The sequence below is a fragment of the Saccostrea cucullata genome, unplaced genomic scaffold (genome assembly GCF_032062105.1).
Source record: "Saccostrea cucullata isolate Sc308-1 unplaced genomic scaffold, CSIRO_AGI_Scuc_v1 ctg2106, whole genome shotgun sequence".
Lineage (NCBI taxonomy): Eukaryota > Metazoa > Mollusca > Bivalvia > Ostreida > Ostreidae > Saccostrea > Saccostrea cuccullata.
The window spans coordinates 264,687-408,865 of record NW_026930315.1 but is presented as its reverse complement, the minus strand read 5'-3'; the positions used below and the strand labels follow the sequence as shown (position 1 = coordinate 408,865).

Here is a 144,179-nt window from a genome sequence, read left to right as displayed (position 1 = left end):
ACCCCTCCAACACTTCTGTAGACATGTTTACGTTCTTGCTAATGTTATATGAACCATAATATTAAAACCGAAAACGGCTAATTCCGGCTTCCGGTTTACCACGAGTAGGCCCCTACTTTAATTCTAAGTCGTTTTGCAGAAAATAAATAACAATTTGTTTTTTTATATATAGTATATTGATTTGTCCATTAGATATGTACAATCAAAAAATGATAGAAAAGATTAATTTTTTCTGGAAATAGTTAAAACAAACTCGACTTAAGAGTTTCCAAATTTTCCCCCTTCGTTATTGACCGCGTTCCATTTAGCCTTTGAGCCCATGTCCACCTAAAATCACACCCGAATCCTGTCATTATCATCTCGCACTTCTACCTCAACATCCCTCGGCACACCATCCAATATAACTGAAAGAATTTTTTTCCGATTTCATCGAACACTTTGTTCTAGTTTTTTAGCACTTATAAGACCTTAGTATTATCCCCTAACATCTCTTTTTCCAACTTTTATCGCTATATATGTTTCAGTCTTTGGAATTTTGGAATTTTCAACATTCAAGTAAAATGGTGCCCCATGTCAAGATGACAACCCCCTTGGTACGTAAAAGATCGTTTCTCTGGAGTTCAAAAATGAGTTAGCTCACGGGGGGCCGCCAGAGAAACCAAAATCCTTCAAAAACCGATTATTTAAACTAATATTCCGCCGAAAAATGGCTGAAAAATTACCATATACAATCAATCAACCAACACTTAAGGAACAACACATTTATGTTCGAATGTTATAAGTCTAATATGTTTTCCAAAACCTTGTGCAAAATGAACTAGAGGTACTGTGAGCAATTAGCTCACTAAATGGTACCCTGTATCCCATATGAATAAAATGACAGAATCCATGTTTTGCTATGGAAAACCCAGAATATGTGTCAGATCAAAAAGTAATAGAGGAGGTTTTAATGGCAATATGTAATAAAGATTCTGTGAAAGTTTCATCAAATATCATTCAGTGGTATGAGAGGAGTTGCGGATAAGAGATGGGTATCCCAAAGAGTAACAGACGGACGGACATACCGATTACTCTATACTCTCCCGCTTTTCAAGTGGGGGTATAAAAATCTCTGATATTTAAGACATGTAGCTCTTTATTTTTTGATCTCGTAGATTTGCTGTCTTTTAGGGTAGAAAGGTCATTTTATTAGCAAGAAAATTCTCAAACTTTATCATCTGGAATCATATTGTGTGCATACTTTGGTGAGAAAACTTGTAAAATTATGCAATTTAAGGGCGCCTGCAGATTCCTCGTGATTCCAATCACTTACAAGCTTCTGTACCAATAGGCCTAAGCCATTCTTGATTTCGATCTAGTCAACACTTCTCTTGACAAGAAAATTTTCTTGAACACTTCAAATTTATCCACAATCCTTTTTTTTTTTTTAGAATAGTGTAAGGTTGTATCAGGAATTGAGAGGGGATTGAACACTAACTTTTTCTTTTTTCAGATTTTGTAAATTTCAAAATTTTTAAATTTATATACACCGTTCAAAACAAAATTATCCGTTCACAGCATTAAATATTTGAGAATGCATACATTTGAGTTTTTGACTGAAAATAACAAAATGCAAATGTAGGGACACAGAATCAGAGCTGGACAATCAAGAAAATTAATGGTTTACGTACATTATATTATACTGATAATTCTTAATGAATATGTTTATATCGATAAATAATGAGTAATATTCAAATTTATATGATGTAACAATTACTAGCCCTCAAATTGGTCGTGGTCCATTATTTTAAAAACCATAATAAGTTATGTTGCACTAGACCTTCAACATGAACATAAACATTAATTTTTTTCTACACTGGACTAAAAATAGATCAAGAATTTCCAACAACTTAATGTTCACTCGCCTTAATGCTCGGTGGATACTGCTCTTGGGGTAGCTTAATTTTCATTTTGTCCTCAAAACAGCAATTATTGTATGATATATTTTTTTTATATGAAGAAGCATTGGGAGACAGGTAATAGGTCAAATGTCTTCGAAATTATCGTCAAAAATTTCTCTTAATAATAAGCATGTTATAAAAATCTGAAGTCATTAACAAAAATATCCTCCAATTGCAACTTTCATAGCATAAATTTTTTCATGAATTAAAGAAAACAAACTGTAATTAATTTTCTGCAAAACTAACCAGAATTAAGCAGTTTGGGTATTTTATGAAAAAAAAGTGTATAAGACGTCATTTGAATTTTCATTTTTAGCTAATTTCAAAATACAAAATTTTCCGATTTAAAGTGATCACATTAGTGTTCTATTGTCATTTTACATAGTTGTACTACGCTCAGTAAGATATTCACAAATCCTTTCTCCTATGTAAACGACATTAAGAATTAAATAATTTGAAAAAAAGATGAATACCCGCCATTTTGAAGCGCCATTTTGACTTTAACTTACAGTTGCACCATCATTCAATTGTAGAATAGATGCAGAGGAAAAAAAATACAAATCTGCAGTGCATGGATATTTGCAAATGTAAAAAGAAAAAAAGAATATAGAAACAATAGACAAAAAAATCAGAGAAAATTCGAATTATGTGTAGAAACGACTAAATTTTCTGAGTAAAACTAATAATGTTAGCATTCTATTATATTTTCTTTAGTTTTTATTACACTGAGTTAGATATTCACTCATTACTTCTCCATTTTGAACGACATTAAGAGAAAATTAGAAAAATTGGATGTCCGCCATTTTGAATCGCCATTTTGACCTCTTTAAGGACGTTCGATCCTGATATTTTGAGCGTATTTCGCGCAGGTCCTTTATTTATAAAATTAAGCATCATTTTTAGGTTCTAACAATAAAACTTAATTCTACAATGCAAATTAAACTATACTCAATGATTGATTGATTGATTTTATATTGTTTAACGCCGAGTCAGCAATTTTTCAGCCATATTTCGGCGGATATACTCAATGAAAAAACGCGATTAAATTCCATTCAAGTAGAATTAAGTTAGGGACTATATTTTGTGGCGGAAGTTTTTTTAGACGAAAATGGTCAGTTTTTTCCATTTGAACTATAACAGTACTGTTAATTTTGGATGCCTATTTTTCCATGCAGCTGGTTGCATACGAAGCTGTTTTTTGCAGTGAAATATGTTATGCTGGTTCTGAAATATCGATGAAATTATTTCTTATGAATTCTATCAACAAATTGTGACAAATATAGTAAATATATTCTGAAAATCCGGGAAAAAATTGAGCCAATTTTAACGTAAAATTCACAGTTTTTTAGTAATATCTGAAAATGTACATCATATACCCCCCACTTTTGATGTTCTTTTCTAAATATTCAAGATAACTTTGACCTATTTGCTTAAAATCAGAAAAAGTTTAAGACTTTAAAATAATTTTCTTGCTTATTATATTTTCAATGCCGGGAAATTTACATTTTACTAGTGCAGAAAGGTCAAATAATTGATTACGCGAAGCAATTTGAAACTTTTTCTTAGTCACAATTTTTAAGTGTCTTTTTTTAAACAGACTTAGAGTTCATTTTGTTTCATGCTTTAATTGGATAAAAAAATTGGTGGGAAAACGTCAAAGATGTAATGTTTAATTAAGACACAAATTTCAGTGCAGAAAGGTCATATTAAATGTACTTTAGCGCTAAAAGAAGCATATTCACCCCCATTTTTTGATTTGAATTTTAATTAAGCTATGTATGTAGAAACTAAAAAAATACTTGGCAAAAAAAGTTTAAGACTTTAAATATCAGGATCGAACGTCGTTAATGCCATTTTCATGAAGGCCAGCATATTTTTTCGGATTCAGCATACTCAAAATAGGTTAAAAAAACTATGCAGGACCAAATAATAATTGTTTGCCGTTAGAAGTTATTTCTAGCCTTCTTTTTAAAAATCAGGACCAGATTAGTATGTATGGCACGCCAAATTCACAAAAATGAGCTAAACCTAGTTTCACAATTGATAAACTAGGTTTATCGACTGTAAACTATAGTTTACAAACCGTAAACTATAGTTAACGATTCGTTAAGTATAGTTTTCATCTGTAAAATTATATTTAACGGTTGTTAACTATAGTTTACGAATGCTAATCTAAGTTTATCTGTCTGAAATAACAATCGTAAACTATAGCATAGACCTAAAACGAAGGGACCGCCGACTCCTATGACGTCACAATAGATATCACTATACGATCTCCCTCCGATTGTAGCGCCCTCACCGGGATGTATAGAAAACAGCCGGCATTACAAAGATCATCGTCGCAAACCACGGCCAAAATGTACGATCCTCTCCCATTCTGGCCGTGGTTGAACGAGGCGAGAATTCTTCGTAGCTCATTAAAATATTGACCAATGCGAGTAAAGCATAGTCGGATGATGAACTTTATCGTGATCTTTCAATATCCAATCGCAGTATAGGAAATATTTCTTGTATATACAGTTGACGTCAGTTGTTGATTTCAATTGCGATGGAAACAAAACTTGCCACTGACTGAATATGACGTCACAATAGAGAGGCGTGAATATTCAAGATTACGACACTTTTTGTGATCAAGCAGCCACGGGTAGGAGAGAGCTATATATGCGGACTCCGGACCGTGGTTTGAGACGATGTACAAAGATAACGTTATTTACATCTACATTTTCGAGATATTATAGCATTAAATGAATTAAACTTTTGCCGAATGTAACAAATTCTTTTTACTAATACACTAAAGAGTTCCTTGAGCAGCTTTTGAGGTATTTATCTTGTTTTTAGTGTGTAAAAAAGCTATGCCATGTATACAATTTTAGTATTTAACATGACAGATGATGACGTACCATGATCACAGAGAAACTGTTAAAATGCATGCGAGGTTGCTCAAGATGCTGCTCGATGAAAAAAAGTTCATATATGAGAAACAGATAGGCCTATTAATACGTTTATTTTTTGAAAGAGCAGAGATCTTACGATTAAAAGCAATGTTTGACAACGCTGATAGTTCGTAACAGGCCCTCATGTGGCACCCTATCGTGACTATGGTATACGGTAACACCAGTAAGGAGTAGACATTTATAATCAACACGAGTATTCTTTGACAAGCCTATAGCCCCCCCCCCTTTCATTTTTTTCGCAAAGATATGATGAAGGCATTGATCATTGGGGCGTGGGTTAGCCCCCCCTTTCCCCCAATTTCGACAGGCACGTTATATATAGTTTAAGCCAACAAATGGATAAGCGCCAAAGTGGTAGTGTTTTTATAAAAATTTGGTAATGGAAGAAGTTCGATCCTAATAACAACCCCCTCTTTTTTTGCTTGACTAACTTTTTATGGGTTTGAAATTTAGCATAGGGCTAAAAGGTAGTTCGATATTTATGCGCACAAACTTGATATGCATCGCTAAAAAAAAGAAGAAAGAAAAGTTGATCCCATTTAAATATGATTCTTTTACAGTGTAATAAAAAAGAACATTTTCCGCGACTAAATAACAAGGTATAGGGAGTATAATTTCATAAAAAGACAACAAAACAAAAAAAATAAGATTTACAAGTGCCTGTGTGTTTTGAGCTACAGTAAGTTAATAAGTTATTAAAACTTCTATTTAGGCAGTGGGTTAAAGATCAAACAGTTTAATCATAGTGGCAGTAGAACTTGTATACATGTATATAAAATATTTACTTACTAGTGTTTGTTATTCAAGGCTGCTGATAAGATTGAACATGATGCTCAGCGATTATTATTTTGTACTTTGCAGTTTTGATCGATGACGTTGAAAATAATTATTTTAAAATTAAATATGCCATGCATGTACATCTAAAGCAGTGCTCACTTATACAAACTCACTATGGAAATGGCTGACTTTTTAAACTGTAAAATCACAAAATTTCAAGAAGTAACTCCCATATTCAATTTTAAACCATGCATAATTAATGTTAATTATCAGTGCTTTTCACTGCTTTAAGTTAATGAATAGCCTTTTTAATAAATAAAAAAGTGGAAAAGTCTAAAATGTAACAAAGATTTTAATAATACTGTAAAAGTACTTTATTCCACGGGGTCATAATTCCGCGGAATCAGAATTTCTATTCAATCCGCGGGTATGAAATTACGCGGATATCTTGGATTGTCGTTATAAGTCCTTAATGAATCTTTAATACACTGTGACAAATATTCGCGGAAAAAGTGTGTACGCGTACATAGCGGAAATTAATCCCACGCGGTAAAAAGTACGTCTACAGTATTTCATTACAGTCATATTAAATTACAGTGTATTTAATATTTATATTGATGCATGTTGTCTTTGAGTTATGATATACAAAAGTTAATAATAATCACAAGTATTATTTAGAGAACGACACGGGTTCTGTATCGTAGATACAAATTTGGGGGTGGACAAGTGCGCAAGCACGAGTCTCCACCCCCAAATTTGTATCTACGATACAGAACCTGTCGAGTTCTCTAAATGATTTGTGACACGATCAATCAAAAATAACTCCGCCCACTTTACATGCTTTATAACTTTGCAGCATCCAAACTTCCGCCAGAGTTCTGTAGATGAGGCCCCGACGGGGAGTTCGCATCCGCAGTATACATATTTTCACGGAAAACGTAAAATTCGGTCAGATTAATTTTGACAACTTAACGGGGTAGACGTAATCGAGTGATAGTCACTCTTAATGGATAAAGTGGAGGATTTAACCCTTATTGTTATGATCTATAAATGTAGATTTATTATAATATTTTTCAGGGGTCTAACCTTAAAATCCCGGTTTGACTAGATTTTCAAAATCAGGATTTACAGAAAATTCGACGATGGACTCTGATATCACAGATTTTTATTTTCTAATTGAATTGCGACATTAAAAACGAATTGAAAGAGATCGACGTGTGGCTGTCGTAAGCGAGAAGGATTTTTAAAAATAAAAACGCGAAGATGGACTTGAATGATTTTGCACGAGGATAGTGGATGTTTTCCGTTATTGCGAATTTTCTTTTCGTTTGGATCAAAATTACGTGTATATTATGTTTTCCGTTATTGTGAATTTTCGTTTTCCTTTGGATCTAAATTACGTGTAGATTCTGTGTGGAATAAGTGTTTATTGACATTTTACATTCTCAGGATTAAAACCGGGTATTGCTCTAAAATTTATTATTGGAAAACATCAGCATTTTACTATTTGTACGTGCTTTTGCTAAATTGAATCAGATATATTTTTAGACCGTGCTGTATTTTAGATACAAAATAGTTGGCTAATACAGAACGGAAAGTAGCTCCGCCCACAAAAGTGCCGTCCTGTATTGCTAATACAGAACAGTAAACTTCAAAGAAAAACACCGCCATCGAGTCACAATCTGGATATACACAGTATAGTTGAAAAAATTGGAGTTCTAAACATGATAATTAAATAATTGAAATCCAGTTATGTGCAACTCATTCGTGCATACATGGGACACACCACTTGGCACTTTTGTTGATTTAATCCTGTGCAGGTTTGTAACCAACCATTGTTCTTTCACATTTGACTTATTATACCAGAGTGAGATGGTACATGGCATGGTACATGTTCTCAAACATTTTCCATAGAGTTTGGTTGAAAAGTGGACAGGCTATGTACAAATCCTGTGGGGAAAAATAAAAAATACCCCTTAGAAAATCTTTTGATCACTGATAATGCTGTAATCCTAAATTAACACGATTAATAAATCTTTTAAGAGTTATAACTAACTTTTTAAAAATACATAAGTATGTAGATCATTAACGGGAACATCTCTAAATTGTTGAACGACACTTCACGATGTATTTATTATTTTATCGGTTTATATCAATTCAGCATAGATATGAAATTGGTCGTTGTTTTAAAAATACTGGTAGAAAATTGTTTCCTTATTTTGTAAATTAAATAAGAATATAAATTATGTACTACCGTAAAATATAATCGACAACATTCAAGAGATGTCACGTCGCAATCAGCTGATGTCTGCAGTTAAAACGTTTCCATCGACTCCACAGCGTAAAGTTATAAGTTCCGAAGTAGTCAGTCGATATCATTTCGTCATGGAAAGCTTAGATAAGTGATTGATTTTTCTAATTTGTTGTTATTTCCTTAAAGAATGCAAAAAATCATGATGCGACAACAGTGATTTCATTACAGGAAGTCTGTTTCTATACATCCCGGTGAGGGCGCTGCAAGCGCAAGAAGATAGTGATTATGACGTCATAAGTCGGCGGTCCCTTCGTTTTAGGTCTATGACTATAGTTAAGAGTTGTTAATCATAGTTTCACAAATCGTGAAACTATATTTATCAGATCGTTAACTATAGTTAACGGTTTGTAAACTATAGTTTATAAATTGTGAAACTGTATTTATCAGATTATATATGTTTTGCAATCGCAAATGATTGTTTTCGGTGTTAAGTATAGTTTACGCTTGTGAAACATAGATTATTGCGTTAACTATGTTTTACAGATGTAAAATATAGATTAACGTTGTTAACTATAGTTTACAGTCCGTAAACTATAGTTTACAACCGATAAACCTAGTTTTTTTTTGTGAATTTGGCGTGCCATACATATGATATCACTTGACTTAACCGTTCAATGGCCATGGCTAAGATTAAAATTATGAAAATTTCTTTAAAAATTAGTCAAACTTCAAGTTCAAAGTAAAGATGTCAAAGATATTAGTACGAAAGAAAAAGTTATCACATATGGAATACACCGGTAAAATATAACAGCCATAGCTCATATGACCTAGGCTCAAATCCCAAAATTAAGGTCAAAATATCAAAAGAAAATATTTAAACCCATGAAAAAAATCTTTTCATATTTTATACACCTTTAAAATATGAAATCCATACCTGAAACCATTCAAACGTTATAGTCAAGATCAATTTATTTATCCACTCAAAAAAAAAAAAAAAAAAAGACAGACAGACAGACGGACGGACCGACCGTCAGAAGAAGATATATCTGCTCCTGATTCTTGGATTCATAGAAATTAATAAAAAGCACTTTGTGCTAAAAAAAATTATATGTATTGTGAGAGGCGATCCGATCGCGATTGATAAGCTTCCTTGCGAAGACATTGAGAAGCTATCCATAGTTTATTTTAAATCATGAGGATGAATCTAGATCTCTTCCGAGGAAACGAATTTACTACATTAACTTGAAAAACACTTTTAGATTATTTAGAACTTTTTACACTGTGCTTAATGAAATTAAAATTGAAATAAAAAAAATTGTAGCAAATGTTTCTTTTAATGTAAAGAAAATGAAACATTATGTAACAAAACACTCTTCTGGCTCCAAATACACTTGAGAAAAGTCACAGAATCAACCATTGAGAAAGTTTTTTTTTCAAAATAAGGTCAAAGTCTAAGATCCAAGTAAAAGGAAAAAAATATATATTGGTATTCCAGAGAAGCTCTTACCACGAGAAATAAACCGGTAAAATAGTAATTCCCTAGCACTAGTCATTCAGGAGCTACGGCCAAGGTTAAAGTTATTGAAAAGTAGGTCAAAATCCAAGTTCAAGGTCAAAAAGGTCAAAGGTCATTACTGCTGGTACTCAAGAGAAGTTCTTGACAAATAAATGAGTGTGAGGAGTATGATATCACATGATTTAGCCATTTATTAGTTATGGTTAAGATTAAATTTTTGAAAATTTCTTCAAAAGTGAATCAAACCTAAAGATCATCGTCAAAATGTCAAAAATACTTGTACCCAAGAAAACGTTTCTACACATGGAATACACCAGTGAAATATGTAAACCATAGAGCTCTCATATGATCAAGATTTAAATTAAAGAAAATTTTCCATAAGTGGCGAATTCCAAAATGAAGGTCAAAATGCCAAATAGAATAGTTAAGCCCAAGAAAAGGTCCTTTCATATTTTAAATACCTTTGAAATATCAAGTTTAAAGCTCAAACCAATCAAAGGTTATAGTCAGGGTCAATTTATTTATCCACTTACAAATAAATCAGAAAAAATAACAAACAAACAGACAAACAGACCGACCGTCAGAACAAGATATATCTAACATGATTCTGAATTACAAGTACATAGAGAATAATAAAAAGCACTTTGTCAGTTTTTTTCTAAAAAAAAATTATACGCATAATGAGAAGAGATCCGAGTTGTAAGTTTCCTTGCAAAGGTAAGGAGACACCTCAATATAACGTACATTCTGTCTATTTATAGCTTATTCAAAATCATGAGGATGGATCTAGATCTCTTCCGAATAGATGTATATACTACATACACTTGAGAAGAACTTTTTACACTGTGTTTAATGAAATTAAATATATATATATATATATATATATATATATATATATATATATATATATATATATATATATATATATATATATATATATATTGCAAATGTTTATTTGAATTTAAAGAGAATGAAACATTATGTTACAGAACACTCTTCTGGCTCCAAATAAAACGGAGAATCCTCAAAAATAAAGGGGAGTTTTGGTCCGTCTTCTCCGGTATAGTACGTGTAGTTCCTCTCAGTCACCCAGCGCCACCTGCCGTCGTTATGAAAAGTCAAAAGGAGGTCAACTGCTGTCTCACCCTCATCGTTAAAATTCCAGTTCTGATACGTCACTGGTGTCCAATCATCAAAAAGGAGTCTTTCATTGTCGTCAAATGTCAAAACATTGGCACGAAATGCAAATGAACCATTGAGATCAACTTCTGCAGAAAAGGACAAGAAAAAAAATTATATCATACTTAAGTTTGAAACACAACCGATACAATATGATTTTTTTGCTTTACGTCCTGCATGCTCTAAAAATATTATAAAATTTTATCTGCTGTATCCAAATTCAATAGACCTTAAAAAGGAATGAACCTTTTTTTTGCGTCGTGGCATATGTAGCAATAGAATATTTTCTAACGAGCATAAACATACCTTTATTTCAATTTGAAGAACAAAGGAATATAAGTACCATTAGGTGGTGTTAGATTCGAAAATGTTTTTGGATGAAATTAGAAATTAACAATTTTGATACACTGCAGAAATATATATTTTCAGATTTAATGTGCAGTTTTTTATTTAAAGTTTAAAATGTTTAAAATCAGATTTGTAGAAAGCAAAAAAAAATTATTTTACTTTTTTATCAAAGGAGTAAAAATATAATCTACATATTTTTTGATGAAAGAGTATCTATTTTTTAATCAAATGCATATTAGAGAAATTTGACAAAAATATTTTTGTTATTGTATGCATGTGATAAAAATGAAAGCATGTTATGGATAAATTGTTTAATTAATAATTGTTTAATACACCAAGGTGTACCGGGTTTACGCCTTTAAACCTCCAAAGAAACAACAGCATGTAATAACAAGATGTGTTTGTGAAACACTAATGCCGCCGTATGGCAACATAGCGAAGGTTAAGCTTTCTCAAATCCAGATCAAATATGTTGGTACTTAAAGTAAGGCCTTTCCATTGAAAACCCTTGCATCACCTGTTCAAAGGTTTCAACCAAGGTGAGCGTTTTTAAAGGTAGGACAAACTCCGATTTGTTTGTGAAAAGTAGGTCAAAAACCAAGGTCAAAGTCAAGGTGTTAAAAGTTTTGATATCCATTGAAAGGTTTTCTCACAATGACTACATAAGTGAAGTTTGAAATACCTAAACCTAACAATTCAAAAGTTATGGCCAAAGTTAAAGTTTTCTTGATAATACGGAAATATCTAAATTCAAAAGGCCAAAACTAGTGGTTTCAATAGAAAGCTCTTATCACAAAGAATTGATATTTGAAATATGAAATATCAGTTAAATTTAAAAATTAGGGCAAAAGAAAACGTTTGGATTTTTTGTGTTAAAAAGTGTCAAACTCTAAGGTCAAGGTCAAAGGGTCAATGTTTTTAATATCAAATAAAAGAATCATAAAAGTTAAAGAAAAATTTCATATGAGTGAGCAGAGGGTTTATGAACCTTAATACTTACACTTTTTCTTCTTAGCCTCAATATCCCATTCCCTCTGAGCAATCTTATGGAGTTCCTGTTAATGTAATAAGGTTTCAATTAATGTAATAGAGTTCCTGCTAATGCTATAGAGTTTCCCGTTTATATGATAGAATTCCTGTTAATGAGATAGAGTTCATGTTAATTTAATAGAGTTACTGTTAATGTAATAGAGTTTCTGTTTATGTGAGAGCATGATGTAGGTTATGTCTGTCGGAAGGTTGTAGCAGAGATTCATGCAGCTATCCATTTGCGTCATTTTTTTTTTACTCAGAGAGCTACATTTCCGCAGCTAGCATATTCAGAACAAAAGTATTACCGAGGATTGGTTCCGGACGTCGGTTCTTTGTGGAAAGAGAAACACCAGCCACTCACATTGACAAATCCCGGGGAGCATTTCAAAACCCCTGATCCGGAAATCCCAGGGGAACATTTCAAACATTTCAAAGGTTCCGAGCCCCGTGGGGATCCGGTTTTTGAATAGGTCCTCAGTACCCCCTTGCTTGTCGTAAAAGGCGACTAAATGGGGCAGTCCTTCGGATGAGACCGTATAAACCGAGGCCCCGTGTCACAGCAGGTGTGGCACAATAAAGGTCCCTCCCTGCTCAAAGGCCGTAAGTGCCGAGCATAGGCCTAAATTTGCAGCCCTTCACCGGCAATGGTGAAATATTCTGGAGAGGGACGTTAAACAGTATACAATCAATCAAAGGTTCCCAATCAATGGCGATCAAAACTGTCAAATGATATAAATTATGTGAGGGGTATATATGTCTTCTAACAGATAATACATTATTCGTAAAGGTGTTTCCACCCTCACAATTTTTACGTTTTCAAATTATGAAAACTTTCATGAACTTCAATCAACATCAGCAGGCATCTGTTAATATGCTGAAATGTCAATGATAACATTTAAGGAATATGGCTTATTTTAATCTACGGTATACACTATACATAGGCGTCAAACCGATATAAAAATAGATATTACCAGGTATACAGGCATTGAAAATTGGGATTTACCTTTTTATGTTGGTTTACCCCCCCCCTCCCCCAATGTCCATTAGCCCCCCTTTCAATTTCCTTCCAACGCCAATGCTATAACATAACTTGGGGCAGTGTAAGCTCTTTCAATTCGTAGCGGTTAAGAAAAGCGTAGTCCCAATTTCTGTTATACGTATAACATAGATAAAAAAAAGCTTAAATCTTTTTTTTTCTTTTCATTGTAGACGATAAAACATTTTTTCTCTAAAAAATGGCTTCAAATTGAGCATGCTTTAAAAGTAACATCAAAGGGGGCATTATGTTTTCAACCTAACATATTGTGAGGTATGCAACCTATAGGGTTTGGAGATAACAAACAGTATTCAGCTCAAAGTCCATAAAACAATACAAAATAAGAGCAGTGCAAACACGGATCCCCGAAACATCAGAGGTGGGATCAGGTACCATGGAGGAGTAAGCATCCCCTGCCGACCTGTCACACCCGCCGTGTGCTTCTTGCCATGATCAGGAAATACCGGAAAAAATTCGTCGTAAATTCAGTGTACAAATAATGGACTTGCAATTGGTATGAAAAACGTCAGTCAGCATTTAACTTAATGATATTTGCTGACAAGGTCAATGTTTCGATCATAGAGCTTACGAGGGTGTAAAAAATCTTTTATCCAATCAAATGACATGTTACATCTAAAATTAAATAATTTATGCTTGGTATTCTAGAGATGCATATTCATCAACTGATGTTTCTTCCTTTATCCGGCAGGGACAATATGTTTTCATGTTTGTTTCAGAAAGAACAGAAAGTACCTTTAATTTTTAAAATCTCTTTAGACAACAAATTTCAGAGTAAATGACCGCTCCCCTTATCCGTATTATACATTTTAACCATTCGGAAGGTGAGCTTTTATGTCTTTTACCTGTAACAATCCAACTCAATAAGGATACAGCTGCAATCTGAAGGCCTCTTGACATTACGTTGAAATAAATGCATTGGGTATTTCTACAACATCAAATAAATAATTTAATACCAGGAAGATAGTTTCCACAACTCTCTTTGAAAGAAGAAAATAAAAACAGGGTACTTTTGTGTAAACTTGATTTAGGTCAAATAGAGAGGAAAGGTTATAATTAAGGTCTTCCGTCTTCAGCGGAAGACCTTTCTGTTATTGTTAGGTTTCTTTTTCACTTTTATTGTTGTTTTCCTACCGATTTTGTGCACGCGATTTATAGAAAACGGCGCGGTGAATTTTCATTAAACTTTCAGGACTTATGTATCATCACTTGAACCTTATGCGTTTATTTTTATGACGTCACTTCCGGTCTGAGATATTACCGATTTTATAAATTTAAAAGGGTCGGGTTTTCCAGAGTTTTTCTGAAAAATGGGTTGAGATAGAAATATAAAACATTCAGGTACGATAGATCTATATATGTTTGTAGATATGCTTTTCGCATTTTGCCTTTTCTGGAAACGCCGCACATCGGCACTCGGTATGGCCCGAAAATAGTCCTATCACAATTTTCAAATTTTCTTACACCTTTTCTACGATATCGTTTTATCTGAAAATATTTTGTCAGAATATATAGAACAAAACAAGTGTAGAATTTGAAGATCTTTCAAATGATATCTCGAAGAAAGGACTGGCCCCTAAAATTAAGGGCCTAGAGGGGCCGAAATATTTTCCTTTATATCTCAAAAAGTATTGGGAATTTGTAATACATCAAAAAAGCAAAGTTGTTTCAAATGTCAAGTTCAATCTATTGGTGTCGTCAGAATACCTCCGTTGACGTCACTTCCGGCCATACCGGAAGTATTCAGAAAACGCGTATTTTTGCTGTTCTTGACAAGTTTTTTGGGGTAACATCTGTCACTGGGAGCATAAAAATTAATTTTCTGTCCGTCGTCGTCACTTCCGGTCAAACCGGAAGTAGCAAAAACTGGCTTAATTTTGCATTAATTAACATAGATTTAAAAGATTTAACCATTTTTGGGCGTTATTACTCATTTTTGCAAAATGGCCGAAAGTTACTTCCGGTCAAACAGGACGGAAGACCTACTCGTTGCTTTGCAACGAGCTTTGCTCTAGTTGTATTCTTTTTTCTTATTATAATTTTTAACCAAATATGGTGTATTTTTCAGTTTTTAAAGAGTGTGTATGATTTTTTTGCACTGAAGTCTATTATAGATATCCAATTTGAATGACTGATATTTTTTACTGAAATCAAAACAACAAATTATATGAAAATAAAGTACAATTGTTTAAATTTCTTGAATTAAAACTTGACGATATAAATCATGTAGAGTTATTCTTTTTGTCAAATAAAAATGATATTGGTGAAAGGAGGATAATTTATTTATTCATTTATTTTACCAGATTTATATAGCGCTTTTTTCATGGACATGTTGAAAAGATACAACAAACAAGATATAGCAATACAATACAGTGATACAAATCGAAATCGAAATTAAAACAATAACTCTAACTAAGAATAACATATACAAATTTATATTAAAAATTTACCAGTCATAAAAAGCTAATAAGACTCTAGGAATTAATTAAGCACAGATATAACATAAAATAAGATTAAAGCTGCTTAATACAAGTTTCGATGAGTTTGTAATAAAACTTAGGTTAAAAAGTTTGCATGAAAAACATAGTAGAAAGTTAAAACTTTAAAAAAAATAAATAAATGCGCTGATGTGTAAATATCACATTATAGCATCACTTTCCACTCAATATCAATCCAATGTCTTATGATTGTTAATACCTCCAGTTACTCAACATAATAGGAACGAAAAAAGTATGTTTTAAGCTGTCTTTTGAAAGCGTTAAGTGTCTGGGCGTTTCTAACTGACTCTGGCAGTGCGTTCCATAACCTTGGTGCAGCATAGCTAAAGGTAAGGTTTCCAAATGTCACAGTTCTGGAACGTGGTACTACAAGTGTTAAAGAACTTGTTATCCTTCTCTCCCTCCAGGAATTCGAATACGTGTTCAGCATATTACAGCGATGGTATTATTTTAAAAATGTGAAGACAATAGCAAAATTAAAACAATATTTATTTTGCTAAATTCTGAAAACGGCAACAAACCATGCTCAAAGACATAATTTAGATCGAGGTCAGGTTGAAGAATAAAATGTAACTGTTTTCACGAGTACACTCGCAAGTGGACATCATGTGATGAATTGAAATATTAAACAGGTCAATTGAAGACATATCAATGGAAGCGAGAAGTTTTTTTTCGAACATGTTTTTGTTAAATTAAGTGTGAGCACACGTTTGCCGGCTTTTCTCCTTTTGATATAACTTTATTTTAAACTAAAAGATATAAAACAGATCACCATCACTTCGTAAGAATGCAGCAGTAAATTTATTTGGTTGACCGGTTTCGACCAGAGGCGGTTTTGTATAACTTTATTTTGTTCAATATCCAACTACAGTTTTCTTAAGAACAACCGACAAATATGTGCTGACTATGTATTCAGACGATGAAAAACGCGTGACCCTGATTATCTATTGATATTCAAAAATCTTTTGGCACCATGCCTTCAATATTTATTTAAATTTCCTCGAAAAAAGCGTTTTAAATTCACATCCGTACCATGAATACACGGTTAAGATATCGTGGGCTCATATGATGGAAAAAATAAACATTTTTTTAAACTTAAATTTACGGCATTTTTTCTAGCCATTTAAGTCACCCATTTTTTATCAAATTATGAAAACAAACTTTTTCTGAAGAAAATAAAATCTTGGCAAAATATTCTTGTATAAGAATAGCAATGAATCATTATTTTTGGGAAAGATATAGTATCATAAATGCTAAATCTCTATAATGAACGTCTCCAAAAAAATCAATGGTGTCCTTCACATGTATGAAATAATCATGAGTCCATTTGCTCGATATTTATTTGCAAATGTTTCAAAGAAAATATTAATCATTTTTTATTTACCTTTTTCAAGAGGACAAATTTCCAGAGAGCACCCAGACACTGTGCTGTTAAACTGAGACTAAAAAAAGAACGGAAAACGACTTGTAAAGTATTATCAACTAGTGCTAATTGTAACGGGAACCGTTACAGATGTTCCCCAAACGCTCCCCAACTCCCTTCTCGTGCCATATTCCCTGTAAGTTTCATAAAAGAAGGCAAAATCTATGCATTTAAGACGTAAACAAAGTTTTCCCAAAAGTATACCAAGTATTTCAAATTTAAGCAATGCAGGCGTGCGCATGTGTGTGAGCGTAATGACGATATCATCTTGTCTACACTTTTTACTCATTGCACGTGCACGCACGTGCATGATGAAACCTTCTTGTAGGTGTCCATTATGTCACTATGTTCCTAATCCCATCCTGTTTGGTTGAAAAACAAGGGAGTTATAGCCATTTAAAGTTTAAGCCAATCAGATTGCAACGCACAATTATTATGTATCATATTGTAGGACATCTTAAAGTATCCCTATGTTTTAAATTTTAAAGCATTTTGTAAAAAAACAGAAAAGATATTGAGATTTTTGTTTCAGCCAATCAGAGCAAAGCACACGTGCACGCAAATGCATGTGAATGTTGACCATACCATCTTGTAGGAGTTCCTTATGTCTATCTATGTTCTAAATCTCATGCTCTTTGGTTGAAAACCAAGGGAGATATAGTCAATCAAAGTTTCAGCCAATCAGATTGCAGCGCACGTGCATGCGCGTGATTTGATGAAAAATTTTGTATATCATATTGTAGTACATCCTAATGCATGTCTATGTTATAAATTTCAAAGCGTTTCATCATAAAACAAAAAAGATATTAAGATTTCTGTTTCAGCCAATCAGAGCAAAGCACACGTGCATGCGCGTGAGTTCATGCAAATTTTTTCTTATCTACACATCTTATATATCATTATATAATGAGTTTCAAAACATTTTATCAAAAAATATAAAAGTTACAACCATATTAAATATATCAGTCATTTTACTCATTGCACGCGCCCGCACGTGCATGCGAATGCGCGCAAAATAACCTTCGTTCGCACATCTACACAACATGCCTACTAACCCTAAAAAGGTTTTAACTTAGTTTGGTGAACAGTTTCTGAGAACACTTCCGGACAAAAAAGTACCGGAGAAGAAATAAGAAGAAAAAAGAATAATAATAATAACTAGGGCTAATTGTAACGGGAACCGTTACAGATGTTCCCCAAACGCTCCCCAAATCCCTTTTCGTGCCATACTCCCTTTAAGCTTCATTAAAAACGACAAACTCTATGCATTTTACACTTTAACAACGTTTCCCTGAAAAAACCGAGTATATTCAAATTTTAGCATTTGCACGCATGCACATGTAAATGCATGTGCGTAATGACCATATTCTCTTGTCTACACTATCTATATACATTAATATAATAAGATAATAAAGCATTTAATCCAAAAGTATTAAAAAATACGCTTCATCAAGTGTATTTGTGATTTTATCCATCTCATGTGCATGCACGTGCATGCATGTGCATGATGACCTTACCTTTATGTAGGAATCCACTATGTCTATCTATGTTCTAAATCCCATCCTGTTTGGTTGAAAATCAAAGGAGTTATACCCATTTAAAGTTTAAGCCAATCAGATTGCAGCGCACGTGCATGCGCGTTTTTCATGATACCTGCTATATATTATATTGTAGTATATCCTAATGCATGACTATGTTTAAAATTTCAAACTATTTCGTCAAAAAACAAAGATATTGAAATCTTTGTTTCAGCCAATCCTTCCCACGTGCATGCACGTGATAATTTGACCATGTCATATTATCTAGACTAATAATATATCCTTATAGAATGAGTTTCAAAGCATTTCAATAAAAAATGTAAAAGTTATGGCTATAATTATATCAGTCATTTCACTCATTTCACGTGCACGCACGTGCATGCGTATGCGCGCAAAATGACCTTCGTTGTGCACACCTACACTTGACACCTATTAACCCTAAAAAGGTTTTAACTTAGCTGGGTGAACAGTTTCTGAGAACACTCGCGGACAAAAAAAGTACCGGAGAACAAAGAAGAAAAAAAAGAATAATAATAATAATAATAATAATAAGAAACCGAGTAAAAACAATATGTTCCCAAACTCCGTTTGGGGAACATAATTACGTGACCCCCGTGATTGTTTTAAGAGTTTCCTCCTTTCTGGTCAAAATATATTTTAGCGTCATTGAAAAAAGTAGTTTTATATGAATGATAAATCTGTGATTTACAGGATACAAATACCTCATTACAACTCATTATAATTCATTACAACTCTCGACACATTGTACGTTAAAAGAGGAAGTTTCCGGGAGTTTTAAGTTTTAAGGAGTTTCATGCACAGATGAAAACTGTTATCTAATAATATTTAAAAACAATCTAAAACAAAGTCTACCTTCCTTTTATTCATCATAATCTTTATCATTTTTTAAACAGAATTTAACGTGATCTTACTTGCCATGATGGCTTTTGTTCATTTACCGGTTTACATGTAAGATAAACTTTCTCTGATGTCTGTGCCGAAAAGAATTTATTGGAGATCATTGTAATGATCACGATGCAGAATTAAAAAAAAAATATTCTATGCTGTATTATTTATTAAGTACAGCATTATGTTGCAAATAAGAAAATGATTACAAAAAGAACTATATGCGGTATATTGCATATATTTGCCCCCACAAAAGTCAAATTTTGAAAACGTCCTGAAATGTGCTGAATTCAATTAATTGTATGAGAAATATAAATTAACAGAAAATATTATAATCTCAAAGCAGTGTATTCACAATTCTTGTTTTTATGACGTCACAAACTAGTCCGATTTTATATCCTTTTTCAGAAAGAGGACAAAATGGACAAAATTTCAACAATTTTATCTTTAAAATTTATAGAGCGCAAGTTTGTTCAGGAACAATATTGACAAATTTCATTGATATTATCATTCTACACATTATATCAAAATATTGTTCCTGAACACACAAAATATCGACGAAATATGTACATTTTTCTGTAAAATTCATAAAAAACTGAAATTTACGTCATGTTTGTGACGTCATTACATACATATGGCGTCATTACTTATGAAAATATTCAGTGCTTTGAAGTCAGCATATGCTCACCTGTTTAAGAATTTAATCAAATATATCTCCATCAAAGTTTGATTTGGGGGGCAAATATTGGTTATTACCGAATAAAGTTCTTTATCTTTTCCGTGTTTGCTCTGCTCTTGTTTTGTATATTTGTTTAATGGACGTTGAGATTGAATACTGTTCGTTATTTCCATATCCTTCTTTTTCTTAAAATGGCATTTATTACATTTAAGGAACACAAGATGATGGATAGATCAAATCATAAACCATTACAAACAAGAAAGAAACTTTCTGTATTCCAGTGGCTGACTCTCAGCTTTTTTAAAAAAGCTAACCTTGTAAACCTTTATCATAATTGCACAAAAGTTTATAAAACCCTAAATTTGCAGTCCCTGTCCTATTCGTACGAAACGACTGTATAATTTATATGATCAGACAGACAAGCCAGTCTAATATAACTCCCCTGTCGGTTCAATTTATATATATTATTATTATGCTTCCTGTCAGTTTCTCTCTATATAACCCATACCCTACTATTCTCGCATAGTGTTCTAAGGATTTATATAGCGTAATCATACTATGCCGAAATAGTGCACGACTTCCATTTCTGAGGAATATCCGACAACGCCCACCTGGGGAGCGAACTCACGACCCCGAGCTTGTTAGCCCGACGCACTACCGATTACGCCACAGACGCCGTTATCTATAGTATAGTACTGTAATATATATAAAGTTTAACTTAGTTTCAAATATTTTGCACTTAAGATTAAAAATAAATTAAATAATTTTTCTAATATAGTTTCTTGCAACCCCCTTCCTTCACTCAAATACTATTCTCTAAAACTATCTGTAGATTATACATAAAGCATGGAACGTTCAAAATTAAAGAAAAAGATTATGACGTACATATTGCATAAGGTGACGTTATAATAGAGTAGACGAATGTAACAGGTGATGAAACATTTGGAATGGAGAAAATATTGCCGTTTTTATACAGTAACAACAGTCAGCATAATAATAACAATAGTGTTGTGTTTTGCGTGCACTATGCCTAAATAGTAGTCAGGGTTTGACACATAGTGCACTCGCCTCCGGCTCGTGCACCATGTGTAAAACCCTGACTATTATTTAGGCATAGTGCACGCAAAACACAACACTATTATATAAATAGACAATAGCTGATTAACTGGAAATTGAAATACTATTAAGAATACAGATGAAAAAAAACAAGTTTTTCAAGAATAATGCACAGAACTCTATTGTTATAATATAATCATAAAAAACCTTTTCACAAGAGGGTGTGTTACAGAGAAATTACACTTACCTGCCCTTGAGCAGGTCTGGATGATTTCCAAATATGGAAGTCAAGAACGATAACTGAAAGTTGCTATAAATATACATCATGTACAAGTAATTATTTTTCTGCCCAAACAGACAACAGTATTTTAACACACGTCAAAACATATTTTAAAGGAACAAAAAGAAAACACGTGCTTTTGTTTTTTTCCTCAAAAATATTTTTTATAAAAACCTTAAGAAGTAAGATGAAAACTTTTGAAGAATAAAGTATTCCCCACATATTTATTGTGAACAAACTTGACATTTTTATTTCGATAAAGAAAAAAAAGAGCATGATACCACACCAGCTATTAATCATACCAGCAAGTTCTTATCTAGTTCAATTATAACATGCACCAGAAGATATGATGGTAAATGAGATTTTGTCTAGCCATCCGATTTTCATCGATGATGTTTAAATATCTACCTAACACACGTGTTTTAAATAGGCAAAAGTAAAGTCGAAAAACCTGGAGAATAATATAGTGATTAAATACATGAATGCGTTTTATCCTAAAATATCTTACCTCGCATACCAGACATCGCATGGACGTTTTTTTTTATTATTAACACTCAATTAAAAATAATTAAGATTGTAATCCATTCGATAAGATTTTTATGTCAGGCTCAAAAACTGACATTTTTTCTGTATTTATATCAAATTTATAACGTTAGTTTAGCTCTTGGGATTGCTACCTCCTATTGATAGATTTTAATCCTACTTTAAACGTTTTCTAAGCTTTCAAGCTGCGTTTGTTCACGGTAGAATATTAAAATATTCCTAAATGTGCAAAAAATTTACCAAATAATGCTCCAAAAAATACCTTTTGAGCAAAAAACTATAACACCCCGTGTTTTATCTATTTTCTCATAGGTTGGTATAAATGCTGTAATCTGATTGGTCAGCTTGATTATTCTGTGTATGTATAGCAATTCACAGTTATTACTTTTTCGTCCTTATTTAGAAATCGTCCAGACCTGTTGATTTAATATATGTATGTATGAGAGGCGGAGCTAACATCGTAAGAATGGGACTGAAATTAGACTGGATAAATAACAATAATGTGTATTAAAAATATGGGATCTCTATTTTCCATCTTATTTATTCTCTATGGTGTAAGTACATTACTTACAAAGGTTTAAAACGAGACAATCCATGTAAGTAAAGAATTTTTAAATCGATGTCTATTTAACGTGTTTGAGCACAGTGTTCTATAGCTATAGTTAAAACATGGTACCAATAACCACAACTACCTGAGAAAAGATATTACGTGGTGAAGTATAATATTTAACATATTACGGCCCTTGGGTATAAGAGAGAGAGAGAGAGAGAGAGAGAGAGAGAGAGAGAGAGAGAGAGAGAGTTTATTATAATCTATTTTAGCCTTCTCCCTACGTGTGAATCGCACAGAAATTGAAGAACTTTTTATGAACCCCGCTTTAGAAAAAAGATTCGCACATCATATAAATGCATACTTTAATTTTTTGTAATTAAGTAAAGATGTACAATAGATGTTGATCATTCCTGTAATAAAAAGAATAATGTTTGATTTGAAAGTAATGTTTATTTTCACGCAGATCCATAAGTGCAGTCATCCTCTGACAAAAACACCAGCTATATTTTAAGGGCGTTTTTTGTCTGTTGATATTAAGGTGGATAAAATATTTAATTTTTCGGGAGGCTAGTCTGCAATATACGTTAACCTGGTAGTTCTAGTTTAATATAAATCATAATAAAAAATATTACAAATAAGGAAACTCCGCTCGACGAATGTTTCTTTTGATAAAAAAAACAAATTATATAACCAATTTGCCCCGAGTAGGTCTTGCAATAACTGAGTAATTGAGTGTACATATCACGAAACCTAATCATTTACAACGACGGTCAAATCCAACATTCACAGCAAGCCTGATAGTAAAGATCGTTTGAAGAAACACTGATTCAAAACAATTAGTAATGCATTTGATTGCATTTTCTATTTCTTCACTCTTAATTGATTACTTTTGAATTCAACCGTTAAATTGTCAAGCGCTCTGTTTTAAAACTCAATGTTACAAACTTACTCTCGCTCTATTGCTTGAACATTTGTTGGTGAGTGAGGTTGGATTCATAGCTATGGAGTCATCTAATATGTTGAGAGTACTCAGTCTTCTTACTGTTCTCCCATCTGTTCAGTCAAATACTTATGAAGTCTACAGGACTTTACAATCAGATCTGCTGAGGAATTACTCAAAAGACATCAGACCAGTTAACATACAGACAGACAAACTACAGGTCAATATCAGCCTTAAATCGAAAGCAATTAATAAATTTGATGAAATTGACGGAGTTCTACATATGATTATTGCATTAAGGTTGAAATGGAGAGATGAGCTAATAAAATGGAATCCTTCCAATTATGACCAAGTGAGAATGCTTCGACTTCCTATGTCAAAAGTATGGACACCTCCCTTTTTCCTGATAAATTCTGCGGCCGGATTTCAAATGGATTTTGGGGATCCTGAAAAGCAGACGGTGATATACTTTGCCGACGGAAGTGCGCAACTAACTCCTGGTATCCTGACGTCATCGAAGTGTTCCCCAAGTATAACGTATTACCCATTTGATACTCACAACTGCAGCTTGCACCTTGCGACTTTTTTCCTGGAACAGGAAATTTCCTTGCAAATTGACCAATTCCTTTCTAATTATGTGTTTGAACATCATCCTACTTGGGAACTGCGTTCCGTTTATGGCCACAATTTTTCGAAAGGATACATGTCATTTGTCATAATTTATATGAAAATAAAGAGAAGACCAACTTTTTTTCTGATTAACATTTTTGCTCCAATTTTATTTCTTGGAGTTGCTAATCTTTTTGTATTTTCCATTCCAATTGAGTCTGGGGAAAGAATGTCGTTTGCAGTGACAATTTTGTTGTCGTTAGTTGTGTTCCTAACATTAGTCACGGATAAAATGCCACAGACCAGTCTAACAGTGTCGTTCTTCTCGGTCTATTTACTTCTTATGATCACCTACAGTTTCTTAATAATCCTGGCATTAGTGTTTGTTCTTGGGATTTATCACAAAGAAGATGAGAACAAGATTGGAATACTGAACCGTCTTCTATGTATTTTGGAGAAAAAAAATTCCATAACAGCTCAGCCAACCACCGCCTCTGGATTGGGAAACGAGAATAGGGAACCAAAAAATGAACAACAAAGATGTTCAAATTCCAATGGAACCAATCGAATGAAAAGACTGGCTTCTGCATTAGACAGAATTTGCCTCATGTTCTTCTCCGTATTTCTTATTCTCATTTCGGTCATCAATATTAGCATTCTGGCATTTACTTAACGCGCATGTATCATCATATCATTTGACTTATAGTGTTTCTACATTTTTTTTAAAAAAAAAAATTAGTATATATCGATTATTTTAAAATATTAAAATATGCATTATATATGTCTAGTTGTGCGATTGGCTAAAATCCAACATTCTTCAAATAAGAAATATAGCCTTTTTAAATTTGGCACAATTTTATATCATATTTTAGGTGAACTTTTATCTTTTTTTTGTTGCAAAATGGTAGAATATAAAATTGCAAGAATGAATTTAATAGCTACTAAATTTATGTAGTATAATCAGGCTTCGAACAGTGTACCCTTTTTAACAGACTGCAAAGGTTCCTTGAGAAAAAGTAGAAAATGTTAAAAGTCTAAGACATACTGGCAACTAGCTTGACAAACAGGATTGATATTTGAACATTTGCGTTTTTACCTTGGTGCGCTAAAAGTCCTTCTGAAACAAACTGAAATGTATCAGCTTAAGTTTACTGCAAATTAAAGACCAGTAAATGATTTATCTTTAAACAACTCTATATCTCTTAGACAGAGGACGTGCTTGTCATACTAGTATTTTTCGCACATTCAAATTGTCTTTATTTTTTCTTTGAATCGTAATAAATAAACATAATGACTTTGTTCTGCATTTGTCAATTTCAATAACATCTTTATTTACAATTAGTTCTGTGTTTATCACTAGCATTATGCTAAACAAATACAAAAACCAAAACTTGCTTATCTGTAATGTGACATGCCTCTCACAAAAGAAGATCAGGCAATGTCACTATAGAATATGATCCACATGACCAACTAGACAATACATTGGCATGAACTGAAACATTGATTCAGATTTTTATCTGAAATTTATATTCATATGTAACTATTCATGCGTGACTATACATGGAATTTAATAATACTATACATAAATAATTGACATTGCATCTTATTTTTTCTCGAAGATGATTCTAAAAACGGTTATAAGGCATATTGATTGATTGTGTGTTGTTTAACGTCCCATTCCAGAGTTTAGCTCCTACACAGACGTCACGATATACATACAAAAGATTAAGGGATTCAATTTTTTACCTAAATACTCGACACTCTGTGCCATTGAGTAGTGTGGGATCTTTATGGAAGAATATGGAGATAACGAACAGTATTCATTATCAAAGTCCATAAAACAGTACAAAATAGGAGCAAAGCAAACACGGACTTTCGAAACACCAGAGGTGGGATCAGGTGCCATGGAAGAGTGAGCATACCCTGCTGACCGGTCTCACCCGCCGTGTGCTCCTTATCATGCTAACTTCTATCGTGACACTGGACCTAGGTTTTTAAGGTCTAATATGAAGGAGCAGTAACTTTGACTTCAAGGTGCAGTGCGCTTGTGGGAGAAACAGTTTCTACATATTATTTAAAGTTAGGTCAGTTGCAGTCGTGTTCGTTCACATGACCATCCGAGCGTGCAGGCTACTGACGTAACTACTGTGACGGTACATGGGAGACGGAAGCAAATTGATTGATTGATTGTATACTATTTAACGTCCCTCTCCAGAATATTTCACTGATATGGAGACGTCACCATTGCAGGTGAAGGGCTGCAAATTTAGGTTTATGCTCGGCACTTACGACCTTTGAGCAGGGAGGGATCTTTATCTGCCAGCACTTACTGCAACACGAAACCTCGGTTTATATGGTCTCATCCGGAGGACCGCCCCATTTAGTCGCCTTTTACGACAAGCAAGGGGGTACTGAGGACCTATTCTAACCCGGATCGGAAATTGAAAGGGGGAGACTAATCGAAAGTGGTGGGGGAGGGGGTTGGGGGTTGGCTTCACCAACAAAAAAGGTAAATCCAAATTTTCAATGCCTATATAATATCTATCTTTATAGATAAAGTGAGAGTGGGTTGCTAAGCCCCCCTACCCGGTTCCGACGCCTATGCGGTACACAGCAGATTGAAAGGTAGAGATTTGAAAAATAGTTAAGTAAATGTCAAGCTACAGAAGTGCACAACCAATCAATGTTAGCAATAAACTTTTGCTTAATGCTTCCATCTTTGTGTTTGCCGTAACATATTTAGGCACATGAAATTTCACTTTCATAAAATCATAAATAGTGTAAAAGATGGTGAAAAAAGTTTTTGAACTGAAGTATTTTAGACTGCGTGTCTATTCTTAGAATCCCCAGAGAAAAATACAAAATATTTCAGTGTTCTGTCTATGCTTTGACACTAAATATAAACGTATCTATTGAGTTTAAGAAATCAAAAAGAATTTAAAACTTATACTAATTCCTACTTTAACTGAACAGTCGTTTTTTGAAATTAAATGGGATATTGTCACACAATTGAAGTCTATTTAAGAATACAATGTGCTTTTTGACAATTCAAAAGTGAGAAGAATAAAGATCAAAACACTGCCAATCTAATTAAAATTAGATCTTTGATCCGCTCCAGTTAAGATCTAATTTTAATTAAATTGAAAACAATTCAGTCCACTCTGCACATCTCCTTTTCACGATCATCAAACACACAAGAGAGGAATATTTTCTCCACAGTCTATCTTTATCAATAATCATGATGATATAAAGGCAATCTTGAAGAAATCCATTTACGATAACTAGTATGACTTTCGACTTTCAGTCGGTAACAAAAATTATTTTAACCCATATTTAAAAAAAATGGCGGACAGGCACTCGCCTATATCAACCTCTCTTCAGTTTGCAAACCTTTGATTCGGAAAACATGGAAAAAGTAAAACCAGTAACGGCCTACCCTTCGACTAAAATCTAGTCTAAAATATATTGAAAAGAAAATGAAACGTAGGGTAATATAATATGCAAAATGCCTAATAAAAATTTCTTTTTGCACACATGGACACATCAATGTCATTTTTACATTGTATTAGAGCAATATTATTTTTAAACTTGTCAGTTGAATTTCCTTTTATGAAAAAAATATAATAGAGTGGATTTTTTTAATACAAATAAGATTGGGTTTAAAACAAGTTTTTAAAATAATTTTAAAATAAATAAACTTGATATAAAGAATCATTTTACCAAACTAATAAACAAAAATCTTGTTTTTTTTCCCTTCCCCATGAACATTTTCTCAAACAATCACACATAGATTTGCCTCTCTTGCGACCAATTATTATCCTCAGCATTCTATTAGATAATTACTGGTACATCCCAGAAGTAAAAACCGGTAGAGCATTAAAATTCTTTTTATCGTGTATATTACGTATCTCCCAAAGGGAATAAATTATTCCCTTAAAAATAATTCCTCTTTAGAGAGAGAGAGAGAGAGACAGAGAGACAGAGAGAGACAGAGACAGAGAGAGAGTAGCATCCACATACAACATATACATTACTTTCATCAAAATTTTATTTCTCTTTTAATTTACAACATCAAGTAAATCAACTACAATAAATCGCGAGCTGTAGTTGCACGATATCCTTAAATACTCAAATTGCCTCTTTTAAAAATACTTCAAAATCATTTAACAAGTCTTTGCATATTCATCTTTTATTCATTTTATGTATCTTCACAGACCTCTCAAACCTCTGTCTATGTAAAACAATACAGCAGAAGGCTTTCTACCAAACTATTGAAATCTGTATTTAATAGTGTATAAGTTGTAATTAGCTTTCTGTTTAAAGAGGTTGGGGGTGTCAGCCATTTTTAGACTATTTCTATGTCCTTTAAAAGAAGAGCTCCATATACATGTAAAGATATACAAAAATGATCAAATTTTAAAACTAGATTGTTTGAATGTTTTCTTTGCCAAATGATAGTTGACAGCTTAAGATACCGTATCAAAAAAAGTTAAATCTGGTGGTTAATTTGTGGTTAATTTGTTGACCCCCCAGCCTCCCTAAGAAGATGCTACCAACACATTACGTTTTAAAGGCTTTCAAATATTTCGGAAGCAGTTTTTCTTCCTACACAATTGTTTATGTTACTCTTGTACTTTTTCTACATGGTTAAATGCTTTTTCATACACATCGCATTTGTAAAATTTATCACCAGAATTTATCATGGCGTGTCTCTTTATTTCTTTAACAAACAGAGTTGTTTAAATGCATGCCTTTTCAAACAGATTGTTTCTCATAAGGTTCACGAAAAGGGACATTGTTTTTCGAATGCCTCCCCACAAACATCACAGGAACAAAGATTTCATACGTCTTATTTTTTCTGAAAGATATATAAATGAACACATATTTTTATACACACTTCCAATTCATAATTTTATTACCTGTAAGTATACACATGTGTCTATGTAAGTTATGTTTTGGTTGGATACCTTCTCACACGCACTACAGAGATGAGATTTTTCGTGTATGTGGCATCATGTGTCTCTGAACGTTATTTTAATGTCTCTATTTCTTTCAAAATAATTTCAATGTTTAATCACTTGTATGTGTCCTCATGAGACTCTGCAAAATATGCAATTCAGCAAATGCCATCCCATACACTTTATATCCCCTCCTAATTTTCTCCTCATGAGTTTCTTAATGTTTCCTAATTAAGAAAAAAAGCCTTCGGTCACATTTCACAAGAATAATCACTCCTGATGGGGCTTCATAAAATATATTACTCAGGCAACTAAGATAATATATAACTCAGGCAGCTAAGATAAGGAGGCCCATAGGAAATTTATTTTAAAATAGTTGTAGAAAATGGCTTCAAGTATGGGATTCAATATAATTTTAAACAGAATACTGATGAATTCTGGTTCATCTGTTTGCATGTATGTATATATAAGTCTCTTCTTTGTCTGGCTTAAACGACTTTACTTGCATCAGCTGTTTGTCAAGTTGCATGATTAAAGTTATATATAAAAAAGAGATGTTTGTAAAACATTTGTGTCCCCTACCCGAACTAATTCGAATTTTTATACGTCTAAGGGGCATAATAACAGCATAGCAATATGCAGTCTCTTCTTCAAAGGGGACATAAAAAATTGAAATGCTACAAAGATTTTAAAGATTCAACAATAAACGCATAGTTTTCTCTTCGAAAATAGTTCTGTTGTAGATCTGTTTAGGAGCAACTTCATTAAAAATAATATATATTTGGCTTAGCTTCGATAATCGGTGATGATATACGTGTTAACGTAGGTCGCGGGTTTACAGGGCTTTTAAAAGTGTTCGAAAACATACCATGAAAATTACCTATATGATTTCTCTACCTTTAATTTCCATTCTCTGAAAATTTTATAAAATTCGTCTGCACCGTTTTTGTGTAATTGAATTCCAAACATGTCATTGTTGTAATTACATTTACAACGGTATTCTATTGAATTATATAGGAAAAACGTCGTTTTTGGCTTGTTTTCAGGCAAGGTTTTGATTAAAAAAATATCATTAACTTTTAAATCGTGCAGACGAATTTGTTTATCCTTTGGTATTTAAAAATAGAATTGATTTGAAATAAATCTATGTAAAAAAATTAATATGTGTTCGGGTTCATTTTTTCGTAATTTAATTGTAGATAATTGCTTTTATATTGACAAATGTAGCATTTTTAAAAACGTCATAAAATATCGCGACGTCATGCTTGGCGTCGTGAATATAGATCCGGTATACAGAGCACAAAAAAAAAAAAAAAAAAAAAAAAAAAAAAAAAAAAAAAAAAAAAATAAAAGTACGGATTTTAAGAAAAGGGAAATTCACGTATTTCTGTTTTCAAGTGACCAGTACCATAATAATTCAATAAAATAACTATTAGACATTTTTCCCTTTCAGCTTATTTCCTCTAATATTAGTGAAAATTCACGTAAAAGGCGTAAACCAACAATCAGTCCTTTAGTTTTATATATATATATTTTTTTTTCTTTATGTGTTTATTTCTTACCGTTTCCGTTTTTTTTATTCATGCGCGGATTCTCGCCGGAATTTGTAAAATAAAAGTGACCTTGTATTCCCCTCTGGAAAAGGCAGACTTCCCATCCTCGTTGAAATCGCAGATCTGTGATCTAAGTTTGTTTGAAAAGTCAAGGACTACTACCACCCCCAACCCCAACCCCGAAATATGTTTTTACGCTTTGTTTGGCGCAATCAACAGGCAGATTTTATTTTGTTCTTAGACTTTCAATTTATACCTATAACATTAATTGTACTGAATGAATATGGAAAGCAACGCAGCAAATAAAATATGTACATGTAACTAAAAACAACGCATGCCGTTAGTGAGTATCGACCCCCCCTTCTGTTTTTTAGATTTTTAATACCTATTGCATGTTATTAATAATGTAACCCTTTTATCTCTTTACGCTGTTTTTAAATACATGTTTTTCGTTTTCGACTGATACATAAGAAGAGACAGCTTGCAATTTGTTCTTATTCTCGACGTCTGCCTCACTTTATCTTCACTTGCATGATCACTATCTAACACGTAGATAATCATGGAATATGCAGACATTGATAAATTTGAAAAACCCTCTTCTTCCTTTTCAGATTTCCATTTATATAATTCTTTATGTGCCTCCGATTAGTAAATATTTCGATTAAATCAACATGCACATATAGGGTGGAGTTGAAATTTAAAAAAATGGAAAACGTTTACTCCCCCCCCCCCCGCGCGTTCGGAAGTAAGAGATGGAAAGAAGGGAGGGGGTCATATCCTACGTGTCTGTGGTTATTTACAAGAGGTCAATGCCGCTCAAAAATGTATATTTCAGTAGTATTACCCCGGTAGTGCCTTAGCAGTTTTTAATTTGTGATCAACCTGTATATAGATTCGTCCGAGATTAGCACATACCGTTTCATAAATATTGAGTTCAACTTTCCATCGGTGAGCAAAGTTTTGACGCTGTTTACGGAGATAAATGAAAACAAAGACATGCATGCCATAAATGGTTGTGTAGATAAATTATCGTAGAAGACAATGGTAATAAACAGTTTGTTAGTGCATTTCCACTGAAAGTGTACAGTAAAATCACAGGCACCTGACGTTACTTATTTTTCTTTTAATAAGAAAAAAAATGCACATACCTAATAATAAACGTTTATTATTAGGTATGTGTATATTTCTTTTATTAAAAGAAAAATAAGTAGAGTCAGGTGCCTGTGACTAAAATGAGTGCTTTTCTGAGGAGGGGGTATCGGGTGTAATTCAGAGTTAGATAACCTGTTTTATAATTTTACACATTTAATACATGTATTTAATATTTATAAATTATACATGATACAAGGGTTAAAATTTATTTCGAAACAAGTACATGTGCTCTCAGAATAGACCCGAGAAGATGCGATTAATAACACATAATGAAACGCTTTCTAACACTTTCAGTGTTGGTCATTGGAATCAAAATAAGCCTTCATTATTTTGTATAACTTCAGCATGTTCTATGAATATTGTTACACTAAACTACCCATTTTTACAAAAGTTATAGCTAGATGATGCACTGAATTTTTCCCTTTCTCACCGTGACGTCATAATCAGATGTGCACAAGAAAGTCGCCCAAATCATATAAATTGCGTACCCAGTTTTAATGACGTCAGCAAACCCGCGACCTACGTTAAACGTTGTTGAAATCAACAGTTCTTGTGTAATTTTATTCTAAATTCTAAAATTGTTTTTTAAACATTAATTTTAGAAATTACTATTAATAAAAAATTTAAAGATCTTGCCATCTTTTAGATATTGTGAAGTTGCCCAATCCACACATTTGTTTCTCTTTACCCTGCAGTCTGACGTCAGTGACGTCATAGACGTAGTGTTTGAATTCTTAGTGCAGCGAGATCAAGTACACACACCGTCATGATCAGTTTTATTTCATAATAAACAGGTCACAGTCAATTTATCGTGATAAATTTCTGAAGCAAATTTTCTTTAATTAATATTTTTTCGTGTTTAGTAGCAGAGATTCTCTCTATTTAGATAATTTTGAATGTTTATGTGTTCGTGTGACGTCACAATTGATTTCCCGCACTCGGAAAATACGAACCTGAAGCGTTTTTACCATGCTTACGTCTAATTCATCGATGTCCTGTGCGATATTGAGGTAAGCTTCACCCTATGATATTTCTGCAGTGAATAATTACGATAAAGGACTGACATTCAATCGTAAATTTAGAAATATTCATTGACAGAATTTTTTCCAAATGAGGTTTTTGTCGATGAAGCTGCCTTGAAAAATGCAGAAATTGTTCCACCCAAATACTATATAAAATTAAAACAAATGCTTTCAGATAATTTAAACACTTCGAGTATTCTGAAATATTTGAGTATATAGTGTTATCTATCATATTCATCGTTTGTGCGTAAATATTCGCATTATGGACTCCGTTATGGGCCTGTAAACATGAAGTATCTAAACTCCATACAAACTCTAAACAATGCGGTATTTGTGGGGAGATATCTTTTAAATAAGTCAAGAAATCCCATGACTGGACCGTTTTAAAATGTTAAGTACATATTAAATTAGTAATATAAAAAATACGAAAAAAATTCATTGACAGGAATTTTTTCAGCGAAAGGTCCTGTTCCTCCTTAAATAAACTGATTTTTTTGCAAAATGATAGTTGAGAGATTAAGATATCATATCTAAACAATAATATGAGTGAAAATACCTCGAGACGGACGTTAAACAGTATACAATCAATCTATAAAACAATAATTTATATCTGATGATTAATTTGTTAACCCCTTACCTCTTAAAATTCGGAATAAACTACAGCAAATACGCTCCTAGCGTTTTTCAAAATAACCCTGACAATAGTTACAAGTGTTAAAGATAGTTATTTATAATTAAATGGATATTGGTGTACTCCGAATTCCGAGGGGTTCTCCTTGTCATTCCTGTATGTTACAGTATAAGTGTACAGGGACATTATATGAGGTCAACACGTATTACAACAATTATTAAGATTACAAGGTATTTATTAATACACTCAACAATAAGTGTCTCTATTTTGGTTAGATAACATTTGCTTAATTTTATTTTTCAAATTTACATGCAACCATGTCTTAATGGCATCTGATCCCACTATGATATTTTGGAGGTCCGTGTTTGCTCTGCTCCTGTTTTGTATTGTTTTATGGAGTTTTGATCTTGAAAACAATTCGTTATCTCCATATGTTTCACCTACAACTCAAGAACAGACGAAGTACGTATCAAAATAGTCTGTGATGTCATCTGTGATGTCATCACAGTCATGATCAGTGTAGCGAGACCAGAAGGACTTTAATACATACATTTAAATAGTATATTTGAAGTACGTTATATAATACATTGACTATTGATATCATAATTTATTGAATAAAAACTTTTTGGAGTTTACATGAAAAAGAACATTAGTGTTTATTCCACAAAATAGATTTGTATAATTTGAACGTGATGTCACAATCGTCTTTCAGAACGTCTAAATCTCTATTGGCTGAAGTAAGTATTGGAATCCGTAACCGACCGTCAAAATGAAAGTGGGCAGTGAATACCATCCCACTTACTACACAATCATATGTATCTCTATGTTTCTCTTCTAGATTTTTGACAAGGAAAACACCTTTTCACACACACTTCTCATTTATTATGTTTGACACTTATGTGTAACTTCACATTTACAATATTTGTCATCTGTGTGTGAATTCACATTTACAATATTTGTCATCTGTGTGTAACTTCACATTTACAATATTTGTCATCTGTGTATAACATCACATTTACAATAATTGTCATATGTGTATAATTTCACATTTACAATATTTGTCATCTGTGTGTAACTTCACATTACAATATTTGTCATCTGTGTATACCTTCACATTTACAATATTTGTCATCTGTGTGTAACTTCACCTTTACAATATTTGTCATCTGTGTGTAACTTCACATTTACAATATATTTTTCAATTGTGTGTAACTTCACATTTACAATATTTGTCATCTGTGTGTAACTTCACATTTACAATATTTGTCACCTGTGTGTAACTTCGCATTTACTATGTTTGTTACTTGTGTGTAACTTTTCATTTATCATGTTCGTCACTGATGTGTAGCTTCATGTGACTGCGTAAGGTATGTGACTCAGTGAATGCTTCCCCACACACATCACATTCAAAAGGTTTTTCACCAGTATGTGTCTTCATGTGTCTGGATAAGCTCCACGCTAAAGGAAAAGCTGTTCCACACACATCACATTTATAAGGCTTTTCTCCGGTGTGTTTCCTCATATGAATATCCAAATTCGATTTTTTCAAATATGCTCTTTCACACAGATCACATTGGTAAGGTTTATTATCAGTATGTATCTTTATGTGTTGCTGTAAAGAACTCAAATCAGAATATAATCTTAAACACAAATTGCATTCATAAAGCTTCTCATTTCTCAGGACACTATGTGTCTCTATGTGCTTCTGTAAGTTACAGGAGTCAGAAAATGGCTTCCCACACACGTCGCATTTGTAAAGTTTTTCACCGGTATGTGTCCTCATGTGATGCCTAAATGATCCAGATAAAGAGAATGCCTTCCCACACACGTGGCATTTATGAGGTTTATCACCAGTATGTGTCCTCATGTGTTCCTGTAAAGTAATAGATTGTTTGAATGCCTTCTCACACAGATTACATTTATAAGGTTTCTCATCAGTATGTTTACTCATGTGTCTCCGTAGGTATTTTGATACAGCGAACGCTTTTCCGCATACCTCACATTCATGAGGTTTTTCACCTGAATGTATCCTCATATGAGCCTGTAAGTTATAAGGTCTGCTGAATGTCTTCTCACACACATCACATTTTCTAGAATTAGTATGTACTCTCATATGTACCCTTAAGTATTGATTTCCACTGAATGTCTTTTTACATTCAACACATTCATAAAGTTTTTCACCAGTGTGGACTCTCATGTGCGCTTGCAGGGAACTAGGTCGAAGGAATGTCTTTTCACACACAGAACATTTATAAAATTTACCATTTTGTTTCATAAATTCTTTCTGAAAATGATCTGAATGAGACGAATCTTTTCCACTGATGTAACTTTCATGCGGCTCTCCATTAACATGTATATGCGGCTCTGCACTTACGTGTACATTGTTATGCATTTCTGATACTTCTGTTAGATTGTCATTTCCACTATAATTGTTCAACTTTTCAGCATCGCTTTGAATACATAACATACTTTGAGTTTGAGATCTGAATGGTAGTGCTGCCATCTCTCTCTGTAAATGATTAAAAAAAATCAGTTGTAATTTTATATTTAGTTACTTACTCATAAAATTACGGAAAAACATGATAAAACATTTAACCTTTTTGAAGTTCTATAATACATAAACAAGAGGCCCAAATATCACATCGATCAACTTACCACTTTGGCTGTGAAAAAAGCTAAAAGCATTTGATTTTTGGTAAGTTTAAATACAAATGTGGTCCCAACCATTCAATAAAGGGGAGAGGGTATGATTTGAACAAACTCAAATCAACATGCTTCCATATTTCTTTCATGACAAGGAGCATATGGTGGGTGTGAACAGTCAACAGAGGATGTTCACACATCCATGGCACCTGATCCAACCTCTGAGATTTCGGAGGTCCGTGTTCGCTCTGCTCCTATTTTGTATTGTTTAATGGACTTTGATTGAATACTGTTCGTTATCTCCATATCCATCTTTGACTAGTTGTGTTTTTATTGCTATTTACATTTGAACTTGCATTGTGGCTCCTCACCCCAAGCTGTCCAACTAAAATATGACCAATATATTCCTAAGTAAAACTTTGCTCATGCATTATGGCTCCAACCTATCAAACCATGGTCATGATTTGAACAAAGTTAAGTCTGCACTCACTGCCTATGACCAATCATGATTTTGCTGTTCTTAAGAATATAATAAAAGATATTTACAATATTTTTTATGTAAAACTGCTCAGCATTGTGACCTCATTGTGGATCATGATTTGAACAATCTTGAATGTATTTTCACTGCAAGGGTGTAATTTCAGTACATTTTTGGTGGTATTTCAGAAGTAAAAGCATAATCAATCATGTTTTTCTATTGTTTTTCTATAAAAATTTATTTTTTTCAGAACAGCTGAAATTGTACATGCTGGCATAACTGGTTTTTTTTATTTTTCGAATCATTAATTGACAAAAAAGTGTTGTAAAATACCAGTATTTTATATCAAACTCAATTGAACCGTACACCCTTAATGAAGCCTTTTGTCAATTTGTATCAATTCACTTAAATGAAGGCTTGGGTTTGATTGTTAAAATAATTCGTACAAAATAACATTTTAAAAAATCTTTTTAAGTAAACACTCATATTTCTCTATCTTGTTTTAAGCAATGTTAACATAAACTTAATTGAGCATAGAAATACCTTAGGGGTGTACCTTTTGCAATATCGTTTAACAAAAAACGTAAGTTGTGCATTCTCGTCTTCCTCCGAATCTTTGCCATACCAGTTAACATGTAACTACTTGGTATATTACGTACATTATCGAATGGTCCTCTTTGAAATACTTTTAACATGCTTAAAGAGTTGTGTTGTTCTGTTTATCTCTATATACAAGGTATGGTCAAAACCCTAAGTTACAAATTGCGGAAATTGACGGGAAAAATGAAGAAATCAGAATTTCCTGGCAATATGCACATCTACACATTGTGTCTTAAATATCTGCCAAAGTATCTGCCACAGTTTAACGAAATTCTGTACAGTGGTTTATGAGTGGTTGCGCTGACAAAAAAAAATAAATAACAGAACTGACAGACTGACAAGCTCACACTCTGACAGACGGGTAAAAACATTATACCTCACGCAACTTGTTGTATGGAGTAGAATTATAAGTATATAGCTAATATGTGACAATCAAACTGCAAGAAAAGACTGCACAATATAAGTGCGGAAAAAACAAAGGTTGTATCTACCTTTTCGTTGTGTCAAGTATATCAAGGTCACGTCACTTTTTTAAGCTAATATATGTAAACAAAATTCAACTCGAGCATGCAAAAGTGAAAATATGTTCTAACAACTTTTGAAAAAGATCAAATCAAATTTTTTGGTCCATTCATATTTTTCTCCATAATTTTTTTTTTTTGAAATCAAATTCTTTTAAAAATTGAAAAAATTAACACAAGTCATGCTAAATTTTTTAATTTTTCATGATTCCTTTTTATGCATCATCACTTTACCCCAATTCCTGCTAATTAATTATAAACAAGAAAATTAAAATGATTGCATTGTATCTTTAATTATTCAAATATTCCAATCAAAGATAATCACTATAGGTGAAGGAAAAGTCACAACGTCTGATAATCTTCATCCTTATATTCAAATCTATACATTTCAATTTGCTTTTCATGCTTATAGCATGATTATCAATTTCCTGATAACTTATTTAAAATCTTTGTTTCCACCAACTGCTAATTTTAAGTCCCTATGTGCACAAAAGATGTTTTTCCATGCACATCTCATTCATAATTATGTGACTCCGGAAAGTATGGAATTGAATGAAACTCCCCATAAATTTCACTCTTAAGGTTTAACACGTGTGTGTATCTTCCTGTGTTTCTGTAAGCACCTTAATTCTAGGAATCCCTTTCCACAATCTTCACACTTATAAGGTTTATCACTTGTGTGCAACTTCATGTGATTTTTCAAGTTCGATTTTTCACTAAATGCTTTTTTACACAATTCACATTTATATGGCTTTTCACCAGTATGTTTATTGATGTGTCTCTTAAAGTTAGACAGTAGAGGGAAATGTCTTCCACACACATCACATTTATATGGCTTTTCACCTGTATGTGTCCTCTTGTGTGTATTTAAGGTGCCTGTGTCGCGGAATGCCTTCCCACACACCTCACATGTATAAGGTTTATCACCTGTGTGAGTCCTCATATGATACTTTAAATGTCCCGAAAGAGCAAATGCCTGTCTGCATACGTTACAATTAAAAGGTTTATCCCCTGTATGTATCCTCATATGAGCCTCTAGGTGGCATGCCTGGTTGAATGCTTTCTCACACACATCACATTTGTAAGGTTTATCACCTGTATGTGTCCTCATGTGCATCTGTAAGGTACAAAACTGACTGAATGCCTTCAGACACACATCACATTTGAAAGGTTTATCTCCAGTATGTACCCTCATGTGTCTCTGTAATTGACATGAAAAACTGAAAATTTTGCCACAGTGGTTACAGTTAATGGACTTTTTACTTCTACGAATACTGATGTGTCTTTCTAATATCTCAGTTTGATTATCATTTGCACTATAGTGGTTTAACTTCTCAGCATTGCTTTGAGTTTGTGACACACTTGGAGAATACGATCTTGATGGAAAAGCTGCCTTTTTTCTCTGAAAGTGTAACAAACAAATCAGTTATAGTGCAATACCGTGTCATTTACTGATGAAATTAGGGACAAAACACATACATTTCTAGACATCTGTCAATATATCCAGCATATTAACAGTCAGTAGAGCACTTGCTCCATGATCCAAAGGTCATGGGTTCAAACGGAACTGTCCAAAATCGATCAAAAGGGTTGCAACTGTTCCTTTACAACGTAGAAGTTTGGACACGATTCCCTGAATCACTTTATAAGGCACTGATCTAAGATTCAGCGTATATGTCACATCAATTTTTTTCAGTCTCGACAAATCTCACTCAGATTCTTTTAACTGAGCTGTTTAAACACCCTTCACTCTCAAATAAGATGAACATTTATGAGGTACATGTAGTTAATTAATTAGAATTAAATAAAGGAAAGTATGTTATTTTAGATTGCAGATTTATTGTAACTACATCTCACAGGTCCTAGAAACTATATTCTTTTCATACAGATTTAATTTACATATGCTAAGTGAGACATCACCGTAACTGAAAAACTGACCAATCGGCTAAATGAGTTGAATTGCATAAGGTGGACTCTCCCATGATGCATGTTTCCAAGCATTTTACAAACAAAATATTATATGTAAATCATTATTTACTAATTTCCTGCTCATATTTTCAAACAATAGTTTTACAATGGTAAAACATTGTTTCTGCACTCCGTTGTACAAATGTTGTGAGCATTCCACAATCCAAAATAATCAACTCTGAGGAGCATGTGCGACCTAAGATGGTCAATTAGATTGAAGTGGTTTAGAAATGCTTTTTTTCTACAGATGCTACTTAACTCTTTACAACTTTCTGATCTGTTTTGCAACATACACTTAATGTTCACGTCATAGAAATAGAAATTTACCATTTCCCCGCAAGCACCTTATAGTGTGGTACACGTTTCTTCAAATTTAGCGTAAATAATATTATGACATTATATCTTAATACAAAAATAACTTTTCCTATTTTATGAGATTTTTACAAGTGTCAAATAAAAGGAAATTGGCATTTTATTAAAGATTAAATGAACTTTTTAAAGTGGGTGAAAATGCGTGATTGCGGGGAAACGGTATATGCGTGATTTTGCATTAGAAATAGGAAATGGTGGATACGTTAAAACGCATGACTGCGGGGAAGGGAGTTAAGCATTGTATTAATGTTGATGTTGCCCATCCTATAACACACCTAGCCATGCTGACAAATTGAATACCATGCATGCTTACATAAGACAGATTAAGCGATAAATGATTAAGTATTGTAACTACCTTGACTTTTGACTTGGACCTTAAATGGTATAAGTAGACTTCCAACAATGGGTCCATGGACCAATATGGTAATTGTTTTTCATTAGCAATTTTTTTGTATTTTTAGCCTGTGTGTAAAGCTTTGATTCCTGCTGTGACTCCAACCTACCCATTGGTATCCATCATCAAAAATGATGAGCAAAATGTATAATCCTTTCCAGTTTGCTGAGATTGAGTGAGAAGGGATTATTTGGTTATTTCGTAGCTTACAGGTGTCATGATAACAACAAATTCAACCTGATGATACTTCCATATATCAATATGACTAATCATGGTTTTGCTTCTCATGAGATGTTTTACAGGTTATTCATCAGTAAATTTTTCATCCAACAATTTGACCCTACTCTACCCCTAGGGGTCATATCAACAAACATGACTTTATGATATTTAAGAAATAATGTCGTCCTTTATCATTTTAAACATCTGTCGGCTATAAATACGGGTTGGAACGGATTTAAATTCATCAAAAAGCCCTTCGGGCTTTATGGAATTTAATCTTGTGACCAACACGTATTTAAATCCTAATACATGTTATAAAATGATATCTCATAACTTATATTTACATTTGTGACTTATTCGGGCTTTATATTTGTCTGATTGTGACTTTAAGAGTTTGAAATACATTATTTTTCAAACTCAACGGCAAGTATGTAATCCAATGAACAAGTCGACCCTTTATGATGTCACTGAAAATTACGTCAAACGATTATCCAACGCACATCTTTGACCTCTTGACCCCGTACTTGTATTGATTCAGTTATAGAGATTCCTTTCAGTAGTGTTATATAAAGGAAAACATTTAATGTAAATGTTAATGTAAATATTAAGGTTTCACATAAGTTTTTGGACCTTGTGGTTCTTGATACTGTATACAGGGAAATTTTCGCCCCCGTTTTATTTTCGCCCCTTTCATCCTCTTCTTGATTGGGCGAATTTAAAACGGGGCGAACTCAAATTATACAGCATAATTTCTTAAACAGAACTATGACTGAGCGAGTTTAAAACGGGGCTTAATTGTCCGCATGCACAAAAGGGCGAAAATAACACGGGGCGAAAATAACCCTGTATACAGTAATAATATTTCAAAAAGTTGCAGACATATTTTAATTTTCGCTAATCCCATTATTAACTCCTATTGAAAGAGGGATATGGCCCTTTCTCCATTTATTTACACAATGTTTCATTCCCTTTACTAAAGGATGCTTTGTGGTAACTTTTGTTCAGATTGCATATGGGATTCTGGGGAAGAAGTCAAAGGATTTTCAACTAGACAGACAGAGAGAAGACAGAAAAAAATGTGATCTGATAAACTAACTTCACAACTCAGCTCAATTGAGCTTAATACTAACCCTATGGGCTAAAGGTTAATACTGTAAAAGCAGAAATATTTCTGGGGAGGGGGGGGGGGGGTAAATTTTGTTAGTTTTATTGTTCACAATTTTAAACAGATTTAAAGAGACACCATGATGCACAAAGGGGAAAATTGACAAATGTAGTTTTTCATGACCCAAGTAAACGTTGTTCAATACCTAAAAACTTATTTTTATGGAGAAAAATAAAAGTAAAAATAATTTTAGTCTGCCCCATAAAAAATATATTCCTATATACTTCTTCTTCCCTATTGTATGTATGTGCAGAAAAGTTGAATAAGTTACCATGGTTACCATGGTCACAAGTACCTAGTAAATTAGGAATTACTAAAAATAGACCAAAAATTCGGATGTAATCATTTTAAAAAGTTGTTAAAGCATATCTCTCACCTTGCTCCAGTTGAATTTTGTTTACAAGTTTGAGCTAAAAAAAAAGGGGGGCAAGACCTTGACATACAAGAAACTTATGAATACAACCTTTGTTTTTCTGGCACTTATATTGTGCAGTCTTTTCTTGCTTTACTGTGCAGTTTAATTGTCATATCTTTGCTACATTTACAGTTTCTTTATGTATTTTTCTGTATGCTACAGATGACTTAAAAGAAACACATGATTTTGAATCATAGTGTTATTTTCAAAACCTCAAAATTAAATGCCTATGAAACTATTTTAGATAACAAATCAAATTCCATCCCAACAGAAGAATATGCTTCTACAGGATGTGTTTCAAAAATTTTTAACAAAAAACAATTTTTACCTTTATATTTTCCTGATTTTCTTCTTTCTCATTTTCAGGGTGAGAATTCCCCACTGTCTCTTCCTTTTCTACAATTGAACAAGAAAAGAGACTCAATTTATCATAAATTTTCAGCCTTTATACAATATCAATGAAATTGACATTCAATTTTCCATAACATATAATTGATTAAATGTCCAAACTGCAATACTTTTCGAAGCTTTTAACTGTGCATCACACATCATCGTGCACCTTATTTTGCATTTCAAATCAAAAGTCTCTATAGAGCATATTCTATTTTTAACATGATTGATCAATTGTGAGTTGTTTAAGGTCCTGCTTGAGAATTTGTATCAGCTGTATAGATAGTTTTCAGTAGACCAAAATTTACAAGAGTTATTTCCCACTAGCCACCATATTGGAGGTCAACATGCTGATTTTCCTTCATTATATAACCAACTTTAACTTTTTATACTGGCAATCGTGGGGTAGGGAGTATTATTCTTCTGAAAAATAAACAATTGTTTGAGCCCCTATTCCCTGTAGAGATTCTGCTAGGCTAGATATTTGGACTGACGCTGTCACAGAATCCCTGGACGACCATTAATAATTCACATCTGGAAATTAAGTCCCAACTTTAGTCGCCTATAGCAAGAATTATTCACCTAGACCACACTGCTGTATGCTTCAATCAAGTCATTTAAGTGTTTATTTGACTCTCTGTCACTATTATTTCTACATAGCTTACTGTTCAGGCATGTAAATCCCAACATAAAAATATTCATTGAAATCTGCGTTCAAAATATGGCTCCAGTGACGAAATTGTTTACCTCCTCTAATAAAAGAGTTCCTATAGTCTGTTTTTACCCTATGTGATTTTCAATAGCCACAAAAGACTTGGTTCAGAATCATATAGGGTAAAAACAGGCTATAGGAACTCTTTTATTCGAGGAAGTAAACAATTTCGACGAATGGGACGAAAAGTAAAACAACATACGATCAATACATACCTGTTTTTTCTTCATCAGATAGTGGATATTCATGACAAGGTACATGCCAGCTTCTGACCTCTGACATCATGACCTAATTGTTGTCCTAACCTGTAACAGAATAAATATATCATTAAGTCTACATAAATTATTATGATTACATTCAACATTTTCATGAACCAAAAACACATCACTGTATGCGGGTTTCTTTTCGCCAAATTTTCTTTTGCCCTTTCACACTTGCAATCTGTTTTTCACAATTTTTAATTCATTCTGTTATAGTTCTAACTCAGAAATTAAATTGTTTCTCTGAATTCCCATACCGCGATACTATGAGACTCTCCAATTCAGGAGGTAAATGAGACTTCCTGTTTTGAAAATAGACCACAACTTAGACGATGCAAGCTTGGGAAATAGTTTGATAGAGCTGAAACGAATGTTCGAACATTCGTGAACGAATAGTTTTTCACGAATATTCGAATGGAAAATTTGTATTCGAATATTCGGTCACATATTTAATACAACGTATTTCAAGCAATAAATGGTGTAGGCCTATCCACTTTTTTTTATCTCTGTGGAAAAAGAAGCAAACTAAAGCAAGAACGTGTATAAGACAGGTTGTAAACTTTGCCCACGTGGTACTATAGGCCTGATAAAGACACGATGTCAGATTTATTTAATCATCTTCATGCCAAATATTCAGCAACCTCATGTGTTTCTGAATTAATTTAGATATGGGTGACATTGACTGCCATGATTTTCGAAAGTAATAACAAATTTATGTTGTGCGGAGAGAAATATTCCGGATCAACAAAAGGAATCGATTGCTCAGATTTATAATTTATAAATAATTGCAGAAATCATATATGAAAAATATACATTATATTACCGATATATTTTTTTATAATCTAAATATTGATTAAAAAATTCACAGGACGCTTCCGGAAACAAATTTTTTTTTTATTTTTATAACAGAAAAACATGGCGAGACCTGCTGGTTTGCTGATCGGGTGTCGTAATTGGAATGCAATACAGTCGCCTAATTTAAAGAAGCCTAATTTAAAGAAGAAAAAAGGCTTATAATTGTTGATAAAGATTCTTTTTTTATTTTTTTCTTGAAAATCAATGCGAGTCCTAATGCATATTTACATGTCAAACGGCTTGGAGCAGACGTTTATTCCTTACACCTATCTTATACACTGATATAAAGAAATAAACAATAGGATTTGCAGGTATATGAAAAGGCATAATAACTCTTTTATTTAATTACCGAATGTTCCAATACGAATCGAATAACAGTCACGAATATTCGAATGTTGATTTATGGTATTCGTTTCAGCTCTATAGTTTGATACTAAAAAGTCAGGCCATAGTTTGCTTTATTAATATCATTTGATGAAAGATAAATTTTAAAAATCTAATTACGCTTTTTTACACAAAAGATTTAAATACCACGATATAATGAGACACCTGTATATAGCTTAATAAAGCTATTCCGAATGGCATGATTAAGCTATTTTTTCACACTTTTTCCTCAAATGCTATATTTTTTCAGCATGTGCAAAAAGTCGCACCTTGGTGCAGTGGAAATATTCAACTTTGAAATCTTGACTTTGCATACAAGAATATATGAATACATTGCATGTAAAACTCACTCGCCACATCGTGTCTCCTTAGGAGACTTTGTACTCAAATTTTATTTTGGGGCTATTGATCATGATGAGTAACGACACAGTTATTTCATTTTCTTGAATGAAATTAAAAAGGAGGTCAGTTATAACCAACAGGATAATTGATTGGTACAGTTGTGTGCCAAAAGTGAAGATGATTTTATTTTTTCTTTATATATTTCATTGAAAACAATATTTTGTAAAATCGCTGGTATGACAACATTTCTTGACAGATTTTACCAAAAATTTCTTGATAATCTAAGAAATTGTTGTAGTTAAAAAAAAACAATAGTTTTTATCTGAGAAGCATTGATAATTTAAAAATATTGTAATTTAAGTGTGACATGATTTTTTAAGTCATATTCTCACAATGAATTATATAGTCAACATTGATCTTGAATTTTAGAACTGATGTTTAGTGATGAACTATATTTTACTATAAATTAAACGTGTAATGATCTTTTGAAGAAAGATAACTACACATTTTCTGGTTTAAGTACTGAAATAAATAATTAAATTGGACAAAAATTGACCATTTACCTATGATTTAACAAAATGTTGTTTTTAATGAAATATATAGAGAAAAAATAAAATTATCTTCACTTTTGGCATGCCACTGTACATGTAACAGTCTAGATAGAATGTTCTATCGTTAAAATGATATTGTCCTACGGACCCGGTTGTGGTGAGGGCCTGTACCGAGACACAGTTAGATTATTCTAACTAGTAACAGTCCAACACAATGAGAAGCAGTCATACTTATCCACGCCTCACTGCACACAAAATAGTTCACGGTTACTCAAACAATGGAAATTCATCTTTTGCTGAAAAGTATTCAAGTCAACAGCTGCAATGTTATACTTTTCTATGAATTGGGTTGCATTTTTGATTGCAAAAAGTACATATATTTTTTTAAAAATACATGTACTTTGAGCCATCAAAAATGCAACCCAACTTTTGTTTATCTTTGTTTACCCGAATTACCGTTCAATTGATGCCAAATGGACAGAGGTACCTCCTTCGTGTGGTGTACACAAACCGAAATGCCGATCCCGATATTATAGCTAAGATCAAAGCACTGAAAGTACTAGATCTAATGAATCGAAATAGCATGTAGTGTAACGATGTAAAATACTTGCCAAAATTTTTATGCCCCCGTAAACGAAGTTTCGGGGGATTATAGTATCTGTCGTGTCCTTCATTCTGTCGAGCTGTCTCTCTGTCTGTTTGTATCACTGTCTATTTGTTCATAAACACTTTCACCTTGCCTGTAACTTTTGATTTATGAGCTATGACATTCATATTTCACATGTTACTGTATATTCCTTGTGACAAGATCTTTCTTTGGGTACCACCAAATTTGGCCTTGACCTTTAAGGTTGACCCACTTTTGCACCAAAAAATTCCAAACTTTTACTTTGGCCATATCTTTTGAACAGTAGACACCAGAACATTTATACTTGTCACATGTATTTTTTGTTATAAGACCTTTCATTTGATACCTACAATTTTGACCTTTCGACCTCGACCTTGGAAATTTCTGTACTTATGAAAAAAATTATTCTTGGCCATAACTTTTGCAAAGAAAAAGAGCTGTGGCTTTCATACTTCATAATCCTTGTGAGAAGATGTTTCATTGATTTTTATATATATGAAGCTAATGGGCTTTCTGCACGCTAAGTTCACCCATCTCCTTCATATTTTCCTTATGTGTGTGCTAATGTCCTTAAAATGAAATTCTGTAAAGCATAACTGTACAATTGAGAATAGTAAAGGTTCAATGTATATACACATGCCCTGCCAGAGGGGTGTTGGTCAGACTAGCTGGGAACACAGGTGTTTAAACAAAAGATGTTCATTATCAAGTTGACCAAATGTCAACAGCTGTGTATATACATGTAGTGCTGCATGTACACACACAGCGGTGCCTGTCTATCCCAGTACAAAACAGAGCTAGCTGAGGTGTGAATAATATTCTCACAATAATGTTACAATGCCAACTGTACAAGGATTCACATATGCAACATGCACATTTTTATTATTTTTTATCAGACTTTTTTATTTCATAGACCTTGATTCTAATAATTTCATTATAATGGATACATATTGCTTTCTCATATATCAATGAGTATATTTTTTTTCTATTACTGGTATAAAAAAACAAAACAAAAAACAAACCAAAAAAAAAACACCCCCCCCCAAAAAAAGCCGAGGTGTCTGCAAATTTGGGCCGAGCCGTCGGAGCCGAGGTATCGTTGGGCCGAGCAGTCTGACATTCGGCTCAGGTGAGCTAAAAACACATAATACACAAAATACATCATCCTGAAACCAAGCGCCTATGATGTATGTATTTTTATATATAGGCCTAATGAAAGTTGAATCTTAAAAAAAATTGAAAAATCACCTGCATGAACTGTTCAAAGGATCTTTCTTGTGCAATCTCTCACCAGAGGGCGTTTTACGCGCTGCATTTCATTTCCGGAAATCTGCATAGCATTTCCGACATTTTTTTATTTCATTTCCGACATTTTTTTATTTCATTTCCGACATAATTTTGTTTTCATTTCCGGAATTTACCTGTGCAGCAATTTAATGTTTTACTTAATATGTAGTCAGTGAAAATGAAATTTTAAAATATTTATTGCAAAATATTGATTAAAACTATATTATTATACATATATGCATACATGGAGCACTTAGTCTAGGTAAAAAAGTTCAATGATCATACAACTTTTTCACCTCATTTAATGTGCACTAAAATAAATATCAGTGACAGCACCCAACTTATGTCCAAGACACTTGAGATATACTCTAATCGAGTTTTTACTTCGGTTGATTACGCATGTATCATACTGCTCTACACAGAATTTTATTTATTTCTGCTTTACATCTGCGCAGAGTAAACGTTGAGTCAATCAATCAAATTTTAATTTAGGTAGTTGCCTGCATTTTCCATTTTCACTGTCGTTTCATTGATAAATTGATAAATCTCAGAAATTTTTTTAATGATATTCCTTTAGATTTTTCATAGGTTAAGTCTTAAAAATCTGTTACTAAAGGTGCTTTCTAAAAAATGTCGGAAATGAAAACAAATTAATGTCGGAAATGAAAATTAAAAAAATGTCGGAAATGAAAAGTTGATAATTCCTCAAAATTCCGGAAATGAAATGCAGCCGTTTTACGCTCATCGCTCCAACACCTCTGTTATCGTCTAATTTACAAGAATCTTGTAAAACAAAAATAAATTATAGATTCACACCAACTTGTTAATTATTTAAACTGAATCTAGACATATCAATCTTTAGCACTTCTTTTGTTCTTATTAATTCTGGATATATATTAAAATAGCTTCAATATATACGGCACTATTTTGTTTAGAATTTTTACACACATTTTCATTTTGAAATCAAGGAGACAAAGTTAGAAAATATTTTCTACCATAGAGCTTAAAACACATAACATTATTGGCAAAACATACAAAACAGTCAATGTTTATACAATTTTTTTGACATTTAATTATTTGACAATCCGCACTACTTTTTAGACGACAACAGAGGTGTAAGCGGAGCGCGCCCTCTGGTGAGAGATTGCTTTCTTGTGTACACAAAGGGAGATACTAAAGACCTGACCTACTACAGACCTGACTGACATGACCAACATAAAATTCGTCAAAAATCACTATTTTAAGACCAATTATCATATTTTTAAGGATATTTTCTTCACAATAAAATGAAAATTAAGTTAAATAAATATTAATATACACATTTTTACCATATTTATTGTTATTTAACTGTTCATTTTATGGAAATGTAATGACCTGACCAAATATGAATTGACCTGACCAAAACCAAAATCATCAATATAAGTTATATATTTTAAATATTTTGATATATTTTAAAAGATTTTCTTCATTATTATGGTTAATACTTTAAATAAAATTATTTCAGGAACATTTTTTACCTCAATTATTAGTTTATAACATTGAATTTTAATGACCTGACCTAATATGAAATGACCTGACCAAAAAAAAATCACATAAAATCTTTCTTTAAATATTTCATACTTTATGTTTATATCATAATCAATTGTATAATATTTTATAATAAATTAAACACTTCAGTCACGAAAACACACATTTATGAACTTTAATATGAACTAGTACATAAAAAATTGCATTGACCTGACCAAGCAAACTGTTTGAATTTATATACATATGTGAATTTTCACAAACTATAATTAAAGTATTTAATACATGTACTTATACAATTTAAAAATTATACTAAATCTTTTTTTAAACATTTGAAAAAATATTAGTGACATTACAACAATATATTGCAATGACCTGACTGCATGGCCATGTCCAATGATAAAGACCTGACCGACTCTACCTACTAATATAAACTGAAAAAAACCCATAATCGAATATATATTTTAGGGTGAGGGTGGTAAGAGGAGATGCAGGGACCCCCATTAAACACTTTTACTGCACAACAAATTTTACTTTTTGACTGTCAGTTTTCCCTGATAATACTCCTTCCTTTCAAATCTATCCTATAAAAAGACTGGCATTACATGTATATCTCTTTTTTTCATGGCAATTAAAATTGAAAAAAAAAACATTTCAAATTGATACGACTACATGGTTAGGTTTATTCACGTTTTAATTCTGTTTCTCTCTTGTATTTGTCTAGGACTAAATTAAATGCAAGAAAACAAGTAATGAGCTGTATCATTTTATCAGTGAATCATATAATAAAACAATTATTGCCCTTGTTTGTCAATACAATGATTTAGCCATCTTCGAAGTACAATATTCACCTCGCCCTTCGGGCTCGGTGAATATTTTACTCCTCAGATGTCTAAATTATTATATTGACCTCAAAAAACAGCAATAATTGTATATTATTAAATGCTATAACTTATTAGTTTTCACATGTTATTTATTTTTTATGTGCATAAAAAATACATTTAATTATGATTTATCAATTAAAAAAAAATATTAAATAATTTTGTTTTTAAAGCATTTTTATCTCAAATATGAAACATTTCAATGAAAAATATCGATCTTCTATACTGTATCTAATTAAAAAAAAAAAAAAGAGCTATAACTAATGATTTCTATTTGGTCAGGTCATTTCATATTTGGTCAGGTCAATAAAATAAAATTTCATGATCATGATGATATACTGATAACTTTGGTTAAACTGTTTCTAGAAGCATTTAAATTTTACAACAAGTATTAAACATCATAATGAAGAATATTTTCTAAAATGTATCTAATATAAAAAAAAATAGCTATCATCAATAACTTTTATTCGATCAGGACATTTCATTTTGGGTCAGGTCATTTCATATAAATATCTGTCAGATCATTAAAATTCCTTGTTATAAACTAATAATTGATTCTAAAACCATTTTATTTAAAGTATTAGCCATTATAATGAAGATAATTCTTTAAAACTTATCAAATATCTAAAAAAAAAAAAACTATTATTGATGATTTTGGTTTTTGGTAAGGTCAATTCATATTTGTGGTCAGGTCATTTCATATTAGGTCAGGTAATTAAAATTCATTGACATGAACTAATAATTTAGGTACAAAAAAATGTTCCTAAAATCATTTTATCTCAAGTATTATCCATAATAATGAAGAAAACCTTTTGAAACGTAACAAAATATTCAAAAAATATAACTTATATTGATGATTTTGGTTTTGGTCAGGTCAATTCATTTTTGGTCAGGTCATTACATTTCCATGAAATGAACAGTTAAATAACAATAAATATGGTAAAAAAATGTATATTCATATTTATTTAACTTAATTTCATCGGAAGGGAATTTTTAAATGTTATTTTGACTTGGTTAAATTTTATTACAAGTATCCGGACTCTTCACATATCGTGACAAAATGACTAGGAAAAAAAGCGTCCGGATAGATGAGGCTCCACTGAATCACTATGTGTATGTTTGAATTTATTACAGTTAAAGAAATGAGAAAATTCCATTTTTCAGATCCTACTGACAGTTTATTACACAGATTTCTCATTTTTATAGCATGACAAAAAACTCCAAAGTCTCCCGTAGTTAGTTTGGGAACACAACGGATAATTATAAGAAATACACTCCATTATAATTTGTTTTTTGAACTTTCTTACTTCTACTAATATCAATTTCATTAAAAGTCTCCTTCTAACATGCTACAAAAGCAACTTTATTCTGTTAAACATCATGTAGTTATCACCGAGCAAAATTAACATTTTTGAAATTAAATAACTTTTTTAATATTTGGAGATTAAGCGAGACATATTCCCCCGCAAGGGAGGTAAATATCAATCAAAAATTCTTACCAATTCCACTTTTTGTTAAAGTTCGGAGTTATTTATAACCATATACATACAGTAAAGATAAAACCTGAATCAAATGACTTAGAAATTGAGTGTAATTAACCCATCAAAATGGTAACACTCTTAAGAACCATAAAAATGATAGGAATTGAATGATTTAACTGTTTTTTTTTTTTTCTTTTTTTTTTTTGTAAAGAGTGTACATTTTATTTTGTGAAAGTGTATGGCAGGATGTATATCTCTCGCCATTTTCAAAAAAAGGTACGAAGACCAACTCTGAATAAAAAAAGTTAACCATGACCATCAATCGACAATTATTTATTAAAAATGAGCACAACTTACTAAGATATATTAACAAACTCTTTGTGCTGCCATTTACTTTACATTTGTCCTGATACTGGTATGTTCTTGAAGTTTCACGGTACAGTGAAAGTCTTCCAACATACAACGATTTATAAGGTTTATAACCTGTATTTGTCCCTATTGGTACTTTGTGCCTCTGATAAATGCTCATTTTCTTTCTTTTGGTTGGATGCCTTCTCACACATTTAAGGAATGTTTTTTTAGTTTTGTGTGAGTTATTGGTGTGTGAATCACACAGACTTGTCACGTAGGCATATTTCATGAAGCGCGCTAGCGCTTCATGAAAAATATGCCTATGTGCAAGTGTGTGTGATTCACACACCAATAATTCACACTAAACTGAAAAACATTCCTTATATTTACATTTTACCCGTTTGGAGGCAACTAAAATATACTCAAGATTTGAATTCCTCGCTGTCCTATATTATTGCATTTTACTAACGTCGCTGCAATCTCATTGTGACGTCAAGTTAACGCACGTTTCTCCGTGTATATTTCTACGCGTGAGTATACACAAAAACGTTTTTCAAATCAATTTCACAGTAAGCTTACTAGAAAAACACAGCGAATGTAAATATATTATAGTGAAATGGTTTATTGCGTATGTGTCAACATGTGTCCCTGAAAGTTATTTAAATGCCTTAATTCTATTTCCATATTCCTCACATTTATATAATGTTCATCACCAATATGTCTCCTCATGTGACTCCGTAAATTACGTAATTGAGTGAATGCAATCCAACAAACGTCACATTCACAAGGGTTTCAAAGGTAAGGTTTTTAATTGCTATGTCTCTTAATGTGTTTCTGTAAGTTACATAATACTGAGAATTTTCTCCCGCACACATCACATACATAAGGTTTTTCGCCTGTATGTATCTTCATGTGCGTCTGTAAGTTTCCTGATACAGAAAACTCCTTTCCACACACATCGCATTTATAAGGCTTGTCACCTGTGTGTATTCTCATGTGTTGATTCAAAACATGTTTCACACTAAATGCTTTTTTACACAATTCACATAGGTAAGGTTTATCATCACTATGTCTCCTAATGTGTTTCCGTAAATTAGATAACTCTGAGAATGCTTTTCCACACACATCACATACGTAAGGTTTTTCACCTGTATGTATCATCATGTGCCTCTGTAAGTTTCCTGAAGCAGAGAATTGCTTTCCACACACATCACATTTATAAAGCTTATCACCTGTGTGCGTGCTCGAGTGTTGATTGAAAAGATGTTTATCATGAAATGCTTTTACACACAACGTGCATTGGTAAGGTTTATCATCGCTATGTCTCTTAATGTGTTTCTGTAAGCTACATAATTCTGAGAATGATCTTCCGCACAAATCGCATTCATAAGGTTTCTCACCTGTATGTGTCCTCATGTGTTTCTTTAACGAGTCTGACACAGAGAATGCCTTCCCACAAACCTTACATTTATATGGTTTATCGCCTGTATGTATCCTCATATGTACCTGTAAAGCTGTAAATTGTTTGTATGCCTTCTCACACAAATCACATTTATGAGGTTTCTCGTCACTATGCACACTCATGTGTCTCTTTAAGTGATCTGCTGTTTTGAATGCCTTTCTGCATACGTCACATGCATAAGGTTTTTCACCTGTATGTATCCTCATATGTGTCTGGAAATTACCTTGATGCTTGAATACCTTCTCACAAAAAACACATTCATAAAGTTTATGACCCGTAAGTTTCAAACTTTGTTTCCGAAAATGATCTGGACGAGTCGAATCTTTCCTACTGATGTAACTTTCATGAGGCTCTTTACCTATATGTATATTGGTACACATTTCTAATACTTCTGTTTGATTGTCGTTTCCACTATAGTTGTTTAACTTTTCAGCGTTGCTTTCATTATGTGACACAAATCGAGTAAGTGATATGGATGGAAGAGTTGCATTTCCCCTCTGTAAATGAAAAAAAAGTTTTAATAATATAATTAATTACTGGCTAATGATATTAAGGATAAAATCATTTATATTCTAAAGTTCTACAACACATACAAAAATATCCATCATGTTAGCTCAGTCTGTAGAGAACTCAAGTCTGTCATCTAAAATGCCATGGGTTCAAACCCCCTCAGCAATAATTTTCGAAAAAGAAGAGGCTCATGGGCCACATCGCTCACCTGAGGCCCCCAAAAAAATATGTGTGTTTCCAGTAACATGTCCCTCAAAATTAGGGTAGGTAGGTAGGCAATTACTTTTTTTTTTACTTTTACTTTTTATTTTAACTGAACATTATATTTGACTGTTTTTTAGGTAAACTGTATATGATATTAGATATTAACAAGTAGTATTTTGTTTTCTAGAGTTAGGTAGCAGAACCAATTGCAAGAAATTGATTTACAGAAAAAGACATTTGAATTTTAATCACAATTTAATAATAAAATTTTGTCACATTTAACAAAAAAGTAAAATAAAGAATTCAAGATTGTTTTTCAGGCCTACTTCTACCTCGACCTCCAAATAAATTTCCCACAGTCCAGTGCCAAAGAAAGTTATATATTGCAGTAATTTCGTGTGAGTGTGGACATTTCTTGAGCTTAAACCCAATGACAACATGTGGTGGACTTTGAGTTAAGTGATGTACATATAAAATAAGTGATGCAATACATCTGGGGCCACAATTTTACACACTAGCCATATTCCTAGAGTGTTTGCCTAGTGGCTGCCCCTTACAGCGTTTTAAATGAATTGGAGTGCATTTTAAAACTGAACTAATCATGCTAATAGGGGTCAAACAATTCTTTTATGCTATGTATTATATATCATTGGATTCGTAAAAAATTAAATTTTTCTCATCTATTTACAGAATTTTTATTGTAATTTTCTATAAGTAAATAATTCAGGTGAAAGCAGGTGTAAATCGCAAAATAGATATTTTTAAACAAATTAATATGCAAAAATTGTCTTTAAAAACTATGAAATTTATGTGTGATATTGTAATTAATGATTAAATTATTATTTATTATCCATTTTATAAGTTTGATTCCTCAGAAATCAATAATTGTAGTGATACTACAATGTCAATCTCGCCAACAAATTTTCAAACTTGTATGATAAAACTTGATTTCTATTCGTTTTAGAATATTTTAATGATCAAATTCTATTAAAAAATTATTATCTACACCTTTACATTTATAACTATGCGTAAAATGGAAGATATCTTCTGAATCTCTGAGAAACAGGTAACGAAATCGGCACTGCGCGGTCCCGAATTTCACAAAATTTTTGTATCTTATATTGAAGTATATTACACGTGTAGATCATTAAAATTATCAAACCTTTCAAGGAATACGTAGTTGATAGCTTGAATTTCGTGTAATGCTTTACTGGATAAGAAAATATTGCGTATTGACTGAGTTATATGCTAAAAAAAAATCGTAAGTAACAGTCCGCCATTTAGAATTTTGGTGGGACTTTCCGATTCATATGTTTTTTTAAACAAGTAAATCATGTGATTTCCAACTGTAGTATGATGCAGTAATCTATTGTTAACCTGCAGGTGGCCACCTGTGCTCTGATAATTTAAAAACAAGCGGTAATTTCAAGTCAAATCAACAATGAAAATATACACACGTGTCAACATCGATTTGGTCAAAAGTCTTATTAGGGTTGGATGCTAAGTGTCAAAAGTCAAAAAAGGGTAAAGGAGGGAACGATCTAAGGGGAAAAGAGCTATTATCTACGCATGTATAATCTTAAAATGCTTGAAAAGACGTTTTTATTTATGTAGGTCTATGGTTACAAGTGCCCTTTTAACTGCGCGCGTTTTGAAGACTGTAGTTTTAGAACAAATTACGGTACGTAATCCGGATTTGCAATAAAAAGTGCTAGGGTCGGCGCGTAAAATTAGGGTCGGTCGGGTAACCGGAAACACAGGTATTTTTTTTTTTGGCCTGAGCACAAGGATAAGTTAAATACACAAATCAGCTCAGTATTACTTGTTGGGGAGGGTGGGTGGGTTAATTTTCTATTACTGGAGAATATACTAAATATATAATTATATTAAATGTAAATACTTTACATAGGAAAAATCTTCTTCTCAAAAACCATTCGGCCAGGAAAGACGAAACACAAGTGGAAGCATCGTCAGGTAGTGTACATTCAAGCTTGTTCAAATCATGAACCAGGGGGTAACTTTGTCATATTTAAAAAAAACATTTCAAAAGATTTTTCTAACATATGGCTTGATCTCCAACTGTAACCCCTCTGGCTCAATACCCCCCCCCCCCATTTCCCCCAGGACATTACTTACATGTAAATAAATCCAAATAGTCACTACTTGCAGATCCTTACGTGTCAGTTTACTGAACAAAACCTTTTTTTGTTCTGGAGATTTATTCGTATACATATTCAAAACTTAAATCGCTCATTTTGGCCTCACTTTAACCCCGGGGGTCATAATTTGAACAAACCTGAATCTAAACAACCTGAGGATCGTTCCATTAGTTCCGTATAAAAGTACTTATCATGGAAATCGTGTTCTCTAGGAAAATTTTTGAAGATTAATATGTGCCCGTATCGATAGATCCGGGGCGTATATTGTTTTTGTTCTGTCTGTCTGTCTTCTTGTCTGAAACTTTAAACTTTGCCATAACTTTTGAACCATGAGAGACAGGACTTCATATTTGGTATGCATACTCCACTAATGAAGTTCTTTTAAATGACACCAAGGACAATGCCCTTGTGACCTTGAATGTGACCTTTTTGCTAAAAATATCCTTTTTTCTGCAAACTTTTACCTTTCAATTGCCGTAACTTTTGAAGCATGGAAGATTTACACTTCATATTTGGCATGAATACCCAATTAATAAAACAAGGGATGTCAAAATATTTATTTTCCTTAGTCGAACATCAATTGCATTATTCGAACGATAGTCAACTATTTGGAGCATTTTTTGAAAAAAAAATCTCATCAATAGCTTTTCTTAAAAGCAAAAACCCTTTTCGTAAATTTATGTAAAAAGGAACATCAAATACTTATATTGTGTGTTACATACCAATATCCAGATGAACCTTAAGTTGGGATAAAATGTAGAAATGAAATAGATTTACATCAGCAATTGGTTTACCAAAATATATGAATTTTCATTAATCACATTCATAAATTGGTCTGTACATTCTTTTGTTTTAGTAAGCTAAGAGAATTGTCAGCAGTGTTTTAAAAAATAAATTGGAAAAGGGGAGGAGATTTGGATTTTTGGGGGTAAAATCCGTGTTCATGAGATATTTACACTTACCTGCCTCCTTAACTATTTGCAATTTCCCTCTAGTTCCCCATACAATGCGTCGATATATTTTTTTAGAGTAACTACGGTATCACCTCCAGTTATCCCCCTTAACTATAACTCTTCAGTTTTCTCTCGACGCCATATTGGACATGCGGTTTTCCTCATACTGTGCAAAATAAAGTTTATATTGGCGTTTTTGGAAGCGTTTATCCCGTTGTAATTATGGAGAAAGAGTTTAAAGACTGTTCTAAATGTTCGGGTAAGATGAACATTCTAGATGATCACGTTTTTTGTTATAAACATCGTCTCTGTAACGAGGCCTTTCCATGTGACACTTGTAAAACCTGGTCTAAGGAACGGCGGGATAAAATAACGAAGATGATCGAGAAAAGTGTACAGAAAACAATTAAAATGAACAGTAAGGTGCCTCAGTCCGTCTGTGGAGACGGCATGGCAGTGCAGGATGTAAGTCCGTCTGTGGAGGCGGCAGTCCAGGAGTCAAACGACAATGCCTTACTGAATGCCGAACGTAACAGACCCGACGTCGTGGATTTATCCGCAATTATTCAAGAACAAGTAAGACAGCAAGTCGAATTGTTACTTAAACAAAAGAATGTTGATGAAAATTTTAATGATCAACATAACATATCGGCATTGGCAGCAAACGAGGCAAGGTTGACCAGAGGAAATGAGACCACCAATTCCAAAACGGCAACCATTAGCAGACCTCATTTTGACAAGTTTAAGGCTTATGATGAACAAATGTCAGCCTTTGAGTCCAGTGTTGCAGATGTGTTGTCTGTTAATGCACGAGATAATGATTTTGAGGATATAGATTCTAATGCATCATTTGGTGGTTTGTGTACCAATTCAGATGCGGCCGTAGAGGTGCCTTTTGGTGCACCAGATTCTTCTGATCCGCTACAGTGGAACAGTTTTGTTTCAAAGATGGCAAAAGTGCTCAATATTGATCTTGAAGCTGAGGATCCATTAGAAAATGAAAGAAAATCATTTATTTCTTCGCGATTGAAGGGAGACAAGAGTGACAAGAAAAAGTCTCTCCTTAAAATGCCTATTGAAGGAACACTCATTGATATGATTAAGACGGTTGAGAAAGAAGCTACTTCGGGGCATTTGAAAAATAGGTCAGTACGTGGCAGAGATGATAAAGCATTTATGGTTAAAAAGGATGACTTTGACGCCTTTTGTAATCCTCCAAAGTTGGATGACAACATTGAGGAGGGATTAGTAGTAGGCCAGAAGGGTAGTTTTGGAAAATCAAAAGTGAATCTTTCTCCTTTTCATAAGGAGTTAGATAATGACTTTCGGCGAATTGACAATTCAGCAAGAGCCTTATTCAGAGCCATTTCATATGGCACTATGATAGCAGCTTTCTTAGATGAGGCTGAATGTGAGGATGATCGAGTGGAAGGACGTAAAGCCCTCATCAACTGTTTCAGAAGCATGGCTGATTTGACAGCAAGAGTGATGGCAAATTCAGTCTTGAGTAGAAGAAAAGTTTTTCTTAAAAATGTAGATTTTATAAGCAAGGCAACGGAGAAGAAATTGCTAAAACTACCCATTTTTGGCAACCAGTTGTTTAATGGACAGTACTTTGATTCTCTCCATACTTCTGCAGAGAATCTACGAGATGCTAGAGAAACCCAAAATGTTTACAACGCATCAAAGGGTTATAATAAGAACTACAAGAGTAGAGAGAATAGGAACTCTACCGAGTTGAGCAGAAAGAGGAAAGCAGATGTAAATGAGACCTCTGCTCATTCTGCAAAAGTCCCTAAGTCTAATGAGACTAATGCCTTAAGTTCTGATCACAGCAAGGACAATTTTCGTTCAGGACAAGGGAACAGGAAAAATTCTTTTTCCAGGCGAACCTTTGGGAACCAGAAAGGGTTTCCAACTCCAAGGAAGTAAATCTCATAAACAGCCAGTCTGTAAATATGTTTCCCCAGGTAGGGGCCCGTTTGCTAGAATTCCACAGGAAGTGGACCGTAATCACGCAGGATCAGTGGGTAATAGAAACCCTAAGGGAAGGGTTAAAATTGGAATTAATGATTCAACCCAATGTAAATATCAAGGAAACATGTGTACCAAGATATGGTATTCACGAATCAGTTATTTTAGCAGAAATAAACATGTTGTCAGGAAAAAATGTTATAGAACCTGTGCCTGCAGGGCAAGAAAACGAAGGGTTTTACAGCACCATTTTTGTGGTGCCAAAGAAACAAGGAGGGCTTCGGACAATTCTAAATCTAAAACCTCTAAATCAGTTAATAGTGCCTCGACATTTCAAAATGGAAACTTTGTGTTCCATAATGAAAGCAATGAAAAAAGGGGACTTTGCAATCTCACTAGATTTGACAGATGCCTATTTCCACATTCCAATTCACACAGATTTCCAGAAATTTCTAAGATTCAGATTTCTAGGCCAGAGTTACCAGTTTCGAGCAATGCCATTTGGACTTCGTTCTGCTCCAAGGGTCTTCACAAAGATAATGGCAGTTCTAGCGGCACACTTGAGAAAAATGATAATCCAAATATTCATGTACCTAGACGATTGGTTGATGATCAATCCAGACAAGAGAACTCTTCTTCAACAGAGAGACTATGTATTACATCTAGTTCAGGAGCTGGGATTATTAGTGAATTGGGAAAAGTCGTCTCTAGTGCCATCCCAACATATAGAGTACCTGGGAGCACATTTCAATCTGGTAGAGGGCATTGCGACACCAACAGAGGCCAGGTTTCAGAGTATTTCAGACATAGTGCAGACTTTATCAATAAGTCAACACACTCAAGCAGTAGTTATACTCAAACTGTTAGGACTGATGGCTTCATGCATTTATCTGGTTCCGATGGGAAGGTTACACATGCGTCCCATACAGTTATACCTGTTGGCAATGTGGAGACCGAATTTAATAATTATCGAAGTTTCAAAACTTCACGGCAATATTGTGTTCCTATAGCATAATCTAAACATTCTTAGAGGTAATAAATAAATTTATAATTGGTACAAGTCCAATTAAAGTCCAAAAAAGCGCTGCATAATTTAGTACAATAAAAAAAAGGGCAGTAATTGAGAAATAATTATCGTGGTAGTAATTACTGTACTTTCTATATATGTTACAAATGTTTAAACTTTTACATACTGTGACTGGGTTAAGCTCTTATTCGTCTGAGGACGGATACTATAATGGTTTGAGGAATGACGCTTTACAATTTTGACTTGAGAATTTTTTTTACACTTCCTTTTCACAGACACTTGTTTCGGGAATAAATTTTAACCAATAGTATAATAATAACACAAGGTATCTCACTCCAAACCCTGGTACATGTACTCACGTAGGTGTAAGCAGTTTACCTGTGCATTTCCTCTGAAAATGTAAATGAGCGCGATTCAAAGGGAGGGGGTACTCGGTGTAAATCCGAGTTAGAATTATACTATGAGTCAAAAATTTATTACAGAAACAAGTGTCTGAGCTCCTTTTATGCATTTATTAAATATTCGAATGTCGTTTCATTGATCGATCGTCTGCCCATTCGACTGATAGTCGAATAGTCGACTATTCGTTGACATCCCTACTGTTCATATAAGGACACCGAAAGCGGGGGTCCACAATTCTTTGCTTTTGGATTTTTTTATTACATACTTAGTAATAAAATACAGTTCACATTAAGTTGCAACTGAGATAAAAAAAAAATAGCTAAATAACCATGCACGGACCTTTAACGTGTACACGATCTATTGTCTCATGTAGTTTCAGTTTGTTTCACTTAATTCTGAAATATGAAAGTAGGCCAAGGTTTTTTTTTTCATAAATACGGAAATCTCCACGGTCAATTGTTGCATGATAGAATTTTATTTTCAAGCTTCATAATGAAACATTTTAAATCAAATATAGAATTTTGGAGTTATCCTTCCTGGCTGAGGATCGGATACATGTATCCTTAACAATAACAAAGATTATGCCCCGTTTACAACAACTAGGTATGCTTCAGGGGTGTGCTCAATTTGCTAAACACTGTACACAACACTAGGTGCAATGAAGATCCTTGTGGTTAGCATTTTGCTTTTGAACATTTCTACCCCGTGGGGATCCGGATTAGAATAGTTCCTCAGTGCCCCTTGCTTGCTTTTAAAAGCAAAAATCTTCTTAGGGACTGAAATTTTGTTTATTTTATATTATTTACAATTATCAACATGATTAACAAAAGTGATTGCCTCACAAAGTTTTTATTTCACTATAAACTGAGAAGTGTTTTCAAAACATTAAAATGAAATGGCCATTTAAGATAAAAAAAATAAATGGTCTGTTTCTGGTTCCCCAATCAACCCTAGAATATACGAGCCCACCTTGAAAATTTATTCCCCGATCTTTCTCTGAAAGATAGCACAAATCTAGTTTCACTATTAGAAATCTGGATCACTTCTGCATTTGACAAAATGAACTTATCCTATTCACCTTTATCTGAAATGTTTTGACAGGGATTTCCATGTTGAATTTTATACAATAAAATATAAAAATAAAATGTTTTTAGTACCTACCAATTAATCCTATTTTCCCTGGTTGGAATAAGAAACACACTTTATTTATATTGGCCTAAAAAATCTATAAAATTTAATCCCCATGAGTATTTTTGCTTCTACAGTATGTGTTCCATAAAAGTTTTAACTCAAAGACAAATTTATAGATTGACAAAGTGACTTGAGACAGGCCCTAAAACAAATGTAAAAGGATTTTTACCTTTATATTTTTCTGATGTTGATTTTCGTCTTCCTCAGGGTGAGAATTCTTAACTGTCTCTTCCTTTTCTACAATCAAAAAAGAAAAGACACTCAATCTTCCAGAAATTTCAGCAAATTACATTAATTTCAGGAAATGTTTATTTTAACATATTTAGGTTATACTGCATACAGGGTTATTTTCGCCGCGTTTAATTTCGCCCTTTCACACTTGCATCCAATTTTGCCCCGTTTTAAATTCCCCCAGTTAAATTTTTCTTTAAGAATATTTATTGTATATTTTTAATTCGCCCCTTTTTTAATTTGCCCAAACGATGCAAGGGGAAGAGGGGCGAAAATAAAACAGGGGCCATTATTTCCCTGTATACAGTATTTACATTTTCCACAACGTTGCAAATCACGGCCAAAATGTACGATCCTCTCCCAGTCTGGCTGTGGTTGAACTAGGAGAGAATTCTTCATAGCTCATTAAAATTTTGACAAATGCGAGTAAAGCTTAGTCGGAAGATGAACTTTCAATATCCAATTGCAGTAAAGGAAATGTTTCTTGTATACTGTTGACGTCAGTTGTTGATTTCAATTGCAATGGAAACAAAACTTGCCACTGACTGAATATATCGTCACAATAGAGAGGCGTAAATATTCAAGATTACGACACTTTTTGTGCCAAATAAAGCAGCCATGGGTAGGAGAGAGCTTTATGCTGACTTCGGACCTTGGCTTGAGATAATGCATTTTCCAATACCAATTAAAAAACACATTCAATTTTCAACAAGTTGAACATGTAGTTCTGACACTGCATGTCCATCCTTTTGTGTGACCTCTCTCTCCTCCATAGTGGTGTCTCTTAAAAGTGACAAACAAACAAACATTTTTCAATCATTACATCTTTGATCTCTATATACCTAGATAGAAGATACTCATGACATTACACCATACCCTTAGATTCTTTATCAGGTAGGAGACTTACATGACATGATGCATGATCTATACTTACCTATAAATTCTTCATCAGGTAAGGGATATACATGACATGGTACATGATCTATACTTACCTATAAGTTCTCCATCAGGTAAGGGATATACATGACTAGGGATGTGCGATTTTATCGGTATACCGGTATATCGCGATTTTTTGTTGCGTGATACGTATCGTGATACGGAGACCTAAATACCGGTTTTTAGGTACATATTATAAAGTTCTGAAATTATTCATTTATTTGTTCAATCTTTCAAATTACAATTGCAGAAAGTATAAAAAATGTTGTAAAAAGTGAAAAGAACGGCATCTTACCGTCAAAACATAATTGATTTTATATATATACATAAAAATTTCAAGAACGTAAAATTTTGTTTTTCTATAGCATATTTTTTAGAAAAATAATGACTTTTCATATAAAATCATTGTAAAAACTACTTTTAAAAATATGATATTATCGTGATATTGTGGGGAAAAATCGTGATTTATCGTGATACGAAATTTTTGGCGATACCCATCCCTATACATGACATGGTACATGATCTATACTTACCTATAAATTCTTCATCAGGTAAGGGATATACATGACATGGTACATGATCTATACTTACCTATAAATTCTTCATCAGGTAAGGGATATACATGACATGGTACATGATCTATACTCGACTACAAATTCTTCATCAGGTAAGGGATATACATGACATGGTACATGATCTGTACTTACCTATAAGTTCTCCATCAGGTAAGGGATATACATGACATGGTACATGATCTATACTCACTTGTAAATTCTTCATCAGGAAAGGGATATACATGACATGGTACATGATCTGTACTTACCTATAAATTCTTCATCAGGTAAGGGATATACATGACTTGGTACATGATCTTTACTCACCTATAAATTCTTCATCAGGTAAGGGATATACATGACATGGTACATGATCTGTACTTACCTATAAGTTCTCCATCGGGTAAGGGATATACATGACATGGTACATGATCTATACTCACCTGTAAATTCTTCATCAGGTAAGGGATATACATGACATGGTACATGATCTATACTCACCTGTAAATTCTTCATCAGGTAAGGGATATACATAACATGGTACATGATCTATACTCGACTACAAATTCTCCATCAGATAGGGGATATACATGACATGGTACATGATCTATACTCACCTATAAATTCTTCATCAGGTAAGGGATATACATGACATGGTACATGATCTGTACTTACCTATAAGTTCTCCATCAGATAAGGGATATACATGACATGGTACATGATTTAAACTCACCTGTAAATTCTTCATCAGGAAAGGGATATACATGACATGGTACATGATCTGTACTTACCTATAAGTTCTCCATCAGGTAAGGGACAAACATGACATGGTTCATGATCCATACTCACCTATAAATTCTTCATCAGGAAGGGATATACATGACATGGTACATGATCTGTACTTACCTATAAGTTCTCCATCAGGTAAGGGACATACATGACATGGTACATGATAGTGTTGTAAAATCGGACATATTTTACTATCGATTATCAAATTGAATCGGAAGAACACAATCGATTATATAATCGATAATTTGAACTATTAAAAAGGTTAAATTTATTCATTAAGCACGAGTAGAATTCCATGACATTTGACCGCGAACTTCAACTTATCTTTATTGGCATACGACATTTTACACAATTTACAAATAACCGAGTCCATCTGTATATTATTTTTGCATGGAGGCCCATCGCCCTTTTTCAGAAAGCCAAAATATTTCAAACTTTAGATCGTGTTGCACCAGGATATTGATATAATTAGGCATCATCACTATGCACGTTCGCCATTTTGTTTACCGCCGATTAGAGTGACGTCCCTTTGGTTAATATAAAAGTTAAACTTGATCGGCTTAAAAAATACGGCATGAAAAATATAGCGATCTAACGATGATAATATTTACAATCGATTGTCGCCGATCTGGGCCTTTAAACGATGATTTTTCGATAGTCAGCGACTATCGTAACAACACTAGTACATGATCCATACTCACCTATAAATTCTTCATCAGGTAGAGGATATACATGACATGGTACATGATCTGTACTTACCTATAAATTCTCCATCAGGTAAGGGACATACATGACATGGTACACATTCAAAATATGTATTATTGTATAAAGAGAAATCATTATCTTAAAAAATAGAGAAATCACCTGCAAGGAATGATGTACGGTTTGCAGTCTCTGTGCTTTCCTCGTGTATACACAAACGGAATGTCGATCCCGATATTTTATAGTTAGTTATAATCTAAGTACAGAAAGTACTGAATCAATGTTATGGAACACACTAACATGATCTGTACTTACCTATAAGTTCTCCATCAGGTAAGGGATATACATGACATGGTACATGATCTATACTTACCTGTAAATTCTTCATCAGGTAAGGGATATACATGACATGGTACATGATCTGTACTTACCTATAAGTTCTCCATCAGGTAGGGGATATACATGACATGGTACATGATCTGTACTTACCTATAAGTTCTCCATCAGGTAGGGGATATACATGACATGGTACATGATCTGTACTTACCTATAAGTTCTCCATCAGGTAGGGGATATACATGACATGGTACATGATCTATACTCACCTGTAAATTCTTCATCAGGTAAGGGATATACATGACATGGTACATGATCTGTACTTACCTATAAATTCTTCATCAGGTAGGGGATATACATGACATGGTACATGATCTATACTCACCTGTAAAGTCTTCATCACTTAGAGGTAAATGCCAGGTCTTGACTTTTGACATCATAACGTAATTTTTCCTGTTAAACCTGTAACACATAATCATATGCTTTCATGCAATTCAAATAATCTTGGTTAGTATAGTATTTGTTCCAAAACTGAAAGTACATAAAATTTAAAAACGTGATTATGTTCCACAAAAAAAATTGTTTGTCGTGTAGGTGACTAGATATTTAATATCTTATTGCCCACAGGAAATTTTAATCCCATTTACAATTGGTTATCCACAACCACAGAGTAGCATGACCTTGACATATACGAAACAATGAAATGGTAGGGTAGAACCTCTGTTTGTCCGGCACTTATATTGTGCAGTCAATTCTTGCAGTTTTATTGTCATATCTTCGCTATATATTCATAATTTTCATAAGTATTTCTCTGTATGCTACAGATATCTTAAAATTAAGATATGATTTTGACACATTGTGTCCTTTTTAAATTTATGGATTGTCCTCATTTTTTAAACTACAATCATTATATGGTCGATATAACAATCTTTTCAGCAGAAACAATTTATCAATGAGTGGAATGCTGACTGATTTTTTTTTTTCATTTTAATTATAAGGCCATTATTTAGGCCTATACACTGAATTGACAAGAAATTTTTCCGTTATTTCCTGATCATCATAAGGATCACACAATGGTTGTGACTGGTCGGCAGGGGATGCTCCTCTTATGGTTTGGAGGTCCGTGTTTGCTCTACTCCTATATTGTATTGTTTTATGGATTATTGATTGAATACTTTTTTGTTAAATCTCATTAAAAATTTGGCCGCCATATGAAATCTTGCTATCCTCCAAATATGGAGGCCATCCAGAACAAATAAATTACAGGTAACAGGTATAACTGGGAGAAAGCCACTTAACCAGGCTAGAGGGTGGCAGCCATTTTTAGACTATTTCAATCTCCTTTAAAAGGAGAGCTCCATATAAAGATATACAAAGTGATAAAATTTTAAAACTAAAATATCTATATATATATATATGAATTTTTTGTTTGCCAAATGATATTTGACAGCTAAATATACCATATCTAAAAAAAATAAATTAAATCTGGTGGTAAATTTAAGATTAAATTGTTGACCCGCCAGCCTCCTTAAAATGGAATCGAGGATGACCCACCAGCAGGCAGCACTGGGCAGCAGCTGACTAGTTTGTCACAACTTAGTGGCGTTACCATTTTGATCAGATTGATTCATGCCTTAAAAGACAGGTGTGGATCTAGAATTTTTTTAAAGGGGGGGGGGGGGGGTAGAAAGGGAAAAAAGTTATTACAACATACTTTTTACATGTACATACATGTAGTTATAAATAACTAAAAAGGCATGATAGATACCAGTTGGAGTACAGATTTTAAAAGTGGGAGGTTCATCAACTTGGGAAAAAGTACTAGTATGAAATACTTGGGAGTTTTTTGAAAAGAAAGGAAAATAGATCTCTGAACCAGTAAATCTTATTTTCTAAAGGGGTGTGGTTTCATTCAAATGTACGCACAACTGAATTTCATTATATATTACAACATTAACCTTTCACGGAATATTTGCCAGGTCCAGTACAATCACTAGATTTAGCTACATAGGGTAGAATTACCTACGTAGCTTTATTTAAATACATGTACCTCAGGTAGCTAATTTAGCTATTTCAATCAAACTTTTCACAATTTTTCTTTTTATTGAAAAAAAGACAAAAAATCGCAATTGAATTATTATTAATATTTATACTAGGGAGGATTAAAAAAAATCCAAAGCAGAAATAGTTTATACATTGCTGCTTTTGGACGATTTGGAGAAAAAAAATTGCAATTTCATTGTTTGGTTAACAACCTCTCTAATGGGTGCGGTGAGGCATGACTGAGTATGATTACTTCACATTGTGCGGAATACTTACCAACCTATTATCATGTTAACCAGAACTGGACTTCTTTGTCATTTCATTCAAGGAGTAACTGACTGTCATACATAGCCCCAAAACTTTCAGATCTTTGATTGCAATTGCGCAGAAAAAGACAATTCTTCAAGAGTGATTTTTATATGAATATCTTTTTCAAAAAGATATTTGTGAAGCAACCATTCATTTGTGGGCATATAAGCATTTTATTAGTAGGATTAAACTATGAATATGGGTAAAGAAGCCTTAGACATTCAATAGAAATTCTGATAGGATAGAAAAATTATAGTTACCCAAACACATCCAATGTCATAATTGTCTTCATGTACAAGTTAATTAAAACGTAAAAATTATCTTATTTCTAGAGAATGTATGAAATAAAGTAAATAATATGAAAAAATATGCCAGAGCAAACTACTATGACAACATTGATTCTCATTTAAACGACGCAAACAAAAATAATAACAAACTGTACTGGAAATTACTAAAAGATGTCTTTCACACTAAAACTTCATCCGAAATACCCCCTATTAAACAGGTGAATGAGAATGGTGATCCTATATACGCATTTTCCGATAAAGAGAAAATTGAATTACTAAATAACTTTTTTACAACCATCTCTGATATAAAAGATGAGGAATATGAGCTACCTAATTTTGAGTCCAAAAATGTAGAAAAACTTTGTGACGTAAATATCCAAGAAAGTGAGATTATTGATATTATTTCTATCCTGCCCGTAAATAAAGCTGTGGGCCCTGATTGTATCAGCCACAAAATGTTAAAATCTTGTAAAGAATCCATAGCTAAGCCACTTTGTCTGTTATTTAATAAATCTCTTAGACTCAAAGTTTATCCTGAAAGTTGGAAACTAGCACATGTCCTTCCATTATTTAAAAAAGATGACCCATCAGTCACTTCAAATTATAGACCTGTATCTCTTTTGAGTTGTGTAAGTAAAATATTTGAGAGAGTTGTATTCAAACATGTATATAATTTTTTTCACACAAATAATTTGTTCTATAAATATCAGGCAGGTTTTCTGCCTGGTCACTCAACTGTGTACCAACTTTTAGAAACTTATCATACTATTGTAAAAAGTATTGATGAAGGGCAAATTTGTTGTATGGTTTTTTGTGATTTATCAAAAGCTTTTGATAGGGTTTGGCATAGGGGTTTGATTTATAAATTAAAAATGTATGGTATCTCCGGTAATATGTTAGAATGGTTGGAAAGTTACTTGTACAATAGAAAACAGAAAGTTATGTATAAAAATTTATTTTCTTCTGTGAAAAATGTGCATGCTGGGGTACCTCAGGGCTCTGTCCTTGGCCCTCTTTTATTTTTGATATATGTGAATGATGTAGCTGAAAACATGATAACTGTTTGCAGACTATTTGCAGACGATAATTCTTTACAAAAAAGCTCGAGTGACGTTCGTCTCATTGAACATCATCTAAATCATGACTTAAAAATTCTGGATGAGTGGTCCAAAAAATGGTTAATGAAATTTAATCCAAGTAAAACAAAGGTATTATTCTTCAGCTTAAAAAATATAAACCAGTTACCTGAATTATTTTTTGAAGACTGTCAGTTAGAATATGTAGCTCAACATAAACATCTTGGTGTTATTTTTTCAACTAAATTAGGTTGGTCAGATTATATTGATAGTATTGTCAGTAAAGGCTACAAAAAACTAGGACTTCTCAAGAAACTTAAATTTTCAGTGTCTAGAGATACGTTATCCAAACTTTACACTTCTTTTATTCGACCACAACTTGAGTATGCATCTGAAGTTTGGTCAGGCTGTTCGCTGGCAGATATTGATAAACTTGAAAAGCTTCAACTGACAGCCGCTAGAATAGTGACTGGTCTTTCAGTATTAGCATCAAGAAATTCGTTGTATATTGAAACAGGTTGGGAACCTCTTGTAATAAGAAGAGACAAAGCAAAACTTTTAACAATGTTTAAAATCCACAATAACCTAGCTCCTGATTACTTAAAAAACATTGTACCGATGGTTAGAAACACTGTTTCAAATTACAATACTCGAAATTCATTTGATTATTCTTTACCTAAATGCAGGCTTGAATTATACAACAAATCATTTGTCCCCGATACTGTTCGCAAATGGAATTCACTAAGCAACGAAACAAGGGAAATAACCTCAATAGGAATTTTTAAAAGAAAATTGAGTAATAATAATGATAAGCCTCCCAAGTATTTTTCATATGGCAAAAGGTATCTGAACATTTTACATACAAAATTAAGACACAATTGTATTTTAAATAATGATCTGTATAGATGTAATATCATAAGTAATCCAAATTGTTCTTGTGGTATGAAAGAGGATAGTCATCATTTTTTCTTTGTTTGTAGAAAATATTTTGAACCTAGACGCCTAATGATGAATGCACTACTTTTAACTTATAATGTAAAAATGATTAATGTGCACAAATTGCTATGGGGAGATGATTCCTTATCTTCGCAGGAAAATGAAAAAATTTTCGGAATTGTTCAAAAATTTATTCAGGAATCAGGTCGTTTTAATTAACACTATATAAATTGTATTATCTCTATTGAAATTATTATATTTTTATAATATCAACACTGTATTTATTATCACCATTATTAATACCCGGTAATTGATATTATTTCCTCATTCAGAAAAAAATTATCTTTGTTCTTCTATGTATATGTATATATTATTGTAAAATTTTGTAAAGTATGTTGTATGGCTATGCAGATTTTATATATGGGAGAGGACTACCTAAGTTGTTAGAACTTGTGTCCGATCCCTTTGACATATTGTCAATAAAATATGTTCAAAACAATTGTTTTCAGATGAGTTCAAAGTTGAAAATGCAGTTGAAAATGATCACTGCATCTAAATGAGATTTTATGTGTATCCTCTGAAAAATGCTTTTTACTAGAAATAAATTGACTTGGTAGCTAAATGAAGTTACCCCAGGTACATGTAGGTAAATCGTAGCTAAATCTAGTGATTGAAGCACGGTGTTTTCGGTAACTGGAAAAACCCGAAACCCCCCGATTTTTGGAGAATACCCATACAGGAGGGGTGAAACCCCAATAAAGTGGTGGAAACCCCATAAAATTGAATGTAATGGGGTACTATAAGGCCTAAGGTGATGTTTAATTGAATGATATTGACATCCGTAAATTTTTATAGCCAATTTTACCTCAGAATCGACGGGTTTCTTCTTGTCTTGATATACTGCACACCACGCCCGATCTAAATTCGCGATCGCTGAAGTCGTTTCGAGTAATCCGTGGAAATAATTACTGTAATCTTGATCAATATGAATATTATATTATGTATGAATATTATTTTTAAAAAAAATTATTTGTAAGGAAACCTTAAGAATATAAAAGAACTTTGAAATATTTATCATGTTGAAAGACATTACAGTGCAATGTTTAATTGAATTTTTAAAAAAGAATTTAACTAGTCCATGAATCAAGAAATAAAGTCATTTTTATAAATTCCAATCATTTATAATATGTAATTAAATTAAATTAATTAATGAATGAATGTGTTAATGTACATATTATAATGAAAGACATTACAGTGAAATTTTAATTGAATGTTTTTTTTTATGAATTTAACTAGTCCATTAATCAAGGAATAAAGTAATTTTTCTCAATTCCAATCATTTATAACATGTAATTAAATTAAATTAACTAATGAATGAGTTTGTTAATTTATTTAATTTTTAATTAAGGTGTTTGTTTTGAAATGTTTTCTTCTATGTTTAATAATTAATTTTTGAATTCATTCATTATTATTTTCCAGTTACTAATTTTTTGTTTTGTTTTGTTTTGTTTTTTTTTGGGGGGGGGGGGGTGTTTTTTTTTTATTGTTGGTTTGTTTGTTTTTTTTGTTTTGTTTTGTTTTTTATGCAAGTAATAGAAAAAAATATACTCATTGATATGTGAAAGCAACATGTATCCATTACAATGAAATTATTAGGATCTAGGTCTATGAAATAAAAAAGTCTGATAAAAAATAATAAAAATGTGCATGTTGCATATGTGAATCCTTGTACAGTTGGCATTGTAACTTTATTGTGAGAATATTATTCACAACCCAGCTAGCTCTGTTGTTTTGTACTGGGATAGACAGGCACCCCTGTGTGTGTACATGCACTATATACACAGCTGTTGACACTTGGTCAACTTGATAATAAACACCTTTTGTTTAAACACCTGGGTTCCCAGCTAGTCTGACCAACCCCCCTCTGGCAGGGCATGTGTATATACATTGAACCTTTACTATTCTCAATTGTACAGTTATGCTTTACAGAATTTCATTTTAAGGACACTAGCACACACATAAGGAAAATATGAATTTTGATAATTTTGATAATTCATGACAAATTAATAAATAAAGACCTTTTAAATTAGTAATAACTGAAAATATTCATAGTTTCCTTATGTTCCCAGCTCTAGCCACGTGGAGGCCTCCTTAAGTGTAGAGCCATGATTTGAATTTTGAAACAAAAATATTAAAACCAAAGGACTGAAAGATAAAAAAAAAACTTTAAAAAGATTTTTTAAAAACTTAAAGATACTGGATCATTATTCCTAGTCAATCTTTTGTTCATATATTAAATTATTACAGCCAAATGAAAGTAATATAAATGAAATAAAATAACATAATAAAAATTTTAGAGAAAGGAATTTATAATTTAATTAGCAACATTTAAAAAAACAATAACATTCCTAACCTAACCTAACACAACACCAAACAGTATTCACTGGTCTGCACCCGTCTGGCGGGGGAGGAATACTGCCTGATACTAACCCTATTCTAAGTTCTAACCTAACACAACACCAAACAGTATTCACTGGTCTGCACCCGTCTGGCGGGGGAGGAATACTGCCTGATACTATCCCTATTCTACGTTCTAACCTAACACAACACCAAACAGTATTCACTGGTCTGCACCCGTCTGGCGGGGGAGGAATACTGCCTGATACTATCCCTATTCTACGTTCTAACCTAACACAACACCAAACAGTATTCACTGGTCTGTACCCGTCTGGCGGGGGAGGAATACTGCCTGATACTAACCCTACTCTAGAAAAAATAATAAATATACAATCTTAAAAACATTTTTGGTTTTGTTTTTTGGTTTAAGACTGACTGTTATTGGCCTTCGATCTACTGTATTTTAGATTTTTTTAAAGTTGTTGTCCTGTCCACTTTTTTACGTTTTTGTCAGACCTATCTTTTTACCTAAGGTACGTGGTCTAACTATAGTGGTAGTACCGTCAGTTGATGTAAGCGTCGTTTTGTCTGGCGAAATGTAAAGTTTGAATCTTTTGTACAACCTATCTCGTTCGTCTGTCGTTTTGGTCACCCACACTGATTTTGAAACTCTGAAATGATCATGTGAGTCTACTAGTTTCAATTGTCCTATTTAATGAATTCGAATAAAAACATTTGGCATGTCAATGGGATTAGTTTGAACAGAGAGGCAATGGAAATTTTTAGTCGACAGATTCAGCTTGCAATGAAATGTAAAATTACATAAAATACCTGTGCTAGGAGATGATCAAATAATTTTAGTTATCTTTCAACCAGTTCAGACAGACATTTTTTATAGTTAAAATTCCATCAAAACTTCAGTTTTTTTATTTTGTTGTGTGATTTTTTTTTTCTTCTGTTTTTTTTTTCTTTTATTTCATATTTGTTGTAATTTAAAGACAATTCAAAATGCATGTAAACAACTGATGTAAATTTTTTTTTTCTAAGAAAAGAACTTAAAAAAGTTACTTTGAAATAAAATATCTATATATTTTAAAATTGATATATTATTTTAATTTACTATTTATTTCAGGTTTCAGTATTTTCATCTTTTGACTTTGATTTATTTTTTGTTCTCTTTGTAACATATAAGTAATTATTATTTTTATTTTTAATTTATTATTGTTGCTTTGAACCTTTGAATTTCAAATTTTTATATCCCTACATTCAGAATTTGTCTAAAATCTCAAAAATAAATTCAGTATTTTCATGTTTTGAATTTTATTTATTTATTTGTTCTCTTTGTAACAAATAAGTAATGAATTAGGTCAAAATAAAAGTATAGTTTGTTTTGAATTGCCTCCCGCCTCATTGAAATGCACTCTACTGAAAAAATTTTATTGACCAAAAGTAGAAAGATTTTTGTTTATTTCATCATTTTTTTTGCCCATTTTCATGTATCACATACACCATACAAAAGACCGAAAAATGTTTTTTAAAGATGGCCTTATCTTTACTTTTTTTTTTTTGTTAATCTTGCTTTGAAGCTTTTGGATATTTTCATATCTCTAAATTCAGATTTTCTCTAAAATATCCTATATGAAATTTTTTTTTTTAAATTATGGCTCTACAAAAAGGAGGCCTCCACGTGGCTAGAGCTGCATGGTAACATTGGGGTAATATGAATAATAATTAATACACAAATTCATATTTTCTTAATGGCTAACGTCCTTACATTTTTTGTTAAATACTTATTACATAATTAATATTTTACTATTATCAATGTAAAACAAATATAATTGTGGAAATTATTATGAATTATTTTAATATCATCTATACAATTATATTGATAAACAGCTCGCTGCGAATTTAGATCGGGCGTGGTGTACGGTAAACTCGTAATGGCGCCCGATTTCCGTCGATTCTGAGGTAAAATTGGCTATAAAAATTTACGGATGTCAATATCATTCAATTAAACACCACCTTAGGCCTTATTGTACCCCATTACGTTCAATTTTATGGGGTTTCCACCACTTTATTGGGGTTTCACCCCTCCTGTATGGGTATTCTCCAAAAATCGGGGGGTTTCGGGTTTTTCCAGTCACCCCGGTGTTTTTAACAAACGATATACTACAGCCTGTACATATACTTTCTTTTTAACTGGTCTATCGTTCTTTAGTAAAAATATAAACATCTATAGATACATGTAATAAAAAAACAAAAATGGGACTTTCTTCTCTCTTTCTCCTTCTTTCTTTTTTGCAAATTCAATAGGGGGTTGCAACCCACGTAACCCCCCCCCCCCCCCTCCTTCTGGATCCGCCACTGAGAGATGTTGCTAATTCAAGGACCCCGCTGATTAAAACACATTCAAAATATGTATTATTGTATAAAGAGAAATCATTATCTTAAAAAATAGAGAAATCACCTGCAAGAAATGATGTACGGTTTGCAATCACTGTGCTTTCCTCGTGTATACACAAACCGAAATGTCGATCCCGATATTTTATCGTTAGTTATAATCAAAGTACAGAAAGTACTGAATCAATGTTATGGAACACACTATGACAGTCTGAATGTTCTGTTATATCCCCCGCTTGAAAAGTGGGAGGGTATACCGTAATCGGTATGTCCGTCCGTCTGTCTGTTACACTTTGGGGTACCCCGTCTCTTTTCCGCAACTCTTCTTATACCATTGAGTGAATTTTAATGAAACTTTCACGTACAGAATCTTTATTACATATTGCACCTCTTATTTTAATTTTTGATACGACTCATATTTTGGGTTTCGCGGCCACAGCAAATAAACAATATAAACATAACTCAATTATTGCTTCTTGAAACAAGAGGCCCACGAGCCTTATAGGTCACCTGAGTATTGTGCAACAACTTTCAAACAATTAAATTTGGTTCATGTTTTAAACCAGAATTCGCAATTCACAATTTTGAAAGAGGTACTGTTGCTCATAATAATTAAGACTTACCATGCTTACTCTATTTACTTAATACCCAGAGGTAGATCAGAGTAACATCAAGAGAAAATGCACTTCCACTTTATAACCAGTTGTACACCTCATCCCAAAGGAACAACTGATCCTGGGGCCACATATTTCAAAATTTTGCAAATTTTATCATAAAATGGTTGATTAACACACCAAAGAGCAAATTTCAAAGCATTAATTTATTTTCAGACTTTGTCGCCCCCCCCCCCCCCTCACTCCGACCCAGGGAAGGGGCGGGGGCATAAAAAATAACCATTTTGCTAGGTGCACCTTTCTTCATCATGAATATATATATATTTGGATCATTGGAATTAAACACAGGAGCAAAAGAATAAATGCCTTTTCACTATATAATCAAAAAAGCCCTGCACTAACACCAGAACCCCTGACCCTGGGTCATAAAATTCACAATTTTGAAAGAGGCACTCTTGCTCATCATAAGTATGTGCTTAGTTAGTTTATTTAATACTCAGAAGCAGAGAAGAAGATATTCAAAGAATTAATGCATTTTTACTAAATAACCAATAGAGCCCCGCCCTAACACCAGAACCCCTGACCCTGCAGGGGTCACAAAATTCACGATTTTGGAAGAGGTATTCTTGCTCATCACAACTATGTGCTTGGTTAGTTTTAATTATTTAATACCTAGGAGCAGAGAAGAAGATTTCCAAAGAATAAATGCATTTTCACTATATAATCAATAGGGCCCCTACCTAACACCAGAACCCCTGACCTTGGAACCACAAAATTCACAATTTTGAAGGAGGCCCTCTTGCTTATCATAACTAAGTACTTAGTTAGTTTATTTAATACCCAGAAGTAGAGAAGAAGATTTTCAAAGAATCAATGCATTTTCACTATATAACCAATAGAGCCCCGCCCTAACACCAGAACCCCTGACCCTGGGGTCAAAAAATTCAAAATATTGAAAGAGGCACTCTTGCTCATCATAACTATGTGCTTGGTTAGTTTAATTAATACCCATAAGTAGAGAAGAAGATTTTCAAAGAATAAATGCATTTTCACTATATAACCAATAGAGCCCCGCCCTAACACCAGAACCCCTGACCCTGGGGTCATAAAATTCACAATTAAGGAAGAGAGAAAAGTTTAAACGGATAGCAATAGGTCACCTGAGTTACTCAGGTGAACTAAAAAAGTTTGATTTAATTTTTTAAACATGCGTATTTATTTCTTTCGATGACGCAATCTGTGCGTACCTGATTGATTCGAGATCACGTAACGTAAACAATCTAGTCTTTTGACTACATCCTATGCCAAAGGTTCACAAGGAGAGTAGCGTACACTGTTTCAGAAACCCTTACTAGCAAAGATGACAGTACCTCTTTTTTTTTTTTAAAGAATTATCTGTATGTAAAAAGATATTTATATCTTTTAAGAAAAAAAATTGTCCCTTCTTTCTTCCAGTCAAATCATTTACTCGATATTCTGCACCATTTTATCTTTAGAAATTCATTAAATATTTATCTGTAGAAATTTCTACTTTTTAAAAGACACCTACGAGAACTTCAAAGAACATTGAAACACATTTGGAGGTATAAAGTGAAAATTGTTGCATGAAAAGATTTAATTTTCAAGCTTCATTTTGCTATTTTTGAACTAAATGAATTAAAGACTTATCCTTCCTAGCTGAGGATTGGAGTACTAGAAGGCGCAGATCCAGGATTTGAAGTTAGGGGGCGCCAATAGTAGGCAAGGGGCCTGGGGGCCCAGTGGGTCCAGGGCAAAGCCCTGGTGGGGGTCCAGGGGGCGAAGCCCCCCGAAGCTCCTGGATTTTAGAGATTTTGTAGGGTAAAAATGGTAAAAGGGTAAAATCTACCGAGTATACATATTAACATTTTATAGACGATACTGTGATTTACGTTAACTTTGACAATTTAAGGGGGGGGGGGGGTGAGCCGGGTGTGCCGGGTGCGCCCCCCCCTAAATCCGCCACTGACTAGTATCTTAAACTTTAGTTTACATTTAATGAATACTGCAGACATGATGAATGACATCAATTCATGTACCTATTATTTACAACGATGATTTATATATCTGTTTTTAGCTCACCTGAGCCGAAGGCTCAAGTGAGCTTTTCTGATCACATTTTGTCCGGCGTCCGTCTGTCTGTCCGTCTGTCCGTAAACTTTTCACATTTTCGACTTCTTCTCAAGAACCACTGGGCCAATTTCAACCAAACTTGCCACAAAGCATTCTTGGGTAAAGGGGATTCAAGTTTGTTCAAATGAAGGACCAAGCCCTTTTCCAAGGGGAGATAATTATGAATTAGAGAAAAATTAATGGCATTTTTTAAAAAAATCTTCTTCTCAAGAACCACTGGGCCAGGAAAGATGAAACTCATGTGGAATCATCTTCAGGTAGTGTAGATTCAAGTTTGTTCAAATCATCACCCCCAGGGGTAGGGCCGGGCCAAAATGGCCCACCAAAGTTTTACATAGGGATTTATAGGGAAACCTTTTAAAATCATCTTTTCAAGTACTTCAAAGCTATGATTAGTGATATTAATATGGAATCATCTTCAGGTAGTGTAAATTCTAGTTTGTTCAAATCATGAACCCATGGGGGTTAAAATTCAAGCCCCCCACCCCCACCTCCCCTTAAAATTTTATTTCTGATCTGAAATGTGCTTTTTCCAAGCCAATGTGCTTAGGTGAGCGCTGTGGCTCCTGGGTCTCTTGTTTTTATTGGGACACTTGTCCTCAAACATTTTTTTTTTATACAGCAGCCAGGAATACAAGAATACGTACACTGCAAGTTCATTGCTGACAGGTACTATACATTATATGTCTCCGCAAAGCTACAAAGTACTAGTTCTTCATTGTTTGAATGTATCTCCAAACATAACATTTTTAAGGTTTATCAACCTTATCATCAAATTTCTAAATGTACATGTTTGTATGTGTGTGTTTCCACATACATCATAATTATATATGACACGCCAAATTCACAATCAAAGTACTGAAAAGCGGTTAGCATGCTTTCATCGAATTTGTACATGTACAGTGTGCAATAACAAAAAATGCATTGAATTATGATATTAAAGTAAGCATGCATATCTTTTTCCGATGTCATCAGCAAAGAAGCAGGCACACTGAATTTTGTAGTACTTAACTAAATGGTAAAACCAATAATATATCAGAATGATGTCACAAATGTTTGTTTCAAAATATAAACCTGAGATTTTCAGTTTGAAAGACAGGAAGTTCAATTTCAAAAATTTCTGCCTAACTGTCTTCATTGGTGGCGTACAAAAGTGCTCAGAACGAAAATAAAAATGTTGATGTTGCAAATTTAATTGGCTTTCATGCTCTATTGATTTTGAAATTAGGTAACTGTAAAGGCTACTATAGGAAATAACTCAAAAAGAAAATAAAAGGATAATTCAAATTCTTCAGTTTCATTGGTTTGGAGTACTGTACATAGATCTTTAGCTGGCTAGTCTGAGAAAAACGGATGGACGAGCAGAGAATTAATTAATTTCAGATAGCTTCAGTTTCGTAGGCTCACTGCAGGTCAGCAGGTGTGACCTATCATTGGGGATGCTTACTTCTCCTAGGCACCGGAACGTTCAAGGATCCGTTTTTCTTTTGAGACCGATCATGCACTGTTCATTCTGTATTTTGATACAGATACTGAGTACATCTGTTTATTAATATTATGAACTATTTCTCTCACAGGAAGAAAGACAAGTAAACAAAATAATAAAGTTTTAAGAAATGTACATTATTGACTTTTCATACAATTAAATGTTCGAATAAGTAAATGGTATATGACGATTATTTAAAAAAGAGTCTTGCACGCTATGTATAAACGAACATATACTGAGTATTTGGCAAATATTTTTCACGAAAAAGGAAGTTGTTGTTTAATCCATCAATATTAGTATTTAAAAAATTCAAAGGTTCACTAAAAGTAAGTATAACAAACAATTTAATTGTACATTGCAAAAATTACCTAGGTATCATTGTCACTTTCCTCAATATGTCGCATAAGCAATACATTGTTACAAAAGTGTTTTTCCAACTTATACCTTGCACAGGAATTTCGCAAACTTTCAAAAATAATTATTCATTAGATATAAAGACCTTGTCAGCAAATACAATTTATCATTGAATGAAATGCTGACTGACGTTTTTCATACCAATTGTTAGTCCATTATTTATACACTAAATTGACCACGGATTTTTTCCGTTATTTCCTGATTATGACAACGAGCACACGGCGGGTGTGACCGGTCGGCAGGGGATGCTCACTCCTCCATGGCACCTGATCCCACCTCTGATGTTTCGGAGGTCCGTGTTTGCTCTGCTCTTATTTTGTATATTTGTTTAATGGACGTTGAGATTGAATACTGTTCGTCATTTCCATATCCTACATTTATAGGATTCATCATCTCTAAGAATCATTACATATTTCTGTAAGTTACCTTTTTCAAAAAACATACTTTACACAATACTTTTCAACATGTTCAAGAAAAATAACTTGCATATACTAGTATGTATCCTTGTGTGTCTTCTTATACTACATGTAGATTTATCGCTCAATGTTTTCTGAAAAAAATCACATTGGTAAGTTTATCTACATTTATTTGCCATCACCTGTATGTGTCCTCATGTTTTTCTTTAATCTATATGCACATGGTCTGCTGAATTCTTTTCCAGGTACATCACATTTGTAAGGTTTTAACCATGTCAACTTGTATATATCTTTACATGGTCCTTTAAAGAATAAGCATCGGAGAAAGACTTTTGACAAAAATCACATTAAAAAGGTTTATTACAGTTATGTATCCTCGTGTGTCTTTTCATTTTATATCTATCACTGAATGTTTTCGGACAAATATCAAATTTATAAGGTGTATCACCAGTATGTGTTCTGCTGTGATCCTGTAAGCTTTTGGAATATTTGAAGGCCTTTCCACATACATCACAAGTATAAGGTTTCTCAAAAGTATGTCTCCTCCTGTGATCTTTCAAACATGATTTTTGATCGTATGCTCTTTCGCACAAATTGCTTTTATGAGTTTTATCAGCTTGGATGTGTATTCAAGTGTTTCCTGAAATTACTTGATTGGTTAAATGTTTTTCCACACACATCACATTGAAAAGGCTTCTCGCCTGTATGGATTCTTTTATGTTTCTTCAAGGAACTTACAACAGAGAATGTTTTCCTACATACATCACATTTAATAGGCTTTTCACCTGTATGGATCATCTTATGCACATCTACACATTGTGTTCTAAATATCTGCAAAGTTTGATGAAATTCAGTGCAGCGGTTTATGAGGGGTTGCACTGCCAAAAAACAGGACTGACAGATTTACTGACTGACTGACGGTCGGGTCAAATACATTATACCTAACGCAACTTCTTGTATGTGGTAAAATTACCTGTATGTATCCTAGTGTCTCTTCTCATACTAAATTTATAACTACTCTTATTTATGTTTCTGACAAAAATCACGTTTATAAGGTTTATCTACATTTATATGCTTTCATCAATATGTGTCCTCATATGTCTTTTTAATCCATATGACCTGATGAATAAATGTTCACATATAATGTACAACACATTTGTATGTATCTTTACATAATCCTTTAAAGAATTTGCATCGGAGATAGAATTTCGACAAAAATCTAATTAATAAGGTTTATCACAAGTATGAGCTCTGCTGCAATCTTGTAAGCTTTGACAATACTTGAACGCCTTTCCACATACTTCACAAATATAAGGTTTCTCAAAATTATGTTTCCTCAGGTGCTTTTTCAAACATGATTTTTGATAGTATGCTCTTTCGCACAAATCACATTTATAGGGTTTATCAGCCGGATGTGTATTCATGTGTGTCCATAAATCACTTGATTGGTTAAATGTTTTTCCACACACATCACATTGAAAAGGCTTCTCACCTGTATGAATTCTCTTATGTTTCTTCAAGGAACATAAAACAGAGAATGTTTTCCCACATACATCACATTTATAAGGCTTTTCACCTGTGTGGACTCTCTTATGTATCTTCAAAGAATATGAATAAGAGAAGGCCTGTCCGCACACAACGCACTGAAAAGGCTTTTCGCCTGTGTGTATCCTCTTGTGTCTCTGAAGGGCGCTAAGGTAAGTGAATGCCTTCCCACACACATCACATTTATGAGGCTTCTTAACTGTATGTGTCCTCATGTGATTCTGTAAGCCTAGTAACCGATTGAATGTCTTTCCACATACATCACATTTACAGGGTTTGTCACCTGTATGTGTCGTTTTGCGTGTCTGAAAGGTGCCTGATTCAAAGGATTTTCCACTTACATCCCATTTATAGGATTTTTCATTGGAATGCGTCCCCATGTGTTTCTCTAAGTGATATGCACGGCCGTAACCTTTCATACAGATGTTACATTCATAAGGTTTCTTACTCAAATGATTGTTGCTGCGTCCTTCTAATAACTTTTGGCAATTGTCATAAGCATTATAGTTCTTTATATTTTCAGCATTGCTTTGAATTTGTAGAGTGGAGGAGTAAGGTTTAATACATGTATGTGTTTTCTTGTGCACCCGTAAGCCAGCAGAATGTGTGAACACCTTCCCACATGCACTGCAGGTATATCGTTTCTCACCTGTATGTTTCCTCAGATGTGACTTCAAATCTGATGTTTCATAAAATGCTTTCTGACACAAACCACAACTGTAGGGTTTTTCACCTGTATGTCTCTTCAGATGTCTATTTAAATTACTTGATTGGTTGAATGCTTTCCCACACACAACACACTGAAAATTCTTCTCTCCTTTATGTATCATCTTGTGTATCTTCAAAGAACATGGAACAGAGAATTCTTTCATACATACATCACATTTATAAGGCTTTTCACCTGTTCGTCTCCTCAAGTGTGTTTTTAAAGTATATGATTGGTTGAATGCTTTACCACACACATCACATCTATAACGTTTGTCACCTGTATGTGACATCGAGTGCTCCTGTAAACAGTTAGCCTTCTGGTGGATGTCACATTCAGAAGGCGTTTCACTTAATTGTGAGCTGATGTTCTCATCTCCATCCTCAGTTTGATTGTCATTAGCACTCGAGATGTTTAACGCTTCTTGAATCTGTGAACCAGATGAAACGGCTGGCCTGCCAATCTGAAATAATTAGAAAATCTCATTTCATGGTGTGTCTCTTTTTAATAGTACTATTAAATCATATTAAAAAAAGTTTAAAAACATGATCATTTATCTGAGCACATCAACTAGGAAAATGCACATTTCATTTCAGCATTGAAAAGTTTACTGAGGTGGGGCACTTTAATTTTATACTATTTGAAGAAACTCAATATAGCATATAACTTTGCTGTTCTTGGAAAATAGAATTTTGAAGACATTCTTACTTATCGGATCCCCAATTAAGGCCCTTCAAGTGCTACCTCAAGGGGTCATGGTTCGAACACATTAAAATCTTCACAACATAAAGATGTTTACATATGGATTTGACTAAACATAGTTTTTATGTTCTTGAAATGATTCTTTCCTCTTTTCTCTTATGTAAACATTTGACCCCTCATTTTGGCTCCATCTTAACCTCGAGGATTATGATATGAATAAAAACTTAAATCTACACTACCCGTGGATGCTTTCATATAAACAACATTAGTCATGACTTTGATTAATTTTTTATATGTTTTTAAAATATTTTACCTGTATTTTTCTATGTAAAACTTAAAAAGGTCATACATTTAGGGAGTTTTGGTAAACAATTACATTGAAAGAGCTTAAAATCATCTTGAAATTTACTTGAGCCTTGAGCTTGGTTAAGCTAAACTTTGAACCTATGAACTTTGAACCTATGAGCTGAAAAAATACTGTAAAAGCAGAAATATACTTGGGGGACAAAATTTTGTATCATATTGTCAACAATTATCAACATGATCAACGAAAGTTAATCCCAAACAAATTTTTTATTTCACAATTAATTGAAAAGTGTTTTCAAAACATTAAAATGAAATAGCCATTTAAGATAAGGCCTTAAAATATAAATGGTCTGTTTCTGGTTCCCCAATCAACCTTGAAAATTTATTCTTCAATCTTTCTCTAGAAGATAACACGAGATGTTTGTAAAACACTTATGCCCCCCTGCCCCCAAATTGGATATTTTGTAAGTCCTAAAGGGCATAACTGTCTAAAAGGTGCGATCCAGAAAAAATCTGTATACTAAATTTCATTTGAATATGTGCAACCTCTGCAAAGAAAATGAACGGAAACTGCAAATAAGTGGAATTTTTCAAAGTCCAAGGGGCTTAACTCTAACAAAAATGGTGCGATGGTACCCAAAACAAAACTTGACCTAGATATTCATGTGATATATCTGTATACCAAATTTCATTTCAGTATCTGCAGCGGTTGTGAAGAAAAATGAACGGAAACTAAATTGACCGACAGACAGCAGCAAAGCAATATGCCCTCCCTCTTTGAAGGGGGGCATAATAAATCTAGTTTTACTATTATAAGAAATCAGGATCACTTCTGCATTTAACAAAATGAATTTATCCTATTCACATTTATCTGAAATGTTTTGGCAGGGATTTCCATGTTGAATTTTATACAATAAAATATTAAAATAAAATGTTTTCAGTATCTACCACCCATCCTATTTTCCCTGGTTGGAATATAGGAAACACACTTTACTCATATGCATACTGGCCTAATAATTCTACAAGATTTTATCCCCATGAGAACCTTTGCTTCTACAGTATTTATTTGTCGCATAAAAGTTTTCACTCAAAGACAAATAGATTGACACATTGACTTTGGAAAGAATTTTTACCTTTATATTTTCCTGATGTTGATTATCTTCTAAGGCTTTCTTATTCACAGGATGAGAATTCCCAATTGTCTCTTCCTTTTCTACAATCAAACAAGAAAAGGACAATCAATCTTCCATATAAATTTTACCCATTCCATAAATCTCTGAAAATGTACATATATAACATACAGGTATGTTATATTTAGTGTTGTTACGATAGTCGCCGACTATCAAAATATCGTTGATTTAAGGCCAAGATCGGCAACAATCGATTGAAAATATTATCATTGATAGATCGCTATATTTTTCAAGCCATATTTTTCAAGCTGAGCAGGTTTAACTTTTATAGTCACCAAAGGGACGTCACTCTTATCGGCAGTAAACAAAATGGCGAACGTGCATGGTGAAGAGGTTGACGTCGAATTATATCCATATCCTGGTGCATTGTCTATTTAAAATACGTCTCAGGATGAATACATTTCAAAACAAAAGTCTCAATACTGTACAGCATATTTTCTTTGTAACATGAATTGATGGCTTGTATGTCCTTTTAACGCCCTGTTTGAGAATTTTTTGTTTGTATAAAGATATTTAGTTACCATACAATCATATGACAGAAAAGGCTATAAATTTAGATCTTTATTCAGTACCCACGCAGGTTCATTGAGCAGTGAGGGATGGTTATTATGTCATCGCCTATCGTGACACAGGGTCTCTGTTTTTTTAAGGTCCCAAAAGATCCTCCGTTGCTCATTCTCCATAAATGCCAAGTATGGGAGAAAATTTGCTGCTCCCCACCAGCAAATGGTGGCGTCTCTCTATGAATGAAAAATTCTTGAAAGGGATGTTAAACAACATTGCCCCTATACCAACCTGTAGACTCTCTTTTAGATACAGGGTATTCCTGACAAGGTACATGTACATGGCAAGTCTGGACTCCTGACATCATGATGTAATTTTTGCTCTTATATCTGAAACACATGATCAAATCAGTAGTTATACTTTTCAATTACATTTTATTCAACAATGTTCTAGAATCACAGCCATTACTGTAAACAGGTTTATTTTCTCCACATAATTTATCTCCGATTGTTTCGGGATGTTGACGATTTTTTCATATTGTACACATGATGAATACGTGTAATAAATATAATTTTTGAAAAAAATGTCCAATAAGCCCCGGGGTGAATATCAGGGGGGGTGGGTCCTGTCCACAAGTACCTGTGCATCAGATAGGTAAATAAAGCTTAGTAGATAAATCAAGCTACATGTACGTAGCTAAATCTAGTGAGTAGTGATTGTACAGGACCTAATTACCATGATTACCATTTTGATTTTGATTAATACCTCGAAAAATGTTGCTAATTTAAGGTCCCTGTTGATAAAAATAATTCAAAATATAAATCATTCTGTTTAGAGAAAATATAATCATATAAAAATAGAGAAATCACCTGCAAGAAACGATGCAACGATGTGTACTTACGGTTTACAGTCACTGTGTTGTCACTGTCAGTGTGCTTTCCTCGTGTATACAAATCGAAATGCCGATCCCGATCCCGATATTTTATTTTTTTTTTTTAGCTATAATCAAAGTACTGAAAGTACTGAATCGATGTCATAGTACACACAAATTACATGTAAGACACAGAGACTGAATGTTTTTATTCTCACGTAAACGAAGTTTCGGGGGTATATGTTTTTGTCGTGTCCATCGGCCGGTCTGTCCGTCTGTTTCTCTGGCATTCAGGCGCGTAGCCAGCATTGAAATGAAGTGTACGCAGAAAATGGTCGGGGGTCTGGGGGTCGCCCTGAGGCTCCTGGATTTTACGAAATGTTTCAGTCATTTTCCTTTAAAAGAAATCACGCTACATCTCGTTTCTCAAGCAAACACTTAGCTAAGTTACATGTATACTTCCATGGATACTTCAGGAAGAGAAGGATAATTTAATCAAATTAATTTTCGAATATATTGGTATTAGAAAAAAAGTTTCCAAGTGTGACAAGATTAAACAGAGAAGTAATTTAATAAGTTATCATTGGAGTTAAAGTATTTCAAAATATAAACGGGGGTGTGGGTCTTTATATACAGTGAGGTTGCCGATATCGAATCACTTAGTATATTTGCTTGGATATTTCGTACCTGAGTTTGAGTTAAATTCATTTTACAACATTGCTTGGTGGGACTATGTTTTACTTATAACATCATATATATTTTCCCAATAACCACTAATTTAATAAAAAATTATCGCTGTACTTGTATGAATGATGTTTTCTCCTTTAGCGGATCATTTTCTCCATTACCGAATCACGTGACATAAAGCTGATTATTCTGGTTCGGGACCGTGTAAATTTAAAAATACCCTTCTTACGTAACGTTTTACTATGCCTTAAAATATTTCACCCCCCCCCCAAAAAAAAAGTAGAAAAGCTAGGAATTTTTTGAGTTGTTTGCATCCGACAATTAATGCAAAAACAACAACAATGAACTCATGAAATGACTAGTTGATATAAGATGTCGTAAACGCGTATATGTGATGAACTGCAAACAGCCGAAGAATTAATTTTTTATTCAAGAATTGTACTCATTGAATTTGAGCTACCACGCCCCCTCCCCATAATTTTGCCGCTATTTAGATAGAAAATATATCGCTAGATATATGATTGTGCCCCCTCAAAAAAAAAAGTCCGATGACCTTTTTTATGCTTGATTAATTAATTGTCAAGGAATTTTGGTGGTTGATAGTGCCTCCTCAGCTGAAAATGTATGGCTCTGCACCCCTCCCCCACCAACTGAAATTACTTCCTTCGAGTCTGGCTTCAGAGATACCTAAAGCTGAAAGGAACAATTATATTTTCAAAATGTCCAGACCCAACACCTAAATTTCCTCCAATGAGCAGAGACAACTTTACAAATAATGATGTTGGGATTCATTTGCTGAATTTCTCCATTCCAACATCCACAGTAGACTAAATACCAGTATTCCAATTTATTAAATACTGGAGGTTGTCCTTTCACTTTACATGGGTCTACTTCAACTGTCCATCGTCTCTATAAAAATGAATAAGACAACTCATTCTTCTCTGCTGTTTCATAGTGCTCTTTCTTCCTTTTGCTTGAAGACAGTGGCATATATTCCATATAGGCAAAAGGCTGCAGTCTGCATATCATTTCCTCAATGTGTAATTTAAATCAAATGTTTACTAACTAGTATATGTTGAAAAAGAGGGGGGGGGGTATCATAAAACTCTGTTTATAATTTATTTAGCTTGATGTTGAATTGAAAAAGTATTGTTAGCAATATGCATTTTATATTACATGAGCTTGATCTTGATCATGACAAGAAATAAAAATTGATTATTTGAAATAATTTTTTAGGGAATAGGAAAACTGCAAACGGTGTATCGTTGGAAATAATGATTTAGTAGGAAGTTTAAATTGCAAAGGGATAAATAAATAAAATTTCTAATTCTTAATTTTGTTTGGTAATCATGACGATTTTTATTTCGCTATCGTCGATGTCTTCACATTAGCTTACATGCACATATACCGCCGGGAGACATTCTCGAATCCACATGCTCTGCACTTCTTACTGATTTTGGCTGCTGATTTTGTTTATGTGTATTTTAACCACCTTTATTGTACGCTTTTGGTAGACATCTTCTGTTGTTTTTTTTTGTTGTTGTTGTAACTGGTGTGCAAAAAACCGCATACGAAAAATTATGATTTGGACAGGATCCCTGCATTTCATATTTCTTGAAACAGTGATTCGTTATTGGAAACCTAAATACCCCCAACTTTAAAGCGAATACTATTAATTTCTGATTTAGAAATTGTATGACGCTTTCAGTGCTTTTAGACACATAATTTTATTAAACATCTGCACCAAATTTGTTTACCTAGAATGTACGATTCACTTTGGAGCGGTACCGAAAAGTGAAAGTAGTCTACTTGCATGTACGCTTCTGGTCTGCGTCACAAAAAAGCTTGTTCATGTTTATTTAAAAATTATTACATTGAACGAGTTGAATTTAATAATTTCATGATAAATGATAAAAGCAAGAATAATTCAGCATGACAGGGTAGGTTAAGCTAAGTATTGGACTTTGGTAAGAAAAATACAGAATTTTCATCTGAAAGTGATTCGTTAACGGGTGCGATTCGTTATTGGCAACCTCACTGTATTCTGTTAGCTTAAACAATGTGATAGTACGTAAATTCTACAAAATGGTTACATCAGTAAAAGAAGATATTCATAAATGATCTATATTTATATTAAATTTGTTCAATAATTTGAATTTTGCCTTTTGGGGGGGGGGGGGGGGGGGGGTTATCGATATTTATTCATTACTTTAACGGATATTCTTGTATAGTCGTCCAAACCCTTGTAAATTTTTATTTAAATAAATGTCACTTACTTAGATCGCTTTCCTTCATCAAATACATGTATTTGTCCGGATAATCAGGATTACGCGGATTAACAGTTGAAAATTTTGATTCAACAATATTTTCTTACTCAAGAATTTTGGAATTCAATTTATACAAGACTGGATTTTAACGATATTCTGAACAAAATTTGAATAGAAACAATAAGACATAAAATAATTTGAAAGACAGGTAGTGCCTCTTTTTCTCCGAATAAATCTTTCTTTTTTATTCTTTTTCTTTCTTTCTTTTCTTTTCTTTTTTTTTTTGTTGAAAATGATGTGTACGCACTTGCGTACTTGCGTATAGGCAGCTACGCGCCTGGCATTTATATTTCACATGTGTATTTCTTGTGACAAGAGCTTTCTTGGGTCCACCAAATTTGACCTTTTGACCTTGACCTTGGAGTTTGTCCCACTTTTACACAAACATTTTAAACTTTTACTTTGGCCATATCTTTTGAACAGTAGATACCAGGGCATTTATACCTAACATGTTTATTCTTCGTAAAAAGACCTTTCATAGGATACCAATAATCTTGACCTTTTGACCTTGACCCTAGAGATTTCTGTATTTAGAAAAAAAACTTTTATTTTGACTATAACTTCTGAACAAAAAGGGCTAGGGCTTTCATACTTCACATATGTAATCCTTTTGAGAAGTCGCTTCATTGGATACCAAGAACATTGACCCTTTGACCTTGACCTTGGAGTTTGACTTACTTTAAAAATACAACCTTGACCATAATTTTTGAAGGGTAAGTACTAGGGCTTTCATACTTCACATATTTAATCCTTGGGACAAGACCTCTCATTTGATACCAAAAACTTTTGACCTTGAAGTTAGACCCACTTTTATACAAATATTGCAAACTTTTACTTTGGCCCTACTTCTTAAACGGTAGATAGTAGGAATTTCATTTTTCAAATATCACTTCTTTTCGACAAGAACTTTCATTTGAAACCTTGACCTTGGAGATTTCGTACAGTTTATTAAGTTAACAATAGAGAAAATGTTTTAAGTAGGATAAAGTCCGAAAACTGTCCATTCTGTGAGAGAAAAAACTATTCTCGGCCCTTCGGGCCTTGAACAGTTCTTTCTCTCACAGAATGGACAGTTTTCGGACTTTCTCCTTTACATAAAAAATAAATATCAACTCGTATATGTCCATTTGATACATTGATTTAAGGAAAACTCTTATTTTTCTATTTCATGACGTGATCAATCGATTGACTTGAGTGATAATCTGCATAAACGCCGATTGATCATCGTCATGAAATTGAAAAATTTGACAGTTATTCCTTATATTTACATACTTAATGAATCCGTCAATCAATGTGCTCTAAGCCCTGTTTCTGACTAGCTGTTTATCTCGTCATGCACGTGTTTTTAGCTCTACTGGTCAGAGACCAGCAGAGCTTATGCGATAGTAATGCGTCTGTCATCCGTCTGTCTGTCTGTCTGTCCGTCTGTAAACAATTTTTCAAATCGCTACTCCTCCTACAATTTTAGTCTGATTTCAATATTACTTGGCATACAAGTAGACTACACAAAAATACATAGAATAGTGCATCGGTTTTTGACTTTGGTGAAAGGTGTTGCCATAGTTACTAAAAATAGAATTCTCTGTGAAATTCCTTTAAAACACTACTCCTTCTACAGTTTTGGTCTGATTTCAATATAACTTGGCAGACAAGTAGACTACACTAAGGAACATAGAATAATGCATCGGTTTTTGATTTCGGTGAACGGTGTTGCCATAGTTACTAAAAATAGAATTTTCTGTGAAATTTCTTAAAAACGCTACTCCTTCTACAGTTTCCTTGTGATTTCAATATAACTTGGCACCCAAGTAGACTACATTAAGATACATAGAATAGTGCATGGGTTTTTGATTTCGATGAATGGTGTTGCCATGGTTACTAAAAATAGAATTCTCTGTGAAATTCCTTTAAAACACTACTCCTTCTACAGTTTTGGTCAGATTTCTATGTAACTTGGCAGACAAGTAGACTACTCTAAGAAACATAGAATAATGCATCGGTATTTGATTTATGTGAACGGTGTTGCCATAGTTACTAAAAATAGAATTTTCTGTGAAATTTCTTAAAAACGCTACTCCTTCTACAGTTTCGGTGTGATTTCAATATAACTTGGCACCCAAGTAGACTACACTATAATACATAGAATAGTGCATCGGTTTTTGATTTTGGTGAACGGTGTTGACAAACACTACTCCTTCTACAGTTTTGGTCTGATTTCAGTATAACTTGGCAGACAAGTAGACTACACTAAGATACATAGAATAGTGCATCGTTTTTTGATTTCGATGAATGGTGTTGCCATGGTTACTAAAAATAGAATTTTCTGTGAAATTTCTTTAAAACGCTACTTCTTCTACAGTTTTAGTGTGATTTCAAAATAAGTTGGCACACAAGTAGACTACACAAAGATACATAAAACAGTGCAATTGTTTTTGATAAGTACAAACAAGTAGAGCTACTGTCTCGACAGAGACTTCTGGTTTGTGTTTTGTTTTGTTTTTCTTTAATCGCACCAATATATTGATGGGGAAATATACAGTACATAAACAATTTACCTCGGACAAAGACATTGGAAATGTAAATATTCTTTTTGACCTGCTCAAATACAGAACATTCTGCCTGGGATTACATATGTATGGTTTGTCAGCTGTATGTGTTCATGTGTCTCTGTAGATTGATTAATTGTTTGAATGATTGTGTATTGTATAACGTCCCTCTCGAGAATTTTTCACTCATATGGAGATGTCACCGTATGCCGGTGAAGGGCTTCAAATTTTGACTTTTACTCAACACTTAGAGCCATTGAGCAGTGAGGGATCTTTATCGTGCCAACGCCTGCCGCTGACACGGGGCCTTGGATTTTTAGGTCCCATCCAAAGAACATCAAAACTTTTACTACGAACTGCTGAGCGCATGGCGAAGGAACAGTTGCAACCCATTTTTTATCGACTTTGGTCAGTCGCGGCCGAAATACAAACTCATGACATCCCGATCACGGAGCGAACGCTCTACCGACTGAACTACCGTGAACCGTCGTGTCTCTGTAGAACGGTACGAAATAATCGCTCTGTCACGTGAAATACTTTCGTTTGATGCAGAAGCCAAGGAGTTGTCGATTTGGATGTTTGCGCGATAAATTGACCAAGACTGTAAATGTAGACAAACATAGATTAAAACTGCAAGTAAGACATTCAAGAAAAAGCATTTTTAAGGGATATGAACCGGCTCGTATGTCTAGTTTTACAATTAAGCTAGAAAATAGCTGATGAAGCGAGGTGGTGTCCAAAATGACGTCCTCCCTTGTGTTTTTTTCTTCGAGGTACTAATTTTTTTTAACTGATATATTTTCTCTACACAAGCCCCTGTGGCTCGTGCACCATGTGTCAAATTCTGGATACTAGTACTATTTCGGCATAGTTCATCCAAATAATAACACTTTTATTATGATTATATTAGGGTTGTCCCGTGAAATCGTGGATAAAGCGTTTTCTTTTTTGAAAAATAATGGACGCAATAAGCTGAAATTTTCAGTGAATGTTTATTGATCATATCTAAGTGCATTATAATATTTTGGATAAAATATAGACAAAAATAAAGATTTTATAATGCTTGATTGTGCACAGGGTAAGGTTCTACGGTGCAAGATAAAAAAAAACAAGAGGCCCACGGGCCACATCGCTTACCTGAGCACTATGGCTAGGAAAAAGCAGAATTGGTTAATACTTAAAAAACTTAAATCCAAAACTACCGGTAGTTCCAAGACCAATCATGGCTTTGCTATTCTTGAGAAGAAGATTTTTAAAGAATTTTCCTATACATTTCTATGTAAATCTTTGATCGGCCATTTTGGCCCCGCCCCACCCCTGGAGGTCATGATTTGAACAAACTTGAATCTACACTACCTGAGGATGCTTCCATATAAATATGATTAATTATGGCTTTCTCATTCTTGAGGAGAAGATTTTTAAAGAATTTTCCTATACATTTCTATGTAAAACTTTGGTCGGCCATACTGGCCCCGTCCTATCCTTGGGGGTCATGATTTGAACAAACTTGAATCTATACTACCTGAGGATGCTTCCATATAAATATGATCAATTATGACTTTGCTATTCTTGAGAACATTTTTAAAGAATTTTCCTATATATTTCTAGGTAAAACTATGGTCAGCCATTTTGGCCCCGCCCTACATCTGGGGTCATGATTTAAACAAACATGAATCTGCACTACCTGAGGATGTTTCCCATAAGTTTCATGTTTCCTGGCACAGTGGTTCTTGAGAAGATTTTTAAAACATGCCACCAAATTTTCATTGATTCCCAATTATCTCTCCTTGAATAAGGGGGTGGCCCTTCATTTGAAGAAACTTGAATCCCTATACCCAAGGATACTTTGTGGCAAGTTTGGTTGAAATTGGCCAAGCGGTTCTTGAGAAGTAGTCAAAAATGTGAAAAGTTAACAGACAGACGGACAGACAGACGCCGGACAAAATGTGATCAGAAAAGCTCACTTGAGCCTTCGGCTCAGGTGAGCTAAAAACGAAGGTTTTATAAGAGAATACATGAGTATTCATCTGAAATAAAAGATTTAAATAGAAAAGATTAGGGAAAAATTATTCTTATTTGATTACATAATTAATTTTGTAGCCTTTTATAAATTTCAAGGCATTTGGTCAATTATTGGCAGTTTCCTGAGCATTCGAAATGGGAAAAAGGTAAACACAACACATGAAAAATGAAGACGTTTGCTGACGTTATGGCGCACTGGAGATCAGTTCGCTTTGATTTGAATGGTGTTATAACGCCGTATGAAACTTTAAATGAATACAGTAGAAAAAATCCCCCAAAATTACCACACCTTTAGTATAGAAATGACATGGAAGTATATTGTAATAGCAAAAGACGCTGTCACTGTTGACCGTCTATATAAGATTGTCTATTAGTTGAATGATGGTGGGAATATTGTCCGTATCGATATCTTTATAATAAATCCCCAGACGATCGCTCGTTTGTGCCAGATTGCTTATGGAGACTAGAGTATGTGCATCACTGAAAATCAGGAATTTAAGTGGGACTTACCCAACTTAATTTTTAGCACAAAGATGAAACTTGAGGTACCTGACGCTGTTTTAGACATTTTGACGTAATCATCCGTGCGCTGTAAGGCGATACAATACATAACATAAAAACTCATAATTCGTTTATTTACGCATATATCTATTTGAAAAATATGTACTAAGGAGCAGTGAAAATTTCAGAACACAGTGATTATTATTATTCACACGAGACAACTTGTCCAAAGTTTTACCGGACAACCCTTGTATATATAGGTTTCAATGTATTTATTATATTTCTTTGATAATTTTTATATTGCTTGAACGCTTACATGCTACTGCAGTACGAACTGTTATGTGATTTCATTAATATATACTTGAATGGGAAATGCCTTTCTACGTACATAATTTTTATCTCTAAGAATCATCATTAGATATTTATGTAAGTTGCCTATTTCAAAGATCAAATTTCTCTACACAATACATTTACAAGGTTAATAACCTGCATATTTCAGTGTATCACTGTATCTTCTCAAACTTAATTTATAACTATTATAATAAATGTTTCTGACATAAGGTTTATCTACATTTACATATGCAGCTTTCACCTGTATGTGTCCTCATATGTGTTTTTAATCCGTATGACCTGATGAATAAATGTTCACATACAATGAACATCACATTTATATGTATCTTTACATAATCCTTTAAAGAATTGATTCGCATCGGAGAAAGAATTTCGACAAAAATCACATTAATAAGGTTTATCACAAGTATGTGCTCTGCTGTGATCCTGTAGGCTTTGAGAGTACTTGAACGCCTTTCCACATACATCACAAATATAAGGTTTCGCAAAAGTATGTTTCCTCATGTGATCTTTCAAACGTGATTCTTGAAAGTATGCTTTTTCGCAGAAATCGCATTTGTAGGGTTTATCAGCCGGATGTGTATTCAAGTGAGTCCATAAATCACTTGATTGGTAAAATGTTTTTCCACACACATCACATTGAAAAGGCTTCTCACCTGTATGTATTCTCTTATGTTTCTTCAAGGAACATAAAACAGAGAATGTTTTCCCACATATGTCACATTTATTAGGCTTTTCACCTGTATGAACCCTTTTATGTATCTTCAAAGAAGATGAATAAGAGAAGGCCTGTCCACACACAACGCACTGAAAAGGCTTTTCACCTGTATGTATCCTCTTGTGGTTCTGAAGGGCGCTTAGGTCAGTGAATACCTTCTCACACACATCACATTTATAAGGCTTATCACCTGTGTGTGTCCTCATATGACTCTTTAAGTTCTGTGACTGGTTGAATGTCCTCCCACACACATCACATTTATAAGGTTTCTCACCTGTATGTGTCCTCATGTGAACTTGTAAACGTTGTGACCGGTTGAATGTCTTTCCACACACATCACATTTGCAAGGCTTGGCACCTGTTTGTGCCTTTTTGTGTGTCTGAAATGTGCCTGATTCAGAGGATTTTCCACTTATATCACATTTATAGGATTTTTCATTTATATGTGTCCCCATGTGTTTCTCTAAGTGATATATACGGCCGTAAGCCTTCATACAGATGGTACATTCATAAGGTTTCTTACTGAGATAATTGTTGCTGCGTCCTTCTAATAAAGCTTGGCAATTGTCATAAGCATCATAATTCTTTATATTTTCAGCATTGTTTTGAATTTGTAAAGTAGAGGAGTAAGGGTTATTGTCTGTATGTTTTCTCCTGTGCACCCGTAAACCAGCAGAATGCGTGAACACCTTCCCACATACTCTGCAAGTATATGGTTTTTCACCTGTATGTATCCTCAGGTGTGACTTCAAATCCGATGTTTCATAAAATACTTTCTGACACAGACCACATCTGTAAGGTTTTTCCCCAGTATGTATCTTCAGGTGTCTATTTAAATTACCTGATTGGGCGAATGCTTTCCCACATACAACACACTGAAAATGCTTCTCACCTTTATGTATTATCTTGTGTTTCTTCAATGAACACGGAACAGAGAATTCTTTCCCGCATACATTACATTTATAAGGCCTTTCACCCGTTCGTCTCTTCATGTGTCTTTTTAAAGTATATGATTCGTTGAATGCTTTCCCACACACATCACATTTATAAATTTTGTCACCTGTACATGCCATCGTTTGACTGCCATTAGCATTACAAATGTTTAATGCTTCAGCCCTCTCTTGAATGTGTGAATCCGACGAAACAGCTGGCTGTCCAATCTGAAATTATTAGAAAAACTCATTTCATAATGTGTCTCTTTTTTTATATTTGTATAAAATCACATGAAAAAGAATAAAAAACATGACACTCATCTGAGCACATCAACTAGGAAGCACAAATCAGTTCAGTATTGAAAACCAAAGGCCCAAAGGTAACAATGGCGCTTTAGATATGGCAGTGATACTGTGAAATTATTCAATTTCCAAGCATGTTTAAAAGTATGCATATGTCTACAGAATTATATAGCAGTATTAGCTTATTTGTATATTTAGATAAAAAAAAACAATTTTAGCATTTATGAAATAAAAGCATTCAACTCATATGGTCCAACTGAACAGCTTGAGAACAAGTTTTAATGAGTAAAATACCCCAGTAAAAGAGCAATATAGGACCATACTTGCCAACACCCAAGATGTCATTTGTGAATTGATAATTCTTCTATTAAACAAGAGGCCCATGGGCCAAATCTCTCACCTGAGAAGCTTTGACCATTCTGTTCTTTACCAGATTTCCCCCTTGTAATACATAATGCATCCCCACCCTACCCCACTGATCATAATTTAGACATTTTGAAATCTACACTAACCTAAAATCCCTCAGCTTTTCTGGACCAGTGGTTTTCGAGTAGAAGATTTTCAAAGACTTTTCCTATATATTTCTATGTAAAACTTTGATTCCCCATTGTGGCCCCGCCCTTCCCCGAAGGGTCATGATTTGAAGAATTCAGAATCTACACTATACCAGGATGCTTCTACATAAGTTTAAGCTTTTCTGGCCCAGTGGTTCTTGAAAAGAAGATTTTCAAAGATTTTTCCTATATATTTCTATGTAAAACTTTGATTCCTTATTGTGGCACCGCCCTATCCCCTGGGGGCATGATTTGAACAATTTAGAATCTACACTACCCCAGGATGCTTTCACATAAGTTTCAGCTGTTCTGGCCCAGTGGTTCTTGAAAAGAAGATTTTCAAAGATTTTTCCTATATATTTCTATGTAAAACTTTAATTCCCCATTGTGGCCCCGTCCTTCCCCTGGGGGTCATGATTTTAACAAAAAAGAATCTACACTACCCTAGAATGCTTCCACATAAGTTTCCGCTTTTCTGGCCCACTGGTTCTTGAGAACCAAAGATTTTCCCTACATATTTCTATATAAAACTTTGATTCCCCATTGTGTCCCCGCCCTTCCCCCAAGGGTCATGATTTGAACAATTTAGAATCTCTACTACTCTACGATGCTTCCACATAAGTTTCAGCTGTTCTGGCCCAGTGATTCTTGAAAAGAAGATTTTCAAAGATTTTTCCTGTATATTTATTTTGTGGCCCCGCCCTTCCCCCTGGGTCATGATTTGAACAATTTACAATCTACATTATACCATGATGCTTCCACATACGTTTCAGCTTTTGTGGCCCAGTGGTTCTTGAGAAGAAATTTTTTAATGACTACATCCTATTTTTGTCTTTTCTTGATTATATCCCTTTCACCCAAGGATCCTTTGTACCAAGTTTGGTCGAAATCGACCCAGTGGTTCTTGAGAAGAAGTCGAAAATGTGAAAAGTTTACAGAAGGACAGACAGAAGGACGGATGGACGACGGACAAAATGTTATCAGAAAAGCTCACTTGAGCCTTTGGCTCAGGTGAGCTAAAAAGGCTTTACTGAATTAATTTACTTACAATGACAAAAATTTATTGATTAAATTGACATGTTAAAAAAGAACATTGTAGTTTTCATTGTCCAGCATTGACCTAAATTACTAGTAAGTGTGCATTAAAAAAAGCTTTTTCAGGTGTTAACAGGGACCTATATCATGTATGTGTTAGTATATAGGTCCTTGGTGCTAAATTTCAAAGTAATTCCAATTTTAGGGGATTTGAAATTAGTTTTCCTCTCTCGTAGGCCTAATTAAAAACCACGAACGATAGTATTGTTCTCCCGCCTACCTCTAGGTCAATTCTCAAGAGTTAACATATTCGAATGATTTTCAAAATGTTTATAGATATTTATATGAATTTTAATAAAACGTTATTTTTAGGGATACCAAAGAGAGATAACTCTATAATTTTGGTAAAACTTGAGTTTTTCACTATAGAAATCAATGGAAAACGGAAAATACTTTTAAAACATCTTTTCTCCCCTGAAACAAAAATTCCTTTTTTCAGATAATATAGACTGTCATTTTACAAAATATGCCAAAGCTTTTTATGTTTCACGGGGGGGGGGGGGGGGGGGGGGGGGGGAGGGGGGCATATGTTTATAGACAAAAAACAAAAAAATGCTGATTTTTCACAAATTTTAAAGCTATTGACAACTACATAATTATATTTTATTAATTTATATATGTTTTATTTATTTGCGTAAACCATAAGAAAAGATATGAGATACATTTTATCATATTTTAGACTATTTCAAAATATGGTGATTTTTGAAAGTTCGATTTCACTAGAAAATATCGTCTACCCACCTTTTTTCGAGAGCTGAAATTAATGATAATTTACTATCTAGCGCTGGAATTAAAATGATTAATCAATTACCAAAGAACTGTTCTTTGTATTAAACAAAGATTTAATGGCCAAATTGCCATTAAAATTGAATTTAATGAGTGCAAAATGTAGGCGGGAATCAAGAGTTAGATTACGTAGTTCTTTAATTAACTAGTGCAATGTGTACTAAATGTACAGAATTTTTAGATAAAAGATACCACAGAGTCCAACACTTCTGCTTTATACTTGGATATTTTCATTGAAAAAGAAACTAATGGTAATCTAACAACCAAGCTATATGATAAATGTGATGACTTTAACTCTTCTATCGTCAACTTCCCTTAATCATGCAGCAATATACCTTCATCATTCGATAGGCAAGAACATGCTCTACGTATGAACAATTTTTAAAACGAGGTAAATTATTTAAGGTTAATGAAACAAGAATATCAGCAGTCTTGTTTAAAGTCTTCATTTCGTAAGTTCTATGGTCGATACAATGACCTTGTCAGCAAAGACAATTTTAATACTGAGTCAAATTCTGACTGACCGGGCAGCAGGAGATGCTCACTCCTCCATGGCACCTGATCCCACCTCTGATGTTTCGGGGGTCCGTTTTTGCTCTGCTCTTATTTAATTGCATTGTTATATGAACTTTGATATTGAATACTGTTCTTTATCTCCATAGCCTTCTTAGACCTACGCTGTCGTCGATCACTTTATTTTATTTAATGAAAGTTGTTTTCCAAGATCTTGTTCTATCGGAAGCCATTGTAAATTTTAATTTGTCAAAGCAATCCCACTTAATTGTTTACACCTGCACTGATAATCTACTGGCCATACTGAACAAAGCCATCGGCTTTGTTTACGTAGATCAAGCTTGGGTTGTAACTGGAAGTTAAAAGTACAACCTAATTTACGATTCAAATCCGGAAATCGGGGATTTGGGCGATACGCATGACCCAACGTGTCATAAAAAATAATCAGGTGTAACGGGAGAGGAGAAAATGCAGCGGACCAGACCAGGATTCGAACTAGGGCTGACCGCAACACAGGTTCAGGGTCGAAAAGTAACCCCACGAAAGTGGGTGAGTTGGAACTATGTATAGGGCTGTTGAAATTATGATTTTCAAACAATTTATAGAATAAATGCAAAAATTGGCATGTATATTTCTACACCAAATACATGAAGTACTATATTATTTGGCGGTGAGCAGTCAAGAGATTTCCTAATGGCTAGATGAGCGCCAGCTAAAGCTCGACGCCATAAAAAATGCTGGGGTGGGGCGCTTGAATTTAATACTTTTTGAGGATAGCTCGATATAGCATATATCTTTGCTGTTCTTGGAAAATAGAAATTTAAAGACTTTGTTATTTTTCTTATCCCCCAATAAGGCCCCTCACTACTTCAAGGGGTGATATTTCGAACACATTAAAATCTTCACAACATGAGGATGTTTACATATGAATTTGACTTAGCATAGTCTTTATGTTCTTGAAAAGATTGTTTCGACTTATCTCTTATGTAAACCTTTGACCCTTCATTTTGGCCCTATCTTAACATGCTTAACCCCGAGGCTTATGATATGAAAAAAATCTTGAATCTACACTACCCGTGGATGCTTTCATAAAAACAACACTAGGCATGGCTTTGTCTAATTCTTTATAATTTTTTAAAAATTTTTACCTGTATATATATCTATGTAAAACTTAAATTGGTCATTATGGTCATAGCCTACCACCAGGGGTTATGATTTGAACAAACTTATATCTACACCACCTTTGGATGATTTTACACCGAGTTTTATTTTTCCTCACCCATGATCATGATGGTTGTTGCAAACTCTCTAAAATATATTTCCTGTATAAATATATGTATTTGTCCCCCGCTTTCGCGAAAGCGAGGGGACATTAAATCTCATTCGTCTGTCCGTCTATCTAGCTGTCCGTCAGTCTGTCCGTCACAAAAACTTTAACCTTGCCCATAACTTTTGATTTAGTGGAGCTATGGCTTTCATATTTCACATGTGTATTCCTTGTGACAAGACCTTTCTTTGGGTATCACCAAATCTGACCTCTTCACCTTGACCTTGGAGTTTGACCCACTTTTACACAAAAATTTCAAACTTTTACTTTGGCCATAACTTTTGAATAGTAGCTACTAGGACTTTCATATTTCACATATGTATTGTTTGTGGCAAAATCTTTCATTGGATAACAACAACCTTGACCTTGGAGATTTACGTACTTATGAAAAAACTTTAACCTTGACCATAACTTTTGAACGGTGGGGGCTAGGGCTTTTGTACTTTACATATGTAATCCCTGTGAGAAGACCTTTCATTGGATACCAATAACTTTTACCCTTTGACCTTGACCTTGGAGTTTTAATTACATTTTAAAAACTTTAACCTTGGTCACAACATTTAACCATTAGATAGTCGGACTTTAATATTTCACATATGTATTCCTTGTGGCAAGACATTTCATTGGATATCAACAACCTTGACCTTTTGACCTTGACCTTGGAGATTTACGTACTTATGAAAAATCTTTAATCTTGACCATAACTTTTGAACGGTGGGGGCTAGAGCTTTCGTACTTCACATATGTTTTCCTTTTGAGAAGACCTTTCATTGGATACCAACAACTTTTACCCTTTGACCTTGACATTGGAGTTTTAACTACTTTCAAAAAAAACTTCAACTTTGAACACAACTTTTGAACGGTAAATACTAGGACTATTATATTTTAAATATGTATTCTTTGTGGCAAGTCCTTTCATTGGATATCAACAACTTTGATCATTTGACCTTGACCTTAAAGATTTATGTACTTATGAAAAAAACTTTAACCTTGACCATAAATTTTGAACAGTAAGGGCTAGGGCTTTCATACTTCACATATGTAATCCTTGTGAGAAGACCTTTCATTGGATATCAACAATTTTGACCCTTTGATCTTGACCTTGGAGTTGACCTACTTTTAAAAAACTTTTTACTTTGGCCATAACTTTTTAATGGTCAGGATTAGGGTTTTCATCATTAAAAAAAATCAACTTCAATGTTACTTTCTAAATAAATGACATATGATAGGATGTTCATATTACACACAATATGTCATAAAGATAACATCTCACCCACAAAGACACCGAAAGCGGGGGACCACAATTCTTTGAATTTGCTTGTTTAAACTTGATATCCAATGAAAGGTCCTGCCACAAGGATTATATATGTGAAAGATGAAAGTCTTAGTTTTATCCCTTCAAGAGGTTTAGTCAAATTTTGCTTTTTATGCATCCGAAAACGAAGTTTCGGGGGTATTAATTTTTGTCAAGTCCATCTAGCTGTCTGTCTGTCTCTCTGTCTGTTTGTCCGCAAAAACTTTAACCTTGCTCATAACTTTTGATTCAGAGGAGTTATGACTTTCATATTCCTTGTGACAAGACCTTTCGTGTGGTACCACCAATTTTAAACTTTTGACCTTGGAGCTTGACCCACTTTTACACAAAAATTTTGAACTTTTACTTTGGTCATATCTTTTGAAAAGTAGATACCAGAACATTTGCATTTACTATATACCAGTATATTGTTACCAGTATATTGTTTGTAGAAAGACGTTTCATTTGATACCAACAACTTTGACCTTTTGACCTTGACCTTGGAGATTTACGTACATAAAAAAACCTTGGCTATAAGTTTTGAACGAAAAATGCTAGGGCTTTCATATTTTACTTATATAATCCTTGTGAGAGGATGCTTCATCAGATACCAATAACCTTGAACTTTTGACCTTGACCTTGGAGTTCGACTTACTTTAAAAATACAACTCAGCCCATATTTTTGAAGGGTTAAGACTAGGGCTTTCATTCTTCACATTCTTAATCCTTGTGACAAAACATTTTATTTAATACCAAGATACTTGACCCCTTGTTCTTGACCTTGGCATTTGACCCACTTTTACACAAAAATTCCAAACTTTTACTTAGGCCCTAATTTTAAAACGGTAGATTCTAAGAATTTCATATTTCACATATCAATTCTTTTTGGCAAGACCTTTTATTTAAAATCAAGAATTTTGATTTGACCTTGGAGATTTTCGTACTAACGAAAAAACTTTAACCGTGATCATAACTTTTGAACAGTGAGGGCTAGGGCTTTCATTCTTCAAATATGTATTCCTTGCAAGAATACCTTTCATTGGATATCAACAATTTCGACCCTTTGACCTTTGAGTTTGACTTACTTTTAACATTGGCAATAACTTTTGAATAAAGGCTAAGTCTTTCATATTTCACATATGTATTCCGTGTGACAAGACCTTTCATTGGATATCAAAAATCTTTACCCTTGGAGTTTGACCTTCTCTTTACAAACTTCAACCTTGGCCGAAGTTTTTGAACGATAAGGGCCAGCACTTTCATATTTCCCATATTTAATCTTTGAGACTTTCTTTAGAAACTAAGAACCTTGAACCTTTGACCTTGATCCTGGAGTTTTTCCTACATGTAAAAATGTTAACCCTGGTCATTACCCTTGAATAGTTGGTGCTAAGGTTTTATATTTCACATCTGTATTTCTCAAAAGACCTTACTTTAGGAACCAACATATTTAATTTGCATTTGAGAAAGCTTAAACATTGCTATGTTGCCATACGTGGACATCAGAGTTTTAAACACATCTTGTTAAAAGTATGTCAAGGGGTCATAGTTCTTGGTATCCAATGAAAGGTCACAAGGATTACAAAAGCCTTATCATTTATCATTCAAAAGCTATGGTCAAGGTTAAAGTTTTTTTTACAAGTATGGAAATCTCCAAGGACAAGGTCAAAAGGTCAAAGAAGTTGGTATCGAATGAAAGGTCTTGCCACAAAGAATACCTAAGTGAAATATGAAATTCCCAGTATCTACCGTTCAAAGGTTTCGGCCAAGTTTAAAGTTTTTAAAAAGAAGGTCAAACTCTAAAGTCAAAGGGTCAAAGTTCTTGATAGCCAATGAAAGGTATTGCAATGTGAAAGCCCCAGCCCTAACCCTACAAAAATTAAAGTCAAGGTTAATTTTTTCCATAATCTCTTAGGTCAAAGTCAAAAGCTCAAACTTGGTAACCAATAAAAGTTCATACAAAAAGAATACATATGTTAAATATGAAAGTCCTATATGTAGTATCTACCATTCAGAATTTATGGCCAAAGTAAAACTTAAAAAAAATTGTAAAAGTTGGTCAAACTCCAAGGTCAAAAGGTCAAATTTGGTGGTACCCTAAGAAAGGTTTTGTGACAAGGAATACACATGTGACATTTTAAAGTTATAGCTCAACTTAAGTTGTGGGCAAAGTTTTTGTGACGGACGGGCACACTGACAGACACACAAATGAGATTAAATGTCCCCTCACTTTCGCGAAAGTGGGGGACAGTAAGGACAGATAATACATTCTACAAAATAATATCTGCTTTGTAAGTCTTCGTAATATATTAGAAATATATTTAAATAAATATATATTAATTACATTGCAATATCTTAACCGATTCTAAATTTTTTTCTTGTAGAAATCGAAATACTAAAAAATTGGATATTGGCAAATAAAGTATTTGTCTGAAGGAATATATAAAAAATTCTATCCTCTGGTATATTGCACAAAGGCCTGGTAAGGTGCCTCTATATCTTGTGATTAAACACGTTAAAGTAGATGAAACTAGAAATATGTCCATAGGACATGAATGCCACGCCGAGGATATATTAGTAAAGCAACATGAAAATTTGTATGTGTATAAAATATGATCAGTTTGGTTCAGGTAGGGCTTATCGTTACTTGGGAATAAAAATGTAGGTCAGATCCAGAATCCGAAGCAAGTCTGGTAGTGTCCATCCCTAGATGCATCATCCATGCAAGTTTGGTTCATGCAGGACTTATAGTTACTTGGGAATGAAAATATAGGTCAGATCCAGCATCCGAAGCAAGTCTGGTAGTGTCCATCCCTAGAAGCATCATCAATGCAAGTTTGGTTGAGGTAGGACCTTTAGTTACTTGGGAATGAAAATATAGGTCAGAACCAGCATCCAAAGCAAGTCTGGTAGTGTCCATCACTAGATGCATCATCCATGCAAATTTGGTTCAGGCAGGGCTTATAGTTACTTGGGAATGAAAATATAGGTCAGATCCAGCAGCTGAAGCAAGTCTGGTAGGGTCTATTCCTAGATGCATCATCCATGCAAGTTTTGTCTAAGTAAGGCTTATAGTTCCTTAGGAATGAACCTGCTCCAAAACCTTTAATCTGGTCACTCATCTGGAAAATCTAGGTCAGATCCAGCATCCGAAGCAAGTCCCGTAGCGTTTATCCCTAGATGCATCATTTGTGCGAGTTTGTATCAACATGTGAAGTTTGACAACACCATCTTGAATGGTATGTTTAAAACAGAGCTAAACACTAATTTAAGAAGTGAGTTCAAGGTCAAAGGAAATGTCAAGGTCAAAAAATGATGCAGTTGCATAGCTCTCATCATTATTCAAGATTGTTGCAGCTCAAAAAATCTGAAACAGTTGTCTGTATTTGAAATAATTATATTAATCACTCACTTAACCTCCTGATCAAGGATTTTATCTTACACCATGTTCAACTCCCATGAGTGCTTTCAGTACTTTGATTTTAATCTAAAGTCAGTTACATACTAGTATTTAGAACTTCCAGGTCAAGTGAAACATACATAATTTTGGATAATGATCACTTTGACGAACGTTATTTATCAGACAGGCAAAATATCAAACCATGTTCGCTGGGTTAGTAATTATTTGTATATATTGAAAAATACCCCGTGGGGATCCTGGTTAGAATAGGTTCTCAGTACCCCCTTGCTTGTCGTAAAAGGTGACTAAAAGAGGCAGTCCTTTGGATGAGACCGTATCAACCGAGGCCCCGTGTCACAGCAGGTGTGGCACGATAAAGATCCCTTCCTGCTCAAAGGCCATAAGTGCCGAGCATAGGCCTAAATTTGCAGCCCTTCACCGGCAATGGTGACATCTCCGTATCAGTGAAATATTCTGGAGAGGGACGTTACACAGTATACAGTCAATCAATAAATATATACTGAAAAATACTCAATCCTCCACCAAGGTCAAATCCAGCATTCAAAGTAGGCAGGCCTGGTAGTTTGAATCCTTCTATACAATTTTATTTATTTCCCTTTGAATCAGGATGAGACTCATAATTTAAACAAATATGAATCCGACCTTCACTTGTATATGTTTGTGTCAAGTTTAGTTGAAACTTGTCATAATGTTGGAAATTGTGAAACATGACACAGGAAACAGAGAATTTAAATTGACAAGAATTTTCACATTAGGATAGTATATATTAAACAATGCTGCAATACAACAAAATCTTTTTTTTAAATTACATTACATTTATAAGGTCAATCAACTGTTAGTGTCTGTGTGTGTATTCCTCAATAGCGAGAAGCACTGACTTTTACAGTGGACGGCTTACTATATATTACACTCAGACAATGTAAGGAAACCTTTTTAACGATATAAATATTTAGCTCAACCGTATTTGTCAACTGTAAAAGTCGGTGCTTCTCGCAAAAGCCCAATATCTTTCTACTCCTTCACACACATAAAAGTTGATAACTTGTGTGCATCCTCTTGTGTTTGTGAAAGTTCCCGGAAACGTTAAATTCCTTTCCACATACATCACATTTGTACGGCTTTTCGCCTGTGTGGGTCCTCATGTGAATCTTAACAGCACTTGATACTGTGAAGGTCTTTTCACACACATCGCATTTAAAAGGCCTTTCACCAGTATGAATTCTCATATGAGTTTGTAAGGTACTCGGCTGATTAAATCCCTTTCCACACACTTCACATTTATAATGTTTCTCACCTACATGTGTCCTCATGTGTGTGTGTAAGGCATGTAATTGATTGAATTTCTCATCACACATATCACATTTATGACATTGTTTAAAAGCATGCGTCTTTTTGTGTGTGCGTAAGGAACGCGTATGGTTGTATCCCTTCCCACAGACATCACATTTATAAAGTTTATCATCCGAATGGGTACCTACATGTCTACGCAAGTTACATAATTGGTTGAATGCCTTCCCACACACATCACATTCATGAAGTTGATCACCAGTGTGTATCCTTATGTGCATCTGTAAGTTACATGAGCGGGAGAATGCTCTCCCACACGTATCACAGGTAAATGGTTTTTCACCTGTATGTGTCCTAATGTGTCTTCGTAAGTCTGCTTTTTCAGGGAACCCTTTGCCACACACATCACATTTATGATATTTATCCCCTATGTGTATCCTCGAGTGTCTATACAAGTAACTTTTTTTGCCGAATGTTTTCCCACACACATCACATTTATGAAGTTTATCACCTGTGTGTGTCCTCGTGTGTCTTTCTAAATGATCAGAACAATTTAAAGTTTTCTCACTTATAACACATTTAAGACTTTTAACGTGTTCCAACGTACCGTCGGTTTGATTCACACTAATAGTCGAGTCTGAGAAGTTTTTAGTATCATTTTGAATATGCAAATGAGATGAAAAATTTACTTGTTCCACCTGCAAAGTTGACAAAAAATGTTTTAATATTATGTTTTAATACTCGTTTGCTTTTAATTCATGATTTAACATGTTAATCAAAACACATATAAGTGAACTGAGGGAAGCTAATCATACAGTAGATTCCTAAAACAACTTAAAAACATAGGTAATCAGAGATTACAGAGCTCACCTCAACGTGTGTTGTCTTTAAGTAAGGCAAATTAAGTCACACAATTAACCAACAAAAAGTGTACATCCAAAAATGCAAAATTTATGCAATTTTGATACTTTGGAATAGACCTATATAAAAACTAAAAACTAGTTCTTCATCATGAAAATGTAATTAAAATCCAGCATCTGAAGCATGATTGAGAGTTTTCATCCCTTGATGCATCATTTAAGCAACTGGTTTATATAAGCCTTATAGTTTCTTGGTGATAGACTTGCACCCATAACTTTTACGAGGTCTATTATCTGGAAAATGTATGTCGAATTCAGCATCTGAAGCAAGTCCATTAGTGTGCATCCTAAGATGTATCATCCATGCAAGTTTGGTCAACATAGGGCTTAAAGTTACTTGCAAATGAAACCTGTATAAAATAATTAACCTTTCCACTAATCCAGAAAATGTAGGTCAGATTCAGCATCCGAAGCCAGCCTAGTAGAATGCACCCTTAGATGTACCATCCATGCAAGTTTGGTCATTATAGGGCTCATAGTAACTTGGAAATGAAACCTGCACCAAAAACTTTAACCTGTTCACTCAACCGGAAAATGTAGGTCAGATTCAGCATCCGAAGCAAGGCTGGTAGTATGCATCCTAAGATGTATCATCCATGTAAGTTTGGTCAACATAGGGCTTATAGTTACTCTGAAATGAGACCTACACCCAAAACTGCACCAAAAATGTTAACCTGCACCAAAAACATTAACCTGGTCATTCCTTTGCTGAAATTGCAGCATCTGAAACTTTGACTGGTACAATGAAACACACTAGCAACATCTTCCATGCATGTCTAATCAATATAGGACATAGAAGTACTTAAAAAGAAAACTGCTCCAAAAAACTTAACCTTAACCCGTGACGCTGACGCCGAGGATATCACATAAGCTCCCCCCAACTTCGTTGAGGTGAGCTAAAAATCATTTCCGTTACAGGAGTACATGTATATTCCAAACAAGTAAGAAAATTAAAGCAAGGGGAAATTTGTCGATCAAAGCAAACCAGGTTTCCTTTTGTGTGAACAGTACTCGCATTGCTAAAAAAATTACCGAAAAACAGTTTCAGTTTGGCCCATTAGTTTTTGAGAAGATTTCTACAGATTTTTCTTTTATATTTCTATGTAAAAGTTGGATTCCCTATTGTGTCCCCCCTTCACCGGAGAACCTGATTTTAACAATTTAAATTTGACACTACCTCATGATATATCCTATGAGTTTCTGTTTTTCTGGCCCATTGGTTCTTGAAGAAAAAGATTTTATTAATTTTTCCTATATATTTTTTAAACCACTACCCATTTTTGTTTTTTCTTGATTATCTTGTAAGAGGACTTGGTGATTCATTTTAGGTCAGACAAAAGTTCCCCAAATACCTGTTTTATATATCTTCATAATATATGAAAAAAATATACAAAATTTTCATTACTTTCTGATTTCAAAACCGGTTTATAACTGTTTTTAAAAATTTGAAACACTAAAAATGTGATTTTAACAAACTATGATTTTTTCCCTAAAGGATTATATAAGAAATGCCACCCTGTCGTAAAAATGTCTGGTAAGGTACCTCAATTTTTTGTGAGTAAACATGTTAGAGTATAAATTTATCAATGACAAAATCTTGGAAAAAATTATATATTATTCAGGAATGTCTCATCTGTCCTTAAACAGTTTAAACTCCCCATCACCCAAGGATGCTTTATACCAAGTTTGGTTAAAATAGGCACAGTGTACCCTGAGAAGAAGTTGAAAATGGGGAAAGTTTACAGATAGTCATCGAACAATGGGTGATTAGAAAAGCTCACTTCGGTGAGCTAAATATATAAGAAACAAAACTAAGGATGGCCTCAAGTCATCAGGTACCTTGCAACCAGGCAGTGACTTGTTTATTGATAGGATTTAACTAGAAACAATAATGAATGTAGTGGTAATTATTCATGAAGTTGAATACATTTATCATTGTTTATACATTTTAAGTTCACATATTTTTTCATTATTGGCATTAGCTGGCTAAAATTTAAAATTAAGTCTAAGTTTAATGTCACCTATCAACTTCAAAACCTAAGAAGGCAAGAGGAAAAAAATAAAAGAAAAACAGAATTTTTAAATAAATGAGTATTTACTCATCTACATTAATTCAAATACTGTAAAAAAAATATTTCTAATCATATACAGGCTTTTGGTTTAAATAAATATTTTCAGTAAATCTGTATCTAAAATTAGACTGAATAGAATCAGCTCAAAGCCCAAATATTGTCTACCTCTACAGAATGTACATGTAGTTTTTAGGTTCTAAAAGTAATAGTAGAAAGGAACAGAAACATGCAAAAAAATGCAGATTACTTTGATTCTATACTCCTGGGGGTGATCTTAAACATAGAACTAACTTTGGACAGCCTTATGATGCATTGTTATGTCACATAAGCTTTGCCTTCTTTGTGTATTGATTTGTCCTATTCAACAATTCTTAAATTGCATAAACAACACATAAAACACTGTAAATAGATATTTAACAGTCTATTTAACTGTATCATCAAGAACAATCATCAATTTAAATTTTGAAATTTCACACTGGTCTGTGTTAAAGTATCCTTAAAATTGAACATGTTGAATCTGTCTTCTCAAAACAATATCTAGCCTACATTTACATATGGGGTAGTTGGTATGGATTCTTTGAAATAAGAATTTTACAAAGTTATCACATCACAAAATTGTACATGTTTAATGATATGGCTTTCTTAAATATGTTTGCTTGCCCTCTTCAGACTCAGGATAAAATGACAAGATAGGCTTAGACCCCTTTCTGTCCCCTGATTTTTGGTATCTTTTGGAATAATAAAACAGTTTATCAATTAAAACTTGTATCAGAATTAGGATCAATTGGTTCCAAGTTTTGAAATACACAGAGGTCACAGAGAGGTCAGAAAATAGGTTAATTCTCCAATTTTCACATTTTTATGCAAATTTCATCAATTCAACAGCACATTTTGTTTCTAAAAACATAGAGAACATGCTTGCCTATCTACCAAATTTATTATCTCAAATATGATGAAAAATGTCCACCAGAATTGAGGAAACTTCTGCACCTTCTTGTGGAGAGCTTTAAATTTTATCCTTTACTTGGCACTAAATTCCATTTAGCAGGGAGGGATCTTAATCGTGCCAACGACTACTGTGACACCAGACCTTGGTTTATACGGTCTAATCCCAATGCCCAGTCTCCACATTCCACAGTGAGATTTGAACTTTCGACATAAGGAACTACTCCTTACTTCACGACAATATAGTATATGCTTTAACAACTGCGCCATGCAGGTGACTAGTGTTGTAAAATCGGACAAATTTTACTATCGATTATCAAATTGAATCGGAAGAACACAATCGATTATATAATCAATAATTTGAACTATTAAAAAGGTTAGATTTATTAATTCAGCACGAGTAGAATTCCATGACATTTGACCGCGAACTTCAACTTATCTTTATTGGCATACGACATTTTACACAATTTACAAATAACCGAGTCCATCTGTAAATTATTTTTGCATGGAGGCCCATCGCCCTGTTTCAGAAAGCCAAAAAACTTCAAACTTTAGATCGTGTTGCACCAGGATATTGATATAATTAGGCGTCAACCTCTTCACCATGCACGTTCGCCATTTTGTTTACCGCCGATTAGAGTGACGTCCCTTTGGTGAATATAACAGTTAAACCTGATCGGCTTAAAAAATACGGCATGAAAAATATAGCGATCTATCGATGATAATATTTACAATCGATTGTCGCCGATCTGGGCCTTTTAACGACAATTTTTCGATAGTCGGTGACTATCGTAACAACACTACAGGTGACTCCTCAACAATAAAGCCTGTATGTCAGAGGTTATTCAGGTAACAGCATTGAGCAATATAAAAATACCTGTGATATTTTCTGTTGTTGATTATCTTCTTCTTCATTTTCTGTAACATGGTCAGGATTTCCAAATATCTGCTCCTTTTCTACAACCAAGACACCAAATAAGTATAAATCAAGTTATTCAACTGAACTCTCATTAAGTTCATTTTATTTTTATTTTAATAAAAGGGCTTAGGACACTGAAAGTTACTTCAAGCACCTCTTAATCTAAATTAATGGTTTCAAACCATTTTTTACTTTTGTTTTCTCTGAGAGTCTGAGAGAAAACAAACAGAAAAAAATTATGTAATTATAAGTTACAAATCATTTACAAAATCTTGGCTCTTTGGAGCTATCTACTGTCCAGGCAAACAACAATGTTATTTATTAAGACAAAATGTATGATTTCAATGTGTATCTTACATATAAAATGGTTTTAAAAAATGGAACAGATGATTCCAATCTGGCACATTCAAGTCATCAGGTGCTTTAGTGACCAATTAACTGATTGATTAATTAACAGTAAAGAATGGAAAAAGCACTAATTTAGTTACAGATTTCCCCATTATTTCCAGATCATGACAAGGAGCACACAGCTGGTGACTGGCCAGCAAGGGATGCCCACTCCTCCATGGCACCTGAACCCACCTCTGATGTTTCGGAGGTTCTGTTTGCACTGCTCAAATTTTGTATTATTTTATGGACTTAGTTATTGAATACTGTTCTTTATCTTTATCATGTGTTCATATATTTAATTCATTAAATTTATACCACTACACTCCTCCCCTAGCTCTGCTTCTTGGTTTCTTTGATGTGGTGGTGTCTGCATTGTCTTGTCCTCTGACATCATGATCTAATTATAGCTCCTAAAACCTGTAAAAAATAATGTATATCATACAAATAAAGTTACATTGGGATTGCTTTGCTTATTGAAAATATGAAAGAGATCATATATTTCTACTTGTGTTCATAAAAATATTTTTACCTTTCTTTCACATGGGAATTTTACAGGGTTCTGTACTCTTTCACTTGGGAATTTTACATTTTAAAAAAAGTGGCCAATTTTGATTGATTGGTTGTAGTTTAACAGATGTCATATACACATGCAGGTGACCTTTACTCATCACTCAGGGTTGTTGAGCAGTGAGGCATCACAATTATGCCAAAGACTAGACATGACACAGGGTTTCGGTTTTTAATGCATCTGACATGCTAAGGAACTGCAACTTTTACTATATAAAGTACAGAGTCTTGGGCGAAAGGATTTTTTTTTTATGCCTTAGGCCAGTCACAGAAAGGGTTTGCATCAATGACCTTCTGATCTTTAGTTAATGATGTGTGGAAGTCAATTCGTAATAACATTCTTTGTTTCCAGTAGACAAGCAGACTTTCATATTTTTGTAGCTGATTGACTAGTCACTTATCCGACATTCCTCTGACTTTAACCCCTGCTTTTTTATATTGTACACAAATCATAATATCAAAAAGCTGGGGTAAGAGTCAGAGAAATATTGGATTAATGATTGACCTATGACTAGGTTTTGATTTGACCACAGGAGTTGGCAGTTTAATCAATAATCCAGTGTAAACATAACATATGAGCTGCGCGAGCGTAGCAAAGCGACGCTGCAACAGGAATGCAACGCGATTTTTTCTCTGCCGCTTTAATTAGTCAAAATAACAAATGCATATGACTCAAGTTGTCAGTTGATGTTTCCCACGTGATTTCTGTTGTATTCCCCTTCTTAATCGCCGTTATTTAGACTGTATCCCTAAAATCCAACATTAACAACATTTCGAAAAGAATCAGCCGCCATGAGGGTTTTCCAATGATGTCACGATATATTCAAAATGTGTTCATTGACTTAGGTAAGTTTTACTTCATTTTAAAAATATTTTTTGGCATAATATTCCTTTAAAAATATTAAAAACTCAAATAATTCAACGATTGAACAATTTATTCAATTTTTAAGTGTTTAAATGTAGGGAATCCAAACTCAGTTCAACATAGAATCGTGACGTCACGGGAAAACCCCTCATGGCGGCTGATTCTTCTCGAAATGTTGTTTATGTTGGATTTCAGGGACAATAACGGCGATTAAGAAGGGGAATGCCACAAAAATCAGGTGGGACACATCTACTATCATGAATCGCATTGAGTCGCATATATGCATTTGTTATTTTGACTAAATAAAGCGGCAGAGAAAAATCACCAAAAACGGGCTCGCTACGCTCGCGAAGCTCATAGGTTATGTTTACACTGGTTTATCGATAAAACTGCCGACTCCTGTGATTTGACTTGGTTCCGAGTTAATCAGAAACAAACCTAAAGGATTTGGTGTTTTTCTCGGCAATTTCTATATTTTCTCAAGTAAGACTTTTTTACAGCTTTTTTCTAGGGTCAATAAGTTTTTCTTATCATATAGAGAAATCACCAGCTTTAAGCACCAAAGCAAAACCAACATACCTTTGCGAGTTGCCCGTTTTTCGCCACCTTTGGTATAAACAAAGAGAAATGCCGATCCCGATTTTTATGTCCTGAAATCGGCGCGTCGATTTACCCAAATGGACCCAAATGGAAACACAAATGGACCCAAATGGAATTCAGATGGAATATTAAATATGTATTATCGCATTTTAATACTTATTTAAAATGATGAAAATAATGAACTTACAGTTACAAATGGATTTTTTTTAAAATTATTATAAAATCTCTAATATTATATTTTGAAACATAAAGTTTTGATGGTATACTACATGATATATACCGGCAAAATTATTTGGGGGTAGGGGCGGCGGGGGGAGGGGTTATGAGTAGGCCTCCCCCATCCGTTCCTAGGGCCATAAAAAATCAAATTATACTTCAGTTTTGTATTCAAGTATGTTCAATAGTTATTACAAATAGAATTGAACCGCATTTTTAAAAAAATACAGTCGAAGAAAATAATGATATAATCAGGCGCGGATCCAGGAATTTAATTTAGAGGGGGCGCAAAAAGTAGGCAATGGGTCTGGGGACCGTTTTGAGCCCCCCACCCCCCCCCCCCCCCCAGTGGGTCCAGGACAAAGTCCTGGTGAGGGCCCAGGGGGCGAAGTCCCCGGACGCTCCTTGGTTCTAGAGATTTTGAAGGGTAAAAGGAGGTCTACCAAGTAGACATATATATTTACATTTTCTAGAGAAACTTTGATTTACGTTAACTTTGACAATTTTAGGAGGGGGGGGGGGGGCGCACCCTCTTAAATCAGCCACTGATAATGATATTATTATTTAAATACATGTGTTCTCTTTTTGTTTTAATTTCAGTATTTTTTTTTATTTCGAATAAGTAAAAACTTGAAAACACGATATAATATATATATTTTATATTTCATTTGGGTCCATTTGATTTCCATTTGGGTCCATTTGAGTTTCTATTTGGGTCCATTTGGGTTCCATTTTGGGTCCTTTTGGGTAAATCGACGCACCCCCTAAAATTCATAAGTTAAAAAATTGAAAACTGAAAACAAATAAACTATAAATAAATAAATAGATAATAAATAAATAAAATAAATAAATAAATAGCCTAATATTCAAATTCTGTATAACATAATGATGTATGAATAACCATGTATATCTTATGTAGTCTACCTTTTTTAAAACCTCTTACATGTACATTCATGTCGCATAAACTGCACACTCTGCTCAAGTTGTTTAAGAATTTCACTGCTTGGATTCCGGGGAGATCCAGATATTTCAGATTTTAGAATGGGGGTAGACCTGTGTAAGGAATTCCATACGACAACAAACTGCTCACTGCTTACTGCCACATACATTGGCAACTGCTCACTGCTTTCTGCCACACATATTTCAGTGAATTTTTCAAATTCATATTGATATTTATGTGAATTTTCAAAAAAAAAAAAAAAAAATAAAGGCGTGGATCCAAGAACTTTTTTCCATGAGGGGTCCACCCTAGTTAGATTAAATCCAACCCAGATATTTCTTGTCAAGAAAAAAACAAAACAAAAAACAAAATCGTAAAGGCCTTTCATAAACGGGGAAAATATATATCGGCGGGGGAGTGGTGGGTGGGGGCTTGACTTCTTATGTTTCTTATCTTCCTCAAAGAGACTGATACTGATAATCTTTGATAAAATAGATAATGAATAATATACAATTTATACGGTACTTCAAAGGCATTTTTAACATACTAGTATACCATAAATATTTTAGTCGTTTGTTGAACGAGTTCCACTGAGACAATCATTTTTCGTCAAAAGTACCTGCATAATGACATCATTTTCACATTGTGAGCAAAACTTTATTCTGAATATGCTATTTATAGAATTTGTGTCTGGCTATGTGTGCACTAAACTTGTTTCTAATCTGAATTGTGGTTTTGTAGATACACATGAATAGAGATAGTTGGCGAACTTTTTTATCATCTCCCCTCGTACTAGTAGGTAATAAAACAAGGTCATTCATATCGATTTTATGTGTTTAATTTCTATGTGTTTCAATAGTGATAATTAAACTTTTAACCCCCTTCCCCGCAGTCTCGCATTTTAACGCATATACCATTTCCTATTTCTGACGCAAAATCACGCAATTACCGTTTCCCCGCAATCACGCACTTTCACGCACTTTAAAAAGTTTATTTAATTGTTAATATAATGTCAATTTCCTTCTATTTCATACTTGAAAAAATCTCATCAAATAAGAAAAATTATTTTTGTATTAAAATATAGCTTCATAATATAATTTATGCAAATCTTTAGAGAAACGTGTACCAAGCTAAAATGTGCTTGCGGGGAAATGGTAAATTTCTATTTTTAAGACGGGAACATTAAATGTTTTTGGGTACCCATCTTTATCCGCAACTCCTCTCATACCACGAAATGAAATTAGATGAGACTTTCACACAATCTTTATCACATATATCCATTGTGTACCTCCTATTTTACTTTTGATCTGACACATATTTTGTGTTTGCCATTGCAAAACATGGACACTGCCATTACATTCATATGGAAGGCGGAAAGTATCACAGAGTGAGCTCGTTCCTCACAGTACATGTACCTCTAGTTATAACCCCCTTTGTCTGCAATAAGTACCAATATGCTATAGAAAAGCTATTCAGAGATTTACTGTGTCTTACGAAACCAAAAATCAAATTGAACATTATTAATTGTCATTTACTTCTGTGGGGAGATGAGTCACAAAATGTAGAAATCAATAAATATATTTTTCAGTCAGTTCATAAATTTATAACATATTCTGGTAGATTTAATTAATTATTACTGCCTAACACTTACACCTATATATCTATATAATTATATATTTATCATAATTATGTAACAAATGTATGTTTCAATTTAACAAACTTGTTTGTACATCAATATTCCTTTTCATTTATTTTCCCTATGTATATACTGTAAATCACTTTTTATTCGCGAGAACTTTATTTTCGCGTAAATACGCGAGACAATGCGTTCGCGAAAATTAAATTCTCGCGTATAAAAGTATTCCTTACGATTATATAGTGGAATGACAACTATTCGTGAAAATTATGTCTCGCTTACAAAGAGTAAATGACAATCTCGCGAAAATAAGGTGTCGCGAAAATTAAGTGATCTACAGTATATTGACAGTTGTATGGTGAGAACCTAGTAAGTTGTTAGAACTTGTGTTCAAACCATTTGTATAGTATTTATACAATAAAATATGTTCAAACAAAAAAGTACGTAAGGGTTGCCCGCAACCCTGTGTCTCGCCTGCTGTCGCTGTGGTTAGTAAGAAATGATTGTCTGATAAACTGAAGCATTTATTGACATTTCAGAAGGAATAACTCAAAAATACAATAATAAAGAAATGGAACAGCTGACTTAATATCTAATCCCTTGGCGATTATATTGGCATTTATATATATATACATATACCCTGTAAATTCACAAATTATTGTGATGTTTTTATTATTGCGAATATTGCAACGTGTTATGAGTCGCAATAATTTGAACTTGCATTTTGAAATCAAATCCACTGTATATGTATCAAGTCATTCATGCAGAAAATGTAGGTGAAGATTACCTAATTATGGTACTGATATTGTTGGTTACCCATGATGTGTAGACTGACAAATTATCATGCCACTATAAGTTATAGTTGCTGAGATATGGACCTCCACCATAAATTTATGCAAAGTCACTCATGCGGAAAAATGTAGGTCAAGATGACCTAATTCTGGTACAGGCGTTTGTGGTTACCCATGATGTATCCACTGACAAATTATCATGCCACTATAAGTTATAGTTGCTGAGATATGGACCTCCACCATAAATTTATGCAAAGTCACTCATGCGGAAAAATGTAGGTCAAGATGACCTAATTCTGGTACAGGCGTTTGTGGTTACCCATGATGTATCCACTGACTAACTATCATGCCACTATAAGTTATAGTTGCTGAAATATGAACCTCCATTATCAATTTAACCAAAGTCATTCATGCAGAAAAATGTAGGTCAAAATGACCTAATTCTGGTACTGATGTTGTTGGTTACTTATAACCTGTACAATGACAAATCATCATGCCATTATAAGTTATAGATGCTGAGATATGGACCTCCACCAAAAATTTAACCAAAGTCACTCATGCAGAAAAATGTAGGTCAAGATGACCTAATTCTGGTACTGACGTTTGTGGTTACCCATGATGTATCCACTGACTAATTATCATATCCCTATAACTTATAGTTGCTGGAATATAGGTCTTCACCATAAATTATCATGAAAAAACTAAGTCCAACTTAAGGAAAAAATACGGAAAAATTTGAATTTTTTTTTTCAAAATCATACTTGGGATATAAATTTTTATCCATACTGAATATTGTGTCCAAATTTCAAGAAGACTGAATAAAATTTGAGAAAGTTATTGCAGTTTATAAAACTTTGACATTTGGGTTAACCAAAAGTTGGACGCCGACGACGACGACGACGACGACGGAATCTATGGTCGCTATGTCTCGCTTCGCGACATTCGTCGCAGGCGAGACAAAAAAACCCGCTTGAAAAGTGGGAGGGTATACAATAATCAGTATTTCCGTCCGTCCGTCTGTACGTCCGTTCGTCTGTCGGTTACACTTTGGGGTACCCATCTCTTATCCGCAACTCCTCTCATTCCACTGAAGGAAATTTAATTAACTTTAGTGACCTTGAGACAATGCCTTTTACCCCAGGGTCATGCCTTGAACAATTTTTAATCTTCAACATATCCTGATTCTTGTATGTAAGTTTGGTGAAAATCTACCTGGTGGTTTTGGAGAAGATTTTTTAGCAACTAGTGCTTTTGGTTTTGTTTTCCTGATTACATGTATCTTCCCTTGTTTTAAGGTCCCAACCCTTATTTTAGTATAAATGGTAGCCCTTGGGCCAAGGATACCCTGTGACAAATTTGACACTGATTGGCCAAGGGGTTCTTGAGTTATGGCCCATATTATAAAAAGTTAACACACACCGCACAAATGGCCATAGCATTAGCTTTTTTAACCTTTGGCTCAGAAGAGCTAAAAATTGTTAGAAGACTGAATTTCAAGCGCTAGAAAGAGTTATTTTTTTTAAACTACGTGACTATTGAACTTTGCTGTTGAATTGTATAGGGATTGTATTTAAAAGAAATTCTTGACGCTATTTCAAGTCTTCTCTGGGGGTACAAAACATGTAAATAAATTTCTTTTCAATCAAATGAAAGAAAACTTCACACATCCACAAAACAATATATTTTTACAAAGAATATTGAGCTTATTTTAAATTTCTGGAAAGAAGTATAACTAAAATTGACAATGTCCACAAACTTTTCGAACAACCCTCGTATCAGGTTTTTTCACAGGATGAAACATATGGATATAACGAACGGTGTTCAACATCAGAAGTCCATAAAACAATACAAAGTAGGAGTATAGGAAACACGGACCTCCAAAACATCGGAGGTGGGATCAGGTACCATGTAGAAGGGAGCATCCCTGTCGACATAGAATGTACATAGAATGTCTTCACACACATTTATCCAATTCCTAAGGTTTATCACATGAATGTCACCTTTTCGTGAACTGGTACGTTACTCGATAGATTCAATGCCTTCCAACACACATCACATTCATAAAGTTCATATGGATTTGTCACAATGTATTTATTTAAATCCGCCATTTCACGCAACTTTTCTTTTACGAACCACTATGAATCACCACAATGTATCCTACAATGTCTCTTGAAGTTACTTGAACAATGGAATGGCTTTCCACATATATCAAATACATGACGAATGTCACCTGTATGCATCCTCATGTGACGCTTGAGAGGATGTGAATGGCTGAAAGCCTTCCCACACACATCACATTTATAAGGTTTTTCACCAGTATGAGTCCTCATATGTGTCAAAAAGTAATTTGACCAGTTGAATGCCTTCCTTCACACGTCACATACATAAGGCTCATCACCTGTATGTATCCTCATGTGACTTTTTAAATATTGTGACAGGTTGAAAGCCTTACCACAGATATCACATCTACAAGGTTTCTCACCCTGTACGTCCTTATGTGTGACTGTAGGTTTCCTTCCCACATTTATCACATTTATAAGGTTTATTACCGGTATGTGTCCTTATGTGTCTCTGTTTGGTACTTGAATGAATGAATGAATGAATGCCTTCCCACACACATCACATTAGTATGATGCTTCACCTGAATGTGTGCTCATGTGTCTATTTAAATATTGTGATTGGCTGAATGTCTTCCCACACATATCACATTTATAAGGTTTTTCATCTGTATGTGTCCTCATGTGTCTCTGTAAGTCACTTAACCGTTTAAATGCCTTTTCACATACATCACAGATATAAGGTCTATCACCTGTTTGTATTCTCATGTGATCCTGTAAGGTACTTGCCTGAGTGAATGCTTTCCAACACACATCACATTTAAAAGGCTTATCACCTGTATGTGTCCTCTTGTGTGTCTGTAAAGCATATAATTTGTTAAATGCTTTTCCACACACATCACATTTTAAAGGTTTAACAATTGTGTGTGTCCTCATGTGTCTTTGTGAGTTACTTGTCTGTTTGAATGCCTTTTCACACACATCACATGCACATCTATAAGGTTTTCCACCAGTGTGTTTCCTCATGTGCGCATGAAAGGTACTTGACCGAGTAAATGCCCTCCCACACACATCACATATATAAGACTTATCATCGGTATGTGTCCCCATGTGTCTCCTTAAGTCACTTGTCTGTTTGAATGCCTTTTCACATACATCACATTTATAAGGTTTATCATCGGTATGTGTCCCCATGTGTCTCCTTAAGTCACTTGTCTCTTTGAATGCCTTTTCACAAACATCACACTTATAAGGTCTATCACCTGTATGTGTCCTTATGTGTCTCCGTAAGTTACTTGTCCATTTGAATGCCTTTCCACACACATCACATTTATAAGGTTGATCACCTGTATGTATTCTCATGTGATCATGTAGGTGATTTGACTGTTTATATGCCTTCTCACAAACATCACATTTATAAGGTTTTTCACCTGTATGTGTTCTCATGTGTATCTGTAGTTTTTCTAACTGTTTGAAAGCCTTTCCACACATATCACATTTATAAGATTTCTCACCTGTATGTGTCCTCCTATGGCTCTTTAAATACTGTGGCTGCCTGAATGCCTTTCCACAAACATCACATTTATAAAGTTTATCACTTGGGTTGAATTCTCATGTGATGCTGTAAGTGATGTGATAGTCTGAATGCCTTCCCACACACATCACAGTTATATGGTTTATCACCTGTATGTGTTCTCATGTGTCTCTGTATGTCACCTGAATGTTTAAATGCCTTTCCACACACATCACATTTATAAGGTTTGTCACCTGTATGTTTACTCATGTGTCTCTGTAACTCATGTAGATGATCAAATGTTTTCATACAAATTTTACATTCATTGGGCCTTTTACTTTCACAAGCATTTATGGATTGTTCAAAATTCACAAATTCATTTTCATTTACACTGCAGTTTAAATTCCCAAGATGACTTTCTGACCTGGATGCAAAATCTGTTTTTTCTTTCTGTAAATGTAACAAATAAATCTTTCTTTAGGTTGAAGCTATTTCAATGTATCAAAAGTGTCCAGGGGCCACTTCATTAACCTGAGTAACTATTGTCATGCTGTTTTTTTTAACCAGATGTCTCTCTTAGTAATTCTTTTTGTGGCCCAACGCTACATGTGGCCCTGGGGTCGTGATTTAAACAGATTAGAATGAACTTTAATTCTGACAGGATGCTTCCACTTAAGTTTCTGCTTTTCTTGCCCAGTGGTTCTTGAGAAAATTATTAAAGGCTTTTTCCCTATACAAAGAACCAAACTTCTAAGTGTTCACCTAACATTTTATGTTTTAAAGAACAAATGCATAAGATAAATTATCTTCTTAATTAATGATTAATGATGTATTTTTCAGTTCGATGTTATGTAAAATTTCATTTATACAGTAAATCTTGTCAAAATTTTAAGCAAAGTGTCAAGAAAATGATGTACCTTCAGAATGAAAATTAACACAAAATAATCTCTACAGAGTAAGACCAACACACACTCTTATTACTGTAAGATATCCACCCAATCAGTAGTAACACGCAATAGGGAATTGTACCACCACAACACAGGATCCTTAGATACTTTCATACTTGGATACTTTACTTAAAAAAAGGTATTAATAGTGAACTAACAACCAAGCTTTTTGATAATCGTGATGGCTTTAACTTTTCTATCGTCAACTTTCCTTACATGTACTTATGCAGCAATTATACTTTCATCAGCTGCATAAGGCTATTATGTGTCTAAGTTGATTCGAAATGCAAGAGAATGCCCTACGTATGAAGAATTTCTACAAATGAGGTAAATTATTGACAAACAAGTTAATGAAACAAGAATATCAACAGTCTCGTTTAAAGTCATTATTTCTTAAGTTCTTTGGTCGATACAATGACCTTGTCAGTAAATACAATCTACCATTAAGTAAAATGCCGACTGACCTTTTTCCTACTAATTGTTAGTCCATTATTTATACATTGAATTGAAGAAGTATTTTCCATTATTTCCAGATCATGAAATAAACCTCAGATTGGTTACTACTGCAAATGAGATTATGGTCAGACCCTTTATTAATTGGTGTAGGCGGTCCAGCATCTCATTGCAAGGTCAAAATCTCACTCGGCGGACCAATATCGATTTTTATGCCTGCTCAGCAAAATATTACAAATGTTAGACTTTTTTCTTTTAAATTTGTATAAATACAAATCTCTAAAGGTATAACAAAATGTTTTATATTTCTATATTTGCAAACTTTATCTCAAAAACACAGTATAATGTTAAAAGTAAAAACATGAAGTCATTAAGTTAGGTTAAATGTGGCCAAAAACCATTCTGACGACAATGGGACTACACCATTGACAAGCTAAAGTGACATTTTCAAAGTTTGGAAATTTGACAGTATTGACAGGTGAGGCCAAATATAAAATAATGTTTGTTTGCCCCTAAAGGCTCTGAATGAAATAAGTCAGTTTAGTAAGTAGGTGAGACATTTTTTCTAAGAAAATTCAATTTCAATGTTAAAATTTTAAAATTTCTATTTTTCTGAATACTTAAAAAAATCAAAGTATTGAAGAACTGAAAGTTGGGCTGTAATTGCTCAACTATATTTTCTGATCTGAAATTAGTAAATCTTTATTTTTTTTCCTTTTGGTCATTGTTTTTTAATAGGTGGAGTTTGTATGATTATGATTTAAACGATATCCCATATACCAGTAATAAAAATTAACAGTCCAGATCCCAAGATATGTTATGATTCAAAAAAAAAATATTTCCAAGAAATCTGTCAAATTTCCTATTAAATAGGCATTTTTTTCTCATAATTAAAAAAATCAGTCTTTGAATTGTTAAGATAATCATGAAAATCCATGTGTATTTTATAGACATTCTTTTGGTTTCAAACAAACAGTACTTTAATCTCGAACTGCTGAAGAAACACTGATACATGTACATTGTCAAGCAACTTCACGGAAGCTAATTATTACAATTCCAATTTACTATACTATTAAAATGTTAAATAAAGTGCCGCGCCACAGCATGATACGCCCGTCAAATAATTACAATTTTCGTGAACAGTTTAGGTGCAAGAAAATCACATCAACCTTGATTCTAAGATTTCGATGATTTTTCCATTCCTTGAAATATTTATCCATCCCCGGTGATGTAGGCATCAATTATAATAAATATTACATCACTGATAGATTTCTGTGCTGGTTGTGTTTGACCTTGTCAAATGTCCATCATCAAATTAGTCTTAACAACTCAATCTATACCAAATTAATTTTGAAAAGAAAAGGCTGGCCATCAAATGACATGTTATAAACTGACCAGCAGTTCTTCTGTCTAATCCCCAAAGGATACAGATAAGATGGCTTAATCAGATCGACTTTGACAGCTAGCCCTTCTACACTAAACTCATTAATTAACCTTTAACTGGATTCTTGTCGATTTTTTTTTGGTTGAGATTTAATGCCCGAAAGGTTTTAATATGTAATTCATATGGACATGCTGATTCCACCCCATCCAATAAAAAGTTTTTAAGTTTATAATGTTAATATCAGATTAGTCTATTATGCAATATCAGATTAGTTTTAATTACTTTTCATTAAATTCATTTTAAAACTTAAGCTAGTCAACAAGAGCTATTTCAAATCAAACAGGCTCACCCATTTGCCCAATACTCAAAGGATATAGATAACTCCAATGTTCTGTCAGTTAGCTCCTCGCACTCAAAACCAATTAATTTCTCTCTAGTTTGACATGCAATTTTCTATCATCAAAATTCTTCTTACCAGTGCTTGATAATTACACTCATGGGAGAGGCAGGGTTTCTCTGACATACATTATATTTGTTATAGACTGCTGTCAAGTATGTGCTTAAAAAAAATAAGTATTTTCTTGATTTAACACTTTTTTAATAAAAACAGTGCAATTCTCTTATATTATTTGTGATGTGTAAATGAATAGTAAACACACACATTTTTTTTAAATTCAATTAAAGTAAAGGTCACAGTGACCTTGAAATAGGTCGCGGCACACCTTCTACCTAAGATGTATAAACTGGCCAAGTTTGATGATTGTAGGTCTTATGGTTTTCTAGTTATAGGCCAGAAAGGATTTTTCCATATTTGACTACATGTATAACTTCTTAATCAATGGTCAGAGCGAAAGGATTTTCCCATATTTGACTATAACTTCTTAATCAAAGGTCAGAGCGACATACTTTTTGTGCGCTAAACGCCTTCTACCCAAGATGCAGCAGATGACAAAGTTTGATAACTCTAGGCCTAGTGGTATTTTTACACAGAATATTGAGCTTATTTTAAATTTCTGGAAAGAAGTATTACGAAAATTGACATTGTCAACAAACTTTTCGAACAACCCTAAAATTGTATAAGGTTTTTCACAGGATGAAACATATGGATATTACAAACAGTATTCAACATCAGAAGTAAAAACAGTACAAAGTAGGAGTACAGGAAACACGGACCTCCAAAACATTAGAGGAGGATCAGGTACCATTCAGAAGTGAGCATCCCTGTCGACCGGTCATGTCCTTAAGGTAGAATGGGATATCTCCATGTTATGACGTACTTCCGTTTGAAATATTGTTTTGATTTGCACATTATCATATATATCCTAATTCAATACATTTCACATAATGTTTTAGGTAAAATACAAACAAGTATACAACTTTACTTTTAATTGTACTATGGACATTTTAAAAGCAAACTCTGTAAATCATATAGTTTGAACATTACAGCTTTTGAACACTATTAATGAAAAGCTGTCTTTCAATTGTTTACTTCCAACACACACATTGCGCTTAATCATTACATCAATTATCTCGTTCCAGGACTGGATTGAATTCAAGAAGTAACTGTTTGGTCACAAATCAGTATTTATATAGTTAAAACTTTTAAATGAATGTAATGGCTCAATCATTTTTGAAAGCGATTGTCCAGGCATTGTCTTCAAAACAGTTTTCTTGCGATTTTTTATATCGGTGATAAAATGCTGAATCATTTCTTAAATAGCACCCAGATTTTTTCAAACCCTGGAAAATCACAACTCTTCCGATCGGACCAAATATATTTAAATGCATCTGCTATTTTCCATTTATATATATTTTTTCAATTTCTTTTTTTCAATTTGCCGAATATTAATATACATTCTAATTGTAATTTTCATGCAATTTCATCCGGAATGAAGTTTTCCACATATAAAAAAAAAATCACATATTTTTTGTCATTTTTGTTTTTATATACACTTGAAATAAGAAAACTTCTTCCTATAATATTAAGCTTTTGATATAAGAATTATATGATAAAAAATCAGTTTTGTATTTCTCATTAAAATAATAAAAAAAATTATCAAAATTCCGATTTAACATACTGATGCGTGATGGCATTTCAAATCCTCCTAATTTGTTTACATGAATATATAGCCTTCCCACACACATCAACACACATATATATTCCTAAGGTTTTTCACCTGAATGTCACCTTTTCGTGAACTGGTACGTCATATGTGTCAACACACATCACATTCATAAAGTAATTTTTCTCAAATTTGTGTGAAATTGAATCACCCCTAGTTCCTACAATGCCTTCCTTGAACACACATGGACATATGTACATACATTATCACCTGTGTGTCATGTGACGCTTGAGAGGATGTGAATGGCTGAAAGCCTTCCCACACACATCACATTTATAAGGTTTTTCACCAGTATGAGTCCTCATATGTATCAGTAATTTGACCAATTGAATGGCTTCCTTCACACATCACATACGTAAGGCTTATCACCTGTTGTAATGTGACTTTTGTGTGAAAGGTTGAAAGCCTTACCACAGATATCACATCTACAAGGTTTCTTACCCTTATGTGTGACTGTAGGTTTCCTTACTGGTAGGTTTCCTTCCCACAATGTCACATTTATAAGGTTTATTACCAGTATGTGTCCTCATGTGTCTCTGTTTGGTACTGAAATGAATAAATGCCTTCCCACACACATCACATTTATATGGTGTTTCACCTGTATGTGTCCTCATGTGTCTCTTTCAATTTTGTGACTGGCTAAAAGCCCTCCCACACATCACATCTATAAGGGTTATCACCTATGTGTGTCCTCATGTGTGCCTGTACGTTAATTAACTTAGTGAATGCCTTCCAACACACACAACATTCATAAGGCTTATCATCTACATGTGTGCCCTTGTGTGTCTGTAAGGTATTTAATCCGTTGACTGCTTTCCCACAAACATCACATTTATAGGGTTTATCATGTGTATGTGTCTTCATGTGACTCTGTAAGTTCTGTGACTGGTTGAAAATCTTCCCACAAACATCACATCTATAAGGTTTTTATTACCTTTATGTGTCCTCATGTGACTCTGTAAGTCACTTAACCGTTTAAATGCCTTTTCACACACATCACAGATATAAGGTTCATCACCTGTATGTATTCTCATATGATCCTGTAAGGTAATTGCCTGAGTGAATGCTTTCCAACACACATCACATTTAAAAGGTTTATCACCTGTATGTGTCCTCTTGTGTGTCTGTAAAGCATATAATTTGTTAAATGCTTTTCCACACACATCACATTTAAAAGGTTTAACAATTGTGTGTGTCCTCGTGTGTCTTTGTGATTTACTTGGCTGTTTGAATGCCTTTTCACACACATCACATGCACATCTATAAGGTTTTCCACCAGTATGTGTCCTTATGTGTGCATGAAAGGTACTTGACTGAGTGAATGCCCTCCCACACACTTCACATATATAAAACTTATCATCGGTATGTGTCCAAATGTGTCTCCTTAAATAACTTGTCTGTTTGAATGCCTTTTCACATACATCACATTTATAAGGTTTATCATCGGTATGTGTCCCCATGTGTTTCCTTAAATCACTTGTCTGTTTGAATGCCTTTTCACAAACATCACATTTATAAGGTTTATCATTGGTATGTGTCCCCATGTGTCTCCTTATATCACTTGCCTGTTTGAATGCCTTTTCACAAACATCACATTTATAAGGTTTATCATTGGTATGTGTTCCCATGTGTCTGCTTAAATGACTTTTCTGTTTGAATGCCTTTTCACATACATCACATTTATAAGGTTTATCATCGGTATGTGTCCCCATGTGTCTCTTTAAATCAATTTTCTGTTTGAATGCCTTCTCACAAACATCACATTCATAAGGTCTATCACCTGTATGTATCTTCATGTGTCTCCGTAAGTTACTTGTCCATTTGAATGCCATTCCACACACATCACATTTATAAGGTCGAACACCTGTGTGTGTCCTCACGTGATCCTGTAGGTGATTTGACTGTTTATATGCCTTCTCACAAACATCACATTTATAAGGTTTTTCCCCAGTATGTGTTCTCATGTGTATCTGTAGTTTTCCTGACTGTTTGAAAGCCTTTCCACACATATCACATTTATAAGATTTTTCATCTGTATGTTTACTCATGTGTCTCTGTAACTCATGTAGATGATCAAATGTTTTCATACAAATTTTACATTCATTGGGCCTTTTACTTTCACAAGCATTTATGGATTGTTCGAAATTCACAAATTCATTTTCATTTACACTGCAGTTTAAATTCCCAAGATGACTTTCTGACCTGGATGCAAAATCTGTTTTTTCTTTCTGTAAATGTAACAAATAAATCTTTCCTTAGGTTGAAGCTATTTCAGTGTATCAAAAGTGTCCAGGGGCCACATCATTAACCTGAGTAACTATTGTCATGCTGTTTTTTTAACCAGATGTCTCTCTTAGTAATTTTTTTTGTGGCCCAACGCTACATGTGCCCCTGGTGTCGTGATTTAAACAGATTAGAGTGAACTTTAATTCTGACAGGATGCTTCCACTTAAGTTTTTGCTTTTCTTGCCCAGTGGTTCTTGAGAAAATTATTAAAGCCTTTTTCCCTATAAAAAGAACCAAACTTCTAAGTGTTCACCTAACATTTTATGTTTTAAAGAACAAATGCATAAGATAAATTATCTTCTTAATTAATGATTAATGATGTATTTGTCAGTTCGATGTTATGTAAAATTTCATTTATACAGTAAATTTGTCAAAATTTTAGGCAAAGTGTCAAGAAAATGATGTACCTTCAGAATAAAAATTAACACAAAATAATCTCTACAGAGTAAGACCAACACACACTCTTATTACTGCAAGATATCCACCCAATCAGTAATAACACGCAATAGAGAATTGTGCCACTACAACACAGGATCCTTAGATACTTTCATTCCTGGATACTTTACTTCAAAAAAGGTATTAATAGTAATTTTACAACCAAACTTTTTGATACTCGTGATGGTTTCAACTTTTATATCATCAACTTTCCTTACTTATGCAGCAATGTACTTTCATCAGCTGCATAAGGCGTTTATATGTCTAAGTTAATTCCATATGCAAGAGAATGCTCTATGTATGAACAATTTCTAAAACAAGGTAAATTATTGACAAACAAGTTAATTAAACAAGAATTTCAACAGTCTCATTTAAAGTCATTATTTCGTAAGTTCTATGGTCGATACAATGACCTTGTCAGCAAACACAATTTATCATTGAGTCAAATGCTGACTGACTTTTTTTCCTACTAATTGTTAGTCCATTATTTATACATTGAATTGAAGAAGTATTTTCCATTATTTCAAGATCATGAAATAAACCTCAGATTGGTTACTACTGCAAATGAGATTATGGTCCGACCCTTTATTAATTGCTGTAGGCGGTCCAGCATCCCATCTCACTCGGCGGACCAATATCGATTTTTTATGCCTGCTCAGCAAAATATTATAAATGTTAGACTTTTTTCTTTTAAATTTGTATAAATACAAATCTCTTAAGGTATAACAAAGTGTTTTATACTTCTATATTTGCAAACTTTATCTCAAAGACACAGTATAATGTTAAAAGTAAAAAACATGAAGTCATTAAGTTAGGTTAGGGTCAGGATCTAGTAAATGAAAAGTGCCTACAGATTTATCAAACTTGAGAAATAAATTCCTTTATTGATGCTTTACAACTTTTGCTTGGTCAAATAAGGTGTTTCAGGGTATAATTTGTTGGTATACAAGATAAAAAACTACATTTTAAACTGTCATTTATAATGAAAAATTAAGAAAACCAGTCATGAATAAGGGAGTTTTTTCGTATTCGGCAAAGGAAATGTATTCAGATTGCCTACAGTCTCTCAGAAAACGTTATTTAATATCGTTATGGTCTCTTCTTTAAATCAATATCAAATTTAAAATAGGTATCCGGTTTACCTTTTCTATGATTTCAAATTGAATGACATGAAAATACCCTATTTTCTACATAATTCTGCTAAAGCTGTAAAGTACGGGAAAAAAGAAAGATGAAAGTGATTATGACGTCATAATGGATCTAGCACCCAAAAATTAGTCTCAAGTTATTTACTAAATCTTGACCTTAAAAGTTAAATGTGGCCAAAAACCATTCTGACTACAATGGGACTACATTATTGACAACCTAAAGTGACATTTTCAAAGTTTGGAAATTTGACAGTATTGACAGGTGAGGCCAACTATAAAATAATGTTTGTTTGCCCCTAAAGGCTCTGAATGGAATAAGTCAGTTTAATAGTAAGTAGGTGAGACATTTTTTCTCAGAAAATTCAATTTCAATGTTAAAATTTTAAAATCTCTATTTTTCTGATACATAAAAAAATCAAAGTATTGAAGAACTGAAAGCCGGGCTGTAATTGCTCAAATATATTTTCTTATCTTAAATTAGTACATATTTTTTTCCCTTAAGGTCATTGTTTTATAAAAGGTAGAGTTTGTATGATTATGATTGAAACAATATCTCATATACCAGTAATAAAAATTAACAGTCCAACCCCAAGATATGTTATGATTCAAAAAAAAAAAATATTTCCAAGAAATTCTTGCAAATTTCCTATTAAAAAATTCAGTCTTTGAATTGTTATGGTAATCATGATAAAGCATGTGTATTTTATACACATTCTTATAGTTGCAAACAAACAGTACTTTTATCTCAAACTGTATAGAGAAACACTTATACATGTACATTATCAAGCAACTTCACGGATGATAATTCTTACAATAATTTATTCCAATTTCCTATACTATTAAATTGCTAATAAATCAAAACAGAAGATAACCACTACTATAACATTGACAAAACGATATGAAACATGAAACTCTTCAACAGTTTCAACATTTTGAAAAGCTAGCACTATTAAAAATAGTATGCTTACAATATGCATTCAGCAGCATATGTGCACAATTGTTATACATGTATCATGATTATCCCAATAAAGCAAATACGTAATTTCTTTTAATTTTCATTTTCAAGCAAAACTATTTATCATAACTACGACGACATTGGGATGTTAAAAATATTTGTTTGAATATCATCTTGCAATAGACTATTTTGTTTATCAGAAACATCTGCTTTTTGGTTTTTTGTCTACTGTGCTATTTAGAGTCAGACAATCGATCTGATGCCTATAGTCAAGACTTCGCTTTCAGCAAAGCCTGGCTAATTATTGCCTTTTGGAACACTGTGGAAGTTAAAAAAGCTTTGAATATAGCAATTTTTAGCAATTAGGTTGAAAAAAGCAACTAAAATAACTTTTTAAAGTTGGCCTGGGCACTGTTATTACTACAGGACATTGTCACCAAAATCTTGACTTACCTTTACTGTTACTTTGTGTTGATGACCTTCTCCCTCAGGGTCAGAAATGTCAAAGGTCAACTTCTCTTCTACAGTCAAAACAATTATGTGAAGAAATCTACAATTCTTTATTATATTACAAGAATACAGTTATGACGGATGAAGTACAGCAGATGAATAAATAGAGTAATTTAGGACACTCAGATAAATATATCATATATTTACTCATAAAAGAGACATGAGAATTCTCTTTTGGGAACTTTCTTTAATAAAATTTAGGAAAACTAACACCTACTTTTAACAATCAGGAATGGGGCATATTACAGCCCCCCCCCCCCCCCCCCACCTTATGATCCCTACAAACCCCAGAGAAGTTCTGTTTGTCTCTGGATACCACTAGAGCTGCGGTTGACATTTTTTGCATGTGCATATTCCATTGAATTCTTTATAAATTAGGAAGCCTTAACAATGCTGTGTATACTTTCATGTAAATTGGTTGAATCTGATGTGTCAAGAAACATTTGTTAAACAAGAGGCTCAGGGGCCACATTGCTCACCTGAGCAACTGGCTATGTAAAACTAAAAGCAAAGATCAGTTTAAAAGTTTAGATACCAGTTAAGTAGGTTCAATGGAGAGGGGGTATTTGAACAAACATGTATATCTATACTTCTTACTGATACTTTTAAATAAATATGATACATAATACATGTACATGTAATAGCTTTGCTGTTCATAAGTTGAAATTTTTTTCTGATACAGCCTTTATATTCCTATGTATAACTCTATATGATCCACTTATATGGCTCTTCTATTATCATGATTGGTTATGATTTGAACAGACTTGGAATCTACACTACCCAGGATGCTTCCATATAAATTTAAACAATCACAGCTTTGCTGTTCATGAGAAGAGGTTTTTTAAAGATTTTTCTCTATGAATTCCTATGTTAAACTTTGATACCTGATTCTGGCCCCAACTTACCCCCAGGGTTTGAACAAACTTGAATCTACACCACACAAGGATGCTTCTATATTACTATGACCAATCATGGCTTTGCTGTTTTTGAGACAAAGAATTTTAAAGATTTTGCCTATGTATCCCTATGTTAATAAATGTTTAACTTTGACCCCCTACATGGCTCCACCCTACCCCCAGGGGTTTGAAGAAACTTGAATCTACACCACACAAGAATGCTTCCATATTACTATGACCAATAATGGCTTTGCTGTTTTTGAGAAAAACAATTTCAAAGATTATCCCTATGTATTCAAATGTTAAACTTTGACCCTCATCATGGCCCCTCCCTATCCCCAGGGTCATAATTTGAAAAACTTGAATCTACTCTTCCTGAGGAAGCTTCCCCATGAGTTTAATCTTTCCTGGCCCAGTGGTTCTTGAGAACAAGATTTTTAAAAGATGGAGACACCACCACTTGCCGGTGGAGAGCTGCAAATTTTGTTCTATACTCCGCACTTAGGGCCATTTAGCAGGGAGGGATCTTTATTGTGCCAGCACCTACTGCCACACATGGCCTCGGTTTTTACAGTCTCATCTGAAAGACTGAACTCAACGTTTAACGTCCCACAGTGGGATTCGAACCCGCGACATAAGGATTGGTCCCTAACTTCGCGACTCTAAAGCAGACGCTTTAACCACTGCACCACACGAGCGACAGAGGGAGTTGCCTTTCATTTGAACAAACTTGAATCCGCTTCACCATGTTCACCCAAGGATACTTTATGGCAAGTTTGGTTCCTGAGAAGAAGATGAAAATGTGAAAAGTTTACGATAACAGCAACAACAACCATGACAGACAACTGACAAATTTTGATCAGAAAAGCTCACTTGAGCCTTCCTCTGAATAATGAAGCCACGCCCTCCAGCGTAGCAACAGTCAACATTGCTTGACAAGGGGTGATATACTTAAAAATGTTGACTGCATAGAATTTTTATGTGCAAGGTTCACTGTAGTATGTAGTTTTATAAAGCATTCAAAATAATATAATAAATATTGCATATTGTTGAGTGTAACATTGAAAATGGACACCCCATGAAGACCCATTGTCAACACCTTGGATGACAATGGTTTTCTTGAGATGAAAATGTTCAATGTTACACTCAACTAAATGCAATATTTATATATCATTTACATTGAACTTTTGCTGTTACCGTATATGTACCCTCGAATTATGAGTTTTTCGTGGCATTACGGTTAATTTTTAATAAAAAGCTTCAAGACTGAATAATTGAGATGTTTGCTATTTATCACATATACAAACAATAATTCTTCTTATTCTAAAAGGATTTAAACTCACATATCATTTGTTCTGAAGGTCATTGAATTTTTGCATAGTTGCTCTTTCAATTTTTTTGCTTGACGTCATATGTTTTCGTGGTATTTATAAAACAAGTAAACTATGGAAATCTAGTCAGGCAAAATCCTTATAAATTTTACAGTGTCAAAAATAATAGTTAATTTACAAAATCATTACACTATATGACATGGAAATTTATTTCTTGTTAATTAAGACCACATCTATCTAGGCGTGCCTAAGCTCTATTGCTAAATAATGTAAAAAAATTTTCTTTCTCAAGAGTGGCCTAGAAGTAATTTTGTAAAGCTTTATTTGAATGTTTCACATTTTAAAATATAAATTACATGTATATTTAAAGAAATTAAATGTTTAATTCGATTAATTATCAATTGCACAATATTTTTTTTATCAATATAACTTTTTAACACCCCCAATATTTTCTTTGAAAATTATATAAAAATTATGTTACCAGATCACCGTAGAAAAAATATCAAAAGTGGAAAATTCCAAATTATTGTCACATGACAGGTAGCTGCATGGATATTTAACAGACGATGATATGCAGGGATCGCCAGCTATTAATTAGTTTGCAAGTTTGGTATTCTAGTTCAAAATACGACGAATAAGCATGTATTATGCAAATTGTCAAATTTGCGAACTATGCATAACTCACTCACTATATATTATATTGGCAAAGGCAAAGAGGTTTAACATTTGGTCATAAAACATGCACAGGGTTCCCCTTTATTAATAGCAAATATGACGTCATTTTGATCTCGCATTGTGCGATTATTCCTAAAAATAAAAAATACCATGAAAACGTATATACCACGAAAACATATGACGAGATGGTATATTTACCAATAGATTCTTCTCCCTGGTCAGATTCTAGATCTCTGGTGCTGGATATAGGTGTCTCCATACATGTATCTATACCAGTAGAGTCTTCTCCCTGGTCAGATTCTGGATCTCTGGTGCTGGGTATAGCTGTCTCCACCTCAAACTCTGACATGGTCTGTTTATTTAATTATTGCTCTCAAAGTTCTGTAAAAGAATAATTTTTTAAAGAAATAATTATTGTAATAAGTAATAATTAAATTAAGTGGGACACCGCTTCGATTTGAAGCGACCGAAATCCCTAGGCATGCGCAGAAGCCAGTGCTCAGTGTCTCTCTTTTCCCTATATATTCTATTAAGAGCGACACTGAGCACTAGCGACAGTTTTCACGGTTACAGGTGTACCAGTGAAATCAAACTCAACTCACCTAGTCAGGTGCTATATATCCATTTTTTATTTTTTTGGTAAATTTAGCCATAATAAATTAAATCTAAATTACAGTGAGGTTGCCGATATCGAATCACTTAGTATATTTGCTTGGATATTTCGTACCTGAGTTTGAGTTAAATTCATTTTACAACATTGCTTGGTGGGACTATGTTTTACTTATAACATCATATATATTTTCCCAATAACCACTAATTTAATAAAAAATTATCGCTGTACTTGTATGAATGATGTTTTCTCCTTTAGCGGATCATTTTCTCCATTACCGAATCACGTGACATAAAGCTGATTATTCTGGTTCGGGACCGTGTAAATTTAAAAATACCCTTCTTACGTAACGTTTTACTATGCCTTAAAATATTTCACCCCCCCCCCCCAAAAAAAAAGTAGAAAAGCTAGGAATTTTTTGAGTTGTTTGCATCCGACAATTAATGCAAAAACAACAACAATGAACTCATGAAATGACTAGTTGATATAAGATGTCGTAAACGCGTATATGTGATGAACTGCAAACAGCCGAAGAATTAATTTTTTATTCAAGAATTGTACTCATTGAATTTGAGCTACCACGCCCCCTCCCCATAATTTTGCCGCTATTTAGATAGAAAATATATCGCTAGATATATGATTGTGCCCCCTCAAAAAAAAAAGTCCGATGACCTTTTTTATGCTTGATTAATTAATTGTCAAGGAATTTTGGTGGTTGATAGTGCCTCCTCAGCTGAAAATGTATGGCTCTGCACCCCTCCCCCACCAACTGAAATTACTTCCTTCGAGTCTGGCTTCAGAGATACCTAAAGCTGAAAGGAACAATTATATTTTCAAAATGTCCAGACCCAACACCTAAATTTCCTCCAATGAGCAGAGACAACTTTACAAATAATGATGTTGGGATTCATTTGCTGAATTTCTCCATTCCAACATCCACAGTAGACTAAATACCAGTATTCCAATTTATTAAATACTGGAGGTTGTCCTTTCACTTTACATGGGTCTACTTCAACTGTCCATCGTCTCTATAAAAATGAATAAGACAACTCATTCTTCTCTGCTGTTTCATAGTGCTCTTTCTTCCTTTTGCTTGAAGACAGTGGCATATATTCCATATAGGCAAAAGGCTGCAGTCTGCATATCATTTCCTCAATGTGTAATTTAAATCAAATGTTTACTAACTAGTATATGTTGAAAAAGAGGGGGGGGGGTATCATAAAACTCTGTTTATAATTTATTTAGCTTGATGTTGAATTGAAAAAGTATTGTTAGCAATATGCATTTTATTACATGAGCTTGATCTTGATCATGACAAGAAATAAAAATTGATTATTTGAAATAATTTTTTAGGGAATAGGAAAACTGCAAACGGTGTATCGTTGGAAATAATGATTTAGTAGGAAGTTTAAATTGCAAAGGGATAAATAAATAAAATTTCTAATTCTTAATTTTGTTTGGTAATCATGACGATTTTTATTTCGCTATCGTCGATGTCTTCACATTAGCTTACATGCACATATATATACCACCGGGAGACATTCTCGAATCCACATGCTCTGCACTTCTTACTGATTTTGGCTGCTGATTTTGTTTATGTGTATTTTAACCACCTTTATTGTACGCTTTTGGTAGACATCTTCTGTTGTTTTTTTTTGTTGTTGTTGTAACTGGTGTGCAAAAAACCGCATACGAAAAATTATGATTTGGACAGGATCCCTGCATTTCATATTTCTTGAAACAGTGATTCGTTATTGGAAACCTAAATACCCCCAACTTTAAAGTGAATACTATTAATTTCTGATTTAGAAATTGTATGACGCTTTCAGTGCTTTTAGACACATAATTTTATTAAACATCTGCACCAAATTTGTTTACCTAGAATGTACGATTCACTTTGGAGCGGTACCGAAAAGTGAAAGTAGTCTGCTCGCATGTACGCTTCTGGTCTGCGTCACAAAAACGCTTGTTCATGTTTATTTAAAAATTATTACATTGAACGAGTTGAATTTAATAATTTCATGATAAATGATAAAAGCAAGAATAATTCAGCATGACAGGGTAGGTTAAGCTAAGTATTGGACTTTGGTAAGAAAAATACAGAATTTTCATCTGAAAGTGATTCGTTAACGGGTGCCATTCGTTATTGGCAACCTCACTGTATAAGAATTCTTTATCATCACATCCTCATTTTTAATGGGGATATATGACTCTATTTAGCAACATCATTTTGGGGGGGGGGGGGGGGGGGGGGGGGGAATTCACACAATTCGATGTTTACAAATCTTGCAAATACATATAAGAATACTCGAGTTTAAAAATATTCAGCCTATCTCGGGTATCAACGTAGAACGTCATTGAAATAAAGTTTTTCTTAATGCTTTGTTGCATTCTTATAATCATATTTTACCTGGTAAATAAGTAAATTGTGCTTGATTCGCGTGAACTATTATACATAAAACATTGTGGCTTTCTTTCTGTAAACAAGGCAAAATGTCGATCCCGACGTTAAATGTGAAGGGTGCGTCGATTTACCCAAATGGACCCAAATAGAACCCAAATTGACCCAAATTGAAACTCAAATGGACCCAAATGGAATATAAAAAATATATATATTATATCATATTCTCAAGGTTTTACTTATTTAAAATATAGAAAAAAAAATGAAATTATCAAATAGAGAATATTCTAATATCATTATTTTCTTCAATTGTATATTTAAACATTCGATTTAAATCTATTTGTAAAACTATTATTGAACATACTTGAATACAAAACTGAAGTATTTGATATTTTTCATGGCCGTAGGCACAGAAGGGGGTTGGGGGTTGGGTGGAGGCCAAAAAATAATTATTAAATGTTTTATAGGATTTTTTTAATAAGTAATTGATAAAAAATTTTAGCTGTAGAATATAGAAATCAATATTTGTAAGAAAGATCAGATTCGAATGAGTTGACGATAAAATGGTCCTCGTTATTAAATTCTGGCAATACATTTCACTGGATTGCTTGGAATACTTCCCTCGGAGAGTTATCTCTCTAATCTCTCTTTTTTAAGGTACATCGATCCTTACGTCCTGAAAATCAGGCATTAAGTAATTGGAATTGCTAACAAACATGTCTCTGAATTCTTAGAGTGTCGTGTTTTTACCCACGATAATTCTTAAAATTTCGTCTTTAAAATTAATCATTTTATATAGGAAAGATTAGTTAATCTCAAACAAATTTTCAGAAAATGTGAACTAAAACACCTACTATGCATTTTTCCATTTAAATTTGATCAACAACAATATTTTAAAAATATAAAAACATAGGTATCAAGACTCTTGAAGAAACTAAACCATGTTTATACATATAAGGTACATTAATTTCTTCTGTTTACTTCGATCTTTTTACAATACGAGGGGTGATCAAATACTTCGCGAACTAATTGAATAACTTCTATAATAGAAGCAATATTTGGTTTCAGTGTTGATTGCATTTTAGATTAGTCCTCTCCAAATTTAATGCACATCAACCGCCGTTCTGCACATGCGCAAATCAGGTGATATAGGCGGTCACGTGACCCCTTCCGTAGCATTCTGTCACAAAAGCGGAAAGAATTTTCTGAGTTTTATATTTCTTTACATGTTTAATTTTTATAACAAGAAAAGTTCATTTTTGTCATCTCGCCCAAGCAAAAACTATTAGCTTCGTTTGATTAACAGCAAAGATAGAAAACACAATTTAAATTGAAAAAGGTCATTTATTAACATAATGACGAAACTACTAATGCAGTATAATACTAATTGTAAGAAAAGTTAATAACACTCCATAAGCAAAATCAACTTAATGTACTTTGTAAAACTTTACAATATATACACTAGGGCTGGATCAATATATCGGTAATCGGTATATATCGATATTTTTTAGCAATACGATAACCGATACAGAGATGCTTACGTATTGCTCGATTATTTCAACGTTTAATTAAGAGAAAGAAAAACGTCAAGGTGACTTATATTACAAACGACTTATCTAAAATCGTTTAAACGCATGTAAACATGTCAAAAGTGAAGGATCGCTACGTAAAAGTTAGCAGCAAAAAGGCAAAATGTAATTATATTTGTCAACAAGAAGTCGCAAGTTCTGTTGGAACAACAAGCCTATATATTATTACTCATCTCAGCCGGCATCGCAACATTGACCTGTTTGCTACTGTGAAACTTGGAGGCAATTCCGGTTGGAAAAATGGCGCGTCGAGAAAAAAGTCATGGAATGTAATCCGATAATAAGATATCAATCAGATTTTTTTAAGTCATAGTTTATTTTAACTCAAAGCAATTTGGTAAAATATTTTATCTGCCATTACTTCCACGAATACGACGTCAAGTGAAGAATCAACACAGACAAACAGGTCAATGTCGTTTGTGGCTTCAGAACGAGTCCGAGTATTTAGCACCATAGGCAACATATTTACATGCACAAGGGCTTGTCTGAAACCTGACTAAGTGGATCGATGCCTTGATTTTTCTGAAGAAAAATATGGGCAAATAACATTAATCTTTCACACATTTGTCCATTCAAAGAATAAAAAAAAACAAGGATTTAAAATGTTTTATTTTTGTAAATTTATGCTGTAATCAAAAAATACTATCACCTCTTTTAAAAAAAAACATGCAAAAAGTAGTGTTTTCTCATTTGTCTGTATCGGCAATATGAATCGCATATCGCACCTCTGTATTGCAATATGTATCGTATCGAAAAATTTCTTTCAATACCCAGCCCTAATATACACTCTGAGGAACATCTGACTAGTTCAATGATTATTGCAAAATCAAAGGTGGGGACCAATAAAACAGCCAACACAAAATTAACAAATTTTCAGCTTTGGGAGGGTGGCGGGTGAAAACATTAAATCGCTAATTTTCTACTACCGTAGAACTTCAGCTTCTGTTTACAAACTTTGTGACCTATTGCACTGCCACCTAGCGGTGGCGTTCTATTCTTTTTATACTACGCAGGGAGATAACTCTCTCAATGCACAAAATACAGCTCATGCCAAAAATGCATTTCACCTAGCGGTGATGTTCTCTTCTTTTTATACTACGCAGGGAGATAACTCTCTCAATGCACAAAATACAGCTCTTGCCAAAAATGCATTTATTAACATAAATGTGATTTTGTCAGAAATGGCCAAATCTCAGTAACAGAATGGGAGGATAAGAATATCCTTTCCAAAAATAAGCATGGCGACCACTAAAACCCAAATCTTCTGTCTCGGTGGATAAAGAATGGGTGCCTCATTTTTATCATATCTAATATGTTTAAAATCTAAAGTAAACGATATCTTAGGTCTTTAATAATTATATCATTGTTCAAATATTACACTATATTTCAGAGTGTAAATTGGAGGTCTTTGATAGCAAATTGCTGAATTAAAAACACACCTTTTTTCAAACTTGCTTTCACTGGGCAATAGAACAAGTATTATTTTCAATCATCTGCCTTCCTTCACTGAAACAATAAATTCAATCATTGATCAAAGAACTTTATTCGGTAATAACCAATATTTGCCACCAAAATCAAACTTTGAGGGAGATATATTTAATTAAGTTCTTAAACAGGGGAGTATATGCTGACTTCAAAGCACTGAATATTTTAATACGTAATGACGCCATATGTACGTAATGACGTCACAAACATGACGAAAATTTCAGTTTTTTATGAATTTTACAGAAAAATGTACACATTTCGTCGATATTTTGAGTAAAAGTCACCGAACGCATGTGTGTTCAGGATCAATATTTTGATATAATGTACAGAATGATAATATCAAAGAAATATGTCAGTATTGTTCCTGAACAAATTTGCGCTCTATAAATTTTAAAGCTAAAATTGTTGAAATTTTGTCCATTTTGTCCTCTTTCTGAAAAAGGATATAAAATCGGACTAGTTTGTGACGTCATAAAACAACAATTGTGAATACACTGCCTTGAAAATATAATATTTTCTGTTAATTTATATTTCTCATACAATTTATTGAATTCAGCACATTTCAGGAAGTTTTCATAATTGGACTTTTGTGGGGGCAAATAAATGCAATATAACGCATATAGTTCTTTAGAGAAAGTCATTTGTCTTAATTAACTGTGTACAAATTATTATATGCTACTGCAAAGCGAATATCTGAGATATATCATAAATTTTACAGTCGACTGTTGAACACGTACTGTTGTTGAACACTGAGACAACCTTTTCCGTCACAAGTGACCCACAAAGTGACGTCATTTTCACATTGTGACATCACAAACAAGGAGCAAAACTTTATTCAGCATATGCTGTTTATAGAACTTGTGTATGGCTTTAATTATGTGTACCAATTTGTTTTCTAATCTGAATTGTGTTTTTGAAGATATAGAATTAGTTCGCGAACTTTTTGATCATCCCTGGTACTTGATGTATAAAGATTTTCCAATAATTATAAAACACCATAAATTACTTCTTTTTCATATCATGTTAATAAACATTGGTTAGATGAAAATAAACCTTCATTTCTTTAAATATGTTATTTTAAAATATTTTTTAGGGTAAAAATTTTGACTTCTTATAAAACCTCTCTGAGAATTTCAAAGAACTTTGATGCACATTGAGAAGTAAAAAATGAAAATCGTTGATTAAAAAGAATTACTTTTCAAGCTTCATTTTGAGACTTTTTGAATTTAATTACAAATTGATGAATTAACCTTCCCAGCTGAGGATCAGAGTACCTTAAGGTGTAATATATCTCTCTTATCGGATAATTATTACACCTTAAGAAAAGGCCACATTTCAATTAATTTTTTCTCCTTTTTTAATATCTGCTGAAACTGCTGAAGCACTACTCTCAAAGTTGCATTTTTAAAACAAATTAATCAGTTTTCTGTAAAAGCATAATATGACAATCTTAATAAAATGATTTTTTTTTCTAGTGCAGAGGTTAAGTAGGTTTTGTATATACTACTGACCTAATACAGCTTGATAAAAAATAGGATAAATGATAGCCTATAAAGGTCTGTTCAGAATAAAAAAAATTGAGGCAAAATAAATACTTCAGAGCATTTTATTCTGCAATATGAATATGGTTACTTAAAATCTTTGTTATATTTTTATCTTAATAAAATTAAAATTTAATGTTTCTATTTCGCAGTGCTATTGTGATAAATATGCTTTCTTGGAACAAACCTGGAATTATATTATGAATGTTGTATTCTTTGAAATGCAGAGTTGATATATTGCTCATTTCTCGAAATGAGAACAAAAATGGAAATTACACAAGCTGCTCAAGGTATGATGTATTGAATCTGTTCATTTGTATCTAAATAGAGACAGGCAGTTGCCAATATTGAAAACAAAGATAGCCATACCTCTCTGTAAGCTGATACACGTGAGATATAACGTGGATATACTACATGTAGTTAATATATATTACCATTTTCTGTAAAGATTCCTCAAATGTTATTTCTGGGAGAAAGAAGAAAGTACAGTTTGGGCAAAAATATGCCCGGTCCAGGAAATCAACTAAAATACAAAATAAACTATTACAGTATATCTAATTTATAAAAATAGTAATTTTAAATTGATATCTTTTAAAACGCCTGAAATATAATTCTTCAAAGTACAGTACTGATATTTTGACGTCGCCCTTTTTAAAGCTAAATCAGACACCAAAGGATTTCACTTCATACTAATTATTTACCAAAATGAATGTTTGCGTGACGTGCTTTAGTGTACCATTAAGTAAAATGTTTATAAGAATTAATTATAAATATTTTATGATTATTATAAAATCACCAACTTGATCTAACCAATGGAAATCAAAGGTCAAAGGTCAATTAAGTGCCTTACTTTAACCATGTTTTGGACGCTTTTAATTTTTTTGATGTTTTACTGCAATGGATGTTTGAAATGGTAATTATTAATTATTCACTGAAGCTAGGTTATTATAATGAACTACATTCAGTTGAGAGAAATCTTTTTCAGATATGTATACATAAAAGTTCTGGGTTGCTAAGCAATAAAAAAAACAAGAGGCCCAGGGGCCACAGCGCTCACCTGAGCACATCGGGCTTGAATTTACTCCCCCCCCCCCCCCCCTCCAGGCGGTCATCATTTGAACAAACTAGAATCTACACTACCTGAGGATGATTCCATATAAATATCATTAATCGTATTAAGCTTTGAAGTACTTGAAAAGAAGATTTTAAAAGGTTTCCCTATATATCCTTATGTAAAACTTGGGTCGGCCATTTTGGCCCCACCCTAGCCTCGGGGGTCATGATTTGAACAAACTTGAATCTGCACTACCTGAGGATGATTCCACATGAGTTTCATCTTTCCTGGCTCAGTGGTTCTTGAGAAGAAGATTTTTAAAGATTTTTCCTATATATTCCTATGTAAAACTTGGGTTGGCCATTTTGGCCCCACCTTTGCCCCGGGAGTCATGATTTGAACAAACGTGAATCTACACTACCTGAGGATGATTCCACATGAGTTTCATCTTTCCTGGCCCAGTGGTTCTCGAGAAGAAGATTTTTAAAGATTTTTCTTATATATTCCTATGTAAAACTAGGGTCAGCCATTTTGGCCCCACCCTTGCCCCGGGGGTCATGATTTGAACAAATTTGAATCTACACTACCTCAGGATGATTCCACATGAGTTTCATCTTTCCTGGCCCAGAGGTTCTGGAGAAGAAGATTTTTAAAGATTTTTCCTATATATTCCTATGTAACACTAGGGTCGGCCATTTTGGCCCCACCATACCCCCGGGGGTCATGATTTGAACAAACTTGAATCTACACTACCTGAGGATGATTCCACATGAGTTTCATCTTTCCTGGCTCAGTGGTTCTGGAGAAGAAGATTTTTAAAGATTTTTCTTATATATTCCTATGTAAAACTAGGGTCGGCCATTTTGGCCCCACCCTTGCCCCGGGGATCATGATTTAAAAAACTTGAATCTACACTACCTGAGGATGATTCCACATGAGTTTCATCTTTCCTGGTCCAGTGGTTCTGGAGAAGAAGATTTTTAAAGATTTTTCCTATACATTCCTATGTAAAACTTGGGTCGGCCATTTTGGCCCCACCTTTGCCCCGGGGGTCATGATTTGAACAAACTTGAATCTACACTACCTGAGGATGATTCCACATGAGTTTCATCTTTCCTGGCCCAGTGGTTCTGGAGAAGAAGATTTTTAAAGATTTTTCCTATATATTCCTATGTAAAACTTGGGTCGGCCATTTTGACCCCACCCTTGCCCCGGGGGTCATGATTTGAACAAACTTGAATCTGCACTACCTGAGGATGATTCCACATGAGTTTCATCTTTCCTGGCCCAGCGGTTCTGGAGAAGAAGATTTTTAAAAAATGTCATTAATTTTTAACAAATTCATGATTATCTCCCCTTGGAAAAGGGCGTGGCCCTTCATTTGAACAAACTTGAATTCCCTTCACCCAAGGATGCTTTGTGCCAAGTTTGGTTGAAATTGGCCGAGTGGTTCTTGAGAAGAAGTTGAAAATGTGAAAAGTTTACAGACAGACGGACAGACAGACGGACAGACGGACGCCGGACAAAATGTGATCAGAAAAGCTCACTTGAGCCTTCGGCTCAGGTGAGCTAAAAAGTTAACCTCGCTGTTGTTCAATCATCATTAACACAATTTCTCTTTCCAAGATTTACTAAGTTATTTAAGACATGGCATCATAATAA

At 33.6% G+C, this 144,179-nt stretch overlaps 4 protein-coding genes and 2 long non-coding RNA genes across 13 annotated transcripts; 1 reads left to right on the top strand and 5 right to left on the bottom strand.

Moving 5' to 3' along the window:
* Positions 1-10,362: 10,362 nt before the first annotated feature.
* LOC134283677 (uncharacterized) lies at positions 10,363-17,037 on the bottom strand. Of its 7 annotated transcripts, none has more exons than XR_009995526.1 (4): positions 16,937-17,037; positions 13,900-13,982; positions 11,969-12,023; positions 10,363-10,709 (listed from the first exon to the last, which is right to left on the bottom strand). XR_009995526.1 is itself a non-coding variant. In XM_062766168.1 (3 exons), exons 2-3 carry the CDS (start codon positions 13,952-13,954, stop codon positions 10,420-10,422), a joined length of 345 nt encoding a protein of 114 aa, XP_062622152.1. In that variant the 5' UTR covers positions 13,955-13,982; positions 16,937-17,037; the 3' UTR covers positions 10,363-10,419. The 7 variants fall into 7 exon arrangements, 2 of the variants coding, with proteins under 2 accessions (XP_062622152.1, XP_062622151.1); XR_009995529.1 differs by having other exon boundaries at positions 10,363-10,706; XR_009995527.1 differs by lacking the exon at positions 13,900-13,982 and having other exon boundaries at positions 16,937-17,031.
* Positions 17,038-34,010: 16,973 nt separating this feature from the next.
* On the bottom strand, positions 34,011-85,674 carry LOC134283683 (zinc finger protein 271-like). Its single transcript, XM_062766173.1, has 5 exons — positions 85,630-85,674; positions 85,020-85,117; positions 42,499-42,566; positions 38,218-39,039; positions 34,011-35,904 (listed from the first exon to the last, which is right to left on the bottom strand). The coding sequence occupies exons 2-5, from the start codon at positions 85,093-85,095 to the stop codon at positions 34,714-34,716; spliced, it is 2,157 nt and encodes a 718-aa protein (XP_062622157.1). The 5' UTR covers positions 85,096-85,117; positions 85,630-85,674; the 3' UTR covers positions 34,011-34,713.
* Positions 69,184-70,075, top strand: LOC134283676 (uncharacterized). Its single transcript, XR_009995525.1, has 2 exons — positions 69,184-69,478; positions 69,648-70,075. It is a non-coding gene; the product is annotated as an uncharacterized LOC134283676 (long non-coding RNA).
* A 19,926-nt stretch (positions 85,675-105,600) lies between the features above and the next one.
* LOC134283682 (zinc finger protein 91-like) lies at positions 105,601-120,776 on the bottom strand. Its single transcript, XM_062766172.1, has 5 exons — positions 119,766-120,776; positions 119,577-119,638; positions 111,825-111,906; positions 111,078-111,157; positions 105,601-106,961 (listed from the first exon to the last, which is right to left on the bottom strand). The coding sequence occupies exons 1-5, from the start codon at positions 120,670-120,672 to the stop codon at positions 105,996-105,998; spliced, it is 2,097 nt and encodes a 698-aa protein (XP_062622156.1). The 5' UTR covers positions 120,673-120,776; the 3' UTR covers positions 105,601-105,995.
* Positions 120,777-126,001: 5,225 nt separating this feature from the next.
* Positions 126,002-136,924, bottom strand: LOC134283689 (zinc finger protein 501-like). 2 transcript variants are annotated; one of them, XM_062766177.1, is made up of 4 exons: positions 136,858-136,924; positions 134,111-134,218; positions 130,879-130,946; positions 126,002-127,829 (listed from the first exon to the last, which is right to left on the bottom strand). In XM_062766177.1, the coding sequence occupies exons 2-4, from the start codon at positions 134,184-134,186 to the stop codon at positions 126,462-126,464; spliced, it is 1,512 nt and encodes a 503-aa protein (XP_062622161.1). In that variant the 5' UTR covers positions 134,187-134,218; positions 136,858-136,924; the 3' UTR covers positions 126,002-126,461. The 2 variants fall into 2 exon arrangements, with proteins under 2 accessions (XP_062622161.1, XP_062622160.1); XM_062766176.1 differs by having other exon boundaries at positions 126,005-127,829; positions 134,036-134,218.
* A 1,245-nt stretch (positions 136,925-138,169) lies between these two features.
* LOC134283675 (uncharacterized) lies at positions 138,170-139,287 on the bottom strand. The gene is made up of 2 exons (XR_009995524.1): positions 139,208-139,287; positions 138,170-138,293 (listed from the first exon to the last, which is right to left on the bottom strand). It is a non-coding gene; the product is annotated as an uncharacterized LOC134283675 (long non-coding RNA).
* Positions 139,288-144,179: the final 4,892 nt, after the last annotated feature.

Bases quoted from the DNA above. Each gene is read 5' to 3' on its own strand.
- LOC134283677 (XM_062766167.1), bottom strand. From the start codon at position 12,428: ATGTTTGAAATGTTCCCCTGGGATTTCCGGATCAGGGGTTTTGAAATG. The intron at 12,024-12,305 runs GTAATACTTTTG...TTACATTAACAG, and splicing joins ACGTCCGGAACCAATCCTCG to GAACTCCATAAGATTGCTCA. The intron at 10,707-11,968 runs GTAAGTATTAAG...TTTCTGCAGAAG, and splicing joins TGAGGCTAAGAAGAAAAAGT to TTGATCTCAATGGTTCATTT.
- LOC134283683 (XM_062766173.1), bottom strand. From the start codon at position 85,095: ATGATGTCAGGAGTCCAGACTTGCCATGTACATGTACCTTGTCAGGAA. The intron at 42,567-85,019 runs GTTGGTATAGGG...GTTCAATTGTAG, and splicing joins ATCTAAAAGAGAGTCTACAG to AAAAGGAAGAGACAGTGGGG. The intron at 35,905-38,217 runs TAAGAGTGAAAT...AATCATTTACAG, and splicing joins TACACACACGTGTTAAACCT to AGAGAGATGGCAGCACTACC.
- LOC134283682 (XM_062766172.1), bottom strand. From the start codon at position 120,672: ATGTGTGGAAAGGCTTTCAAACAGTTAGAAAAACTACAGATACACATG. The intron at 119,639-119,765 runs GTGAAGCATCAT...AAATGTGGGAAG, and splicing joins ACACATGAGCACACATTCAG to GAAACCTACAGTCACACATA. The intron at 111,158-111,824 runs GTATAAATTTAA...TCTTGGTTGTAG, and splicing joins GCTAGGGGAGGAGTGTAGTG to AAAAGGAGCAGATATTTGGA.
- LOC134283689 (XM_062766176.1), bottom strand. From the start codon at position 134,186: ATGTCAGAGTTTGAGGTGGAGACAGCTATACCCAGCACCAGAGATCCA. The intron at 130,947-134,035 runs GTAAATATACCA...TTTTGACTGTAG, and splicing joins CCAGGGAGAAGAATCTATTG to AAGAGAAGTTGACCTTTGAC. The intron at 127,830-130,878 runs GTAAGTCAAGAT...TTACATTTACAG, and splicing joins AACACAAAGTAACAGTAAAG to AAAGAAAAAACAGATTTTGC.